A 124,008-nucleotide genomic window follows, 5' to 3' on the forward strand; every position below is an offset into this window, starting at 1 on the left:
GTGGCTGTGGCTACAATGTAGCTTGCCATCACCAGTGTGTGAATGAATGGGTGAATGACTGGATATGTAAAGGTCCTTAGGGACTAGTAAAGCGCTATATAAATACAGGCCATTTACCATAAATATTACTTTATTTTATTGTTTGTTAATCCAATTTAATCTGACAGAATTCAAGCATAAAAATGCACCTAACGCATGAGATGAACCAATGTTGTGTCTACACATACCAGACAACTTGGCAAAGAAACAGTTTTAAATTGTATCTTGAGGCTCTTTGTTACTTGCAGTCTCTTGGAAAAAAACACAATTTGTTCTTATTTCTTAAGCTGAATCTGGAAAACAGGTCTTTTGATCCAACATTCAATACCATTTGGAAAGTATCTGATTTGGTTAAAAACTTATTTTTTTCAGCACGACAGTGAAACCAAATACACTGCCAATGCATTACAAGCATACCTGGATAAAAAAACACACACATGATTAGTCATGGACTGGCCTCCTCAGAGCCGTGGCTTTATGTTGATAGAGAATTAAATGAAAAAGCAGCCAACACCCAAAGAAAAGATTTGATTGTACTTCTAGAAGCATGGACAACAATCCTTCAAGACTACATAAGAAATTATAAGAAATCTTGCCTAAGAGAGTTCTGGCGCTGTTGTACATTTAATATTAGCTAAATAATAGCTGCTTAAAATTGACCTTATACACTGTATTTCCATTTATGTTTGCATATATTTCAATAAAACACTGAAGCTACTTTACAGTTTACTAGCAAAATCTAAATAAATGAGGAGTTGCTGAAGACTTTTGCACAACACTGCATTTTGTCTATCATTTATTTCATTTCATGAAATACATTGACACTGCATTTAAAATCTGGAATAGGTGTCATACTTAGATTACATTTATTGTTCAGATCTCAAGGCTCTGTCCTGTTAAGCCTGCAATACAGATATACATTTCTTGAAATAAATTATGTTTTATGCAAGACAGGAGGTAGAAACACAGCTCAGTGCCTTTATAGGTGTATGCATGTGCCTGTAAGTGTGTATGTGTGTAAATCTTTAAACTTAGATACATACGTATGAGTGTATCCAAAATGTGCCTTTACTGATACGTATTCAGTATCATCACTTGGTGAGCACACCAGAAAGTCTTTCTAAAGAAAAAAAGAAATCCAATCTGATACAAATATATTATTACACTTCAAAATTCAGTACCCAGAGCTGCCAGACCATCATAAATTCCCTGTCATGAGAGTATCTGGAAGATTTTCTTTTTGTTTTGTCATTCAACTAACCATCAGCAACCCGTAGAGTCCACAGGGACATGTGCTAACACATTTTGTGAAGCCTGACCACTTAATCAATTCATCTGTACATTTACTGCGAGAGACTCTTCATATCATCGGAGTACAAGTTACACCTATTTATCTTACAGGATCAAGCTGCTTTAGCCAGTGTCACATATTGAAACTCGATTAAAATCAAATTGGATACAGAGGCATGTTTGGAGCCCGTGGGAGCGCTGCAGATCCTTGTCCTTAGAGCTAGCTATTAAAACAAATACATTGTAACTGCCGACTATCACAGGTCTTGGGTGCAAGGGGAGGAAAAAAAGGAAGCATAGTCAAAACATGCAGATAAAGACATTCTGAAGGACATGTTACTTAATTACACAGACAGTCAGGATTCAATGCACAAGGTTTCTGCTGTATCGCCGGTTGTAGCAAAACATGCGCACGGGCAAATGAAATGACCGTGTCCAGGGGCCACCCACAGAGAGTACATTTCACAGGCTGAGCCTGTGTCTGTGGCGTGCACTAATGTCAGTGTCTGAATGCTGGCTGCCTTATTTTTCGAAGGCCATCATGTAGGTGGAAAAAGTGTGACTGAATTAGAAAAACACAAAATTAGCAACTCAGTAATGTGAAAGCATTTCTCATGTGTTGTCTGTTTATCTTACATTGTACTCAGCTGACTATATGATGATGCATTTTGTTTAATCAATGGAAGACAAAGTAAGAGCTTTCCTTGATCACTTCACCTGAGCGATCCCGTGAATGAATAGCAATGTACAAAAGGGCCAGAAGCATATTGCAACCCATTGTGTAACAGACTGAGATTAAAAGTAAGTGTAAGTAAATCTGAATGCTAGTTGAGTTCCATTTCCAGTCAGAGTTAGGAGCTCATTGGTGTGGCAGAAAAGATGCTTCTGGTAGGTTGATCTTGGCCAATAGGTTCTCTAAAGAGAGCCCATCAGAAATAAACATCTACAGAGCACTGCACTGCTGTTGATCTGTGAGGGAGCTCTAAGATGTTGTTCACATGATAAAGAGCACCACTAAGTAAGGCCATTTGCACAGCTTGCTCCAAGAAACGGAAGTGAATAAGAGACAAAGGAGGGAATAATATCTCAATAGGCTTCTAGATATTTCCCCCTACAGCCTTGTCATCTTGCGTGCCACCTATTTTCCTCCTCCACCCCTCCTTCACTCTCCTCTTCTTTTCACAGTGCAGACTCTGAGTAGAGAGCTCCCGATGACCCATGTGGTGCATGAGGTGTCACTAATCGACGCAGTGACGCTGAGGAGGAGAAGCTTAAATCTCCACAGCTGCGCAGGTGGATCCCTTCAGGCGCCCGGCTGCTGTAGTGTCGGTTGTGACGACTGTCACTGTGGGAATGGTGATGTCCGCGTCGATGAGGATGATGGGAATGATGGTTGGCTTGTCCGCGGCTTGTGCTCCAAGGCGTTCGCAACACCTGAAGATATTTTTATGAAGTTGTGAGAAAGGGCAGAAGGTTTGCTGCAAAGTGACATAACAGCGTAATCAGGACTTCTTTTTATACCTGCTCCAAGGGCAAGTGGTTGGCACCCTCAGCTCCACTCCTTCTCTTAGGTCCCTGCCCTGCGCTGCCAGCATGCTCAGATGGGGGTGCCAGGTTACGTTTGGAGCGCTGCAAGAAGCGAGCCACCAGAACCCGAGTGACCTGACGGAAACACAAGGAGATCAGAGAATGAGCAGACTGCACAGCCGTTCATATTTGCCACCTTACTGCTCCTGTAACTTCCTTCAAGAATTTTTTTTGACTTGCCTTAAGGTCTCCGAGAGAACGGTGGCAGTCTTTAGGTAAACGTAACGGTGAAGTGGGTGCAGGTTTGGAGGGGACCTGCACCCCCGTGGCTGCTAATTTGATGCTGCCTTTTCTGGGCAGAGCAGCAACCGGAGGCACAGAAGTGCGGGGCAACAGACACGCTTCAGAGGATGGGCCTTTGCATAAGAAGAAAAAGAAAATGTTACATGCAGAGCTATAATATCCTTTTAGCTGATCCAGCAGCAGAGTTGCCAGGTCTGTGTGACAAAACAAGCCCAATGCCAAGTCAAAAATATCCTTAAAAAACAGACACAGGCACAGAGCTGTGCAGACCATTATAGCAACTTGCATAATGCTGATCTGCAGGGGGCTAAGTATGAATAAATTATCTATCTATCCATCCTCCCATCCAATCCCAGCTGTCATAGGGCAAAAGGCAAGGTACACCTTAGAAAAGTTGCCAGGGGCAGGCCCATTTACTTGATTTAAAATATGGATCTTTGTTCACTCTAGACATTCAGCTAATTTCACCCAACCAGCAGACAGAAAAAAAATGTGACTGCAGCAGTATATAGTAGTTGCAGTCTGATTGGCGAGATGCCACAGGAAAACTGTAGATCCCTCCACATTACAGTACAATATGTGTTGATATTTTTATTCTTGCTGTATAATCTATATAAATAAAGATGTAGGCCGAGTCCAAGACAAAATTGCAAACCAAAAAGTCCTGAGCTGATAGAAAAACAAAATGGTGAAAAACAACCTTAACATATACTTAGAAAGGTTGGAAGTGAGGGAAACAACATACAGGTAGACATAGCTGAAATTTAACAGCTAAATTACAAACATTCTGACTTTTGCTGCATAAAAAAGCAGATGAAACAGCTGCAAAAACACAAATATTGCTGCTGATGATTCAAAGAGGTATAGTGTATATAGACTGTAGGAAGTGCTGCATGGTATTACAGAATGTACCAGACTGTCCCCCTGACTAGACAGTAAAGAGCATACTATTTAGTGTGTCTGATGGAATAATCTCCCATAATAAATTAGGCTACCTAAAATCTTATGCCTGTGATAGTGACATTAAGGCCTGTATCATGGATAATCATGGATTATTGCATTTTTCCATGACGTACTGTATCCATGACTTTGCTGCTTGAGCATCCATCCATTGGGGTCTGTCCTTTGAAAAAGAAAATGCAGATAAGAAGGCACATTACTGTTTCCACAAAGTGATGTCATTTATCAATATGTAATCAAATCACTGCTAATTTTGATGTTCTGGAAAAGTTTCATAAATCACGTGCACATGGGGCTGGATCTCCATGTCTCCTCTGAAGCGTACGTTTCCAGTCGTTGCTAAGAGGCTTTGATGAATGAGGGCAATTAGCGGTAAATGAGCTGAGCTATGTCTGATCAAAACAACTGAGACATGATCTCTTTTGGGGTTTCTCCTTCTAATTAGACAATCTCAAGTAAAGAGGAAGAAAGGATGACAGAGGTGGTGATGAAATGCAGCAAAGGTTCAGCTCTTTAACTAAGAACATTTGTACATCACACTGCCTGATAAAGTTTATCTCATCTTTAAGGTCCATAGGAGTGAGCTCTTACCTGTGTCTATAGATGCCTTGCTGCTTCCAGAGCCAAAGTCAACTAGAGAAATGTAAGTTCAGACAGGTTATGGGATCTATAAAGCTAGTTTAAGACATGTGTTTACGTTGGTGTCTGACTTACCTCTCTCAGTTGAGGAGCCCAGACCTGGCTCACTGTGTGACCTCACAAGGCGTAGGAAGCCTTCCCGGTCTTTTTGTACATTCTCTCCATCTCTTTCATTCTTCCCAGCTCTCCGGTGAAGACACAGGGGTTGGTGCGGATGGGGTTGCTCACTGGTAGCAGAGGAGGATGAGGTAAGGGGAGCAGAAGAGGCTGGGATGGCTCCTTGGACTGAAGGGGTGGAGGGGCGAACTCGAATCTCTGGGATCGAGGATTGGTGTTGAGAGGTGCAACTCCCTTCCAGCTGGGAACAGCTACTAGCCAGGATGGTCTGGCGCCGCAACACTGGAGACCTGGATGACAAAACCGGAAAATGCCAAAACATATGTTGGCATGTGTTTGCAGTTTCAACTTCTGATTTTAACCCGGCATCGGACGTTTGCACTCACCTGTATGTGGTGGTGGCTGTGCTGGGTGAGGAGCAGGAGTTGGACCGCTCTCCTCTGAGGAATCGCCTGGATCTCGGCCCTCCTGCCAGAGGACTCTCTGGTGTTTGACACGGTGGGCCACCTAAGTTGATATACTCCCTACCATCTCCTCCGTCTCCACCCTCACTAGCGTTCCTGTTACGCCTCTCCCCTTGGTTTCTCAGCCCAACCTCCAAGAGGCAGGAGTCCTCAGAGGGGGAGGAATCATCAGGGATGTCCACAATCTCTGACATTAACAGAGATCCACTGTCCATAGACACTAAGAAAAAAAGGTAATCCTTTATTATGTAGGGAAAATGTTACATTTTGATTTCATTTATAGGACTTTTTAAGTAATCTAAGAAAACTCCTTACTATACCTCAGCAATAATATTGTCAGTAAAAATTATGACTTAATGCTTTTTTGTTTTCTGTTGTACAACACTGCACAGAGTTTGTGGAGTTTTAATGAGCTTGAAAGCGAAAATTTGATATGACCACCTTACTTCTTCAACATAGCCTGAAATCTTTTTATGTGAGCTTTCTTGGCATTTATTTAAGTAGTGTTCAGGAATAGTTCTAGGATTTTTGAGGGACATTCAAAGCTCTTCTTTGGCTGTTGGCTGCCTTTTGATCCATTTACTGTTGAGATGATCCCAAACTGCTTCAGTAATGTTGAGTTCTGGGCTCTGAGGAGGTCAGCCTGCAATTGAGTGTTCCCTTGTGTGTTTTTCTATCCAGGTGTGGTTTCACTCCATTGGCAGTGTGTTTGAGATCATTGTCATGCTGGAGAATGAGCCGTTACCAATCAGAAGTTTCCAGTTGGTGTTGCATGGTGGATCAAAATTCTAGGGTACTTCTGTGTGATCATATTTTCATTAGTTTTGGGAAGATCACCAACACCTGTGGCTGAACTGCAGCTCCAAACCATCGCAGAGCTTCAACCATAATTTACAGGCAGCTGTAGATCATTGTACCCAACCTCCTCTGTACATATTATTGATGATTTGAACCAATGACTTCACATTTGGATTCATCACTCAATAAGACCTAATGCCACTGATTTTCTGTCCAGTTCTTGTGTAACTTGGCATACCTCAGCCTTTTGTCCCTGTTTCCCTTGCTTAACAATGACTTCTTGACAGCCAGACTTCCACTGAGACCATTTCTGATGAGGCTTCACTTCTCTTTGGGAATCACCTTGTTGGTGGAAAAATATTGTGTGAACAAATGATCAGTTTTTTTGTGTCAGGCTGTTAATAACAAAGTGTCTAAAGACACAGTTAAAAATGGATTCTTTGTTAAGTTCTCTGTTATGTGCAGATACAACACTAGTTCATCCCTTGAATTAGGAGGCTTTTCATGCCTGAATGGTCAGTCTTAAGAGGCATGATAAGCATAACCTTTACCCTTACCCCATAAATAAACATTAATCTGAAAATGGTCAGGTAGAAACTGGACTGAAAATAAGTGGCAAAGGAACCAATCCTCAAATAAACACTTTGCAAGAACTTCAGAAAGCCTGGAGAAATATTCCTTATGATCACTGAAAAAAAAGAGACAATATGTGGCTCCTTGGAGCAAAATATAAAGAAATGAGAGGTGGTGCAAGACTTTTACACACTGCTTTATGTTTCATTTTCAGTTTGTCTTAATTTGAAATATAGATCTGATTAATTCAATATATTTACTGTCAGTGAATACTGATTTTAGTACATTGCTGACATTTGAAAAAAGTCACTGGCAGATGAGGTTTAACACTTGTGTTTAATCCAATATAAAATTAACCACACTTTATTTTTATTTTTATTTCTTTCTTTACTCTAGCATGTAGTTTAAAAAAAGTATCTGTCCATCTTGTGGCTGTAGAGATGTCGACCTTTCTGTTGAATTGCACTAGATGGCACTTGGCTTGCAGTGTACAAAGGAACAAAAAATGGAAGAAAAGAAAAAAACAACCCAAAAATTATGTAATGTCATAACAACAGTACTGTCCCATTTCTGAAATTATGACGAACAAAAAAAGAAAAAGATAGACAGAGTTCACACCAGTCATATTTTTTAATAGCAGGTTAACACTGGTGTACCTAAATCATCTGTTTGTGTACCGGTTTAGAACAGAGTATTATTAATATGATTAGTAACACCTATATTAAAATGCTACCTTGTATGGCTTGAAAATTGCTTTAATTAAAATATGTGTATTAATGTTTTGGTCTTTTTACAATCATGTAAGCAAGGTGTTACATCCTGTGAGGACGTGGGAGTGTGTGGGCGTGGTGTTGTCCTCTCCCTTTCCTCCTCCTTCTTTCTTGCCCCTCCCCTTGTCTCTCTCTGTCCCTGCCTTCTCCTTTAGGACACACCTGCTGCTCATTTGCCCTTGTTGACCACCAATTACCCTCAGAGGTGATATAAGCTGGAGGAGAGCAGTGTGGATGTGGGAGAGACTTCTGGTGGTTTTCCCCTCTGTGCTGGTCAGTGTGTGATACTGGTCAGTGTGTGATACTGGTCAGTGTGTGATACTGGTCTAGGTGTGGAAAAGGCCTGCTGTGTGTGGCTCTTTGTGAGTAGCTCTTAACCGAGCAGTGGTTTTCCTTAAGTGTCGGTGGCCTCCATTATTTTGTTTGGCCTGCCTAGTAATTGCTAATAGCAGCGTTGCTGTCTTTTTCTGTTGAAGCCTTATAGTTGTTTTCTTTGTTGAAGTGGTCACCATCTCTTTGGGTTGGACTGTCTGATTTATCATTAAAGCAGCGTTGCTGTCTCTTTTTGTTGTTACTGTTTATATGAATATTGAGTTAATTGATTATAATAAAGATTTATTTTGTGTTAAATACCTCTGCCTGGCGTTCTTTTCATTTCAACCCGGATCCAATTGTTACCGTCCCCCACCCTCTTCGCCTACACAAGGCTAAATAAAAATCTGTATATTTGGTTTGGGAGTGAAGTACCCCTTCAAGTTTGGAACTAGTTTTTAAAATGATAATTATGTTGATTTTTAGTAACTTTTTCTAATAATTTTTTAATAATAGTTGTTTTTTAATATTCCAAATGCAAATGGCTCCATAAAACATATATTCCATTAGCTAACCTTCTCCACTGAAGGCGGTGGAAGTTCCTCTCTCTCCAGACAGCTCAGTGCCGTGGGGGTCAAACACTGTGGCCTTGATAGTCACAAAAGACAAAGATCAGCTTCTCACTAAGTCCATCACACAAACACATACAAGTACACACATACTTACCTGACTGGCAGCTCTCTGTCCCATCACAGCTTCATAAGGAGGAGGGCAGTCAGTGGGGTAGAGGGGAACGGGGCTCTCCATGGAGCCATTATAGGTGATGCTAAATGTGAATTCAAAAATATCAATCATTTGGTTTTACAAAATGTAGCCTAATCATGTAAGTGAATGGCTACTAAACGTCGAACACAAGTGATGCTGTAGCTGCTCCAAAGTTGTGGAATGATCTGCCCTTGCATGTTAGGCAGGCCTCTTCTCTCTCTGAATTTAAAAGTCTTCTTAAAACATATTTATTCGCTGAAGCCTTTGGCATTGATTAGAGGGGTTGACTCAATTTGTTTTAACATGTTTCAATTTATTGTATCTATTTATTTTATTGTATCTCATTTTAATTTTCTTTACGTATGCTATTAACATGTACAGCACTTTGTGAAACTCTGGTTTTATGTTAAAGTGCTTTAGAAATAAAGTTGGTATGGTATGGTATGGTATATTGATGCATTTTAAGTGCATGTTTAGTACCTCTGAGCATCTGTCTCAGAGCTGCAGGTGTACTCAGGAGGATAATAGGGGGGTGGAGGGATGGGTGGAACAAACTCCTCAAAGTCCATGATGTTGGTCAGGAAGGCATCCTGAGGAGTGGTGCATTCTGGGTTGACAGACCGAGAACGATGTGGGGCCAGCTGGACAGGAATAAAAAATTGGGTACATCTTTAAAAGATACAGTGTTGTGAAAAAGTATCTTCTATCTTTCTGATCTCTTATTTTTTGGCATATTTGTCACACTTACATGTTTCAGATCAGCAAACAAATTTTAAAATTAGACAAAGATAACCTGAGTAAATACAAAATGCAGTTTTTAAAGGATGAATTCTGTTATTAAGGGAAAAAAATATGCAAACCTACCTGCCCTACGTGAAAAATTTGCTGCAGTATTTGGACGACTTGCCTTAGCTGAATGAACCATGAACTCTGCTCTCTATCAGAAAATCCTGAAGGACAATGTCCAACCATCATTTCATGCCCTGAAACTCAATCACACTTGGCTTATGCAGGAGCACAATGATCCAAAACACACCTTAATGTCCATCTTTGAATGGCTAAAAATGACAAAATTAAGGTTTTGGAGTTGCCTAGTCAAAGTCCAGACTTAAACAGGACTTATCTTAAACAGGCTGTGCATGCTGGAAAAACCTCCAGTGTGGGTGAATTAAAACATTTCTGCAAAGAACAGTTGGGTCTGATGGCGAGTTTGAAAAACTCATTGCCTATTACTGCAAACTGTTGATTGCGGTTCTTGCTGCCAATGGTGGCACAACCAGTTATTAGGTTTCAGGCAATTACTTTTTCATAGAGGGCCAGGTGGGTTTGGACGTTTTATTCCCTTAATAAATCATTTAAAAACTGAATTTTGTATTTGTTTGAGTTATCTTTATCTAAATGTTTAAACATTTTTCAAAATCAGAAACAGGTAAGTGTGACAAATATGCAAGAAAAGAAATCAGGAAGGGAGCAAATGCTTCTTCACAGCACTATATATTTTCTAATCTCTTAAGGCAGCAGTCCAGCACATTTGCAGGGTCCACATTTTAAATGTAAAATGTGCTGAATCTGTTCCTACCAGGTGCAGGAGGTCCAGGGAGAATATGTGGATACTGCAGGTCACGGTGGACAGGGTACAAATGATGGTGGAGAGAATGCTGAGACCACACGCACTGAACAAAAGGTCCTGTATAGACGATGCATTCAAAAGAAAACAAAATCTTGGTTTATGTAATCTTTTATGTGGAAAATGGATTTCCAGTGTGGTCAAAAAATATTCTACCTACCTTCAGCTGTTTTCTGACTGAGTGGCACCCATTATCCTGGTTGAGGACCAGCTTTTCCTCATCTGTGGAGCAGGGGTCTGTGCGTGCACAGCACACACACAGACCATTTTCCACCTAAACACATTGGATTGGTGTAAAGCACTAATCGGTAGACCAAAAGTGGATATTTGCAGCTATTCCTGTCACGTTTTCCATGCATCTAAGCATGAAGGTAGAAGACGAAGCTTGCATAATATTGCTCACTGTACCTGGCAGGTGAGCATGGACTTGACCATCTGTGCATTCTGACAGGACAGCATTGAGCCAGCTAGACTGAGTATCACACACACTGCAGACAGCAGCATAAACAGTGACACCTGTGGAGATACACAGAGATGACGTTTGAGTTAGAGTGTGGCATTCAACCAAAGACCACAGCAGGATATCTCATGGTTCAAGATGCTTTCAACCAGAGTAAAGAACATGTTCAATGAAAGTGCCTGTTTTAGATCCTGGTCCTGTTTTCTGTCCTGAATGCACTGAAATCTTAAGCCTGCTAAGTGTTTTACTTCATGTGCACAGTGTAATCAAAATATAAAATATGATAGATTTTTTCATGCAGATATAGAATTGTTTAAACCACATAGTGACAAAACACCCCAGTACAAAGACCCTCAATTATCAGTTATGTAAGAATGCACATTTTAAACTCCCACTTTTATGCCAAAAAGGATGAAAAGTTTGAAATTCTCAGAAAGATTTGATGCAATGTGCTACACATACCACCAGCGTCAGAGGTCTCCTCCATGAGATTATTCCAACAATCCCCGATGCCACCACCTGGAAACAAAAAGCATGTGCACCATGAAATACCTCCTTTAGTATATCTGCTGTAACATACTGTTGTTTGTTTTCAGTACGAGTTACACTTACAAAGAAACCAGCCCAGAATGGACAGGACTGCCTTACGCGGGGAGTGGTGGTGAAGGCCATGCTGGTGAAAGAGAAGGCCAGGACCATTGCTCCCAAGCCCAGGTGGCAGAGCCCCAGGTAAAGGAGCAGTCGGGCTCCACCAGGCCCCCGGCCAGACATGCCCCTGCGGCTGTCTGACCAACCCCGGGACCCAGAGGCTGAAGCCACGCTGCTAGAGTCTGAAGGTGAAGGCATGTTTGGCTTGTGGAGGAGGCAGGGAAAGGGTTTACGCTTACAGCGGGTTCATAAGACAAGTTGTGTGGGCAGAAGCACAGGAGAGCAGGAGAGAGAGAGACATAAATGCTGGCTTCAGAGCTCTGCTCTGTCACAGTTATGCACCAAATTCTCCACTGGCAGGTTCTGCGCAATGTCCCATGGTGCACACTGTAGTCCAGCCAGTGAGTCCAATAACTTTGTCAGCAGAAAGTTGAAAAAATGAGCTGCTACCACACAGTCGCAGGCACCATACTCACCTCATCTGATGTTTCAGCTTTTATACTTTTAAGTCCACACAGCGTCTCTTTCACCCCACTCAGTTCAGAAGCCAATGTAGCTTATATAGTACAGTCTACGCCATTCTGCTGCCCAGCCATTCTTTGATTATAACGCTAACAGGCAAACTGGGCAATTCGTTTTCCTTTTAAATCTTCACATTATTGCTATTATTACTCATTTGCTTTTTGCTGCTTCCTCCTCTCCACCTCCTCTCGTCCCTCTCTCCCTCCTCTAGCCCGTGGCATTGCGGTAACTGGAGACCCGAGCAGGCCGCAAATTCTAAAGCATCTCAGAGATAGCAGCTGTTCGCTTGTAGTTTTACTCCCGGCAGAGGCGGCATGTGGGGGTCAGTCCGTGCGTCCAGTCTTGAGGAACATCATCTGAACATGTGCGCTCCCCTCCCGCGACCTTTTTATCAGCTCCTTATCCTGTCACGGAAGAGAAAAAAAGACGGCGAGGAGATCAAAACCCTAAGATCACCCTAAGACTAATTAGCTATCCCGGCATGAACAGGAAATAAATGTTCCATCGATTTTCAAACTGCACCAAAATAGCAGCCAGGCTGGAATATTTACCAGCAGACTATCTATCTTTGTTAACTCCACCTCGGAGGTTTTTGCGGCGGTCCACACAAGCACCTAGACTCCCCTCCTCCTCTTGTTCTTCCTCCTCCGCCGCCTCTTTCCTCCCTGCAGTCACGCGGGCATCCCGTTCAGCCCGTGTGTTTGTGAATGTGTGTATGTACCCCCGACGTTTACCTCACAGCCTTTCACCAGACATCACACCAATACAGCCGCTTAGCCTTCCCGTGCCCCCTCATAGCACAGCAACTTAAGTTTATCTTTCATTATCGTGTTTGCTCGCCCCTCCCCTCTGCTGCCCTCGCATCTCTTCCTCTGTTTCCAAGCCGAGCTGTGACTCTGGCAGAGGAACGGATCGTGTTTGCAAACCACAACCTGCCCTATACGTGATGACAAGGCACGCAGAACGTGCAGCCAACTCGGTGATGCGGCAGAGAGCGTTAACACAGTCCTGGTGCTGATGCTGGGAAGGAGGGGTGGTTGCCTAGCGACAGGATCCAGCTTTTACTGCTGCAGCGACGATTAAAACAACAACGACAACACACACAAAAACCCGAAGCAGTTGCTGTTGGCAGGAGAGTTAAAAAAGAAAGAAAGAGAAATAGACGGTGGCAGAGATTCTTTGTAGTGAGAATGTGTGTCCTGTAGGTGGCTCGTCTAAAACAACCAGCGATGTGTCTATCATATGTAATGTTTCTTGTTCGTTCAAAGACCCTCATAGTGACTAACAGATCTCGGTGTCAGATTCTCAAAATAAATACTACGGGACTTACAGGACGTTACCATTATACTTGGATGATAGATTTTCACAGTAAAAGCCCTAATTTTTGTGTGTGTGGAATGTCCAGTATGCTTTAACCACAGACAAAATAAAAGATGGATATATCTTCCAGGTCGGAAAAACAAAGCCCATGTGGAAGTGTTGAATACTCTGAGAAGGTGATAACTTTCAAAAACACTTCCAGTTCTATAGAAGTCACAAAACTGCTTTCTAACTTGAACTCTGCCAACAGTTTCCTGCTGAGTTTAAAGGCTTGGCCACTCATGTGGGGTCGTATTGAATAATAATAATTTTTAATGAGTGTATTTTGTAAATCGTTGTCATATTATGTCTCAAAATAAATCTGTGGTGTGAAACCACAGCTCATTGGCAAACAATTTCTTAATCTCAAGTCCTTAGCCAATGAGCACAGTTTCACAGTCAGTCATCACATCACATCATTTTTCTTTTTCTTTTGGAAACCAAGATGGTGATAGCAAATCTCAAGGCTTCACAAACCGGTGGGTGATGTTATGGTAGCTATGTGCATCTTTTATACTCACTATGGCTTAAATGCATTTGAAATTTCCAAAATAAAAGCCCCCCCACTCAGGTATGTCAGACAGTGCCCCCCCCCCCCAAAAACCCCTAAAATAAATAAATAAATGAAGTCCCCCAATTTTAAAGAATGCTTTAAAATGTGCTTTTGAAAAATTAAAGCCACCACTTACTTGTTGAATATCATGAAATTGCTTTCACACTGAAGAATTTTCAAAACAAAACAAAAAACCCCACAACACAGTTTTATAACCTATGTCCCTCTTTTCTATGAAGTCTATGGACTAGGACACAGAGTTTAACATCGCTTAATTGATGTCATTTAAGGTATTTAATTAAAGAAAAAAAAGATGTTCTGCCTAGCTAAGTCTTTCACAATACAACACTGTATCCATATTTTTCCTAATTGATAACATTATGATTTTCAGTATTGAAATTGTGCAGCTGTCATTTCACTATTTCACATATCTGGGATCACTGCTCTGTTCCTGAGGTTTCCTTCATTTTTTCCCCTTTAAATGGATTCTGAGGGGAGCTTTTCCCTTATCGAGATTGAGAATCTAAAGATAGAGGATGTTGGATGCTGTACAAACTGTAAAGCCCCTTAAGGAAAATGTGAATACAGAGAATAACATTTATGACAATGCTAAACCAGGAAAGAAAAACTATTGCGTCACTGTACCAACAGGAACTTAAAAAAATACAACAAACAATATATTTATAGTTTTGCAATTTTATTCATCAAGCGTCAGGTCTTGCATACAATCTGGCAGGTGTAAGAAAACTAACAATGTGGAGGAAATTACAAAAGAAAACAGAAATTTAGAGCGTGTGTGTAGAGAAAAAAAAGATCTGTCAGAATCAGATGAAGACCTGCAATCGGTTATTTTGAACGATCATCAAACTGCCTGAACAGAGAGGCTGCCATGTCAGATGTCGCTAATATGTGGTAGTGTTTAGTAAGAGCTTTCCCAGGCACTTCAGATAAAAGGCAAGACCCACTAAATCAATTCGCTATGAGGGACACATGAGCACGCTGCTGCTTCCTAGGCTTTTACATCCTGCCCATTCACTTGCTTAATCCATCTTTTTTTTCCCATCTCTCCACTCATCTTCTCATATTGCACTTATCACTGTCCATATCTAATATCTATATCCACATTCTCAATCCATTCATCTATTAAAACAAGGCGTTGTTTTACACAGAACTTGTTTCACATTCAAGTCCAGCGACCAACTTGTTTCATCATTAATGTGTACGTCATGTTTTTACCTTCGCTCTAACAATTCTGGTCATTTTATCATTTATAACTTAAAGCAGACCTATCATGCTTTTCCTTTTTGTTATGCATATGCCACTGTGCTAATGCCAAAACTTATAATAATGAGGTCACTGTTTTTGCAAGCAATTCATGTGAGCCAAAAACTCAGTTTTATACATGTCAGAGCCCACATATTCCTTATGTGGGCTTAAAGGGAAGGTCTGCACAAAGGTCACACATTTAAAAAAAGGTGTGAATCATGTAAAGCTACTTTAGCAGAGACCAAGACTAAAAAATATGAATTTGGAAATTTGCATAATAGGTCCTCTTTAATAAATTTGAATTCCCCAGTAGTATTTAAACCTCAATTTCTCAGATGCTTATGACCACTTGAACTCTAAATAAAACGCTGTGTCCATCAAGTGAATCAAAACAGACCACATTAGTGTTTTACGGCCAACTGAGCTCCATAAAGCTACTCCTGCACATGCTCACACATTAGAAATGAATGAAATGGTAGCATTAAGAGACAGCTGCAGTTCTTTTAAGTGCTGGTGTGCTGTTGTAGGAACGATAACGTAAGCGAGAAAGATATACGGTCAGTGACAGCAATGTGTGCCATGGTGGGGACCTTTTTTTTTTTTTTTTTTAAAGGTCTCGGAGTCAGACTCCAACTTTTTGTGGAATCATGTTTATCGCAGTAGATGTCACATAAAGGATATGTTCAGTCTGAAAAACTGGGGCTGCTTTATCCATATATTATTTTGGAGACAGCAGAATTCTTGTGGAAGAACTTATAAAGGGAGTATAGTGTAGTTTAACAGAGCTTTAGCACCTCTCTGTCGTTGATATTTGCAAACCCTGCCACATTTTTCCTTGTCAACACAGGCGCTCCTAAGTTTCTATGTTCTTTCTTCCATACACTAGTGAAATCATGTCTAGAGAAGAACGCACTTGGAGGATTTTTTCTCTGTGCTGCTGGTGATTTTCACCTGTTGACCTCTGGGGCCCTGACAAACAAACAGACGAAAAAATTACGTTACCGTCATACAGTATGTAGAGCATGCAAAATTACTCTTTATAGCGCTGCATTACTGATCTTGTGTTTTGGCTTACTGGCTTCTTGCTGGATTGTTGTAGTATGTCTCGTGCCAAAGCCAGAAAAGACTGCAGGACAGATAGATTGAAACACAGAAAGAGAGAAATTATAGGTCTGTTGCATATTAACACACAACAAACATTAACAAAAGAGCTATATTAAAACAAGCTCAATGTATGGAGAAACTGCTCACCTCCTCGACATTAATGCTGGACTTCGCACTGGTCTCAAAGAACCTGATGCCGTGATCTTTGGCCAGCTGTTAACATTAGGAACAGAGATGGTTACAGGAGGACAGGATATGGGTAATAATCACTTCCTGGGTTTTATCTCGAGTAAATTTAGCAACTTTGACCATTTCCCAAGCATTCCTGTCCGCTAAAGTTTAACAGGGAGGAATCCATGCAATATTCTTTCTCAAAATGAAATCTTTGCAAAGTAGCCCCACAAATGATTAATTTTGAATCCATCTACTCATGTGTATCTTACCCTGGATGATAGTTTAACTACCATCAAAGTAAACCTACACCTCTGCTGTTTCATTACAAGTAAAAAAAACGCAAGCGACATCTTACCTTTTCTCCTGTCTCCTTGGAAACTTTCCGCTTTGTCTCAATGTCACACTTATTACCTAGTAACATCCGACTGACCCCAGCTGATGCATTCTGGGAAAGAGGGAATGTGATTAACTGATCAAAATGACTTCAACAAAGTGAAAGAGAGCACAGAGAGCAAAAACCTCAACAGAGACACTAATAGCAGCTGTTTGTCAGCAGAGCGGTTTCTCCCTTTAAACCAAGACCATTTCCCTGAAATGCTCCATTGCCATCTTTCCGCAGTTCGTCAGTGCTGCCGTCTACAGTTTGTTTACAGGCAAAACAAGCAAAACAAATCTCTCAGAGTCGCTGACAACTTGCGGGCCACAAATACATGAAATCATAACAGTTGCTTTATGAAAATGTGACTGAATCATTCATATGTTTAACAGCTGTGAACAGACTGAAAACAGCTATAAAAGCGATTTTCAGTTCAGCTCAGTTGTGATGCTTACATGAAAGTGTTTAAAAAAAACAAAAAGAAAATGAAGAAGGTAAGCAAGTGCCATGTATATCTGTAAACAATGACACTGGTTACGCATTTATAGCTATAATATGTTCTTAATTTTACTTGATGTAAAGATATTGAACACCACGTGTTTGCATATTGTCTGTTTAATTGGAATATTAAAATGGGCAGCATTCACTTATTGAAAAAGCTTCTTATAGTTTTGTAATTAGTCTCATTAGGTTTTATTTTTATTTCATTTTGAGTTTTTGCTTCTAAATCAGTTTAGTTTTGGTTTGCCCATTTCAGTTCATTTTTTATTTATGGAAAAGTTTCTATTCATTTCAGTTTTACTTTTAGTCTTTGTTATTATTCCTGTGTGTGGAGGGCATATGCCAGTGTCAATAAACACATCTCTCAAGGCAAGTTTTTATATCTTTTTTTAACCAAAGTAACACTCAAGTTCACAAAATCATTTGTTAGCTTTAGCTTGTTTCAAAAGTCTAGTTTTTATTTTACTTTAGTTAATTGATTTTTTTAACATCTAGTTTTAGTTCAGTTTTAATAATCTTGCTTCCTGCATTATCTTTAGTTTTTCTTGAATATCTGAGCAACATTAAAAATCCAACTAAGAGTTCCCGGGTGCGGTGCCTATCCCCAGCTGCCACTGGGTGGGCAGAGGTCCAGCATGGGGCTAACAAAAACACATATACACATGCTTGGTCAAATCTACACCTATGTCCAATTAACAACCATCGGTCAACCTTATTTCAAAGGACCAGAAATCTGTGGACTGTGGGAGAAAGCTGGAGCCACAGGGAGAAGATGTAAACTCCACACAGAAAGGTCCCAGTCGACCAGGAGGTTCAAAGCACCTTCTTGCTGTGAGACAACAGCGGTAACTTTCCTTTCATGTTATGCCCTTGTTAGCGTGGCTCCTAGCTGCTAGCCAGGACTTTAGAAAGTTTTACATTTATCTGAGGTCTCCCACACAGCGTGACACCTAGCCAACATGTGAGTAGAAAACCTCTTCAGTCCTTAATCAACTAAAAGTTTTACTTTGGTTGAAAAACATCATTAACAAAGTGAGCACAAGAGGCCATGCTGGATAGTTTTATGCTGGTTTATGAACAAGAAAGGTTATCCTGAGAACAATCCACATACATAATGGTGTAGAGATTACTGTTTCCTCAGTAGAAGATACAGGAATTTTGCTTCTTTGATTTAAATGAACTGACCAGATAAACTCATTAGCTTTGCAGTCTTGGTCTTTCCTAGTTATCTTTGTCACGGCTAATAGAAAACCGGCTTACTTCTCTGATGCTCTTCATCCAGTTCTGAATGTTTTCAAAGGACTTCTCGTCAGTGATGTCGTACACCAGGATGATGCCCTGATGAACAGAGAACAGACAGGAGAGAGAGCATTTACGGAGTCAGTCAAAGGTGCAGACTGAGCACAAAGAGGCAGTGATGTCAGCCTGATTATCCAGGCCTGATTGTCCTGGAGGCATACTGCGCTCACCATGGCTCCTCTGTAGTAGGCTGTTGTAATGGTCTTGAATCTCTCCTGCCCTGCTGTGTCCCTAGAAAAAGCACACACTTAGAATCAAAAAGGTGCTGCAAGGTCTTTAAAATACTTCTATCATATGAAAAAAACCTGGAGTATAGCAGAATGCAGAAAGATTCATTTGAGGTGAGACACTACAGGCTACAAGCTACAGGGTAAGTTTGCACTAACAGATACATTTTCCCACTAAAATACTTCCACTAAGAATTTTTTTTTTTTGCATCACAGGTTTTCTGAAACTATGTGTTAATATCAAAATGTATAAATTTAAACTTTTTTGCAAACTTTTACAGGTGAGAAATGTAAACATTCGATGAAGCCAGGATCAAAGTTCTTGTTTGTGTTTTGCTGGCATCCCAGAGCCGACGGTTTTTATAGAGGGGATTTTGGATCTCTCATTTTTTGTACTCCATAAATCAGAAAGATCTGTCAACAGTCATAAAAGGTTTATTTTCACCGTGTCTTCAGAAAAAAACTTCTATAAATTTGGTTCTGAATTATATATGAGCAAACCTCTCTTTAAAACAAGAAGAAAAACAGCAGAATAAAGAGAATCGCTCAGCAATGATTGGTGTCTGTAGGTGCTGCTGAAAAGGAGAGTTTAGGCTCTAAAATGAGGGGAAAAAAATCATTTTTGAGAAACTGTTTTGTAAAAATCCATACGTTTCTTTGCTGTAATTGTAGACAGATTACCTGCATGCATTAAGAGGAATTTATAGCAAGATTAAACACATTTACGTTTGTATTTCAAATACTTCCTTTATATTGATGTGAAAGAAGGAATCAAAACAGGCCAAATCTGACCAAAAAACCAACAAAAAATAAACGTGTTTTTGTCTGTGCTGGTATTTGACGCTGCTATATCTTCTCTAGCAGCACCCTTAAATGACATGGAGTAGCTCTCTGTGGTGGCCGTGTGTGATGGACTTGGACATGAACCCTGTCATAAAATCCTGATTTGGACAAGAAGAGGGAGGTTCCTCCTTCCTCTCAGGAAAACGAGCCGGAGGCAGTCAGAGGGCAGAGAAAGATAACTCAACAAATCAGGGTTTATCTGCCTCACCATATCACAAACCGTTTGCAGACAAACAACCACATGCCACTTCTTACCAGACTTGCAGTTTCACTTTCTTTCCATCCACTTCAATGGTTTTTACTTTAAAGTCGATTCCTGGGAGACAACAAGGGGGGGGGGGGGGGGGGGGGGGGCAAAGACTGCATTAAATACCCCTATTGGAGACAAAAACTCATACATTGCAGTTGATATGAGTCACCCTCACTAAGGTGGCGACACTGAACATACACCCCCTACCCCCCAGGGTGTTGCCATCCACAAGCAGACATAAAGATCAGACATACAGACCTGCAAACTGCTACAGACTGCTGTGTTTTTGTGTTTTTCTGCTGGATGGACAAGCTGACAGACACATAGACAGTGCGGGGCAGAAGAGGGGGTTGACTGTGCAAAACTGTGCATGCCAGAAAGCCAGCCATTCTTCTGGGAACGTAGAGATGGTAAAAGAGATAGGAATGAGGGTGGGTGGACCCTCTGTGAGCCAAATGAGAGGAATGAGATCTGAGGGAGAGATGGGGGAGAGGGTCAGGGAAGAGAGAGCACACACATTCAGCAGGGAGAAAAGAAAAAAAAGGAGAGAGAGACTAAATAAAGAAAAAGAAAATAAGAGAGCGCAGACTAGTTGGGACATGAAAGCAGTCCGGGAAACCAGCTCTTACAGTAAACAGAGGCAAAACGGAGCTTGAAATGTCAGCAAACATTTGTCTTGCTCATATCCCAAGTTTCACAGAAGCCAATCATAAGCTGAAGCAGAAATGTCGCAGACTGTAATTCAAACATTAAACGTACCGATGGTGGAAATGTACGTAGAGTTGAAATTGTCCTCAGCAAAACGAATGATCAGACACGTTTTTCCCACTCCGCTGTCCCCGATGAGTAACAGTTTGAAAAGGAAATCATACTTTTTCGCCATGGTCGAAGTTGTTCTTCAAGCAGAAGTCAAAGCAGGAGCGGGGAAAGTTTGGTCTGTCTCTTCACCGGAGATCTTCTCATCCACCACCAAACGCGTTAAATCTAGATTTCTTTTCCTTGTGACTTAAAATAAGCAATCTCCTGCGAGTGGATCCTCTTCTTTTTCCTCTTTTCACTCTCAGACTTGTCACCGGTAAATTCCGATCCTCCTCCGTGTTGTGTTTGGACTGCGCAGGATAAAGTTGTACAGACTCTTTCAGATCAGCCCTCATGTATTAGAGAGTCGTTATTATCCCGTTTACAAGCATATCGGGGTGGAAACAAGTTTATCCAGTCTGCAGAAATACCACTTAAAAAAAAAAGAAAACGGAACTTGCTGTCGGCCCCAATCCCACAGCAGCTACGTGTGGGAGAGCTTTATGGGAGTGAACGGTTCACAGTTCGCAGGCACTCACTCAGCACGGACACTAGGTGGCACCATTTGATCAGTAAACACGTGTGTATGGACCGATACAAGTGAAAAAGTTGGTTTAAACAACATGTGCTCTTTCCTTGCATCCTCCATGAAATAAAATGATATTAATAAATCTATAATCTATAATCATAGGGTTTTCTTGTTGAGAAATGCTCTTGGATAACTCTAACAGCATTGCTCAACTTTGATTCCTTCTCAGTCATTTGATTATTAAAGGAAATAATCAGGAATTGAGGTTGAAGTAAAAAATATTCAAAAACAGTAAAATGCTGCTTAAAGTCCTTCTGCATTCATGTAATTCTCCCTCACTGAAGAGTACTTTTACTTAAACCTTTACTTAAGTAACATAATGCAGGGCCTTTACTTGGAGTACGTTTTAAGTGAATACTTTGTACCCTTAATAAGACAAAGCAATACAAAGCTAACATTGTTTATGAAGCTTAATCAAATAACAACTAATGTTCTACATCCCTGCAAGAAAGAGACTGTTGGATATCAGAGTCATCGTTTAAAATGTGACCACCAAGCATGAAAGTTGGCCTCGACAGAAGAATATATGTAAAATGACACTTTCTTAATTCTGCTCAGTGCTTTTGTAGCTCCAGTCTAACCTGCACCACCTACAGGAAGAGAAGCACACTGTAACTTTCCCCAGGTGTCACCTGCAGGTAACAACAGTTCCCCTCTGACTTTCTCGGGTGTTTATGTCTCTAGACCGGAGGTCATTTTAGTTCATACAGGCCGGACCACTAAAGCCAACTTAGATTTATTTATCTAATATCTCTGTTTGTGTGTTACCATCCAACCCTGCAGATCACAGCGGGTTCACAGAGGCACACTTTTTACATGTAAAGTATTTTGGAACATAACAAATTATATTTTTACTGTCCTTTATTTTCCACTCCTAGTGGATGCTGACATCATTACATTGAATTTATTTTACTGAGTGAAAAACAAACAAACAAACATGTTTTTAAAGACTTCTTTATAACGACACTTTGAAAAATCGTGCAGATGGTCGATTTGGGGCATTTGATAGCCCAGTCCTTGCTCCCCTGACTTATAACAAAAATTGTTAACTTGAGCATATTCAGACGGACACACTTAAGGATTTAAGCTCGCGTGTTTCACGTGTAGATGATGAGGGGTCTGACCTACTTTTCAACAATTCTAATTGTTGAAAAAAGTATTTAAATTACAGGATAATCGTCTGCTTTGTCAAGAAAACGCTATACAGTTAGAAGATTTAATCAAATGCGACAGAAAAACATGAAAATTGTATTCACGGTGTATTTACACGATTAAGTTATTTTCAAGCATTCATTTGATGTTATCTAACGAATAATTTCACGTAAACACCGACGAGTATTTTTATTTTTTCTTCCTCCAGGTCTTCCTCCCAGTCAGTCAGCAGTTTCCGGTACGTGGACAGCGGGTCTTTTTCCGGTGAGAGTCCAAACACGCAGACATGCCTGTAAGTAACAAAAGCGTCTTTGTACCTACTAACTTGCCTCAGTCGATAAAGTGTGCTTTTATAACGCGGTTAAAATATTTTACAGCTTAAAAAGTGCGTTTAAAAAAAATCCGTCAGCAGTTTTTTTTTCCTTTAATGTAAACGTAAAGATGTGAACGAGCGCAATATGGCGAAACACGTGCTCAACGAGCAACCCACGAGGCTCGCTGACAGCACACGGTATCGCTTTAAGTCTCAGCATTGAGTGTATTTAATGTCTTTATTGGGGAGGAAGCTGGTTAATGTCGCGCATTAATGTTAGTCAGCAGTCTGATAACTGGGTGTCGTGCTCGTCTGATTACCTGTGACATATGTTGGGTGTTGTGGGGGTTAATTAAACTCTTAACGATGTTTCATCTGATTTTTTTTTAACGGCATCGCTGCGATTGCTTCAAGAGTATTCCGATAATTTCATTTTAACACTTTCCAGTTTCCTTATCCGAGAAGTGTATCGAGGTCTCGACCTTTGCCTCGCTGTAACTGAGGCCTACAACCGCAGCAGTTTAATTACATGTTAAAGCACCTTCCGGTTAATTTTTTTATTAATAATTTATTTATTTATTTTCAAAGCTCGTGTTTAAAATAAAATAAAATGAAAAAAAAATGTTGCTTTCCTCCCCCAGCTCGCGAAGGATCTTTTGCACCCAACCCCCGAGCAGGAAAAGAGACGACACAAGAAAAAGCGTCTTGTTCAGAGTCCTAACTCCTATTTTATGGATGTCAAGTGTCCAGGTCAGTTTACTTATGAGTTGTACTTAAGATTTAAATGGAAACATGTCCACTAACAATAAGCACATTTGCTTGAGTTCTGCAGCTAATTACAGTTTTAAATCAAAGTGGTGTATTTCCCATTTGTAAGTCATGGTGCAGGAGAAGTATTTATTTGGGTAATTTAATGTTTTGGAAAACCTTTGAGCACTTCTTCCACTCCTGTGCTACACTTGCCTTTATGTGTTGCCCTTTCATTGCTTCGTTAGTGATTGGGGTGTCAAGTAAGGCATACAGTGACGGTTGTGGCCGTTTGTGACATGAGCTTCAAGTGACTCTTCTACACAAACGGCTGCAACGACACACCAGTCATCAGGAGTACTCCTGACATCATCTTGTTGTTGTTGTTGTTGTTTAACTGGTTTGTGTGCTGTTTGCAGGGTGCTACAAGATCACCACAGTCTTCAGTCATGCTCAGACTGTAGTTCTGTGTGTCGGCTGCTCCACGGTCCTGTGCCAGCCGACAGGAGGGAAAGCTCGCCTGACAGAAGGTACAGGGAAACCAGAAATCTCAACTATATGTGTAGAACTACACAAATGGCGAGAGGGGGGTGGTGCTTAAAGATTTAAATTTGGGATTCTTTTGGAGGATTCTCTAATGGCAACGATAGAGAGGGGAAACAACTTTTAAAAGCTTGTTTTTAAAAACATTTTCAGGAGTTTTTGTCTAAATCTAATATTTTTTGCATTTGATGCAAATTTAGACGGAAGCTACTTTTAGCTGCCCCCATGTTTGTTTCGGCAGAGTTGTGTTGGGTGGTGTTCTTCCTGATGTAATCTAGATTTGTCTCCCCTCTGGGGTGACGGTTGCTCTGGATTGGCACTACGTAAATAAAACTGAATTATATTTTAATGACCCAAGGCAGAAGCTTTTCCCTAAATCCCCAGATTTTGTGGCCGGAGATGAGTGGTCGAACTTGACTGTACACACGCTCAGTTACTCTTTCACATTTGCCTTTGTGTTGCCCTTTCATTGTTTTCTTCATGAACAGGGTGTCAACTAAGGCATACAGTAACTCTTGTGGTTGTGAGAGGAATTCATCATCACTGATCTATTCCTACACAATCGGCTGCAAGCACAACGTTTCATTTACACACATTTTATTTTATTTTTTTCAGATTAACAGGTAGGCCCAGTATAGATTTAAGGTGATAGGTCTCCTTTAAAGAGGACATGAAATGAAATGGGGAAAATCCAGCTGTTACCTGTAATATTTGGGTTTGTAAAGCACTGTATAAATGAGGAGCGATTGGAGGAGAGCCTGTTTGAGTCACCAGGCCGACAAGTTGGAGTTCAGCATTTCCAGCTTTTCCTCATCAGGCCGGGTGTACCGAGCTGTGCAGTCAAGCAAAGCAGATGTTCGCATGATGCGATCAGCACTTTTTTTTGTGCAATAAAATATTTTCTTTTCCCAACACAGCCAAGCAGTTTATAATATTACTCTACACAAGTCACTACATGTGCGTCACACCAAAAACATAACTATTTCTTAACAAATGCAACTGGAAATCCCAACCTTCATCAGCATGTACGCAGGGAAAAAATCTCCACCTTATAGTTTCCTTCACTTACATTTCCTCACTTCTAAACTGAAGTAATCCAGTCAGTGAGATGACGTGAGGAAAATACAAAAGATCTCCAAAAAGTATGGCATCTCTTCCTCTGAGCCTCGACTACTTTTTTTTTTTTTTCCTTCTTTTCCTTCCTTTTGCACACGTTGACCTATTTTCCCTGCAGACGTGATGGGATTCCTGGTCGTGCTTCGCTAAGAAACATAGTTATATTTGTGGTGTGTATGTAGTGGCCTGGATGTGCTTGGGAAGAGGGAAATTATTTTATTGCATAAAATAGCGCTGATCGCATCAGCTGATTGCACCGCTCAGCCCGACACCCGGCCCGATGAGGAAAAATCAGTTTCTGTTGGTCCGTTTAACAACCTGTCACCTGTATGTAAATTAGCCTTTATGTGTAGCGTTTCATGTCCTCGGGGTTCAAGGTTCAATTTTACTGATATTGTCATCGTCACAGCCACCCCACGCTGCTGTGGTAACAGGAGCTTCCTAGCAGGAACTCTGAGCAATAAAACCACGAGTGTGGTGGTGATTCAGCCTTTGTGAAGGCAGATGGTAGCATGAGCTTCACTGTTAGGTGAATGTCTTCTTGTTAGGGAGTCAGTTGATACACCTTGCTGCAAGATTGGCCGTTTTTATAGGCTGTCGATATTTATGGAGGATTATAAGGTTATAATATAACCAAGACTTCTCTAAGTGTTTTATAATAAAGCTGTCTTGTTGATTTCTATCAGTGTCTGAGCCACAATCTCTCGCCTCTTTCTTTAGGATGCTCATTCAGGAGGAAACAGCACTAACCTGATCAGATGGGGTTCGACATCCTTGAGAAGAGTAAGAACTTGATGGACATCAAGTGACACTGCCATAGAACTGATGCAGGGAATGGGAATGGCTAAATCATGTAATATAAGAGGGAGTCTATCTACTTAATATGCAGAAAAATGCCTGGCCTTGTTGAGAGACCACTAACAGCTTATATGATTCATTGTTCACTTTAAATAAAGTTTCATTTGATAAATAATCTCATTAGGTATCTTTCAACTCACCATTTTATCTGGAAAAAACACAGCTTTTGTCCGCTGGCAACCCTTTAAAGATGACACGATGCATGTGGGGTTTCTGTTTGTCTTGCATTTGTTTGCATTACACCCTTCATCAACTAAGTAATGATTTACAGGAAGGTGTGGTCAGAGATGAGGCCCAGCACTAGATGCAAAGTTCCTCTGGAAACAAGGGGGCCAGCTCTAGAAAAGGAAGCAAACTGTGGCTACGTCTCAAGAAAGTTGACTTGACTGCAGAGTTTTCTTGTGTAAAAAGGGCACTCTGCATGAATAATTATTAATACATTTCTTGTGTCTTATGTTTTAATGCCACAGTGATGTCAGCACTATAAAGTAGGCGATGATGTCAGTGGCATCAGTGCAGGGTTCCCTCAGTCTGAATGAGGGTCTATTCAGGGAAGGACACTGTTTGCTCTGCTTTTTTTTTAAAAAAAAAAGGAAGTTAATTAAATTTCAATGAACAGTGTGGTTGTGCATTTATGTGTGCTTGCGAGCTTTCTGTGCAAATGATCATGTGGGATGAATTCTTGTCAGGTTGTGAAAAATCAGTTGCTCTGAAAGGGCTGACACTGCAGGAGCAGGTTGTGGCCGCAGGTTACTCTCACCTGTGGTTTACGCTTGCGCGCACGTAGGCCCTGTGCACAGCTTCTGTGACAGCAGTGATTTGTACACTGAATAAATATGAAAATTAAATCAGGAGACGGAGGGATTTGATAACTTTGTTGTTGCTATGGTTACATTTTTATTGTCTTGCTTGTATTGGACACTAACAAATAAAATTATGGTAAACAGGAAATGAGATTCTGGTGTGGCTTGTGTTTATTGAATGACGAACACAGGATAAGATTTGTATTCTATATGATCTCTTTTTAATATTAATGTCACTATCACCATTCTAATTTAATATTTTATTCATACTTTTAATCATATAGTACCCTTATACCACCACTTTTTCACTATTCAAATATAAGGGGTTTAGATTTAATGTGTAGGCTTTTACAAAGGTGCAGTACTTTTTTATTTCACTTTTTTATTTAGCTTTTCTTGTTTGATAAGCTACTTGATACTAACCTATGAATCATTCAATCATAAAATGATACATAACCTGTGGGATTAACCAGTCATGTGTCTGCACAAAACAGACAGCTTTGCAAAGAACCAATTTTAAATAGCATGTTGTTACTAGCAGCAAGTTGAATACCCAATAACCAAATTTCCCTTGTGGGACAATTAAAGGATTATTCTATTCTATTCTAATGAACATGAAACATGCCAAAGATGACATCGTTTGAAAGGAATAAAATAGTATTTCTGCACCAATAAGGTGATTCCCAAAGACCTATCAGTCGTAATCTTGGCGTATCTGTCAGATACTACAGGCAAATTCTGATCCACCATGCAATACTGTTGTGAAAGCATCTTCAATGATCCCAAACAAACTGCCAATTTATTAGAAGCACCCGAATAAGAAAACACACAACAGAACATCATCATTCATGGATCGACCTCACCAGAGCGTAGACCCCAACCGACATTTCAATAAATCGCTGCATCTATTTTCCATTTTCCTGGCAAAACAACTCACAAAAGCCCCAAACCTACATATCCAGGAAAATAAGTCCAGTTACTGAAAGCCTGTGGTTTTACCATACTGTCACACCTGAGCACAGTAATGATAAGCTTACTGGTTTACTGCAGGAGAACCCATGAATCTGACCACGAGGCTGTCATAAGGTCACTGACTATTTTGATGTATATCTGCTCAGTGTAATTATACTGGGGGAGTGGAGACGGGGTCTGAACTCTACTCGGTGAGGTGGTGACATTCAGTGGATTCAGCTGTGGAAATCTACTCAAGAGAAAGTATGGCTGTCACTATGTGGTCATGTCATAAAAATAAATAGAAAAAGAAGAGCCAAACCTGTCCACGGCTGAAAAAGTTGTTTTAATAACAACTTCTCTGAACTACTGAAATTTAACACTAAATATTGATTTACTCAGAACCTCTTAACAGTAACAGGGAGAGAGAGAGGCTAGACTGACTTATTTCAGACAGGATAAACTGAGATTCTGCGCAAAAGCATGGTGTAAGACAAATAAGGATTACTTTGAACTGTGAGTCATGCAAAGCCACTCTAGTATAGCTCAAAAAATAAAACTATGGAGCAGAAAAAGAGCACCATAGGTTAACTCCAATGAATGTCCAGGTTGCTGAGTTTGGATACTTACCATATAACCTCAGTGTCACCAAAGAAATTTCTGCCCCTCACTTATGTCGGTCTCCAGACTGCAATCAATGAATGGATGAATGAGAGAGAATAATTAACTATTGTTTGGAGCTCAGGCATCCACTGAACACTGACCTATATTTGAAATTTTAACAGCAGGAATTTAAATGTTACATCCACAACAATTCCACTTCTTTCAGCTTCCAAAATGAGTCTTTACTCGAAACAATGGAAGCAGATAATGAATGTCTGTCAAAGAAATTACATGATGTCAAGAAGACTGCAGTTCATCTTCCCTCTGTTTTGATTGATTTTTCACTCACGCTTTAGTTTTTTTTTTCCACAGTGAATTTCATAAATGTCCTAAGTTGTGGGTAAGTACACGAAGGGCTCAAATAATCTATTCTGTGGATGTTTGCGTGACATACCGATGAAAGCATGTTCTTGCTGCCCATCACCGTAAACTCAACCCCAGGCTGAGTGACAGGGAGCAACACAGATCGGTGGAGTGCCAACAGGTCGGGCAGCACCTCTGGGACACCTGAGAGCAGCTCTGACAGAAAGGGAACTGACCCCACAAAGAGAGGCCCCATCAAGAGCAGCTGGTAACAAACCCCTCCTGAGACAGACACAGTGACTGTCCGTAAACAACTGCAGGGAATGAATGACGGGGGAAGAGTTTGTTAGCAGCAAGCCATGAATTGTCAGGGCTGACTGTAAAAATGCAAAATTGAAGGTAGGGGGAGCTAAAGTGCAACACTAACTAAGCTTTCTTACAAGATGGTGCATAAGAGTGACACATTAAGAGTGAAAGGATGGAAAAAGATGCATGCTCATGGTAATTTTTCCTCACATGCTTTAGTTTCATGTGTGCTTGAAACCCTCTCACCACCACCATGACGTGTTTGTCTGCAGAGGTTAAAAGAGTAGGGACTGTGGAAGCTTCCATTTCACCCAGAAGACAGAGGACATGAGCCCATTGATTAGATACTAGCAGCCTAAACTCTACCCATTTGTGCTCATTAAATTTCTCTACCTGTAGCAAACTTTCCCTCTTCCAAGATGCTATAGGTCTGCCCTGTAACGCCTGATTAAATACCCATTGCTGACCCTTTTGCTTATTAAAGAGTGTCATGCATTCTCCTTCTGGACTGATGTAGAGATGGAAAACATTAACATATTGGGGATTATAGTCACTAAGGGAGGTGTTATTGGCCCTGCTGAAAATCTTTGTTCTGCAAAGTCTGGACACCAAAAACGTCTGTCAAAATCTGAAGTAATCAGCGTCAGGTCATCTCTGAGTGGGAGGCAGAGTGGAGGATGGGACAGGAGGATCGATAGAGAAGGGCAGAAAAATGACTGAAAGACATGGCAGATGACTTTTTATAGTATTGATCTGAGCAGTTTGAATTCTCTTTTCAGCGTTAAATTTGGCAAAATGAGAGCTGCAGTAGAATGAAAAATTGACATGAAAGAAGGCTGTTGAGAAAGAAAGAAAAATCCAGAGCCAGAAACTGTGGAGAAATTAAACGAGCGTACAAGAAAGGCTGTGGGGGTGTGTGCGTGTTGTGAGCGTAGCTCTACTGACCAAGGTTATCGCAGAATAGTGACTTATAACAAAGGAAAGACGGGCTGACTGGGCCCTCCCACGCTGTAGCAGAAGCACAAACCACTCTGGTGAGACACAGTTCATCTGTACACATATGTCTCTTTGTTTGAGTTTTCCCTTTGCCAAGGCCAAAGTCATTACACATCATTAGTATACCCTACTTAATTAACTGACCTGAACACTTATGAACAAGGTCTGGCTGACCCTACACCTCCACAGCAACGACCTCCAGCAGAGGAGAGTCAGTGTTTGAGCCACTAGTCAGCATCCCCTGGGAGCCCACAGTGACAAGTCGTGTCCTGTCACATGCTGACACAAAGCGTGGCGCACAGGCCAGATGGCATCTCTGGGACACAAGACAACAACAACACACAAGTTATGTCAAACAGACTTCTGGGTATTTTTTTTGTCAGTGTCCAAAATGTATCCCAAGATTTTATTTATTTTTGTTAGCTGAAAGTAACCAGCTGGCACGACTAAAACTCAAAAATGGAAGAACTGTTTATTTCCAGATGAATGTTTTAATTGTGTTTGGCAGAATAACTGGGAGAAACTGTGAGAGAAGCAAGATTAAGAAATGATCCATTCCAAAATGGAGGTAGTAATTGTGCAAAACACAATTGCAAGCACTCTCAGTTTAATTTATTATCATATGGACACTTAATATCGACAAATGATTTTATTATCATCCAGTCTTCCCCACTCCTGATTGTTCTGCCACTATAATAGGGACTGTTTACCTTAAACCTTATAACAAGAGTACCTTAGTCATACTGTGCTACAGAGAGAGCTAAAATCTTTATATGTGAAGGTAAAAATGTGGTAAAGAGGATGAAATGTAAAAGCACAGCCCCCTGCCAGGTCATGTCAGGAAAGCTAGTTTCAGGTGTTGTTGTTCTTTGCTAAATATCTTTTACTATCGCAGAATAGTAACCCCTCACGTCCACAGTCACAAGGTCAATGAATTAGTAAACATATGCTTAATGATACACAGCTTATTTTAAAGTGTTTTATGTAAAGTCAAGTATTGCAATTCTGCATTTGAGCACCAATTTACGCATTTAGGCTCATCGGGCTTCATTAATTTGTTCATTGTTTATGCCCACACGTCACAGATATCTGGGACCTTTCCATGCAGGGAAGCACAAAACACACAACAATAGGCAGTTTACCGTCTCCAGTCCACCTGACCTACATTTGTCTGGAAAGTAAGAGAGCACCACAGCAGCACACCGGCAGAGAGACAAGCATATCAAGAAGAATGCTACAAACAAAACACAACACAGACAAAAATGGTCACAGTCACAGTATACTGTGCAACAAAGACAAGCGTATTCATGTATTTATCCTAAATTTTGATGTCACCCCTCTCAGGAAAATAACTATAACCTATTGTGCAATCCAAAACCTGGAACAGTCACATCTACAATTAAAGGGAACTTTATTACAAAATAATAAGAGAAGTCTTCACATAATCAAGTTCACTTTTCTCACATTACAAAAATTCCATCTGATGAAATGTGAAAGCTCGTGCCCCTGCCAGGTCATGTCAGGAAAGCTGCAGAGGTCTCAGGTGGTTGTGCTCTGCTAAACATCTTTTACTATCTCAGAATAGTAACCCCTTACCTCCACAGTCACAAGGCTGCTAAATTAGTAAACATATGCTTAATGATACACACACATACGCTGGCATTCACACCCACATAAAAACACACACTGAACACATCTCTGCAGGAGTGAGGGTCACCGTGATGGATGCTATCCCTGAGCCGTGAGCATTAAAAGCCTGGTGGCCCAGCACCAACAATCGGTCATGTCGGTGTTGTCAGAGCTCAAAATTAATCATTCTTGTCTCGGTGATCATTTCCTGCATTAATTATTCTGACGATGAAGCTGAAATAGTCTGCAAGCTGTGAATGTCCCTGTGTGCGAGAACATTTAGGGAGATGGAGTGGAGCTTGCAGAGTCACTGGGAGGGATCGGAGGTTGTCAAACTGTACCCCCTTCTGGTCACACTCTGCTAACTGCAGCTCTACATCCTTACTACATGACACCAGGAGGAAAAGAGAGAAGAAAGGTGGAGAAAGAAAATATGATTGGCAGAATATCTGTGCAGATATTTGGCAAGGCAACGAGTAGAGTGAGTGAGAGAAATGAGTTGGAGGAAGAAAAACAAGGCGGCAGAGAAGAGATGTAAACACAGGCTGTTTCTGCTTTGTGTCGGCCAATCACAGGCTAGCTCTTAATGGAGGAGACAAATAATGTGCTAGGACTGTTGTCAATACTTAACAAGAGGGAGAAGCTTAGAAAATGTAAATATGTAATCACTCGCCAGATGCCGCTTAGTTGTTTTATGGTTGTCCAAGTCGTTACCAAATACGTTACACAGAGATCAAAATGATTTATTTCCCCTGTCAGAAATGTTCTGCAGTATATTAATGCATATTTCAGTTGGTGTTTTACATAAAGTCAAGTATCGCAATTCTGCATTTGAGCAACAATTTATGCAAAGTGCATTAATGTGAAAATGATGAGTCTGAACGAGCTGGTGCAAAGTTCAGTCTGGCTCGTGGGGCTTCATTAATTTGTTCATTGTTTATGCCCATACATCACAGATATCTGGGACCTTTCCATGCAGGGAAGCACAAAACCCACAACAATAGGCAATTTACAGTCTCCAGTCCACCTGACCTACATTTCTTTGAAAAGTAAGAGAGCACCACAGCAGCACACCAACAGAGAGACGAGCATATCAAGAAGAATGCTACAAACAAAACACAACACAGACAAAAATAGTCACAGTCATAGTTCTGTGCAACAAAGAAAAGAGTATTCATGTATTTATCCCAAAAAAGGAAAATAACTATAACCTACAATTAAAAGGAACTTAGGTGCAAAATAATAAGAGAACTCTTCACACATTCATGTTCACCTTTCTCACATTACACAAAGGGCCACAAAAATTCCATCTGATGTGAATACTCAATTTGTAATATGCTGCGTGTTACTCCTGTTGGAATCACCCAATCAACAGATTGTTCTGAGCTCATTAAAAATAAACAGTGTGAAGGACACGGTGATTGCTAATCAACAGTTTTACGAATGCAAGCATGTGAGTGAGGGAGAGTGTGTGTATTTCCGTGGCTCCCCGTGCTCAACATCGTTTTCAGTCAGCGTGAGGAAACTCCCCTCTAACATAGACACAGGCGGTTACTATAGAAACCAACATTACTTTTTGGGGAAGTAAGCTGAGGAAGGTCGGAAGGAGGCAGCGAGGAGTGGAGCCACGTCAAAGCACTGTTCAAATGAATATGAAATTCTAATGTAATTCTGTCCATGTCTCTGCTCGTGTGTGTGTGTGTGTGTGTGTGTGTGTGTGTGTGTGTGTGTGTGTGGATGCATGCAGCTCATTGTCTGTCTGTGAGTGCATAACTGTGATAAGCAGACGAAGGTGTAGCAGCTAGCAGCAGGGCGGTAAGATAGAAAAGAGCAGAGGAAATTAAACTAAATGAAAAAAAAACTTGCTGTGCTTGTGGGGTACTGGGACTGAGGGTGGGATTTGGGTCAAACAGAGGAGGAGGAGGGGGAAAGAGACAGAGAAGAAGAAGAAGTTATAGGCCACTTTCAACCTTTTGTTCTATCGGCCAGAAGTTTTAACACTCCGAAAAAACCAAACAGCTATTGGACATACACACAGATATACATGATTTAGATAAATATATTTGATTTATATTTCTAAAAATATCTCATAAGATTTGAACAATATACTAGAGTCCCACACACCCATGTAAATAAAAATGGAAACAGCCTAGGTGTTTTAAAAGCGAAGTCAATCAGCAGAGCTGTCACTAACTAACAAATATGAGAGTATCAGTCTGATCCACTCCTCACTTAAAGCATTTGGCTTCTGGTTATCCCAGCCAAGATGGCTTTGCTTAAAAAGGTGAGTTCACAAAATAATTGGTGGCATAAGGTCCTACCTGGATGCTAAGAATGAGATTCTATCGACATTATACAGGCTTCAGCTGAAGCTGCAGCAAGAGTACTGTCAATGTCTAGAAAGTAGACCATATTAATCCCTCATAGTATCATAGTGTCCTAATAAACCTTTTTGGTAAAGCTTATAGTTAGAGCTGGATGAGGTAACCCTGAATCCTCCCTTAGTTATGCTGCACTAGGCTTAGACTGCTGGTGGCTTCCCATGATGCACTGAGCATTTCTTCTTCACTCAACTCTTCATGAGATTCCTCTTCATTGGGTTTATAAATCACTATTCAATTTAACTATTAAAAGCTGATTTAAAACTCTCTCTCTGCCTTGACTCTCTTCCTGCTCTCTCTCTCTTCTCACCCCCTCCACTCTCAGAAGATGTCTGCTTCTTCCTGAGCCAGAATCTGCAGTTTCTTCCTCTTAAAAGGGGTTTTTCCTTCCCACTGTTGCCAAGTGCTTTCTCATAGCGGGTTGTCTCCTTGTTGGGGGTTGTTTCTCATTCTGTAAGATCTTTACCCTATAATATAAAGGACCTTGTGGTGACAGTTGTGATTTACTGCTATATAAATGAAATGAAATTGAATTGAAATCGAATGAGTACCAGTTTACTGCTGGCTATTCCTAGCCTCCAATTAGCTGACTGTCTCCACCTTCACCAAGAACACTCTCACCCCTAAGGGTTTGGAGTCACCAGCTTGAGACATGCCTCATATACAATGAGGGCTGACACACACACACACACACACACACACACACACACACACACACACACACACACACACACACACACACACACACGCACAAAGTCAAATAAGACCCACAGAGAGAAAAAGTGAACTGGGACTTACAAGTGGGTCTGGGTCTTCACTGTGGGTATAATATGTGCAGAGGGTTTACAAGTAGCCCAGTTATGTCAGTTATGTCAGTGGAAGTCGTATCAGAGGAGGAAGCAATGCACAAGTCCCCTGCGGCATCATTAAAAACCCCATCACTTCTCCCTTCATCCCAATTCATACAAACAGCCTGAAAATAGGTCAATCAGCAACCTCTGCTCTCATACCCCCCTTCTCTCTCACACGCACATATGCAGCACAGGCAAGTCCCCTGAATGCAGGCTGAGCGAAGTGTGGGAGGCCAGCGTTACCATGGAGCCGATATTGTACCGGTCCACTTCTGTGGTGACAATGGCATTGCCTTGCTTCACTGCTTCTACCTGCACATCAACCTGAACAACGATCATCACGGTTTACAGACATGCAGACATCATTTTTACTTCCTCGCCACACTGAATAGGTTTATCACACATTCAGGACAAGAAAAAAGACAACTCATGCATAGCAGCCTGCCGCCTAGAGAATAAAGCATTTCAACTTTGCCAGTTCTTTCTAAGAACAATAATCCCCTTTTTAAGTGCCTGACTGAAAATATATATGCAGTCCACATTACTGTATAAATTTCTCTTTGGGTACCGGCCAGTCTTCTTATTTGTACATAAAACATTAATAGACTTTGAAAATAAAATCACTGTTGTATAGTCAGGGTGTGTTAGTCAGATTTTAATGTAGAGGAAGCTAAAGCTTGAATGGACCAGGCAGACATTTAAGAGCCCGTAATCTGATCTGAAATACCAACAAAACAACTCATTAATAATTCAAACACATTACTCCTAAGATTGAATGTGTATTATAGAACCTGCTGATCTAGTTATATTTGTAATGGATTTAGTGTGAGAAAGGTTAATTGAAAAGAAAAGGCTGGACGTATATTGCTCTTAAGTAATATATTTTATGCAGCAAGCATGAAAAAATAATGCTCATACAGGTGTCTATGAAATGAGGGCTTGAGAGTAAGTAGGTGAGGGATGGCGATGTACTTCCACAACTCTTTCTTTGGCTTACTCGGGCCAATCTGATGACCAAACACACCCGCCACTAATGTAAGATGTTAAAGTGCTGAGGTAACTAAGAGATGTGGAGGTGTTGGGCAGATGCTGAGTCAGAGAAAAAAAGCAGGCTGGGCTAACACAGATGAGTTCAAAGGTTCACAGGAAGAACACAAAGGCAGTACGGCGCATAAAGATGGGAAAATGGTTGGTATGAATATATAATCTCAATAAGTGAATTTGTGACCACTAAAAAGAAAACATTACAGGATCTATTTACTCATGCCAGTGGCAGTGCCTAATCTAGAAATGGCTCCATCCAATTCAGCGAAAAAGCATTGATGTCGGTGCCAAAAGAGCTGGCTTGAGCAGAGCTCTGACTAATTGCTGGGCCCAAAGTTGGAACCGCTGACGTCACTGGCTATGAGAGGGGCTAATGTAAAAAGATTCACAGATGATTTGCGCACGAAGCATCAGATTCGGTCGAGCATGATTTTCTTCAAACAAATTAACCCTAACTTTGTCTTCATCTTCAAATTAGCCAGCATTTGCACTGTGTAAGTGGGAAAGTGTTATATAGTGAGAAAAAGAGCCACAAAGAAAGGTGTCACTATGAGACAAGAGCTAAGTGCGTATTTCGCTTTTGTTTATACAGCTTTATTTGAATTTGTATCTGTGCATTTGTGCGTGTATCTGTGTGTCATTCATCTTCTCTGAGGTGGTGTTTTAATGTTTAACTGTATCAACTTTCTGAACTGCAGTCTTGCCCAGCTTCTTTCGCAGCTATTGCAGTATTTTTCCTTTGATCATCACCACAGCAACATCACTGTCCAGGCTCAGAGTAAAGGCTCCCCGCATCTACCTGCTCACACATTTAGACACATACACGCATGCAACAAACACACTGGCTGTGAAGTCAATACTGCCTCTACTAGTAAATATGCAAAGCACACATGTGCACTGTGTAATATATTTTCCTGTGGTTATCAGGTAAACACCTGGACGGAGCATGAAAATGATCTGCACATGAGTCTGCACATCAGCCCTTTGCAGTCACCTGAAGGGCACTAATGTCATGAAAAGTAGTAGTAATTCAACAGTATGTGCACATATATGTCCTTTCTCACATAAATCCATATGATGTGTGTTTCTGACCTGCAGAGGCTCCCAGTACAGAACAGCTTATCTCTAAGAAGCTGGAGATAACAGATTCGGCCATAAGTCTCCTGCTGACAGAACCTGGTGATATTTGACCCGACTCTAAAATGATGACATTACATTTGACAGGTATACCAGTACAGCATGGACCAGTCCAGACCTCCAGCAACTTTTCCACTTACAAAGCTCCATGTCGTGCACACTCATTAGTCATCTTCGCTGATACAGAAGTGTAGTGTTAGGTGACCGTTTTTTATTCTTAATGAGGCAGCTGGTGTTCATTATGCAGAAGCAGCAGTAGAATCAGTTAGGATGGAGAAAAAAGACATGAATAAACTAACATATTCATGAATAGAGCATAGTATATATATATGTGTGTGTGTGTGTGTGTCTGTGTGTATATATATGCTTGGTTAATGCTGGGTACGTAAGCCAAGCACATTCTTGTAAAAGACCACTATTACAGTCTAGGTGAGTCAAACAGACTCCTTTAAACTACTAAAAACCCAGATGACACCTGATATACTCAACATTATAGTGATATAGTGATTTTGTAAAGTTACATACCACCTACTAAGAACACAAGGCTTGGAACCTTAAATTGGTTTTCAGATGGGCATCTTCAAAGAACAGCTCGTAAATCCCAGACACCAGAAGTAAGTGATTTAAAAACATTTCCCCAACAGTCCTGAATATTGCACACATTTGCAACAATTTAATATCCAGCCTTTCGGTTCAATCATTTTGACTAAGGTAAAGCAATCCTGAAACAACCTTTCATGTTGGGGAACCAAACTAAATGTATGTTTTCCCTCACATGAATGGCCTTCAATCAGTTCCAGCTTCCTAAAAACACACCACATAAAAATGCAAATAAGAAACCACTAAAATATATCTAATATTTGAAAGTTCTCTGCGCTGTTATTTTCATCCACTACTTAAGACTATAAATTAAAATCACTCAATGGTATTTCAAGGGTTGACTGCACACAGGAGTTTGGTCCGTCTGCATACACTAATGGTATTAAGTCTGTCTTTCATTCGTTGACAGAAAGCTACTGTTTAATAAAATTCTATGCAGTACTGGATATTGTGTGCAATGCTTCAGCTAATATTCACAAGAGCAACATAACACCTCAAGGTGCTTTATACTGAAAGGTAAAGACCCTATAATATCAGGGAGAACAAACCAACAATCAGATCAGATCTATGAGCAGCACTTTGGCGACAGTGGGAAGGAAAAACTCGCATTTACCAGGAAGAAACCTCCAGCAGAACCAGACTCAGGGTGAAGTAGCTACCTGTTGGGGGGAGGAGGAAAAGAGGAGACAGAAAAGCAGAGTGTAGCAAGACAAAATAAATAGGGAGACTAGGGCAGGCTATAGCAGGATGATTAAGGGATTGTTAAGGCTTACTGGATCCAGCTCTAACTATAAAGCTATAAACGTGGAAACTTCACATGAAAGGCTGCGGTCTGAAAACTGGTGCTCATGATGTCTGAGCAGTAGTATGGATAATGAGATGTAAAACACGTAGATTAGCAGTTCTTGTCTAGACACATTAAATATCAATGTTATCATCTTTTGGGTGCAATATCTGTTGCTCCTATTCAAAGTGATTTATGGTTTTGTTTTGTTGGATTGCATTTATATAGTGCTCTTATTGTAAGTGCTCTACAAGCTGCCTCTCATTCACCCACTGGCAGCACACCTATGGCAGCAAGCCACTATGCAATCCACTAATCAAGGCATCAAAGCCAATGTCTTACTCAACGTGTGGAAAGGAGCCTGGGATTGAACTGCCAACACTGTTATCAATCCACAGCCTGCCTCCAGCAAGTCATTATTTCAGAGGCTGAACACACAGTTCAAAGTGATATGTTGATTTTTTTTTAAACTTTAAAAATGCCAGTTTTTCTCACTTCTTTAGCGTGTTCTTTCATGTCCTGTAACGTGTCTCCTTCTTGCCATTTTCTTGCTTTTGCTCTTAGTGAATTACACCTATGTAATAAAATGTCATGCAGACATATTTTCACTATTTTTGGCTAAAAATGAGTGAAAGTATATGTTAAATTTTCAATTTTGTCTATATTCTTTGCTACCCTTGGCTCAGACAGAGATCCTGAAAGTGTAATTGGGTTTCCAGAGAAATGGAGAGAAGCAGAGCGACCGGTGGAAAGAGGAAGAGGGAAAAAGACTAGACTACAGACATTACCTTGGCCTTAAAATTATAGAACCCAATCATGAAAATTCACATCGCCTGAGAGAGATGATGAAAGCCCTGGGGGCAGTAGAGCCTGCCAGTAAATAACACAGATAACAAGCTCATCACATCTGGGTATGTGCAGTGCCCGGGGCAGAGCACTGCCTCAGGCTGCCTGGCTTTCACACCTCTGTTGTTCTGCTTTATTTTCACTCTTGGCTAAACACCCAACAGGCCAGTTTATATGAAACCTGTTTCATGAAAAAATAACAAACACTCTCATATATCAAGGAAACAATGTGTGAATATTGTGACAGATGAATTTATTTATAATCATAATAAGCCATTAGATTAAGGTGTGATCACCTTTGGGACAAGCATCAGTGTGAACTAATTGGAAGGTGTTTAATTTAAACATCTATCACTCATCTGTAATAACGAAGACTTTGAAGCTATGAAGCACATAAAACGTTGCAAAAACAAATCCTCAGTAATCCTCAGTAATCAGTTAAAAAAAGTTAGGTAAGTTTAATAATACAAACACATTTATGTGTCAAACTTAAGCGTATTCAATAGATAAGACAAAACTTGAAAAAGTGAAGTCAAAGAGAAAACGTACTTCTCCTTATTTCCATGTCTATTATGGGCTGAAACTTTACTCCAAACGCACTCTGCTAGGCCTGCAACAGTGAGATTGTAAACCAAACAAAGGATTACACCTAATTAGAACCAATATGCCCGACAAACAATAAGCAAGAAAGACAGAAAAATGTAAAGTAAGACAAACTGTGTCATAGTATGAGTGAATGAGCGACCTGCGAGTCTGTCACCAGGGTTATTTTTACACGTTAATTAGGCAAGGTCCAAACCGAAGATCAGTTCTGCTGCTATATCAGCCACTGAAGTAAATACAAGCACGCCGTGGCCTTTCTTCTTGTATTTGTGTGTTTTTGTTCTCATTATTGTCACTGAAGAGTTCCTTCAATCTTTTAAAGCTTTTGTAAGAAGGCAGAGTATGCTACATCCCTGTTTATATTTCATTTGAGTCGTATTTCTCAGCACCAGCAAAAGGTCAGTTGTTTCTTACTTCTGTGATGGAGCAAGTTTAGTGCAAACCTCAGTAGCATCGAAGCCACAAAAAGAATATTTTTTGTTTTAACTGTTTCATTCTGAAAATAAATATAATCTCGAGAATGAGGTCAACTCCCTTAGTCCATGGGCATTTCTCAAGTCACAGCCTGATCATCTGATACAACATACATCCTTTGTACTTGCTAAAGCATCGATATTGTTGTGTTTGTCCATTGCTAATTATTTCACTCTGCACAAATGCAGCCAACTCTTTTTTCTCTCTTCTGAACAGACAGTTTTCTGCACCATCTCTTTAAAGCCCTCATACTTATTCCACACAGTGTATGTGTGCTGAAAATTCTGAAGTGTGTTTTCATTAACTCAGCTACACAAGGCATTTTGTAGAGGATCCAGCAGCGATGCACTAATGATACAGTTGGATTTGAAACAACTTTATTCTCAACAATTTAACTTTTGCTTCCCTCAGAATAGTATTTTGTTTTTTTCCTTTTCCCTTTTTTTCTATTGTCTATTCTCCAGCCATTCATGTATTTGCTTCTGCTTATCCAATTCAGGGTTGAGGGATGGCAGGAGCCTATCCCAGCTGTCATAGGATGAGAGGCAGGGTACACACTAGACAGCTTGCCAGTCTATAACAGGGCTAATGCTTCTCTATTCTCAAAATACAATGTTAAACAAAAATCCTTCTAATGCGTATACAGTTGTGGTCACAAGTTTACACTCACTCATCATCGGCATGAGTGTTACAGTTCTTTTAGGGGTTTTTATGATTTCTTTCTTCTTTTTCCAGGGCTTAATGATTGTGCATATACATCTTTAATGGCTTTAAAAACAAGAATTGAGTGCACACATTTGAATTTATTTAAAATTTTCTCTAAGTCACAGACTACACATACAGGGTCAAACATATACATACACTCACTTAAATCTTTTGTGATCCTGAAGGTTCTACAATGTCTTTTAACTTGACAAGGCGACAGCTATTAACATCTCATTAGCGATCATGATTGACTACAACTGGTATTTCCTCTTTGCAGCCATATAAAGGACTTGCATGGCTGTTATTGCACTGACCAATGCTCAGAACTCAGAACATATGAAACAATCAGTCAATAAAATTTAAATTAAATTAGAAAATACAATATATATATATATATATATATATATATATATATATATATATATATATATATATATATATATATATATATATATATGTTTAGAAACAACAAACACAATTGATTTCATATTGCACTAGTCCCCATTTGCCAGTATTACTGTACCAGTGGTAAAATACAGTTGTAAACATGTAAATATGAGACTGTGTTGTAACACTGTAAACATCATGCACAAAGATTATATTGGTTCATATTAATTTAGCAGCATTTAGCATAGTGATGGTTAAGGGATATAAGCTGTTCCTTAGTCTGTTAGTTTTTTTGTCCTTATGGATCTGAATGGTGAGGCTTTCAAATCTAAAAAGCACGGTGAAGCATGGTGATGGTAGCATCGTGCTCTGGGGCTACTTTGTTCCTTATGATAATAGTACACTGCTCAAAGTTGACAGCAAAATGGAGGAGGACTACCTCCAAATTCTTCAACTCTTAAATCAACAGCTAGATGAAACTTGGACACAGCTGTTTGTTCCAAAAGGACATTGATTCCAAACACATGTCAAAACTGGCTTTGGAGTGGATCAAGAAGGCTAACATAATGCATCTGGAACGGCATTCCCAAAGCCCCAACCTCAGTGCTATTAAAAATTTGTGGACTAGGCTTAAAAGCCAGATCAGCACCAGGAAATGAACCAATTTAAATGCACTGTTCGATTCTGTCAAGAAGAATGATCAAATATCCAGACAGCATTATGCCAGAAGCTTGCTGATGGCTACCAAAAGCATCTGATTGAGGTGTAAGTCATCCAGGTCATCGTAGTCTAAGGAGCTTGGAAAGAAAAGCGTCTGGACTTCTTTAAGTTGCTTGAAGTTTCACCTCTCATCCGAGAAGCTTCTTCAGTTCTAGTTTAAATCTGGGACTCTCCACCATTTGACCCCAGAACTGAAGAAGCTTCTCAGATGAGAGGTGAAACGTCTTCAAGCAATTTAAAGTCCAGACACTTTTCTTTCCAAGCTCCTTAGACTTCCTAAGGAACAATTTACCAAATATTAATAGGGTGTATTTAAGTCCGTATGCATACTTTTAACTCTAACATTTGATTGTTTTTTTAAGTCATTAAAGACGTGTGCTATACAATCATTCCACCTTGAAAAGAGAAATGTTCAAGTAAATCATTAAAAGCCTCAAACTGTCATAACATTCATGCCCATGATGAATGTATGAAAACTTCTGACCTGCACATTTACAATGTGGCTGTAATACTACATACTGTTGTACGACATACAACATAACCCAATTTCCTGCGGGGTCAACCTTCAGGATCAATAAAGTTTTATTGAATTGAAATTGAACAACATTTCTGTGTACTTTAATTGTAACTCAATCTAAAGTAAGAGACAACCCATTATGTATTCGTGCTGAATGCAAAAAAAAGTACGAATGAATGAGGGTTACAACTGTAGCCCTTATTACCTGGATGACAATATTAAATGTGGCACTTTACTTGGGTTAAACCACAGAAAGAAATAAAACAACAGTTTATACTTACCCTCACCAGAATCCCACATTCATTTATAATGCTGTTGGTGCCAGCATAGAGGACACTGGTAAAGCAGAAAGGAGGACCTGCTTCACACACAGAAATAATGAATAGAGGGAGGCTTGGCCACTGGAAAAGACTGGACACTGAATGTTTACACACCCACTCACCACCCACTAATACATCATGTCTCTTTCTGGTTTTTCTTCCAAACACTGTCCTCTCAGTTAGAATTGGATTCACATATATTCAAAGTCATATATCACAACGCCCACTAACTTTATTAAAACCCAGTGAATGACTTTGCGTTATGCCACAGTACATATTTTGTCTTCAGTACCAATCCGGTATGTTTTAATAACAGTGAGTACTTTTCTAAGTAGACAAGCCACCTCTAATCATATTAATATTGTATTGTGACATCAAAAACATAATTTTTTACACACGACTGATAATGTCACCGTAATTTGGCAAGCTAACAGTATTCAACTAGCCCAAGAAAGCAAAATATACTGCTAAAAAGTGTGCCTGGTTATAATGGGGTACTTCACAGTAGCTTAATTTTGCAGCATCTTACCATACTGAAGTTAGCCGATCAATACTTATATAATTAAAGGACTTAACAAATGGACGACTTAGCTAGCGTAAAGCTTCCACAAAAAAAGCCCATTTTAATAAAACAAACAAACAAACTTCTAGCTCTCTACTGCCCCCAGAGGTGTGCCCCTGTGCTTAAAGACAGCGTGAAGTTACTGTCCAACGTTGTTTCCAAACATCGCGAGAATGAGCGAGAGAAACGCTGAAATCCAAGTTGGGGGAGATTTTTTTCCCCCTTTTGACAGTGAAAGATACAAAGACAACAGAAAAATAAATAAAACGTGGTAGCAATTCTTAAAACTCCTACAGTATTTATATATTTAATAAATTACTGAACAAAACATAATCTCTACAGGGTGAGTTAGTGTTTACAGCTGTTTTAAAATTACATGAATCCCCGAGGAATATGAAGTACCCGAAAAAAGCATACAAACGAAATAAATAAATGATAAAAAATAAATAAAATAAAAACTTAGACTCATTAAACATGAAAGCTGTAATGTTATAGATATATACTTTATTAATTCTCTCTGATAAAATAAAATTACAAAATAATTTCAACCTCAAACGGCACTTTCCTTGTTCGTGATTATTTAACGTATTGATAATACATATATTATAATTGTCATGACGAATGAGAAGAATACTATAGTTTAATAAGGTAAGATATCAGCTATAACTGCTTTTAATCATAATGGTAGAAAAGACTAAGCAATACAAAGCTATATTTCGTTAACAGCATACTGTACAATTTTCCAAGCGTATGTAATTCAGTATTCCGGCCACAGCGTGTCGCTAAAAGATAGTTTTCAATATTGTCTCCAATGTAAAGGTAGGCTTGTCTCTTTTCCCATCACGTCATTATAATTCCTCTCAGATATATCTCAGTCTTTCATTTTATTTATTTCATGAACATCTGTTCCTTCATGGCCATTTATCCTTTGTAAGGTTTATTTGTGTTCCCTTGTGTTCATCCTTAGTCCACCTTCATCTGTTACAGCAGTCCATGTACAGCACTGTAACAAGTCCATGCCGAGATTTTCACAGTTATTCCCTCAGCAATATTGTCAAGATATCTGCAACGCCTCCTGCTATCTTTTGTCCCCAGTGACAGCAGCGTTCCCTGCCTCTTATTGAAGTCCATTTAAGAGAGAGCACTTTGGTTGTCGAGGTGTGTGTGTGTGTGTGTGTGTGTGTGTGTGTGTGTGTGTGTGTGTGTGTGTGTGTGTGTGTGTGTGTGTGTGTGCGTGTGGGTGTCTGTTCCTGTGTCTGTGTGGCAGTTTAAGTGACTGAGCAAGCGAGTTTGAGTGTATTTCTTCACACAGAATACATTCATGATAACAGTGAGCTGTTTTTCGGACCACAAGTTTGACAAAGAATGGCAGTAAAGTACAAGATCTACTTCCCTTTATGAAAGGTCATAAAAAAATCAACTAATAAAAACAACTTAGAGAAATACAGCTAAATCACTGCTGGATTTTAACAAGTGCCAATGACAGACAATATTTATAGAGTTGCATGTAGGTCGGTCTGACTTTAGTCAAGTAAAGGATTTGTTAAAATTGTTTTCATTGTTTTCAGTGCAGTTAGGCCCATAATTTGTTGGATAAAGAGACAACTTTTGTGATTTTGCCTCTGTACACCTCCACAGTGAGTTTTAAACCAAGTAATCAGGATGTGATTGAAGTGCAGACTTTCAGCTTTGACTCACAGCGCTTTCCTGTTTTTGCATTAACTGTTTAGACACAGTCCCCCATTTTCAAAGGCTCAAACTTTAATTGGACAAACTAACATGATTTTAAAAGTAAGGAGTGTTCTAAATACTTGAATGAAAATCCTTTGCAGCCTTGGACATCACTAAACGCTGTGTTTCCTCTCTTGAGATGCCAGGCTTTTACTGGAGCTGCCTTCAGTTGCTGCTTGTTTGTGGGTCTCTCTGCATTCAGTTTTTGTCTTCAGTAACTGAAAAGCTGCTCCGTTGGGCTGAGATCAGGTGAATAACAGTAACAGTATTTCTGGATCTCAAGAAAGCATTCGACACAATCAATCATGACATATTAATTAATAAACTGGAACGGTATGGGATTAGGGGGGTTGTACTGCAATGGGTGAAAAATTATTTAAGTGACCGGAAACAATTTGTGAAGCTGGGTGTCCATTCCTCATCATGCTTGGACATTGCTTGTGGTGTTCCACAAGGCTCAGTACTGGGTCCAAAATTATTTATTATTTATATAAATGATATTTGTAAGGCATCTGATATATTAAAATTAGTATTATTTGCAGATGACACAAATATTTTTTGTTCTGGGGGGAATCTAAAGGAGCTGCTGGATACAATTACTTCAGAAATGTGCAAAATTAAAAAATGGTTTAACAGGAACAAACTATCGCTAAATCTAAGTAAAACTAAAATTATCTTATTTGGGAATTCCCTTAGAAATGCACAAGTGCAGATTCATGTAGATGGTGTGGAAATTGAAAGAGTACTTGAACATAAGTTTCTTGGTGTGATTATAGATGATAAATTAAACTGGAAGTCTCATATAAATCATATACATAACAAAATTTCAAGAAGTGTCTCAATCTTGAGTAAAGTAAAACACATGCTGGACCACAAATCACTCCACATTCTCTATTGTTCCCTGATTGCACCGTATTTGAATTACTGTGCAGAGGTTTGGGGCAATACTTACAAATGTTCGCTATCATCAATCTTTATATTACAAAAAAGGGCCATAAGGATAATCCATAAAACTGGTTACAGAGATCATACAAATCCACTATTCTTAAAATCAAAAATTCTAAAATTCACAGATCTGGTTCATTTTCTCACAGCACAAATTATATATAAAGCAATAAATAACCTGCTTCCTGACAATATTCTAAAAATGTTTTCTAAAAGGGAACGGGAATACAATTTGAGGGGGGAATTAAATTTAAAACATCCTCGTATCCGTACAACATTAAAAAGTTTTTGCATCTCTGTGTGTGGAGTGAAGCTGTGGAACAGACTAAGTAAAGATATGAAGCAATGTCCAAGCATGGCGCAGTTTAAAAAGCGGTTTAAGGATATGGTTTTTACAGGGTGCAGGGAGGAAGTAGAGATTTGATAGGGTGTTCTTGTCTAATATTTTCATGTGTGTGCGCATGCACGGGTTTGTTGGTATGGGTATATTTAAATATATATATATATATATATATATATATATATATATATATATATATATATATAAAATTGTAGGTTGTGTATCCTTCAGGTGTTAATGGGGTTATTGAAAATGTGTATATGTATGTGTGTATATACGTATGTATGGATAGATAGAAGCATATATGTGTATATATTAGGAAAAAAAATTACACATAACATATAATGTAATTGCAAGGAGGTATTTCTGTAGTCTATTGATACTAGATAGTGGAAAAGGGGTGGGATTAAATAAGCTTATGCTTCTTCCTGCTCCTTTTTGAACATGGACGTTATTTGGAGTTGTGGTTGCTCGTTTTCCTTTTGTTTGCTTTGTTCATTTGTCTCTTTTAATTCTATTTTTTATATACTTTTTCAACATGTTCAAAATAAAGATTCAATCAATCAATCAATCAATCAATCAAAAATAACTTGGTCATTGACGAATACTCCATGTCTTTTTGAGTACAGCCCTGTACACTTTACAATTCATCCTGCCACTTCTGTTAGTCACGCCATCAGTAAACACTAGTGATGGGGTTCCACCAACACTTCTCCCACTGTTTCTGACAGATAATGTGTTATCTTCAAATCAATAGGTGTTTCTCTCTTTCCTTCTCTTTACTTCTTTCTTCCCATAATTCTGCCACAGGCTCATCTTTATTTAAATATTAATTTCTAGATGTTTTTTTAGGAAGTATAATCTAACCTACTTGTTCTTAAGTGTAACCACTGGTTTGCAGCTTGTTGTAAACCCTCTGGATTAACAGTTACAAACTTACAGATGTAGACTTTGACAGTGATACACCTACTGTACATCCTGGTGAGAGTTTTTTTTTTTGACTCAGTTAGATGCTGTGAAGTTGTTTTTTAGCCATTCTTTCATCATCCATTTCAGTTGTTTTCTGTTGTCTTTCTTTTCAAGAATGGCCACTCAGCAGTTGACACTTATTGACTTATTTTGAATTTTTAAGCCTAATGACGACCTCCCTCACTTGGAATGACCATGAACAACTATGAAATAGAAATTCCACTCTTTGAATCACGTCATGAAATAACAAGGCAACAGGCCCCACCTAGCTATGAAGCTGCTTGTCAATTGTCAAGATACTTTTGAGCCTCTGAAAATGAGGGACTGTGTATACAAATGTGGATAATTCTTAAACAGTTAATGCATTTTTTTAAAGTTAGTTTTTAGTTTTATTTCTAAGCCACTGTGGTGGCATGGAGAGACAAAAAGACAACAAGTTGTGGACCTAACCGCATCTGCTGTAGATCTTTGGGTCAAAACACCCAAATTTAGTGGCATTAAACGAGTACTCGCACTAAATGTGGAGCATCAAGATTGTGCAAAGAGCCAACTTTAGAGTTCTGCAGCGTTTGTTTTAACGGGTATCTTCAGAAATCAATCAACCATTTTTAAATGCCAGTACAAAAAATATGTGTATAATAAGCTAATTTTTCTTCTAATAGCCGCCCCAGTATTAATGCACTTAATACAACTATTAATTGTCCACCTTCTGCTGCTGTCATACGAAACGTCCACAGAAATGAAACAAGACCACAGTCTCATTTCAGCACAGCAAAGTACACTTTAAACATCAGTTCGTTTCAATCTGTAATTCTGTAAATGCAGTAATAAAGTCCTGTAGTAGTTGTGTTAGGTTATTTTACCATCAGCTACTGTCTTCATCATCACAAACAGACATTATGATGACTCACGTCCCTCTGTATCAGCTTGTTTCAGCTTGATCTATAATTTGTGTAGTTCACTGAACGGTTACAATTCTCCCGGCTGAGTAGTTAAAATGTCACAACTACGCATCGTAAGTCTAAACTACTGCATCAGCTCACACCCACACAAGATAAATTGTTAAGATGAACATTTTTTACAGTGTGTCTACATCGCTTGGCAGTGCTCTATGGAGATTGACAGTGCATCATGTGCTTGGCAGTATTGGCTTTTAGTATCATCTTGTGGGCTAGTGCATTATTTTCTATGTGTAAGCGTAAATAGGGCCTTTGTGAGAGTCTGTATATTTGTGTTTGTGCTGTGTTAGCTCGTATTGCGTGGATGACATGATTTGTGTGTGTATGTGTGTGGTGCATGCCACTAGTTATTTATTTTTTTATTTTTCATTTTTTTAAATCGTGGTCGTATTGATCGAACCTTTTGTTAAAGGGATGCTCGTTAATACACAATTAGCATTCAGATAGAAAATACATCATAAGGATAAAAAGTCATGGTCATTAATTCCTGATGACGGGAGTGAGGGATTGGGAAGGGGGAAGGAAAGAGAGGGAGAAAGAGAGACGTAGAAGAGAGAGAGATAGAGATAATAAAAGGCATTCTTCAGTAATTGGAGTGGATTCCATTTAGGAGTTCATATAATTATTCTTCGTTATTTCTCCTCCTCTCTCTTTCGTCCTCCTCATTCTCTCTACCTCAATTTCTCACCCTCTTGGCATCCTTCCTCCCCCTCACACCTTTTAGAGTCTCCATTTTATCCCCATTTTTCTTCTCCTTCCCTCATCAAGTAAAGCGCCCCAAAGTCCCTAACATGTCTCATCACTCATACAGGCCCTCCATCTTAATCCCATTATTTCTCCTCATAGTCTTCCTCCCTCCCTCTTGGAGCGTTAGTTTCCGAGGATCACCAGACATTTCTCTCATCTCCCATTTCTCTCCTTTAGTCTGAAGTGTGAGGACTAGCGCAGCCCTCGTCCTTCCTCCCTATTTTTCCTCATATTTGTCCTCTCCTGGTCCAAGAAAAAAAAAGAAAAGAAAAAAAAAGCTGTCCTCAGCAGCTAGAGGTGCACGTGTTGGGGTTGGAGCTAGCCTCCAAGCTCCCCTCTGGGCTCAGGGGTGGGGGCGACAGAGGGGACTCCAACGCCAAAGTAGAAACCGGAGCTGAAGGTGGTGCAGGAGCTGTGACCTGGATTGGAGAAACTGAAGCTGGCGCAGTGGTTAAAGAAGCAGCAGGGGACAGTGGAACCACAGCACCTCCTCCTCCTCCTCTACCATCCCTTGCATCCCTCTCCCGGAGCAGGTGAACCAGGGCAGCATGCTGGGCACTGAGGGTTGCAGACAGGTGAGCGGGCAAGGCGTTGAAGCCTGCCGTGAGCTGCTCCACCCGCTGCTCCAGGGACAGCATCTGACGCTCCAAGTCCTCGCTGCGGTCGTTGAGCTCGGACATGAGCTCATACATGACACTCTGCATCTATGAAAGGAGAGAGTGGAGAGTGGGAGATGAGTCAGTGCACACGGCGTACTTTGAAGAAGGGAGACAGACTGCAAACACGTAAAAACAGGAAGATAACACAGTCGCTCTATGAAAGCTTGTTTTAAAAAAAACAAAATACGTTGGTATTGAATAAGGAGAGACACTAAGTAGAGCAGGGATGTCAAATTCATTTTAGCTGGGTCACATGCGGCCCAGTTTGATCTGAAGTGTGCTGGATGAGTAAAACCACTGCATAAAGGTAAAAAAAAGAAAACAGCTTGAAACATTTTCCCCGTCTTTTAGCATAAAAAGTACATTCTGAAAAACTTTAATGAAAAATGAACAGCCTGAGGTGTAAAAATAGGTGAAATTTTAATAATATGCCTCAGTGTTTCCACAACTGACAGCCTGCTGACAATACAAAGAAATCCCACAGTTGTAAATGAAGCACTTCAGCACGGCTTAACCACCTTAGTAAGAAAGCTTTAAAACTGGCCGTTCAGGGCAACCACTAACAAATCTGGAGCAGTGACTGTCTGTCTAGAACTACCAATGCAATGCCAAATGAATAATAAACTTTTTAATTGTGATGTTTTTCTGCTGTTTTAACTTTGTGTGTATTACATATGCCAATACATATACATACATATTTTGTATGCGATTTTAACTAGTGTCTTTGTCTTCACGAGGGTATTTTAAATCCCATCAGCCCTGCCCCTGTCCCTGCAAATGTTTACACTTAGGTGAGTCAGTTTGTGGACAGACCGCAACTGGTCACCCACGGTTACAGAATAAGGTAAAGTGTCAGAAAGAGAAAGACTAAGCAAAAATGACAAAAAAAAAACTAAGAGGGATTAGAAATCACACTAGACCGGGCTTTATAACACTGTGAAGAAAGAAAAAGAGCGAGAAGAGAGAGGATGAAAGGAAGCCAACAGAATGTCCCTGCCTTACACATCCCTGTCTCTGTAACCATGGTAAATGCACAAGTGGCCAATTGAGACTGAGATTGCAAAATTGCAAAATATTTGGTGCTAAAGGCATCGCTCCTCTGAAAGAACACACACACACACACACACACACACACACACACACACACACACACACACACACACACACACGTGCGCTTACATTCTCACTCAAACACCCACACAGTAACAGAAAAAACACGAGCACTCCCCTCCCTCCTCTCGTTTCCTCCTCACTCTCTCACTCAGTCATCCCTGTTTTAACACTTCTTCTGGTTGCTAGGAGACGCAAAGCCACAGAAACAGGCAGATCAGCATGGAAACGGAGAAATGCTGTGCAAAATTTTTGGGGGGAGCAAAAGCATGTCAGGTATGAGCGACTAACCTGTATGCAAAAATGAAGAGCACTGATGTGTGCCTCACCTTTGAGAGATCCACTAGTGTGTTGGCCTGATCGCTGAGTTTCCTCTGCTCCATTTTCACGCTGCGTAATCTGCAAACAGATGCACACATAAAACACACATACAGGGTGGAAACCCGGTAAATATGCTGTGGTTGGACCAGAGAGTTAATCCCTCAGGGTTCAGACAACACCACTCTGGAGCGGTCACCTTGCCAAGTTGAGCTTCATTGTCCCTTGATTTGAATGTACAATAACAGCAAGCGCACAGTGTGGACTGAAACATAGTAATCTTGTCATGAAGTAGAGAATACATATATTTGTATATATATAATGAATGCAGGAAAAGAAACATTAAAAGTTAAAAGATAATTATTATTAAGGAAAACTTTTGGGGCACAAGACCTAGAGGGAAATAAACCAAAAAATCTGATAAAAAAAAATCATTGTACTTTAGTCCAATTAAAAGCCTATTGGACTCTCAAAGCACTATACAATAATTGGTGAACTAACCTGTGTTTTCATAAAACAAACCCTGTGAGGCTGACTTTATGAGACTGCACCCCCAGCTGAGCCCGTCTCCTGTTATGCTAACAGATTTTAACCACAGAATGTACCCCTATTCCCATCGAGTCAGCCCGGTTGCTGTGTTGACACAGCCAGTCCACAGTCCACATGAATAAGGATTAGCCTTTGAATGCTAGATTTAACACAGCCTTACGTCTCTTGACTCTGGCTTTTGAATTGTCCTGAAGTTGAACCGTTAAAGATCAAAGGATCAGGAAACATTTACGAGATCCTTCATTTAGATGCTGGACGGAGGATATACAAAAAATCCTTTTCTTTATGTGTGTGAATTACACTCTGAGCACTTGTAACAGCAGCATCACTTTTTGGGAGAGATGACAGGGTGATCGGAGTGTCTCTAACAGCACACAATGCACATGATTATCCATTCCCACAAGTGTATTTGCCTGGATTGAACCTGCCCTTTCGTAGATGATGAATCACATCATGCGTGTGTGTGTGTTTGTGTGTGCGGGGATTAATGCATTTTATCTGATGATCAGCGTTGATTCAACCTGTGGGTGGATAGAAAGTACAGCTGATTTCAAAGGCTTCATCAGCTCAGCAGCGCCGTCATGCGCATGTGCTCGTGTGCACGGGTGTGCTTGCGTGCGCGAGTGTATGTAGTTGTGTGTGAGGTGCGGTCTCACTGATGTATAGCCTGGAGGAACTTCCGCTGGTGTTTGCGGACTCTCGAATGGTCGATCTTCTTCATCAGCTTGGTGTGTTTGTAGATGAGCCAAGTCTCTCTTAGTACGTTAGCAGCTGCATTCTTTATCTGCTCCCAAAAAAGAATAAGCACACATATACACACTTATTGTTAGCAACAGGTGGTCCTTAGCAACTGAAACTGGCAACAGGTTTGCCCAGCCCTCTCGTCTTTCTCTTTTTTCCCCTGGTTTTGCTATTATCTATGCAAAGAAGAAAAAAAACAAACACTAAACCATCATTCTCTTCTTAGAGGCTGCCCTCATTCTCTCTGTCTCTCTCTCATGCTCCCTCTCTCTCTACACATACCGGCTTGCCTGCCAATGCTTTTCATGTGTGCATAAACAGCTCTCTCCTTAGGGAGATTGGCAATGAGAACCAACAGGAGTCTCCCCCTCACACACACTTCTCTCTTCTCTTGGTTTGTCTACATGCCACATTATATCTTAGACTTATTCAAATGGGGCTGCATTATCTTGGCTGGCTGAAGTAATTCAGCGCAGCACCATCGCAGTGTATTAAAACCAGTGATCTTCTGTTTAATTATGACAACAACTGAAAGCAACAATCGCTGCACAGTCACTGCACTCAAACTAGCTGTCAAAGGCATTCCCCATCTCTACAGAGGAGGAACATTAGCCTATGTAATGATGCTCAGTTGTGGCGAGCCACTCCAAGACGGTTATTTTTCTTCACTTCATTTGTTTGGACCAGCAGAATGGGAGATTTCTTTGATTTAATAAAATGCCTGTTTGAAATGTCAGTTTCTGGTCATTTTCTATAGCTAAATATCGGGATTCTTCTACTTTCTCGTGGCTCCATACTTGTTCCTGTATGTTTCATGTATTTTATAGGTTGCTATGTAATTACAACACAGGGGTCTCACACCCATCGAAAAAAGCGAGGGTGGACACCATAGAGAAGGGAGAGAGAATCTGTAAGGACATAAATTGAATGAGAGACTTCAAAGAGATGCTGAGCATTGAACAAAGAACAATTATACCCCCGTCTGAGGAGCACAAAAGACCCCGGCAGCTTGGCTAATCAGCACCCATCCACTGCAGTCAAGGACTGCTCACTCACATACACGCCTACACATACACACATGCAGACACACGCACACACTATTGGCTACAGATGAAGAGAGTAGGAGGCCGTGGGCCTTGCAGATGTGTTTTCAATAACACAGAGGAAGTCAAATCAAATAGAGCTCATCGAGCGAACTATAGATAATATATAAGGCCCCCGTGATTCAGCAAATTCGACACGTTATCCACCATTTGTAAAGACAGTAAAGATAAAAAAACCCAAAACCTTTATTCTGCTTAATTTAAAAAAAAAACACACAAGAACAAAACTTACAGTAACCCTACAAAATAAAACACATTTATGTTAAAATTCATGGAATGACATAATTTGAATGTGCAAGCATCACCTTCCAGTATGCATCAATGGGATTACAGACCTCCCAACCGTGTGGCAAACACAGGCAGTGACAGACCTGCAAAGATCTTAAAGAGCCATCACAACCCTGACATGCTGTTTAATAGGCCGGGGGCGCTAATGTTGTTTATATATAACATGTTTATAGCAGCGCTTTTTGAGACACTACATCTAAACTACATTACATTAGATATGCTGCTGAAGGATACATGTAAGATTAATTAGTATTAACTTACTTAGATTATGTTGGAATAAATAGAGTTCATTATTGCTCTCTCTCTCTCTTTTTGTTTTACAGGCACTAAAGAGCACATTCAGTACTGTTTAAAGATGTGGGCCCTTTGGTAGACTGAAATGCCAGATCTTGTTTATCACATGATTAATGGCTGCAGGGTGAGTGAAAGATGATGATTGATGGCATCTTGTGTCTGACTGAATGGCAGGCTGCGGAAGTTTTTCCACAGTTTTCAAGCACAGGTCCAGCAGTGCAGAGGGAGTCTACCGCTGCTGGACATTTTTTTTCTTTCTTTTTTGTGCAGATGATTATAAAGCATCATTTAAATCCTGGAAACAAAAAATGAAACCCAACTGTGTATTTTTTGCAAAGACCCCACCACCACCGGCACACTGTATTTAATTGTCTCTCTCCTCCTGTGAATCAATGTCGATATCGATGCAAAGACAGCTACTCCATTAACAAAGCTAACAGACTCAACATGAACCGCTAAGAATACGCCACGAGAAACCAAATGACAGCAGCGGCAGCCATTCCTGGACCATATGGCTTGTACTCGGGCAACCATGTTAGGGCCATCTGGCTGGTTTGGGTCAAAGATCTGTTCTGGCTGCTCCCCTGTGTGGCACACCTTATGGCAGGTACACGCAAAGTCTGTTAACGCATGGGGCTCCCACTTCTCAGCATGCTAGGCAGTTGATGACATGTTGCAGAATATAAATTAATCAGCAGAAATAGAAACATTTTACTGAAATTACTATATATATATATGTAATCCCAGTTTATAATACATTAAAAACAGAACGTTTCCATTTACTAAATAAACATTAACTGAAATACCAAAACTGGGAAAAGAAGGGAAGAAGAGAAATAGACTTTTTTTTTTCTCATCAGTTGGAAACAAGATCAGAGGTAAAGCTAAATTGCTAAACCAAGAAAGACTCAACCTTTTTCACCCTGGAGGTCCACATACCAGGATTATAAAGACACAACCACTGCCATTTTCAAAGGTTGCCAAGTGTGGCACTTTCACTTAAAATGAAATCAGCTTCTTATTGCTGCTGAGACTAAAATGGATGTAGAATTGTTGAGAATTTTTAGACCAGGTTCAACACCATTAGTGTCACTGACTTACAAAACCTCGCTGGCTATTTTATTAGGTACACCTGTTCAGCTGTTTGTGAACCTATCATTAACGGGAATATCTAATCACACGGCAGCAGCTTAATATACTCAGGCATGTAGACATGGTCAAGTTGACCTGCTGAAGTTCAAGCTGAGCATCAGAATGGAGAAGAAAGGGAATTTAAGTGATTTTAAAATTAGCACAGTTCTTGGTGCCAGATTTGCTGCTAATCTACTCTGATTTTACTACACAACCATCCCTAAAGTTTACAAAGAGTGGCATGCAAAAGAGAAAATATCCAGCGAGCAGTAGTTCTCTAGTTGAAAAAGTCTTGGTGATGTCTGAGGTCAGACTGCTTTCAGCAGATAGGAAGATAAAAATGAGTTAAAAAAGAAAACACAACCAGGGTATGCAGAAGAGCATCTCTGGGCAGCAAACGATCACACCGGTGTCACTTCTGTCAGGTAGAAACAGGAAACTGATGCTAAAATTCCCACACAGGCTCACCAAAATTGGACATAAGATATGAAAAATATTCCCTGGTTTAATGAGTCTTGCTTTCTGCTGTGACATTCAGATGGTAAGGTTTTAATTTGGTGTAAACGACATAAAAGCATGGATCCATCCTGGCTTCAGTCAGTGATTCAGACTGGAAGTAGTGGTGTAATGTTGTGGGGATATTTTCTTGGCACAATTTATGCCCTTTAGTAGCAGTTGAACATCATTTAAACACCACAGTCTGCCCAGCTAATGCTGCTGACCATGTCCACCCTTTCATGATCATAGAGTACCCTTCTTCTGATTGCTGCTTTCAGAATGTCAAAGCTTCATTCATCTCAAACTGGTTTCTTTGACTTGACATTGAATCCACTGTACTCAAATGGCATCCATAGTCACCAGATCTCAATCCAACAGAGCATATTTGGGATGTGGTGGAATCGGAGACTCACATAATGAATGTGCAGTCGACAAATGTGCAGCAACTGCGTAAAACTATCATGTCATGTTAGTAATTTATAGTTTTGAGAGATAATAATTTTTTTTGCTGGATATTTTCAAGTCTCACAGATGCAGAAACATTATATATCAAAATTAATTCTAAATGTATTAATTTTGGCCCTACAGTTTTATAGCTGTAGAGTAGAACTGGAGATTTTTACTCAATTGGACATTTAAATAAAAGCCTAGCACTTATAGGGTTAATGACCCGTGCATGTAATTAGGCTCTGAGATGCTGGACACACAATGGTGTTTTTCCAGTGATCAGAAAACAAACAGACGAATTGCCTTGGCAACAAACTCATCCATGTGCCACTGTGACACGTGGCCTTACCTGCTCTGACCTTCCCTTCACAGACACACTGACAAGGGGACAAGGAGACACTTAGGCAGACACAAACATGGCCACACACAAGGACAATAATCACTATTTCAGCATCCAAAGCAAAGGAGAGTGATGCCCTTAGGCTCAAGTTAAAGGTGAAACAAATCAATAAAATCACAGAACATTAAATTACAGTTAAAATAATCACTGGATCTTATTAGGGGGCTAACACATTTTCTACATTAGAAGGAAGCTCATGTGCAAGTTCAACTGGCAAAAACTGAAAAAAAAAACATCAATGAGATATGTAAACGCACTCGTGGAGCATTGAATGAATTGTCACCATCACAATATGACTATAATAACAATGAATAACGATATGCTTATAAATGAAAAGGCTGCTAAAAGTTATTTTTATTATGTGGAGTGGAAGCTAGCTTAGTGGAAATCTTCGGGGGTTAGATTGCTCCCATTTGGCTACTGGTGTAAACATTGGAAGGCACTGCGGCACCTCCTCCTTGGCCAGAGTCCAGAGTGCACTCTGAATATTCAGACAGGCCGAAGCTCTGAAATGTGCCGGAGGGACTCGTAAAAGTGCCCTGAATTAAGTAGTGGTCCAGTGTGAAAGCAGAATATGCATCCCGAGTGCAAATTTCTAGAAAGATTTTTTTCCAGCTTCTAACTTGGAACGAGAGTTTAAAAGCCTGAAAAAAAAGTAATGACCTCAGATACAGACGGTGTCAGCCACAGTCACACAGTCAACTGGCTTACTGCTTCAATAAAAGGAATTTAACACTGGAATTTGACATCGTAGCGCCATCAAAAGGAAGGAGATGTTAGCCCACTGACTTAGCGCCTGAGCAAGCATGTCCTGCTTTTCTTGGTGTTGAGTGAGCTCTCTGAAAGTTGAGGGTGAAATTTTGACCAAATGGGCTTCCAGCAGTGCTCTGAATCAACCAGTGCTTCAGTACACAGCCACAAAAAACAGCAGCAACAAACCAAGAATCGAGAAGAAAAAACAGTCCTGGCATCAAACAACAACAAATCACACCTCACACACATAGTCAACTTAAGGACTAGATTAACTGCTATTTAATTAACATTTGCATTAATCCTATCAGATGGAGAGACTTCACTGAGCACTGCATGAAAATTAACTCGGTGCATCAGTCTTTGGAAGGAAATCATTCTCCCCGATAAGGTTATTAGGCCCTCCACACGCAATGTGCACTGCACAGGGGTTCAAAATATCAACTTCAGTCTTGACATTGCTCTGCATAAAAAACTGATCGAGGATGAAAGCAGCAAGTATTCATCAATCATGAAAATAGAAAGGATTCAAAAAATTGTCAAAAAGTGTCAAAATCATAAGGAAAAGTTACAGCGAGATTTTTGGGCTCAGATTTTCATGCTATTGATGAACCACACCCTATTCTTTAGACAACATTACAAAATTACATTAGATTGCACAACACCTCGTTCAGATCAGCTAAGAGCGTCTCTCTGGCATTTAATTGACATTCTTGTTAATCCTTCAAAGGGAAGTAGACAGCATTGCAGTGAGTTAGAAAGACAGACTGTGTGCTTTCCTGTCTGTTTGTGTGTGTGCGCACATATGATGATGGCAAGATGTTGAAGCTATTGTTGCATTATTTATTATAAAGCTTTGACTGATTGTATTCTCTTGGTACAAAGATGTGGCAAAGAATGGCCCCGGCTATGTAAATCAATGTGCACACAACAGCTTCAATCATTGGTCTCTCAGTGATAGAGGGCAGGAGACAATTACCGCAGCATAAACCGTAGACCCTTTGAAGGGAAATGTCACCAAGCAGCATGCTGCATATTGCTCTAGGAGGCCTCCGTTACTTGATGAGCGGGTTTATTAAGATCATGAATTACCCTTAATGATGATGGCATTTGCTTTAAAATATGAATATAATCTTTTTGCTTGAGGGGCTAATAAAGTTGATCAGTGTGACAAAAAATACAATACTTTTTTAGCTACCAGTTAAAAATTTGGGATTTGATGTGACTTTCCTCAACCTTTAAAACTTAAGGTACACATGTACCGCAGCAGGTACTTTTGTAATTACCAGGGGATTGTGAAAAAATTGTAGGTTAGCTGAATAAACGATAAAAATTCATTTGATTATAGTATTTAGCACATTTACGGTCACAATTACCAGCTACACAAACCACACAGCCTCCACATAACCTGATCTGCATCGAGTTTAGCAGAAAAACTGAAAAGGCTAAAAAACTAATGGAAAAATGATTGATATGTACACTGTCTGCCACTTGAAGAGGTGAAGATGAATTTGCATTTCAATGAGGAGTATGAATGCAAATTAAGGTAACCTGCTGAAACAAGAATCTTTAGGCCAGCTAGCAGCACGGTGAAGCTGTGCTTTGAGCTAAATGCTAAACTGATCATGCTAATATGATCAGGCTACACCGTTTCACCAGGCTGTCAGCAGGCCCAAAAACTCACATTCACTGTACTAACAAAGAAACTTTTGAACATTAAAACAAAAGCCAAGTTTCTACAGGCAAGGTGGTAAAACACTTAGCAAAACTGCTAACGTTAGCTCAAAGCACTGAGTACTGCTGCAAAATTTAAATAGCTATTAATTTGATAATTAAGCCCCAATCACACTGGTCGCTAGGAAAAAAGATATATACCCAACTGTTTGGGCGTGATTGCTGGAGGTTGGTGGCAGTCGCTGTGAATTGCTAAGCCCTCTATTCACACAGGGCATGAGACCAGTCAGTAATCCCGTGGTAATCATGGGTTACTAGAGGAATTACTAGAGAATTTGCAAGTTGCTTCTGTTGCTAAGAGAAATTGGTTGCAAAGAGGTATATGGTGTTGCATCGAAAACCCTTTTACGATTGCTTTGGTCACTAGCAGGTTTCCATGATCACTTGCTGTTTACATGGAAAATGGTAACTTGTCTGCAGACACTCAAAAACGATATGCCACGTTAGGGAAAAAAAATGCAACATAAACCATAAACAGAGAGTAAAACTTGTGCCTTTTAAAACGTTTTGACTGCTGCAGTAAGGCCTGTACAGTTTTTACGCTCCCTGTTTTGGGTTTGCTTTGCACTTCAAACAATGTCACCACCCATCGGCGAGTAGTTAGCGACAGACTGTGGACAAATTTGTGCCTTCCATGAAAACAACGGGCAACCATTACAACATGCTGGCAACCAAAGCAATCACAAGATCACAAGATTTTGGGTTTACCATTCTGTATACAACTGCTTACACTTAGTGAAAATGTTGGAAACTGGTCAGGGAATACAGATTTTACCCTAGTGACAACAGATTTTAGGGGAGCTGCTGTCTGATTTCTAGACCAGTGTGACTGAGACCTTATTAAACTAAAATGAAAACCACCAGATTTGAAAAATGACAGCATTGTGGTCAAAAAACTGCAAATCTTTGGATGCTCAATTGGGATTAGCTGCAAAAGCAAGTCTATCTCCAAAGACTCATGAGTTAAAATGCCTGGCTTTAAAGCAGAGATATATTTAGCTTGGAATCTTTGGTCTCTATAGCAAATTTTACAATTTATGAAAGCAAAAACAAAAAAACAGAAAACAAACCAAAAACTTCACAACTGACAAAAATTGGTTTGCTTGAAAAAAATCCAAGGTAAAAATCTGTTTTTCAGCAGATATTATGTAACATTTCAGGTAGGGGTGTTTTTTTATGTTTTTCCAGCATTGTTTTTTTAAGGGCCATTTTAAATTTCCATTATCTAGAAAAACTGCTTGAACTTGGTCCTTTATATTTTTCAGGGTTAATATCTGGTACTCCTGCTCTCAGGAGTGAATTTCAAGTTAACAAAATATTGAAGGATGCTTGAAAGTCCCTAAAATATTTGAAACTCTGGTCTCTGACAACAGTTTTGGAGGACTGTAGAAAACCACAATTTTACAGGGTGGAGACTGATTTTTTTTTTTACAGCTTCTCATATACAAAGCACACAATAATCTTTAAAACAGTCTAAACTGGGAAAATAGCTTCATAGACATTAAAGCTTGAATATGGAAGAAAAAAAATACACTGAAATGTGATATTTCCCAGGTGTGACACCACATACAATATCTAAATGAACTTTAGATAATTTAAGACAAAGCAAGTGTGTAACAGCATTCTCTGTCATTTTCTCGTTGTGAATTTTGAAATGCTCATGGCAGCCAAACATTGTTTCAGAAGCAGACAACTAAATGATGCAAAATGAATATGTTGTATAATAACATAGGTAGGTAGTTAAATCTTATTTTCAATAATAAACTGTTCATATCAGATTCAGTTTGCAAAATATCGCCGCCCTTGCAAACACCTGTGGAGCACATGGTTAAGGATGGTAAACATCTTGTGAAAACAGACCTGGCCAAAGACTGCAGGAACATGAAGAGAGAGCCTGGCTACAACTGACACACAGAGTCTATTTGGTTTCTTTGTCGATATCTTATCCACGCTCAAATTATTGATCACTCCACTCCGTTCAGTCACCCAGATAACCCTGCTGCCATCATGCACCCTACATATTTGATATGGGAGCTATTTTTAAAACTTGGGTCTTTCAACTGTATGAAAAATTGAAAAGGACCAGAGGAGGGAGGGAGGGAGTTGGGAGAGATGGGGTGTGGGGAACGGAGGCTGGGAGGGGGCAACAGAAGAAGGAGAAAGCAGTGGAGGAAGGAGAGAAGCAAATGTGACACAGAGAGAGAGAAAAGGATTTACTGTAAGAGAGACAAATGTCAGAGGAGAGGGGAGGTGTGGGAGGGAAAAGATCGGCGATGGAAAGAAAAAGAGAGCGGCGGTAAGTGAGGGAGCGGAATAGAGAGAGTGAGACAGAGATGACCTTTTATTGCCTTCGCTCACTCAAATAACATGGCACTCTGTCACAACAATACAGGGTGTAATGTGCTAGTTGGGGAGGGTGACGCAGTAGCAGTGAAAGAACAATCCTTTTAGCCGGGCTCTCGACGCCAAAGAAATTCTACAGTGTAAAATCACTTGCACTGCACATAAAAACCGCACTTTTACAAATGACAGCTGCAGGGAGAACGAGTGCTCTTTACACTCTGTGCTTTTGCTTTATCGCTGCTACAGACGACACACTCATTCACACGCACGCACTCACTGACATCGAGCATGCCTACACACCCTCTTGGTGAGTTGCGTGTCCATCATGAAGTTGTGTACATGTTTCTCGGCCTTGGTCAGCTCCAACTTCCTGGCTACCACGGCAACCACCAGAGCCGTACAGCCCGCACCCTATGAGAGACAAGAGGGGAGGGAGGGAGGAGGACAGAGTCAGCCAGTACAGAGGTGGAATTGGTAAATCTGTGGTTTTTGGACAGGGAATTAGTTCAGATGATTGAAGGGAGCAAGGACAAATATGAAGATGACAGAAGGAGAAGTGAATGGGAGAGAGGAGAGGATTAGGAGGAATAGCTCTGTTCCAGATCCACATTTCCTCATGTTGAGAGGCAAGCCAAATCTATTTTCACCTCCAATCCATCTGGTGTGAGATGCCTTCTATATCGCCTCTATAGGACGCTGAAATTGTGCCCCTTAAAGATAAAACCAGAAAAAAAAATATCACCGTTTGACACCAACTAATTTAATTTAATTGGATGTTGTCAATCTGAATTACGTGGTGTCAGTCTTCTCCTGTCACTGGTGGCTTGAGGCCTGCAGGATGTGTAAAAGTGTAAAACAGCACTAGTTTGTCTGTATCCCAGCTCAACCCACGTGGGACTCACGGCAAATTCATTTGGGAGAGAATGACAGCAGTCTCTCAACCAAAAAAGACATGCTTGAGAGGAGAAGAGGAGCAGGAACACAGGGAAGAAGACAGACTTAATTAACTTTTAGATTAGACACTGTATTCAATGGGGCTGTTGAGTGCTCACAGGTTCCTCTGAAGGGGCAGGCACCGAGAGGGAAAAAAGAAGAGAGAGGGGAAGAAAAGATAAAGAAAGTGAAGAGCAATGAGTAAATATAAATGGGGAAGGGAAGAAACATGGGCGGATGAATATATGAGGAGAGGGTGTGTGCACGGAATAGGAGGAGAGAAAGATGGAGAAGAAGGCAATGTTAATGAGGTCACATATCTCCTGATAAGTAATGAATTAAGATTAAGAGTGTTTAATGAAAATGTATGAGTGTCTTCCTTCCTTCTTGTAAGTGTGCGAAGCTCACAGTTGGCAGAGGATAGGAGTGACAGAATAAAGAGATATAAGGAGAGAAACATAGTGACTTAGAGCAACAGCGAGGGCGCATGCAACATTTTGAAGCGTGCAGGAAATAGCCGGGACTTCATCATGCACACTCCTGAACGACAAGACAGGTTTGCCAAAAATAACCTTGGCTGGGTTCAGTGAAATGTAACGCACAAACAGGCCTTAGTGCCCACATCTATACACTCATCCACTCTATTTGTGTTTATTCAAAAACTATGAATAAAATATGATGAGAGCCAATGGAAACCCCTTAGAGCATTTGTACATGTCTGCGCTTTAGGGAACAGAGCCCTCAGATAACAAACAGCACAAAATGCAGCGCAGTGTGCACGTGTTCACAAATGACCTCCTTGGTCAGAAACAGCGGGGCACTGATTGGTTTGTCGGGGCAGCCTTTGTGTGTGTGTATGTGGAAGCATGCGTTGACAAAGTGGCTGTATATGTGTGTATGTGTCAATTTGTTTGCACATGCATCTGCATCTATTTGCTTCCAGCAGCGCTCCCAGTGAAATGTCCATGCAGTGACACGACTGATGACGGCTATGCTGCTGTGATTTCTTCCATTTACCAGGGTGTTCCCCTTGTTTTCTTCAGTACAGCACAGCTGTCTACCCACTCAGAAAAGGGGGAATCACCCATCTGTGCCTTTGTGTAACACCCACGCGGTCCAGGTAAAAAGTGAATGCAAACAGCAGTGGAAAATTGTTTCCAAAACCAGTCAGTGGGAACATGCAGAGGGAGGAAAAAATACGGTTGAAAAAACAAACAAACATTTAATATGCTCAATTAGTGTTCAAAATGCAAGCACTTAGAACAGAAAAGCCACAAAAAGGTTAAAAATGATAGCTTGTCTGCATCTGTTTAACCTGCAAGCCATCCACAACTGCAGTATGACTGCAGTTAAGCTGTAGGAAATAAAAATAATTATGCACAGTCATATGGTAAAACTTAAATGTAACGCCTACATTTAGGATGAATCTACATGTTAAAAATATTGGAAATATAGCCCACTGTAATGTAGGACATTTTAAAGGAGACCTCTTGCTCCTGAATTTATACTATACATCATGCAATCACAATAAATGAATATTATTTTTATGATTTATTTTTCCAGCACCATATATATTTTTAAGGTCTCTTTTCTTGATTTACAGTTCAAAAATGCCTTATTTATCTCATATTGGCTCTTGATGTAGCCCCCCTGATATCGTCTACTGAAAACAGGCAATCTCTGTAAAGAGCCATTTCTGAAAGCCTGCCTTCTTCTGATTGTCTCTCGAATTGTTTCTGCAGCACAATGATTCTTATAGGCACTGCAGTTTCCTGTAACCAGTGTGGATGTTCTTGAAAGAAATTGTAAATCTTCTACAAAACATAATTTCTTGATCTCTAGTGGAAATGTTTTAAACGCACCTCCACCTGTTTGAGTCACAGATTAATCTGAAGACTGGACTCAAGGAACAAAAGCTTTGACTGACAGACGGTTGCCAATACAGACGGCTCTAGCGTAAGCTATGTGCTAAGCTTTGCCACTGCTAATCTGATTTAGCTGAACTGCTTGTGGGTTAAAGCATTTTTAATGCACGTATCCATAAAATAATACGGCTTGTGTGGCTAACCAACATTCCAAAGCATACATCCAAATCAACAAAAGAATGGCTTCACTAGAAGATTATGGTTATACAGGGAGTGCAGAATTATTAGGCAAATGAATATTTTGTCCACATCATCCTCTTCATGCATGTTGTCCTACTCCAAGCTGTATAGGCTCGAAAGCCTACTACCAATTAAGCATATTAGGTGATGTGCATCTCTGTAATGAGAAGGGGTGTGGTCTAATGACATCAACACCCTATATCAGGTGTGCATAATTATTAGGCAACTTCCTTTCCTTTGGCAAAATGGGTCAAAAGAAGGACTTGACATGCTCAGAAAAGTCAAAAATAGTGAGATATCTTGCAGAGGGATGCAGCAGTCTCAAAATTGCAAAGCTTCTGAAGCGTGATCATCGAACAATCAAGCGTTTCATTCAAAATAGTCAACAGGGTGTGCAATACTCAGAGACATGGCCAAGGTAAGAAAGGCTGAAAGACGACCACCACTGAACAAAACACACAAGCTGAAACGTCAAGACTGGGCCAAGAAATATCTCAAGACTGGTTTTTCTAAGGTTTTATGGACTGATGAAATGAGAGTGAGTCTTGATGGGCCAGATGGATGGGCCCGTGGCTGGATTGGTAAAGGGCAGAGAGCTCCAGTCCGACTCAGACGCCAGCAAGGTGGAGGTGGAGTACTGGTTTGGGCTGGTATCATCAAAGATGAGCTTGTGGGGCCTTTTCGGGTTGAGGATGGAGTCAAGCTCAACTCCCAGTCCTACTGCCAGTTTCTGGAAGACACCTTCTTCAAGCAGTGGTACAGGAAGAAGTCTGCATCCTTCAAGAAAAACATGATTTTCATGCAGGACAATGCTCCATCACACGCGTCCAAGTACTCCACAGCGTGGCTGGCAAGAAAGGGTATAAAAGAAGAAAAACTAATGACATGGCCACCTTGTTCACCTGATCTGAACCCCATTGAGAACCTGTGGTCCATCATCAAATGTGAGATTTACAAGGAGGGAAAACAGTACACCTCTCTGAACAGTGTCTGGGAGGCTGTGGTTGCTGCTGCACGCAATGTTGATGGTGAACAGATCAAAACACTGACAGAATCCATGGATGGCAGGCTTTTGAGTGTCCTTGCAAAGAAAGGTGGCTATATTGGTCGCTGATTTGTTTTTGTTTTGTTTTTGAATGTCAGAAATGTATATTTGTGAATGTGGAGATGTTATATTGGTTTCACTGGTAAAAATAAATAATTGAAATGGGTATATATTTGTTTTTTGTTAAGTTGCCTAATAATTATGCACAGTAATAGTCACCTGCACACACAGATATCCCCCTAAAATAGCTAAAACTAAAAACAAACTAAAAACTACTTCCAAAAGCATTCAGCTTTGATATTAATGAGTTTTTTGGGTTCATTGAGAACATGGTTGTTGTTCAATAATAAAATAATTCCTCAAAAATACAACTTGCCTAATAATTCTGCACTCCCTGTACAATGGCAGAGCCCGAACCAATATCCAATTAAATATCTGCCCAGATGAGCTGATGAGGGGTGCGCACAGGAGATGCCTTTGTAATCTGACAGATTTGAAGCACCTTTGCAACTTAAGTTGTGCCAAATATATTGCCAATTATTGTCAAGTCATGATGTGCCCTACTTTCAGACTCCTACCCAAAAAGAACCCATCCATACAAGCAGTTATTAGCGTGTTGTACATAAATTTGTTGCAGACAGTTGTTCATAAGTGGCGATTCTAGGCTCCAGTTGCCTAGGTAACCTTCTAATGTATTTTTCCAGTCTGTCAAATGTTAATCGACAGTATCCTTTGCTCTCATTGATAGCTGCTTCAGTCAGTCACCTTGACTGAGAAGCTGAGAAAAGTTCAACTCGGGACACACACGTTCTCACTTGACGTCACTTAATCTCATTGACTTCAGTTGATATCTGGTCAGCACCTTACTGCAAATTGCTTCCTTTGTAGATTACCTTTAATTTGAATGTGTATATATATATATATATGTATATATATATATATATATATAAAAAAAACACCCAGCACGCCCCTGCGGGCGGTTTATCCTTCAAGCTCGGGTCCTCTACCAGAGGCCTGGGAGCTTGAGGGTCCTGCGCAGTATCTTAGCTGTTCCCAGGACTGCGCTCTTCTGGACAGAGATCTCCGATGTTATTCCCGGGATCTGCTGGAGCCACTCGCCTAGCTTGGGAGTCACCGCACCTAGTGCTCCGATTACCACGGGGACCACCGTTACCTTCACCCTCCACATCCTCTCGAGCTCTTCTCTGAGCCCTTGGTATTTCTCCAGCTTCTCGTGTTCCTTCTTCCTGATATTGCTGTCATTCGGAACCGCTACATCGATCACTACGGCCGTCTTCTTCTGTTTGTCTACCACCACTATGTCCGGTTGGTTAGCCACCACCATTTTGTCCGTCTGTATCTGGAAGTCCCACAGGATCTTAGCTCGGTCATTCTCCACCACCCTTGGGGGCATCTCCCATTTTGACCTCGGGACTTCCAGGTTATACTCAGCACAGATGTTCCTGTACACTATGCCGGCCACTTGGTTATGGCGTTCCATGTATGCCTTGCCTGCTAGCATCTTGCACCCTGCTGTTATGTGCTGGATTGTCTCTGGGGCATCTTTACACAGCCTGCACCTGGGGTCTTGCCTGGTGTGATAGACCCCAGCCTCTATGGATCTTGTACTCAGAGCTTGTTCTTGTGCTGCCATGATTAGTGCCTCTGTGCTGTCTTTCAGTCCAGCTTTGTCCAGCCACTGGTAGGATTTCTGGATATCAGCCACCTCCTCTATCTGCCGGTGGTACATACCGTGCAGGGGCCTGTCCTTCCATGATGGTTCCTCGTCTCCCTCCTCTTTCTTGGGTTTCTGCTGCCTGAGGTATTCACTGAGCACTCGGTCAGTTGGGGCCATCTTCCCAATGTATTCTTGGATGTTCCTTGTCTCATCCTGGACTGTGGTGCTGACACTCACCAGTCCCCGGCCCCCTTCCTTCCGCTTAGCGTACAGCCTCAGGGTGCTGGACTTGGGGTGAAACCCTCCATGCATGGTCAGGAGCTTTCTTGTCTTTATGTCAGTGGCTTCTATCTCCTCCTTTGGCCAGCCTATTACCCCAGCAGGGTACCTGATCACGGGCAGGGCGTATGTGTTGATGGCCCGGATCTTGTTCTTACCATTCAGCTGACTCCTCAGGACTTGCCTGACCCTCTGCAGGTACTTGGTGGTTGCAGCCTTTCTAGCGGCCTCTTCATGGTTCCCATTTGCCTGCGGGATCCCCAGGTACTTGTAACTGTCCTCTATGTCTGCAATGTTGCCTTCTGGTAGTTCAATCCCCTCAGTTCTAACTACCTTCCCTCTCTTTGTTACCATCCGACTACACTTCTCCAGTCTATATATATATATATATATATATATATATATATATATATATATATATATATATATATATATATATATATATATATATATATATGAAAAGAGGTTATTATTAGAAAATATTATTATTTCCCCACTATATGATTTCAGTTTGTTTTACAATTGGATCGAATGCCAAGGTTTTGCACCACAAAAACCTTGCATGTAAACATAGGCTTTTGGAATCCACTGTATTATTTCACAGTAAAAATAGGTAAAGCATACGCACATTCAATTTTTATTCATGCATACAGTAGTGCTCTCCAACAACCAATCCTTGAATAATAAAATGTCATATAACTACAGCTGTGTCTTACTATACTGCCATTCATTTATTTGTTTATAGACCAAGCCCTACTTCTCAGTGCAGTTTAATAAACACTTAATAATCACTTCATGTTGTACACACGACCTGTGTACAACATGAAGTGCTGTATCACATATGCTGTACACAACATTTGTGGTATAGTGTACCTAACCTCCATCTTGCTATCCACCCACTCACAACAACACACAACCACACACAAATACACACTAACACCTGGCACACCCCCAGGTAGCCTCAGGGCAGTGGTATATTCCAACACCGTTGGCCTTCATGTGTTGTCATAGTAACAACAGTGAGAATTTCTCATTATGCAGTAGTTTTAGACAGTCAAAAAACAAACAAACCCCAAAACAAATAACAACAACAAAATGAAATAAATAAATAAAAGTTTTCTGCCTTAACCTGTCAGCCCTGCGCTCCCCTCCGACCCACCAATCCCTGTAATTCCATAACATTGCTACACCTGGTCTCTTTCTCGTATAGTTATGCTTTAACTTTCTCTTTCCACCTGCAGCCTCACTTCATCTCTGATGATCAACAAAAATAAAGCACTTTGACCACTGTGAAGAGTGTGATGAGAGTGTGTTTGTGTGTGACAGGAGAGGAGCGAGTGTGTGGGAGCTGTACTCAGAGTGTATGTCAAGTTCTGTGTCAGTGTTGTGTGGAGGATGTGGAGTCTGTAGCAGTGGGCTTGGGACCATTTGTATGCACCCCATTTTGTGTCTGTTTTTGTGTGCGTGTTACGGTAAAAGTAGTACTCTTTCTCAAACACAGACTAGATGATTCATCCAGAAAATGGGGGTATGTGTGTGTAAGTGTGTTTTTATTCACACATTTAATGGGCTATACAGTGAGCCGGCAGAAACAGAGAGAGTGGACAAAGTGAGGATGAAAGAATACACATGCAGGTTTTGGGCTCTTATGGAGATAAGAAATCCATTTGAATTAACTTTTTCAATCTAACAGATAACTTCAAAGACCAAAGTACATACTACAGAAGATGCAAAAGAAAAGAAAAAATGTAGTTTGGATTGTGAGAGTTATTTTAAGTTGTTCCCTTGATTTTTTTCTTCTTCAAACCAACGTCTAGCAGTCATTAAATTACATCTCAAGGCACTTCTCAACTGCCTTCAATACTGTTATAAATGGCATTGGCAAAAAAAAGGCTGTAGGTGTTCAAAGAAAGTGGAGAGATTTCACATTTCTAATCCTTTTTCCTGGTGGTCTTATGACTACTATAACGAAAAGAAGGCTCTTAAAATATTTCAAACTAAGCATTTGCACACTTTATGCAGCTGTTTTATTTGTGTAACACCTCCAACTGTCTTGGAGGTCCCAGTCTGCTCATGTGGACAACTGCCTGACGGTGGAGACATTGGGATGTGCCTGGTCCTTCAGACTATGGGGGCTGGCTCATGTTTGGGCCCATTTGCCCAGGTTTCTATCTGACATCGACCACTTTTGCACTTGTGTTTTTTGCAAAGATGGTTGATATATATATATTATTACACACTGTATTAATGTATTAATACAGTGTGTTACGTGTCCGTAGACTCCTAGTTGTTTTCAACTAATTTGGGGGCTCGTCTGGGATATCTGAAACTTGTTTGGTTGAAGCTTGTTTAGCTGTGTCATATGGAGTTGCTGTCACTGACTTAGTTTGTGGTTTCAAATATAACATTCTTCTTAGCACGCTTTTGGAGGCACCTTGACACAAAAATGGCTGCAACGTTTGCATTTTGTGTATGTATAAAAGCAAGCAAAAGGTGATGTGATATCACACTACAGTCACCTTTAGCAGTATTAACTTAAAATAATAATTTCCTTTATGACAATTAATCTCTTACATCATTGTGGAGCATTTTTGTCCGCTTTACAACATTGCATTAATTTATAAACAGCAAGCTTAAGGACACTTGGACTTTGACTGGGTAACAGATTGTAACGCCTTGATTCATTTCTTTTTCACTTATTTTGTTGTAGATTTGCTGCTGTATTTGGGGCATTGTTGTTGTTGCATGGACTAAGCTTTAGCTTTCTAGTAATACTTTGGTATACAGAGGAGTTAATGGCCAACAATGGTTCCCCCCTGACCAAATGAACCTTCCGATCGTGGGGCAAACGCTCTACCTAATGAGCTATCGCCTCATCTTGTCTGTCCAAATGACATTTTTAGAAGTTTTGTGGTTTATTCAAAAACAACTTGCGACCCTAAGCTGTGTTACCATGTTCTATTTTGAGAGAAGAGGCTTTCTGCAGTAAAGCCTTCCAAACAAGCCATACTTGTTCAGTCTTTTTCCAATTGTACTGTCATGAACTTTAACATTTAACACGTTATCCGAGGTCTGTATAAACTTAGCTGTAGCTCTTGGGTTTTTGCTGTTTCCCTAGAACATTGCATAATCTGACCTTGGAGCGCATTTGCTGGGATGTCCACTCCTGGGAAGATTGTGGCACTGTCTTAACACACAGCTGAATGCTCCAGACCAACAAACTGGAAAAAATATGTGCTTTATAGTGGTGACCGGACGTGCTGATAATCAAGTAATCAGATGCATTTGATTAGCAGCTACCCTCCACCCTGTCCTAATTCCCATGGAAACTTTCTTTTTTCACATGTCTGTACTCACATGACACCCACTCATGTCAATCTTGTCAATGTCATATACTGAGGTTATATTTGTGATCATATAATCAAGTTTTACCTTATACCCTGATTCATCTAAGGACTGGTTTTGTTTAAATTGTCTTCTTTCATATGAACACACTGCTTTTATAAGTACAAGGAAAAATCTTATATGTAATGATGTCTTCTATTTTCACGAATGAATGAAGACAAACAGCATATTACATTATTATTTACAGTTCATGGCAACCAACCTTTCCAGTGTCTAATACAATCTTTCTCATGTCCTCTACTTGAGGATTTCTAAGAAACACAGTGATAAATTGGAACTTGGCAATAATAATGGGCAAAAGCCAATTTGGAAAATGAATATCTATTCTGTTAATTACAGTAATTCCCCCAAATAAGCTGAGGGACCACTGAACAGTGAAGTCCAGCTTTTAATCTGAATAAAGTCTCCTATCAGTCATCGTATTCTCCTCTGGCAACAAGTATGAGGACCATTGTGTCCTTTGGGAAATGTATTCCCAGAAAATCATATTATTATTTTTAAAGCCTATTTTTCCTTTCCTGACCTTATCTGCACAGGTTAACATACTTATCACATTTAATTTGAGAACATGCAATATTTAGTTATAGAGTTATTTAAAAAAAATCTAATTTTCTTGCATTTCAAAAGACGCAAATTGCCTCGACTCATTCAGAGAAGTGTTAAAGTAATAGTGACAAAGATGTGAAAGAAACAGAGTGAAAGAAATGTTCGAAGGAGGAAAGAACACCTGTGAAGTGAAGCAAATAGAGGATCAGTCGGCAGCTTAAACATTGACAGATGGATGGTAGATAGAAATAAACACATGGCCTCAGGGAAGGGGAGATGGACAGTGAGAAAAAAGATAGAAGGAGAAACACAAAAAAGAGAGATAGCACAAGAGAGGAGGAAAGCGGTAAAGAAAAAAAATGAAAGACCGACAGAGGAAAAAAATGAGAGTGGGAGGACATGGCACACTGAAAGGTAGGACCTTCATTATGCAATGAGGACAGACAAGGGAATAACACGCATAGAAACACACACACACACACACATAAAAAAACACACACACACACAAACCACTAACATGCTCTTGTTTGCACGCCTACACACCCAAAACACACAGAAGCACAGATGCAGGCTAATTCAGAGAGGATTGCCCAAATTACACAAATGGGAGAATTTCTCTTGCAAATGACAGCATGCGCTCTAATCTGCTGACCTTTGAACGAGGGGAGGACAGCACTACTGGGAGAGCAGAGAGAGGGGACGGAGAGGAAATGTACTGACCATGATGCCCGTGAGCAGACAGACTCCTTTGCCACAGTAAGTATGAGGAACCATGTCTCCATAGCCAATAGACAAGAAAGTAATAGAGATAAGCCACATGGCTCCCAGGAAGTTACTGGTCACATCCTGGGCATCATGATACCTAAAAAAAAACAAACATGTTTATTGTTAGAGGATAAAGTCAGTCAATAGTAAAACATCTAAATAATAATAATGAATAAAAACAAACAAACAATAACTGTCCCACTGGTCCTGTCTGCGAATGTGGGCGTCTAACCGAAATAAATGTTTCCAGCAATTTTGTCTGACGCATAACACATAACTGCATCTTTTGCCTCCATCGTTCTTGCCCTACGCGCAACACTGTTACCATAGCAACCAAACCTGGTGCAGATCTGAAACAAAGTTTTTCTTTCAATAAACTATTCAGCAGAAATATAATAAGATGTAACCTTGCTTGCTAGCAACATATATATTTGCTCTGAAGTCTCTCTATTCTCTAAGACTGAAAAGTCACATCTTTGGACGCCGTTCGAAGCCATTTAGTTTTTTTTTTTTTTTTTCTTCATTAATTTGATTTGGAAAGAAGCAAAATGCCAGTTTCTGCCAGTTGGATACGGACCAACCGAGGACTCCCCAGCAGCCGGGCAGTGATGCATTTAATCAAGCCTATTAACCAGCTGACATTTTCCTACATTTCCTTGATTTATCTCCAAAAACATTTGAATACATCTCCTTTTGCTTTGCACTTGATGGCACATTACAAGCATTAAATAATCTGTAAAATTTAATTATCAATCTCTTAAATGTAACCGAACAACTGGATTTAGTGCTCTTTAATAACAACAGAGAAACAGATATGTTTGCAAGCCGTTTCATTTCTGAGCGTCTGTCTGCTGGATGCAACAGCGGTCGATAAATCACCAGTCTGTACTGCCATGTGTTTGCTGCTGTATTGAGTATGATATGGATTTCTCTTAATGTTTTTTTCATGTTATATATATATATATATATATATATATATATATATATATATATACTTATATGGCATGAAAAACACATATTGTGAGATGTGAAATAGGAAAGAATGAAAATAAAGCTGTAACACACTGTACTGAGCTGCTATAAGCATACTTTTAGGTGTTAATTAATATCTTTGTTAACAACTATACATGTGTAAAACATTTGCAACTGGTGTATTAAATTACAGGAACTGTTTGACTTGCTTATCTAATCATAAAAACCAGTAAAAAACAAAAACCCCAGCTCTGTCCACTTTTCAGAGTCATTGCATCTGTAAAACCACAATTTTGTGTACATTTTTACATTAAATCAAAAAAATGCGATATAACATGTCAGTTGGTGATCTACCAGCCGCAGCTATGGTTTTAAATCAAAAAGAAAGACTTAAAAGCGACATCAGTCACATCTCTGTCATAATAAAAGTCAGTAAGCTTATTCAACGTGATATTTCCAAGGTCAGGACATTTGAGCTCAGAATGTCTTCGGGAATTTTAATACACATTTTTGATGTGGGTGCTTAAACATACCTGTGGGTTAGTTATTCTCGTGTAAATGTATGAATCTCTATGAGGATTTGGCACCGTGTTTGCTCATGTAATGTTTCATTACACTGTGGTGAGGAGAGCTATATTGTACTGTTATTGCTATCTCTTTTTTACTCTTGACAAATGATCAACTATTAAGTCCTTAATTAGGTCCTTAGTGTCTGACAAACTATGTTCGAGTGTCCCGTAACAATATCAGATTGTTTATTGCTTAGAAATGCCTTATTGGAGGGTCATTAATGTTAATGAATGTTTTCTTCAGACACTATTATATTGATTTTTAATTTTTATTTTTAGTCTGACAAGCAGACAAATGAAGTAACAAATCCATTGCCTGAACAACTGCTGAGAAAGCCTCATAAACTGAAGTCTAAAGAGGGATTATGTTGCACAGACGTCTCAGATTATAGATTCTGCCAGTTGAATTTAATTTCTGAGTTGAATTCCTCATCTGATCACAGTCCAACACTCACACTCATGTACGCTCATGTACACGCAATAAACACCAAATCACAATCGCAAACGGACCAGCTTTAGTGCTAACCTCTCACACACTCGTACGGTCCAGGCAGCAATGATCCACAGAGAGATGCTGAAGACCAGCAGCACCGTCCCAGGGCAGATCGTCATAAGGGTTTTCATTACAAACCGCGTGTTAAAATGGACCTAAAAGACATTTAGAGACACACACATACACACATTGCTTCACTTTTTTTCCCCAGGAGTTAATCTTGTGCTGCTCTGAATCCTTATCCTGCACACTGTTTCCCAAGCGGACTTGATGTTTTACTAATTAGTCCTCTGAGTAGCTTTTGATAGCAGCACTCAGAGAATCTCCACTATAATTGGAGTCGAGATCAGGGCTTGCCCTCTGACTCGGGTCAGGTTATACGGTGTCTTTGAGTAACTGGCCTGTGTCAGTGTACTTTTTTATCTCTGGCTCATTCATCAATAAGAGGCAGACAATCAACTTCTGGCAGATGGATCATTTGATGCTTGAGCCCTGGAAGGCTAAAGCAGCTGATAAATGAGTTGTCATTTACAGCTGCACTTCAGTGGCAGCTTCACCTTCCCTCCACGTTGATGCTGCCTGAGGGTCAGAAGAGAGCCGTCGCCGATACACGCGCCACCTGCTAAATTACTCGTCTAAAAAAATCTCCTCTATATCTCTCCCGCTGCACTTGCTCTCCTCCATCTAGTTTGCACGTTTGCAACATGCAACATCTCTACTTCCTGATCTTACAGCAATGTTTGTCGTATAAAGTCATTACAAATCTGGCATCAGCCATTTGTTGCACGACTTCAACATATTTCTGCACTCATACTGCAATTTCATTCTAGTTCTTTCTCTTCATGGCCCATTTGAGCTGTATGCAATAACTTGTTTCCATTTCACACTCTCATCTCATATTGTATTATGAAAGATCCACCACAGCTTAGATCTAAGTCTCTCAGCACAGTGACAACAAAAGGACAGGAAGGGGATTTGAAGCGGTAGATGAAAAGAAACAGCTGGACTAGAAGGACAGAAGGGGCAGGAAGAACTTCAGATAGTTAGAGCGAAAGAGGCCAAGGATAAAAGGCACAACATAGACACAGGCTTAATTCAGAGGAGAGAACTCTTGACCTTAATACCTTTACAACTCCATCACCTGTTTCCAGCAAAACCTTTCACATCCACACTTTTGAAGGCATACCGCTCAGAGAAACATCTACAAGATTAAAACTCTCCTGACCTTATTGAGGGCACCTATACTCCTGGAGGAAGCGTCGGTGAACAGTTTGCTGTGCAGAAGCATGACTCTGGCAATGAGGTAGAGGCGCAGGAACATGGGCACGCTCAGCACCATGTCCAGGTCAGCCTCGGCCTGCGAAGGCGCGTACGAGAAGGCCAGCCGTGCCCGCCACTGAAACTTAAAGTCCCCAGGCACCGGATGCACAGCAGAAACGAGCAGCTCCAGGGCGATTAGCAGAACCCTCTCCATCGTCATGGCGATTCGCCAGTCGTCTGCTCCGTTGTCGATGACAAACAGCTGCGGGGACAGGAAGGACATGTGGATAGTCAGTTGGGGAAAGGAGTTACGCTTCTTTTAATGTGTCGCTGAGAAAACTTTTCATCGTGATGCTCGGTTGGCACGGTCCTTTTCTCATCAGTACAGCTGACTAATCTGATGATTAAAGAACGCACCTGCAATTCAGAATAAATGTCTTCCCTGAGATGGAAAACACCATCCATTTAATCAGTAATCTATTCAGTCCCCACACAGTGCTTTGGCTCATTTTCATATAACCTGAAACTCTTCTCTTGCTAAAATTAAACCAAAGATGCTGATTCATCTGGAGCAGTGGCTCTTAAGCTAAACAGGTTTCTAATGATCAGAGAGACAATATTTAAAAAACAAGGGCAGTATGCTGTGATTTCAGCCGGTCTCATGGGCACATGCCAGCGATGACTCTGAAACCGGTGGGACACTGAGCCACTGCAGATGGGGCTCGGACGACCAGGGGAAAAATATGGAGCGAAACTAAGTTGAATGAATGTGATTTATTTGTTTATTTTTTGCAGGGAAAATAAATAAACAAGAGTCTGCAGATGGTACGGAGCGGACTTTTTTCATTAAAATTAAACTTAGATCCTTTTTTTTATTGTTAACTATTGGTAAAAAAAAATTAGAAAAATTGTGTTGTAGGGTGTGAACATTTTTCAGCTGTGTAAGTGGGCCAGAAAGTTTAAGTTTAATAAAGAAGGCCACTTTAATTGTGGTTTTCCCTCCTCGTACGTTGACGTTCGGGTTTGTAATTGCTGTGGTTACACTTGATATTGTCACCAAAGCCATCGTTATAAGGAAGTGGTAAGAGCAGGTTTCATTACGGGGGCCGTCCTCCAGACGGTGCTGACAAGAGCTAGGGGTTAGGGAGGAGGAGGTGGTGGGGTTGATGAGAGGAGAAGGCGGAGGAGGAAAGAGATGGATGAAGTGCAGAGGAAATGAAGAGATAAAGATAGGAATGAGGAAATATCAGGTCAGAAAGGGCACTGCAAAAAATCTCTTTGTTCTTTAGACACTTTTGACTTATTTGAGGATTATTTTTGTTAACGCAAAATAATATTTTTTTTTAAGAAAGCACCATTTTTGAAGCTCTGCATTTGGGATAAGTTGGAATTTTGCAGTGCACTGGCATACATTTTTCACCTCTCAAAACAAAATGCTAGGACTCAATTGTAAAATTTGTAAAGAGATTACTGCTGGGGGGAGAAAAGGTTAAGGAGCGAGAGAGAACCAGAAAGCAGAGACTAAAGAGAAAGGTCGGGGCATGGGGAGAGAAATGAGGAACTCCCCCGCTGGAAGTCAGCTGAGTTTACCAATTGATGTACTGCCTGGAGAAACAGCCAGTGCTAACAATTGCTCTTTACCACATGATTCATCTCAAGGGCTTTTAACCCACACCAACATTTATTTAGGAAAACAAAACAAATACAACAAGAGGTCAAATGAAAGAGCAAGCGGCCATGACAGCTGTATGTGTGTCACAGCCACCTGGTCACTGTCGTGATGAAGCCGAACTGAAGCTTTCTCAACCACCTACATGCATGCACCTCCACATTAATCATCACCTTCGTCTAGCACGGTCGGTTGCATGTTGTTCTACTTCTATTACATGTATGCACACATGCTGACTACATGTGTACAGATACACACATATGTAGCCTGCGCACACACCTGAGCCATTTTGCAAGCTATCATTTGCACCAAGGGTCAAACGCTGGCTGTACTCTTTAATGGTCTCACACAGCCTATGTGTGCGTGCGCGTATTTGCATGTGCGTGTGTGTGTGTGCGTGCACTGTACTTGTGTGTATCTGTGTATGCCTGGGCGAGTTGGTGAGAGAGTGTGCAGACCCAGCCTCGTCATGGTGACTGTTGCCAAGGCGACAACATCAAAGAGCAGCCAAGCTTAATTAGGATCCCCAGTGTGTGTGAGAGAGAGAGAGAGAGAGAGAGAGAGAGAGAGAGAGAGAGGGAGAGAGAGAGAGCCAAAAAGATGGAAGGGAGAGACGCGGCAAGAAGACGGAAAAAGGAGACACAAGAAAAGAGACTGAGGTGTGTACGACAGCGAGTGAAGAGGTACAGAGACGAAAGCACAGACAGGTTGTCTAGCACCCACCTTCCCCGCAATGGTTTTGGGTGTGAGTGACCCCTCAGATTTAGGTGACAAAAATCTGTTCACAGTGTCACATTATTGGGACTCACCAGCCATTTAGAGCAATAGACTTAATGTTTATGGCTCATGTTTGGGAGTTGTGTAATCATAGTTGTGTTTAAGTTTAGAATAAGTATCCGGTGTAAGTCATGAACTCCTGTGTGATAAAAACAGGTTTTCCGTGTTCACATGAGTGTTATCCATGCAGTAAAATGTATGTATATATTCATTCATACTCACACGTTTTGCCCACAAGCCACCTGTCATTCATTCTTTTCTCCCTCTGTATGAATTTGTGTTTCTTGGCGTCTTTCTGCCTCCATTTTTCTTTCACCATCCCTCACTCCTGTTCCCTTTCTTGCTGAATGACATTTCTCCAAATCAAAACGGAGGTGATCCAGTTTCTTGCCACAGGAGGAAATGAGCACCTCTCCCTTCCTCTCTTTCTCTCCCCCCCCTCCTCGCCTTCCCCTTCTGCCCTGTCCTCCCGCACACTGCTGCTGCTGCTGTCGGTCTTTTCCTGGCTAAATCGCCATGAGGAAGGGATAAATAATTAAATTCCATTAGGAAAGTAATCTGTCAATTGGAATGAGTGAGTGCCACTGCCCCCACATGACCAAGACAGAGGGAAAGGATGAGGGAAGAGAGTGTGGGAAAAGTGTATGCATGTGTGCACAGCCATCAGGAGACAAAAAAGACAGGAAGAGAGTGAAAAAAAACCATAAAGCGCCTGGTAACAATGATGAGGATGAAGAGAAAATAGATAAATTTAAAGTCTGTGCCATTACAGGCTGAGGGCAAGGGGCAAAGAATATAATGGAAAGCAGACAGGACAGAAGGAGGTTAAAGGAAGAGGAAAAAAATAAGCCTGACAGCAAAAGACAACGGGGATAAAAAGGAAAAGGAGAAATGTGCAAAAATGACAGCACCAAAGATAGACTGAGATTTCTCCACAGGTGAAGGTGTGAGGTCTGACAGGACACTCTCCACCTAAAGCACTCCCTGCTCCAGCTGCTACGTCTGTAGCCCGCTGGTCAGTTTGTGACCTCTCCATCTTTTCTTCTCAGCCATCCAACCATGCCTCAACCATTTCTTGCTCCCCCCAGGCCATCGTACCTCTCTAATCGGGTTAAGTCCCCGATTGCAGATGTCTCTCATCACGGAACCAGATGCAGCACTGGTCAGACCCTACCAAGCGAGCAAGCAAGGACAATTTTGCACACTCGCATGCACACAAGCACGCATACGCGTGCACATGCACACATCCAGACGATCCTATAAAGTGCAGCAAAGACTGAAAAAAGAGACAGTTGCATGCAAATCAGCCTCAAGTCTCCATTTCCCATGGGAGTGAAAAAAGACTAAACCCCAGTCTGGGGCAGAGACAGTCCTAATCACTGAAGGAGATGATGATAGAGCGTACACTAAAAAGCATGCACACATACTCTTACACACAGTCACAGCTCTGGGGGGATGTCTGGGTCCTACAGCATGGAAATCCCTAGAACAGGCAGAAAATAGATTCACACACCCTGATATACGTGAATATTCAGAGAGGATAACACACTTTCCCTGACTGTGATTGCAGCTCTGAGGGAACACCCCTGTGGCTGTTTCTATGAAAGAGGAAACGAAGGGGAGAGGGTTCACCAAAGTGAAAAGGAAGTGTTGGAAAGTGCGAGAGATGAGGAAAGGTATGTGTGCATGTGTGATGCTGCCTCGTTTGCCACCAGTCTAAAAACAGTAAGTGGGAGAGAGTGAGGAGAGGTTTCCAGCAGCGTTGTCTGGAGACCAGGAATTTCCTCAGCGCGAATACACGAAAGACAAACTGAGATGTGAGCAATGGCCAGAGGCTTCAAATCCCATGTGATAAATTAACAATTCCTAGAAGTAAATGGTCAAAATGCTTCCTGCGCGTTACGAGTCTAAAGTGGATGCTGTAGTTTACCTCTTGGTTGTAGTTTCAAGGGCAAATGTATATTGTGCCAAAAATGAGAGCAAGACATCATAAAATAACCGTCCCACTATTAGACATCTTATGGCTGCACTTCACTTTAAATAACAGGACACAGCCTTTTTGGAGGGCTGCTGCTCACTTTATTACCCTAATGCCATCCTGCCTGCATTTGAGTAGCTGTGAGTGCCAAGCTCGTGTCTTCTTGATCAATGGACTGCTTCTAAAATTTTCCAAAAGTAACTGAATAGTACAGCTCTGTAATGCTTAAAGTGCACTAATGGACTGGAGAAACATCCCTTTCTCACACACTCTCTTAGCGTTTCTATTTGATTAATTTCAACAACAATTCAATTTTTGCCTTTCACGTCTGGATTTCTTTCAAGTTTATGAGCTAAAAAAATGATGCATGTGTGTGTGTGTGCGTGTGTGTGTGTTTGTGAAGAACAGAGGCGACTCGTGAGTTATCAGAATGAATCACATAACAGAACTTCAAATACATGGAAGTCTCTGGACGCCACATCAAACACAGCTGAGATAAGGTGAAACTTTCTGAAATATTCTTTTTCTAAGCAAACATTTAGCCTTTGAAATCATCTATCATTATCTTTCGAATCAGCCAAAGGATGCTTGCAAACTTTGGTTTTAAAAATTCATCACTGGCTAGACTAATGCTACTGTACATAAATCTCCAGTAATGCTCCATTATTTCTATCCATACTCATGCATCTATTAAATTTATACTAAAGGTGTGTGGTGATGCTGACGCTCAATAACCACAACACTGGGATAAAAATCTTCTATAGTCTGTTTACTGACTTTATCTGGTTACAGTTAAACAAAAGCAAGTTCAACCTCAATCATCAAAAATAGAAATCATTCATTAAAGAAACGTATTGTCAAGGATGACAAATTAACTATGGTTAGATTATTGGACAGTGTTGATTTTCATGCTGAAGGCCAAAGAGGCCAAACCCTGGTTGTTTTGCGTTTTTGATACACTTCACTCTTCAGTAATCAGACAGGTGTTTCAGATAGCAAGCACAATAAACGGAGCTTTCTGTTATGCGTGCAAGAAAATGACGAAATGATTCTTCTTTTGGCTGCTTCCTGTGGGTGTCACCACAGCGGATCATCTGCCTCCATCTCACCTATTCCAAGCATCCTCCTCTGTCACACCAACCCCTTTTCACCTCCTCTGAGAGTTTCCTCTTTTCCTCCTGCCTCGCAGCTCCATCTTTAACACCCTTTGTCCAATACATCCACGATCCTTCCTGTCCATGTCCAAACCAGCTCAGCCTTTTGTCTCCAAGCTCCAGCCTGAGCTGTCCCTCTGATATGCTCTTTTCTAATCCTGTACTCACAGGATAATAACTGACATGATAATGCACATTATCTGTACACTATCCTGTCAAATATTACTTCCAGCACATGACTGCACAATGTTGATTGTTATTATAAAATAACGACAACATCAGCACCTAGATTGATTCTCTCTAACCCCCACTTCTAAGTTCTGCAACTACCACTGGTCACAAAATCAAGTTGGAAAATAACAGCAACTGCCAAAAAGCAGATGTTAGAACAACTGGAGAAACTCTGGAAACTCTACGAAGGCAAAAGGGAAGAAGGGACCTACGTGAACAGATAAAGAAAGAGAAGATGGAGAGTGTCAGAACTGGAAAGTAAGTTTTCCTTTGATGGGCATTCGCTCAGTGGAGAGTGCTCTGGTAATTGAGTTGGTTCAAATAGTGACAATATTTCTCCGCGATCAGTAGGTAACAAAATCTTTCTACTCATTAGCCAAATAGAGCAGGTGTTTTAAAACAGAATGTGGACCTTTAAGCAAGTGCAAGAGGCAGGGGTGCACAGGAAGGTGTCGACTGCCACTTAAAATTCTCCTTGAAGCCCAGGAATTAATTTGAATACTACCCAATTTTGCTGAATTTATCATTCATCCTTATGCCTGCTTACTTTTTAACAATATCAAGTTCCCAAACATAAACTGTGAACTCGGAAGCAACTTGGAACTTTTGACAACACACAGTCTTCAGAAACTGGCGACTAATACGAGTCAATATACGAGTCGATATTATGAACAGTGTCGGCTGTAAGAAGTCACCATAATACCTTTGCATTTTTCAGTAATGCAGTAATTTAACGAGTTACCGTACTAAATTCAGTAAACACATTAAAGTCAGAATTATGTTGTTACTTTTGTTATAAAAGATCCTCAGTTATCTGCGTGACGGGTGGATATATGAACCCTTTTAGTTTTATTGCAAGTAAAGACAAGTGCGCGATGGTAAAGTGCAAACTGGACAGAAACAACACCGCTTTGGCTCTTTGCAAACATCTGCACGGGCAGCATGCTGACATAAAGTGGTGAAGAACCATGTTAAATCTGAGTGTATACTGACCCCCAGGCCAGCAGCCAGAGCTTGATCTTCAATGGGTAACAAAGGCAGTGATGAGCTGTCAGATTGCAGCTTTGTAGACCTCATTTCTATCTATTCGTGCTTCTAAAGTAGAATCACAGTGCAAATCATATTCAGTCTTTTTGGGTTGGTTTTCAACTGCTTTGTGTTCAGATGGATGCACTTAAAGACAGACCGTGTGTCCTGATTAGGATTGGGATTCCTGTGGTGGTTGTGTGAAAATGCATTTGAATTCCTGTTAAAGAGTAATGAGGAAGTAACGTAACAAATTGACTAACAATTTACTTTCTCTGGTGAGGGATTAAGTCATGTACTGCATTCATTTTTATAAAAGTAACAAGTAATGTGTAATACATCACTTTTCTTGGAGTAATGACAGCAACGCTGGTTATGATAGCACATGCTTATGTAGCCACTGACTGGGATCACATCAATTCAGGCAAATAAACAGACCTCACACAGATTCATTTGGAACCAAAATGACAGAAATACAACAACATATATGATTGTTTATTTGAACTAAACAATCTTATATGTTCCTCCTCCCCGTAATTGAAGCACACATGTACAGTAAGTGTTGCTCAAAATACAAAAAGAAAAGTATGCACACATTTGACTTTTGACCAGATTTAGGCATCACGATGTAGGTTCAAATGGAGAAAAACATTTCCAGGGTGGTAACTTGCAGAGTACCCAGCACACATTTAACATGCACTTTTCCCTCATCCACTGAAGGTCACTTAACATTAAAATGTAACTATAGGCCATAACACAATTTGCAAAAATGACCTGTGGACAGTTTCATGCTTTTCTGACAAATGCAGGAGAAGCTAAATCTGTGCACTAACCCTCTAAAGAAGTCTTAAAACTACTACAAAGACAAAAAAGACCCCAAAAAGGAAAACAAACAACAAAAAACACGCATCACAGCTGTTAATGCAATACTACCCAGCAGGCATCTGAACTGGAACTGGAAGGAATAAACTGCTCCATTAGATGCTCAAAGTATTTGTTCCAGACGGCTCTCTGGTAAAATGTCATCACTTCTTCAACAAGCCCCATGCAGCAGGGTCTGATGGCCACTTGCAGTCCTGTCGTTCTCTAAACCTAAAAGAGAATTATGGATTTGATCAACTGGTCTCTGAGTGCTATTGACACCCTTTTCTCAACGAGAAGTCGGGGCTCGGGAGAGCCTGAGTGCCCTGGAGGGACTTTCCCTGCCGGTTACACGATGGACGGGTGGCAGAACTGGAGGACCGTGTGCCTGGCGGGACTGTCGATCGAGGACGCTGAAGATATCTACCTATTCGGAACCATGATAACAGGGTTCATGCTGATCGGCGTTGGCTTAGCCCTGGTTTATCTGACATGTCTGCCCAATGTGATGTTTGTGTAAAGTTGGTCAGAAGGTTCCTTTGTGAGTGCGCATGCGCCATTAGCGTGCTGCCTGCTGTAACCCCTAATTTCCCTCGGGATGAATAAAGTATTCTGATTCTGATTCTGATTCTTGTGCTCTGATGCAAATCATACAGTGGAGTTGGAAATATCAGGCAAGAGGTACCAATGAGCACCTGAAAGAGCACTTGAGAAGTGTAGATTTTTGCAGAGACATTATCAGAACAAGAAGAGACTTTATTATTCCTCACTGAGGAAAATAAGGAGAAAACTGTACAGATTTGCACGTTTTTCGAGGATCATATCAACATTTCAGCAATTTGTAGGTTTTTGTGACATAAGGACTCAGATTAATGCAGCATCGTGGATAAAAAAAATATAGGGTAAAAACACAGCCTTATTTATCCCGTATTATTTTATCAATGAAGGCAGTTTCTTCTATAAGTCTATAATTAGTAAAAGCTTAATATAATTTACTAATGTTAAAGATTAAACCAGCATCTGTCAGGAATTTTAAATAAATAAAACAGAATGTAGACATTCAAATACAGTTCGCACGCTCTAATACTGAAGGTCTCAAACCCATCTGTGCTGCAAAAACAATTCACGAATTAGCTTTAGAAATCTTCTAAAATTAATAATTCAAAGAAGACTAAGATGCTTCTTTGTTTATTTTTAAAGGTTTAAAAGGGGATTTCTGAGGTGCACAAGCTCAATAAATTGTGCAATAACAACCGAGAAAACATAAGACAGAAGGTTTTTGTGAAAACCAACAGCAATCTGGGAAATAATTCTGGAACGTTATTGGAACATTTGGGTATTTTAGCAGTTTGGCAGTTTTGGTGAACAGGCCAATTTGTACTCCAATGACTGCATCTAAACATACAGTGAAGTAATGAAAATCAAAGTTACAACAGGAGCATCTTGTGAAAGTTTGTATTTGTCTTTTTTGGAGGGGGACGGTATTGTAGCATTCCAGTTTGCTGAATTAAAAATAAAAGAAGCAAACCCAGGAATGTCAGCGGAGCTCAGCTGACAGAGCACAAAATGTTCTGACAAATCAAACATTTCTCATGTCAGCTCCTTGTCTCTTTTCACTGTCACTTTTCACTGTGAAGCCAAAAGTGACAACACGCACACACACAAACACTTCTGCTTCACTTAACACTGAATTTTGAACTCCTACTTACCCCTATTTTATTTCTGCCGGCACCCAGATGCCAACCAGTGCTCCAGCTGAACGAAACACTGAAATAACGAATCAATTAGCTAAGCAGGCAACTTAAGTCATTCAGTCTTCTTCTTCCTGTTACTCCCTTTAGGGGCCGACACAGCAGCTCATCTGCCTCCTTCTCCATCTCCATCCCTACATTCTCCGTCACACCACCCTCTGTGTGCCCTCCCTCACTACATCCATAAACCTCCTCTGTTGTCTTCATCTTTTCCTCCTGCCTGAAAACTCCATCTTCAGCATTCTTTTTCCAGTATATCCACTGCCCCTCCTCTACACGTGTCCATCTCAGCCTCGGCTCTCTAACTATCCCATCAAACTCGACCTGAGCACTGACATACCCATTTCTAATCTTGTCCGTTCTGGTTACTCCCAGTGTAAATCTGAGCCTCCTGAGTTACTGTTACTCATTTCCCCCCAGTTTCAATATACATTCATGCAAAAAAGAAAGTTTTCGCAGGATTCTGTGCAGCGCTGTGAAAACTGAGCGCACCTCATAAATCAGTAGCTTGTAGAACCACCTTTAGCAAAATAACTTGATGTAATCATTTTCTGTACGACTCTATCGGTCTCTCACATTGTTGTGGAGGAGTTTTGGCCCACTCTTCTTTACAATATTGCTTCAGTTCATTGAAGTTTGGAGGCATTTGTTTATGCGCAGCACTTTTAAGGTCACGCCGCAGCATTTCGGTTGGGTTAAGGCCTGAACTTTGGCTGGACCACTGCAGCAGCAGGACTGCATATGGCCTTTCTTTTTTCATGTAGCTGTAATTTTTTGACTGTAACTTTGAGTTTGTTGTGACAATAAACTCCTCTTTTTGTTGTTGGAGAGAATTAACCAATCTCAATGAACAGATCATTTTTTCAAACAAATCACTAACAGATTTTAGTGAAATTACCAATTTTTGGAAGCAAATGTCACATGATTAGAATTACAGTATGCAGTGGTTGCAACCATAGAGTATGCCCATGATTAAGTAATAAGACTTTGGCGAAGGTTTTCTGAGGTTTAAAGCAATGTACAAGCAAAAAAAACAAAAAAAGACAAATTGGTAGCGCTTTTATTTATTGTCTAACTATTAGCCCTATTAAGGTATAAGCAAGTGCTTATTTCATCATTTATTTAGCATCAGTCCTCCTTAGTATTTACAGTTATATTATTACTAGCAGTTATAGGTGTACAGGGTGCAACAGTAAAAGATGGATAAACATATCAAAAGTTACTAATAATAATACTAAGGAGGAGTAATGATATGAGGTGCTTGCTAATAGCTTACTAATGCTTAATAGTGTGACATTATAAAGTGCTACCGACAAATGATTATGGTCTAAAATTATATATACAGTCGTCACAATCAGTTTGAGCTCCGCAGAGCTGTATTTCGAAGTAGAGGATATTTATAACAAAAATCACCACTTAATCAAAACAGACTCAAGTACTGAGGTGATCCTGGTCTCTATTAAACCACCCATTATATTTGGCTGACAATGTGGCCTTGCTTCATTTTATTAATTATCACTTTTAGCCAACAAGATTATTACTGTCAGAGCTATTTTTTTTCCCCCTTTGATGGCTGCGAATAAGGGGAAATATTTGTAATCTGTGATGATTACCGATGAGCTGCACTGCAGTCAAGATGGATTGTTTTTCCTTGTTTCATGCTGAGCACAATTACTTTGGGCTGTCCCCTGACAGATTAGACAAGACAGAAAGAGGAGGAAGACGAGAGAAACTTCCAAAAGAGGAAGGCAGGGAGGAAAGATGCAGCGAAACACACTGTGAAAAGGGGGCAAGATAAAAGAAGAAGATAAATGTGGATGAGTGTTAAAGTACAGCAGGAGAAGGGTGAATAGGTGAGAAGCTGAATGCTGTGTAACAAGGGAGGAGAGCTGTCTGGGAGAAGGAGGATATGTAACTTAACAACAAAATTGGATTGAGGCTCAGTAGAGAAGGAGGGAGATAGATCTAATGTGATAATGACGGAAAAGCAGGAGGAAGGAAGAAAGAAAGGCAAAGAGAAACATCTTAATGGTGGTAAACAGAAATGCAGACTTACACAGGAACAAATGAACAGAGAGCAGTAAAAGAAAGTGAGGGGGATGAATGTGGAATAATAACCACCAGTTAAACCCAAAACAGTTTCCTGCTCTCAAGTGACTCTGCAGCTACTCTGAACACTGATCAGCCATAACAGTAAACCACTGATGAATGACACTTATCACTTTGTTATGTTCCTTGGATGGTGGCATTCATCTGGATGTTACTTTGAAGTGTACCTAAACATTAGCACAAGCGCACACTCGGTGGTTTCTAAATACACCTCACCACACCCCAAAAATTACTAAAGAAGAGCCCGAGGTGTTGTCCAGTAGCTCCAGTCTGGGAGATGAGCAGGACCAAGCCCGATCAATGAATGCCCCACCCTGCAACCCACAGGACCCAAAGGATGTGCTGCCAACATCCCAGTGCCAGATATCACAGTACACCCTGAGTGGTCCTGTGCCAGTCCTCTGATGGGCTGCAGCTGTTTTGGCAGTTTTAATGTTGCTGGTTATTGTGTGCATGAATGAGTCTGTGTGTGTGTGTGTGTGTGTGTGTGTACGTGTGTGTACTTGTAATATCCTGTTACATGCTGGACAAAATGCACCGGCAGAGTGTGTCATAATCTGAAAATGAGATCTTTATTGAACAATACCTTTCATTTTGCACAGCATTACTTCTCGTGTGTGTGTGTGTGTGTGTGCGTGTGTGTGTGTGTGTGTGTTTGAACCATCCAACAATAAAAGGCAGAGGCACACAGGCACACTTTATGTTGACATGCATCTAAGCAAACAGGCAGCCTTGAGCAGCCAGCATAACTAGCATGCATTTAGTGGATGCATCTCAACATTTAAGCACATTTGTATGCATACAAAAAAAACTACAAGAAAATAAACTGCTACCTCTCACTCTAATGACACACTTTATATTCTAATTCCTGTTTTAATTACATTTTGTTTTGAAAAAACAAAACAAAGACATATTTAGGAGTGAACCCCACAAATAAAACCCATGCAAATTTACAAGAAAGAACTAAAAATTTATGAGAGAACACTTGAAAAGTTTTACATCTTAGAAAAGTCCTGCAAGTTTACAGAAAAAAACAAATCACAAATTTATGGGAAAAAGATCCATTCAATGGCACTGACTCATCTACTGTGAAAATGTTCAGTTTAACAGTGGAAATAAACTTGTTTACAGTCTCATATAAAAGCCGTTTTGCCCTCTGAAGCTAACTTCACCATTTGTGATGAGTGTACAAAGAAACTTTTATCCAAGTCACCCATAATCAAGGGCCTCATTTTCTACATTAACGAAAAGCACACTGAAGAGAGAGCTGCTCAGTATCTCAAGCAGGTACACACATCTAAGCCTATTTTTCTAGAAAAAAAGATCAACATCGCATTTAGCATTGTAGTGAATTATAGTACACCTTGCTAAATAGGCAAGTAAGCCAGTGATCGGATTAGCTGATAATTCCCCAGCTGTAGTACAAACTGGCCAGTTGTGGTTTTAAAACACATTAAAAAATGAATTGACGGCCACAATACCAAATTACAGGACTGTATTTGAGTTGTTTGCTAGTATATAATGAGCGAGCTGGTTTTTTTAGGTCTATCTGCCTCTGCTTAGATGCAACAAAAGCAGCAGTGAAATAAAGATTTTGTTACTGGTCATCAGTGCCTGGTAAGCACAACACTTCTCAGCCGTCTCAACCTTTGCAGTGGTTCGTCTCTTTCTGGGCATCAGGATTTCAAAAATGATTATTAAAATGAGTTAAGTAGCTAAAGATATATTTGCACACAGGTTATAACTATGGAACTAAAATAAAAAGTGTTATTTTATTGCATGTGAGTGCTCTGAATGAGTACTCAATTCACTTTTATTTTTATAATTTTATCATTTATAAGATTATTATATATTGGTACAGGTGCAGTCTCCACTGTGTTTGTATAGGTTGAAACAGTTCACTTTGTAAATAAAGTTTACCTGTAGAGAGGTTTGTGTTATAAATTTTTCTTTTGTGTTGTGAAGAAATATGTCAATTCCAACATGTACTTTTCGAAAAACAGCTGCGCTTTGAGGCCTCAAGTACACGTGCCGTTCTATAGTTTGTTTATGTGACTGATATAATTATAAATATCTGCTGTATAGTTATGTGGCAGCATTACATCAAGTGGAGTGTAAATAATGTAGCAGCAGCTGTCAGCACTTGTTCTCTATAAGTTCACTTTGTAGCAAACGCAGGATGAGTGACTGAGTCGATGGAGAAGTGGAAAGACAAAACACACCCTAAGGTTCAAAACGGTAGTCAGCATCAGTCATTGTAACATTTCTAAACAGGAGATACACACAATCAATATTTAATCATCCTTAATTTTTTGTGGCTGCTCTAGTTCGCGAGGCACCAGGAGCAGGCAGACACGTCATGAGCTCTACATGATATAATGCTGAGAAAGGCTCTGTTCCAGGAAGTATTATTACTTCTAGACCAGAAAAACCTGGAATTTAAGGCTTTCACGTCGACATTTGTTTATTTAAAGTTTAACTATGCTTTAGTTGTGTTTCTATATGCAGCGTTTCTGGTCAAACATTTGAGGAAAAGTTACGATTATTTCAGGTTTCCTCAACTTTGGTTTGACTCTTAATGGAATGTTTTAGAAAATCTGATCACAAAAATATGTATTACCCCTAGTTGGTGTGCGGTTGCTAGAGGTTGCTCGCTGTTGCTGGGAGAAATTGATTGTGAAGATGATGCTGCATTAAAAACCTCCTTGCATTTGCTTTGGTTTAAGGTACAGTAGACTGCCATTATCGGCTGTAGTTTGCATGGAAGACGTTGACGCTGCAAACACTTGCCAACTAACCAGCTAGCAATACTGAAACGTAAGAAATCTGATAGCGCTGGTTTAGCTCACTTGTAAGTCACCCATATGGCATAAGGCTAATGCAGAAGCCATTTACTTACTGGATACAAAGACAATTCATCTTCAAATTAAAAATTGTGCCTTACTGCTGAAACCAACATGTTTGAAAAGGGGCAGCTTTTACTTTTACTTTCTCTGTTTGCAGTTTGCATCAGTTTCACAATTAGTAAAATGTGTAGTTTGCAAGTGTTTGCACAGAAAGTGTGCTAACTACTGTTAGCGAATCATTTGCAGACAAGTTGATATCTTCCATACAAACTATGGGCAACTGCATCAGTCTCCTAGCAACCAAAGCAATTGCATGCAGGTTTACAGTACACCACCATATACACATCTTTGCGACCAGTTTCACTTAGCAACGGGGATTGGGGGAGGCTGTATTACAGGTGGCTGGGTCCTAGCAACCAATTTCATCGTGATTCCCAGCAACCTTCAGCAACTACTGGTTGACAGGAACTCGGCAACCAGGTCTCTAGGCTTAGCAATTCTTGTAAGTACAGTGTTACCACTGTTAGTATTAGAAACAACATCCAAAGGAAGAAAGAACAAATATATAAACGTCTGTCAGCTTACATAATGTGTGTAAATGATCACCATTCTAATTCACCCATGAAAAGTGATTGTAAGTAAACCCCAACATTACCACCCCCATCCATCTGGCATTCCCACCCAAGTATACCTTGAAGGTATTTTCCCCAAACTCCTAACTTCATTTAATCAAAAGGAATTATTCCTGAAGTAGATTAACAGAACACCCTTTTATCTCTCTCTGTTGGCCTGACAGTAGCCGCTCTCAATCTCCTGTTCTTCTGTCAGTATTAACGTTCCTGTCACGTGTGGAAGCCACAGCATGTGTGGGTGGATGACTGACTCTGTATGTGAATGAGACAACACATTTGTGAGCAGAAACGAAGGGTCTTTTATCAATGAACGCTAAACCGCATCTACGTTTATTCACTCGCACCACTTCCGCGCACTGTTCTGGCTTCTTAATACTGTCCAAGACTAATTACCAGCCTATCAGTGCCTGTGTACGACAGTGAATAAAAAATCACCGAGCAGTTATCGATCTGCGAACGGAGAGCCTGAACCTCAGAGCAGAACTTTAATAGACATTTCCAGCAACAGCCAAGCTGTGATGTAATAAAAAAAATCACAGCATTAAACCAGCACATCGTTAGATGGATGAGTGTGGCTCCGTGGTTTCGTTGGTGGGTGTAATAGCTGGTGTGGGGGTATTCATTGGGTCTGATTCCCGCAAGGCTCCCATAAATAGTCAATGCACATCGATTGCAAATGGCTTCGGATGAAATCCCCGGCTAAATGACTTTGCTACCATTGTATTAGTAAAATGACAAAACAGCAAAACAGATATCATGAAGCATGAAAGCCTTTCTGATTGATCATTTCAAACTTACAAGGGGTTGTAAGGCTGTGTTTGTGTGACTCGTGTGTGAGTGTTTGCATATTTATTTGTGCTTTTTGTGCAGCTATTGAATGACAGGGCTGTAATTGGCTGAATATGTATTTAACATTCAGTGTGTATGTACTTCACGCAAAGACTGTTTTGTTGATCCCACAAAGACTGTCATTAATGCCATTAATTGGCTGGATTCGACACACATCTGGGTCCCTCTGTCTCAGAGGGCTAAGGGATGATAACATAATGTGTACAATTTGGACAGAGCACAGATGAGGCTCACAAGAAAACACTCCTAAAGAGAAACACAATAAACATAGCTGCCGTTTCAGGAACTTCCCAGATTCTAAAATGTAGAAATTTAGAAAAAGAAAAAAAAATGCCTGAACTTTAAACTAGACACCCGTGCATGGGCTCATCATATGCTATTGGCGTCACAGAGGATTCAACCCCTGGTCTCCAAACTGACAGCTCTCTGCCTAACCCACTGCATCACATCTTATTTCCATCCTTGGATTTCTTAGGTTTTTATAACATCTTACACAAGTCACTCCGTCTGTCCTGAAGAGACCTCAGACTGTATGTAAAAGACATATCTGAGTGAGAACTGAGGATGCTCCAGACTGACTACTTTACTCTAAATTGGACCATAAATTACAAAATAAGACTTGACGCCACTCATTAGAATGTGTTTACTGAGGCTGTAAATAAAGAAAGGAGTTTTGTTTTGTTGTATGTTGCAATAAAAATCAGGCTTCTTTTTGTGACCTGAGGGGTTGCCCCCAGCCGGCCAGTAGAAAAAAGTGCAGGTTTAAGGGGTACAAACCTTCATTTGTCAGACTCCCTTTGTTGACCAAAGGCTGGCATTATGAGCTAAATTTTCTAAAGCCCGGAAGCAAAGCCCAGGGGAGGTGCAGACGTCTGGTTCCCTCTTAATTTGAATCACAATATGCAGAAAGGTTATCATGGATTTTCTTTGTCCAGTAGTGCAAAAGAGATATTGCCTACCCAGAGATTTAATAGCAACTTGTTGTATTACAGTCTGCTATGTGTGTGTGATTTTTTTTAATTTTAACTTCATCTTTTTGTCTGGATCAGTAAAGCGAGACACAACACATGCACATATGTTTTACCTGAACCTCCCGCGCGTGGTAAGCAATGATGAGCCCCAGCAGGATGACAGTGGACAGGCTGATCAGACACTTCAGGGCCAGAGAGTACATGGAGCTCTGTAGAGAGAAAATTGAAACACTTATCATTGGAGACACGACATTAGAGCACAAATGTAATATGCACAGATTGACTTTGCCATGACGGTTGGTTTAATATTCAGAGTACAATGACGGACGACAACACACGCTAACAGCCCCTCGGGAGCGCCGGGACATTTCTCCGTGGCCTGAGGGTCATTCTGACCTGCCACGAACAGTCATCTTGACTAGCAATACGTAGCATGCAGGAACGACCTCGCACTGACCTCTGCTAAAGCACACACAGACTGGCACGCACACACATGCACACACAATTAGCCTTATATTATTACATAGCCTTATATTATTATACTTATATTATTACTTATACTGCTTATATTATTATAGTGAGCGATGTGCATATTTGGATGCAGTTTTTTGAGACTGAAATGTTTAATGGTTGAATAGGAAGAAAATTATTTAACATTTAAACTAACTATGGATGTTGATCTTCATAAAAAGTAAGGGGTAGTTATAACACGTACAAGGCTGTGTGAGTATGTGCTACTGCTATTGTGATTTTTAATAGTGCAGAGTGCATCCATAGGCATGGGATATTTTGAAAACTAAACATGCTTTTCAGTCACAAAACTAGTTTGGTACCTGCTACAACAAGAGATGCCATCAAAATTTAGTTTTGCATGAACAAGGTGAACTTTTGCATGAACAAGGTTATAGCTCCCCTCTGATTAAGAGGGGAGCTATGACTATTTCCAACTCTGTATGTTTTTATGTTTGGCAGCATGATTCACAGTTCAAAGTAATACGTATTAATCTGATGCTGGGCTGTGGTGCCGTCTCTTGGTTCATCTATTGTCTGAAACAATGGATGTTTGTCGCTTGTTTGTCTTCACGTGCGTGACATGCCACTCTTAAGCCATACGGTGTAATATGATGTCGGCCTACCCTTTGAAGCTACAACAGCTTAAACTCTTCTGGAAAGAGTTTCCACAAGGTTTATGGGTGTGTTTGTAGGAATTTTTGACCATTCTACTGTGAGGTCAGACACTGATGGGTTCACAGTTTCCGCTCTACTTCATCCCAAAGGTGTTTTATCAGGTTGAGGTTAGGACTATGCAGGCCAATGAGGTTCTTCCACACCAAAGTCGCTCACCCATGTCTTCATGGACCTTGCTTAGTGCACTGGTGCTCAATCATGTTGGAACAAGAAGGGGTCATCCCCAAATTCCTGCAATGTTAGGAGCATGAAATTGTCCAAAATGTCTTGGTATGCTGACGTATTAAGAGTTTGTATTACTGGAACTAAGTGAAAGGAACTCTTCATACACTAAGCCCAAACCCTGAAAAACAGCCCCACACCATAATTCCCCTCCACAACACTTAGCACAGTGCAGTCAAAAAAGTGTTTAAGCACTTCAACGTGTTAATTCAAAGTTAGCATCAGAAACGGGGAGAATTTCCACAGCAAATCTTACTAATGAAGTGGCCGGTGAGTTTATATATACACTCAGACCCACTTCATACTGGGTTGGACCTCTTTTGCCTTCAGAACTGCCTTAATTCTTCACGGCATAGACCCAGCAAGGTGCTGGAAACACATTTTGCTCCATATTACAATGATAACATCACACATGCACATTCACAATGTGGATCTCCTGTTCTACCACATCCCAAAGGGGCTCTATTGGATTGAAATCTGTTCACTGTGGAGTTCATTTGAGTACATTGAACTCCTTTCTGTGTTCCAGAAACCGGTATTTCTAATGATTTGCGCTTTTTGACATGGTGCATTATCCTCCTGGAAGGAGCCCTCTGAAGATGGGTACACTGTGGTCATAAAGGGATGGACATGGTCAGCAGCAATACCAGCAGCCTGAGCCACTGATGCAAGGCAGGATGGATCCATACAGTTATGCTGTTTGTGACAATCGAATGACCCTACCATCCAAATGTCAAAGCAGAAATCAAAACTCATCAGACCAGGCTATGTTTTTCTTCTATTGTCCAAACTGCTGCTAACTGGCTGTTTTCTTTTTCAAACCATTCTCTGTAAACCCTACAGATGTATGTAGGAAAATCCCAAAAGATCAGCAGTTTTTCAAATACTGTGTGATAAAAACAATCGTGCCACTCAAAGTCACATCAATTTCTTTTCTTCCCCACGATGTTCAGTTTAAACCTCAGCCTGTCTTTTATGAGTACATGTCTACATGCTTAAATGCATTTAGCTGCAGCCACATGATTGGCTGATATTTATGTTAATGAGCAGTTGAACAGGTGTGCATGCATACATACAAAACAAAAAATAAGAAAAACATCTCATCCATGTCCATGGACCTTGGTTTGTGCACTGGTGCACAGTCATGTTGGAACAGCAAGAACAGCCATCACCAAACTGCTCCCACAAAGTTAAGAGCATGAAATTGTCCAAAATGTCTTGTTATGCTGAAGCATTAAGAGTTTGGTTCACTGGAACCAAGTGAAAGAACCTCTTCTGTAACTAAGCCCAAATCCTGATCCTTGAAAAATGTTTTATATTAGCTGTGTGTTTGATTTTACACTGATTTTATTTCCACTCAGTTCAGTCTGCTTCACCTAAAACAACAGTCTTAAAAAAAACTTGAATGTCCAGACTCAGTCACTAGGCTGGTTTCACAGATGTCCCACTCACTCACTCCTCTCTCACTCCTTTGCTAAAATAGCATCAGCACTGTTGTTGCAATTTCTCAGCAAAGACAAAACAAAAGCCAGTTTCAAAGAACAGAAGTTGAATGGTTGCTTTTCGCCTATCAATATCTTTCTGCAGTCGAGCGTTAACTCCTTGTCTGGTTTCACAGGGCTTATAATCAACGCCCAGTATCTTCCAATCAATACGACTCATAGCACTTATTTGGCTTCTCTAACCCCCTCACCTTTCACACTGCGAGAGCAGCAACACTTACGTGAGCTATCATACGCATTTTTGCACACAGGTACACAACACATTTGTACATTTGGTCAGAATACACTGGGCTACACACATCTGATCTACACAAAGAGATTCAAAGGGGAAAGTGCATTCGATTAATTTGTTAGCTGCTCTCCGGAGAGTCTGGTCGTCCATTGGAGAATACATCTATACTGATAATGACGTATCTGGTTGTGTTAATATAACGTAAATACAGGAATGAATCAGTGGATGAATGTGAGAAAGAAAGATTTCAGTGTACATTTGCTAACAGTATTAAATGCAGATCCACAGACTTACTAAACCTATAAAAACTTCATAAGCTTCAGATCAAACTACACTGCTTTCACGCTTCCTTTTCATCCGTCACCAGTTAAACAAGTTTTAAGTGTATGACCTTTTATCAGAAATTGCATTTGTTTCATAGCAGTACACTGGATGGGTTTAAGGAATTCATTACATTTTCATTCATTGCAAATGCTCCGTTTCAAAGGCAAAAATAAAAATAAAAAATCAGCACATAAAAGCAAAAGCTCAGAAACTCAAACAAACCGGTCAGCTTGATTCATTTTCTAATTCTTTAAAATAAAGCTTGCCAATCCGACTCATTTGTCCACATCAGCTCAAGGTCTGTGTTTTGAAATGCACAATTGAATAGACACACGCACATCAAAAGAAAAAATAAGAAACTCAAAGCACATTGGCGGGACCAGCAAGGTCACACACCGAGCGCAACAGCCTTATGTCCTCCGCCAGGAAAGACCTGAGCCACCTTAAGACTTAGGCGGTAGGTTGGGGGTAAAGTGGGAGACTGTTGAGCATTAATCACCACTCTTTAATCCGGGTCTGCACTCTGAGTTTAGTCACATATTACTCAGTCTTTCCTCCGTGGTGTTATTAGACAGAATCCACATTGCATTTTGGGTTCATGAATATATATTGCAACTCAGCCTGCTGGAAAATAGAGTGTGTTAGTGTGTTATTGTGTTTATTTAGGGTCTCTGTCTATGCTTCGTGGCCTTAATGGTATTAATTCAATGTCAAACAAACACACAGAAGCACGCACAGAGTCTAGTTGGTTAATACACACTGACGTGCTCCTCTGTTGACTGTAATTAGAGCAATCTGAGAATGAATCTGAGGCTGGGTTCCCCTTCCGCCGTTCATATAATACACTAAAATGCACATGCTGTATGGATGTATTCACATTTGTCACTCATGTCAGTGCATTTATGAGCCAGCGCACAACACTGGGAAAATATCTAGCTTTGCCTCGCACTGATTTCCTCTATCAGCTTACCCGAAGCTGTTGTCTTTCTGTCTTTATTTGCTTGTGCTTGCTTGTCTTGTCTCGGTCTCCTTCTCCACTGTTGCTAACATCTCATTTGTACCCACTGAAGCAAACTAGGTGCAAAGGAAGCCAACATTGTTGTGCTAATGAGAAAAATGCTGGTTTCACTCTTGGCTTTCAGCACCATATCTGTTTAAACACAGTCACACTAGTGAATTGCAATGTGATGGGAGATTACGTCCCCCTTCTCTCTCTCTCTCTACGGTCTCCCTTCTCGTTTTCTTCGTTTACACCCAGCACTCTGTTGGTCGTTGGGATTTTTTGACAGTTGTCTCATTACACTGTCAAAAGCATTTTGTTTGCCTGTTTGCACTTCACTTATTCCACCTGTATAGTGAATAACTTAACTGCAAAAAGGAGATATATGCGCCTACTGGCGCGCCTTCTGTTCATTTCAGCTTTTTTACAGTCATGATTTTTTTAAACTCTAACAGGCTGGCATGGGTCTATTAGTTTTTAGTGCCACCTTTTGATTCAAGTGTTTGCATTATAAATGAATGCGCCAGCATTAAAGTCTTTATAGACAAAAGCAGCTTCACTTTAATGTCAGTGCAGATGCGAAACTGGTGGGATGCAGGCTTGACGGCACGCACGTACTGCACACGCGCTACAGTCTGTACTCTGTGCATGCGCGCTCCTTTCGACTTCTAGAGCCTGTGCACATATTTGCAGACATGGGTCGATGATGAACTTTACATCACATGATTCCTTACAACAAGCAGGACTTGTGCCTTAATTAAAAAAGTTAAAAAGCTTTGAAACTGTGATGTTTCTGGAACAAGTTAACTTTCTGCCACTTGGAAAATGTTTGCTATCTTGCTGAGAGAGCAGCTTAGCGTGAAGGCTGGAAGCAGTGGGGGAAACGACTGTAATGGTCTGTCCAAAGTTCAAAAAGCTCCCACCTGCCGGCACCTCTAGCACTCACTAATTAATGACAAGCTGCGGTTTCACAGGCGGATTATGTGCAGGGAAATTTCTGGGCGTGTCCTGACGGCTTTCTTTCCTTACCTACGATTTGTTTAATCCTTAAATATATATACCATGAGACAATATTACACCCTGTCTAATTAAATCATGTAATTCAATTAAGCTCTCAGCTTCCTTGTTTTCTTCAAAGTGTTTTTTTTTTTTCATTAATGTCCTGTAGTAGAAATTTCATAAATGACAAAAAGCTTTGTTCATTTTTCCATTTTTTTCTCCAATAAAAAGTAAATCTGTGCTGACTAATTTTGGATTGTAGATCCCAGTCCATACAGTGTTACAGACCTTATATGAGAGAGACATGCCACTCAAAGAGTGCTGAATACAATGATGCTACCACTCCCTCCAAAGAGCCAATCACCTTTATCAGGAAACAAATGAACCAATCATGTTAATTCACTGACCCCAGCTAATAGTCGAGGATCAGTTTCTGTGTGGTAGCAGGAATGTCTACATGTTGCAAAGTCGTAGTTTTTCTTGGCGTACTGTAAACATTAAGTGTGTCGAAGTGTGTGTAGTACAACAAAATCTAAAAATGAAAAGTTTCACTTTAATTGAATTCATTTGAGGACATATTCGGGATTGTTTGCTAGTTTTTGTTCAGTTTAACTTGAAATAAAAGTCGATTGTAATGTGTTGGCAACGCCTCTTCTGATTCATCTCGATTTGGTCTGAATCTTTTTAAGACGAAGTAACTTCCCAGCTGCGTTAATAAGACAGGTGCTGATTGGTGAAACTTGCTTCCAAAAGGATTTTGTTACAACAGCATATGACGGAGTAGGCTGCCTGTAGAAACAAATGATCAAAACAGACTTCAACTTTATTTGGTATTGTTATTTTAAATTATGTTTGCAAGCAGAATGATATTGATACGTGGCTTAACCTGCCTCGTATTGGTGCTGGATTGCTGGTTAGAGAAAAGCAATGCATTTAAGGTTTAATCTGCTCATAAACAGAAATGTAAGGATTAATTGTTTATTGAGTTACATGCTCATCAAGTGATTTCGTGATGAATAACACCAACTGGATTTTTGTCACAGTGGGGTTGCCAGGCAACGAGCAATGTGCAAACACAGGTGTAATTCATTTAAAAAAAAGTGATAAATGGCTGAATTTCATTTGGCTGCTTTAGTTTTAATAGTACTTTTACTGTAGGCTCAATAACACACTGCCATCGCTTATAGTGAGACCTGAGAAAAGTGCAATCATTGCAAATGCTCTTAGTAACACCTGTGCTTTAGCGGTGCTCATCTATGGAAACAGCATGCAGCTCCCTACCACAAATCATATATGCAAGCTGAAGGGAAATTTTCTGTGTCGCACTTAACCTCTTAACATTCATAGAGTCACCTGTGACCTGTTTCGGGTTAGGCTGCGCTTTACCCTCATCCTGGACAAGCACAGTTTAGGAAACTGGAACATAAACATAGAAGCATTTTGACCTCAGAGATAACAGCGTTGATAAAAAAAATGGGTGAATGTTAACCTAACACTTCACCGTCCCACACAAAAGTGGCTGATATGGTTCATATAGACCATATCTTGTGCATCTGACTGTTTTAGGTCAATAAGCCTGTATAACTGCGTAATAAAACAGGGAGAGGCATGACTTTTACTTCAATGGCCACTGGGACATAAAACACCATTCAAATGTGATGAAAACAGACAAAGCAGATAAAAAAAAGTTTGGTAAATAGTCTCAAAATAAGGTGTTAAAAAACTCCCTGCATGTTCTACTTTTACTATACACAAGATTACAGCTAAATTTATGGCTCAATCCACGGTGCTAACATTATTCGATGCCTCTGGCCCATCCCACCAACAACAATGACTGAACTTCATTAATGGCTGCAGAAGACTTAGTTATAGAGGTTATTTAATACACTGTTTTTAGCCACATGGATACTAGAAACCGCACTGCACATCCACCATAATCAAAGCCTAAACAGTTAAATAATGAACTCAGCATGGCTAAATTAAGGTTTTCTAAGTAAAAACAGTCCATTGAGTCTTCAAGCTTACAGAAGTAAGCAAACTTCCAAAATGTGCACACATTTGGTTTAATACACCAATTTAAATTAAGGACTTTTTTTAAACAGTTGTGAAAATGAACTGTGCGTCCATCTCTGCAAAAACTGGGAAGCATGATTTGGGCTTATCCAGGTAACTTCAAAATGTAACTCGGGGTTTTCAGTATTAAAAAAGTGGTTCAGTTGCTACTGGGGGACATCGTCATGGTAACTTCTGCTGCTGATATGACCTGTTCTGGAGCGGGTTATAAGATAAGATAACCTTTATTAGTCCCACACGTGGGAAATTTGTTTTGTCACAGCAGGAAGTGGACAGTGCAAAAGTTATGAGGCAAAAATTAGAATACAATAAGAATAAATACAGTACACAACTGTACAGAATAGAATAAAATAAAATACTATATACAGTAGAATAAAATAAAATAAATATACAATAAGATAAAAATAGAATACAAATACAAATACTATATACAACTGAGTAAAAATACAACGATGTTCAAGATTATAAATCAAGAGGTATAAAATCACCACCTACAAAGTAATGTCACCATTCTTGGACTCTGTGGAAGGATAACATGAGGGTCTGCAGTTTTTTAACAGTGTCTAAAGTCTTTGTTTCTCTGATAAAATTCAATAAGAATTCGAAGATTCTTAGATGAAACAATTGTATTTTCCTACACTGAATTTGTTTTTATATTTAGTCTTTCGGCTACTCTCAGAGCCTTAAACTGCACCAGGGCTGCAGCAGAAAAAATACACACTAAAACTATCTCATGCACATCTCAATATTACTTTGGTGGAATAACACAGATTGTCCTGTGCCCTAATGACCGAGCATTCATTACCGACTAAAGCAGTTAAAACACTCGCACGTGCATACAGCACTATTTAAGTCTCGTCTACAGTTCAGTGCTTCTCCTGCTGCAGACACTCATGCTCATGCTGATTTGCCTTCAACTACCGCGACGGTTTCAATCTGCACTGTGTGTTTAACGTCTTCAGATTTTTGTATTATTATATTTTTATCTTTTGTAAAACCAGGCGCTCTGCTGCCAGTTCACGCATCCATGTTTGTGATTGGTCAGATGCTACTAATGGCACTCTTTCATGTGAACGTGCTCGAAGCTAGGTTGATAATTGAGTCAATAAGCACTGTCACTAGTGTGACCGCTTAGCCTGATTGCCAATGTTAGTGTAAGTGAAGCCAGATAACAGAAAGATATCCTGCGTATGTTAACAGGGCCCAGACTGACTGACATGATTCCTGGTTTGGCTGTTTTGAAGCTGATGATTGGCTCTTTGGTGCTCCTTTGTTGGAAATACAACTTACATATGCTTGTGTTTCTTCTTTTTCCTTTCTTTCTTAGCCAGCTGTGCATAAGTGTGTGATTAGCGTATATTGATCACTGGCTCTGTGGACAACATGCAGGGATAATGAGCTTTTTGAGCTTCTTTAGTTCAATTAGCAGGGAGACACACACACAAACACAGACAGGTAGTATCTAGAGGGTTTCCCCCAATTGCCCCTACCTCAACCTTATTGACACAGACATGAGAGAAAATACGTGTCACTTACCACGCGGTTGTAATGAGTATGTGCGTGTGTGCACATGTGTCTGCGTGTGATGTAATGCCTTAGCCTTGGGGGTCTCTCCCTGTCAGAGTGATGCCTTCTTGCAATCAGTCTCCAGGGAAACAGGCAATAGACAGAAGCGATGTCACCCTTCCAGGGTAAACACACACACACGCACCATACGCATACACTCGAATGCACATCGGCATACACCATTACGGCCATACACACTCAATTAAATCCAGACAAAGGGAGATGTGGACACACACACATTAGCAGGTGCATCCATGGGTACTAACGTGACAGAGCTAAATACATAAAGACACACACTCCATATGTGTGTGTGTACACAGAGGAGACCCTGTGACGTGAATGTTTACCATCAGAGCACACAAGTTTTAACATAACCATGTAAGTACCAGCACTTCCACATACAGCCAGAGGTTGCTTAGCCTTGTTATGCTCAAACAAGCATATTTGTACCTGTTAGTTGTAGGACCTCTGGGATCTACAGTCGCTTAGAAGTCTGTGATCTAGAAGATGAAGGCAGTGTGGACTGAAGGAAAAGGGAGAAGGTTGAGAAGGAGAGTAGGTGCAGTTGCACAAAAATGCAGAGATGGCTGATAGCTTCTTTAGAGAATATGGTGGGAGTTTAATTCCCTGATCGACCTCATGTACTGTCTCTAAAGCAGCGTGCAGCCACTGTAAGTGGACCAACAGAGAAAATGTGCAGAAAGGTCTACCAGTAAATGTCAGAGATAGCAGAGCGAGGGCAGAACGGGAGGGATGGTGGTGCTGCGGAGGGACTGAGGAAGAGGTTTTAAGGCTGCTGAGAAGGCAATGACTCTCGTGGGGGGATGGAGGCATATTTAAGACTCGCCAACGGAGGGACTTTCTCTGACAGTGAAAGGAAGGAAGGAATCGAGGAAGCAAAGGGGAAATAGGAGGCAGCATTGCTGATGCTTGTGTTGAGAAGCAGACAGAGGGTACATACTCACACTTGATACCCTCACACATGCCAAATGCACGCATTGATAGTGTGACAGGTGAAGTCAACAACTGCAGGGCATCGCCTCAGAATAGCAGCGTTGCAAGCCTGAAATGTGGCTTGGAGCTTGGCCCCGAGGAGCTATGTGAGCCTCTGTGAAAGATCTATTGATCTGACTGTGACAGCCCACATGCTAAGGTCCCAAGTGTCCAAGGGCCCCAGTTATTCTCAGACAGAGACACGTGTCAGACCAGGACCCCCTGTTCCTCATCAAAATAATAATAGAAGCATATAGAAGGCTGTCCTCACACTGCTGTTAACATTTTGACATGTCACGATCCTGGGTGTGTGGCAGTGACACTGATCATGAGGAGAGGTCACAGAACATGCAGAGTTAAAAATGCATGACAACAAATTAAAGGCTCAGGTTTTTTCTTTGAAGCCTTTTGGGCAAAAAGTCACCATGAGCCAAAAATTAAATTATTTCACATTCATGAATTATTTCATCATTTAATATTCTCTCTACATAATCTATCTAGGCTCAACAACCGTGCCTGAATATTTACAATGCAGGAATTTACAGCTGTGCCTTAGAGCGCTGAAGGCTGTACAAGATAATAATTTTTATCTGCAATCAAACTTTGTCCTACAGAAGTGGCCTTCATCATGGACTTGAACTTAACTTAAATTGCAAAGGCTGATAACTGAAGATAGAGGCTGCACAGCAATGAATGGAAAAGTCTTAGATGTGTGCTGATAGGGTTTGTGCTGTTTCTGCACAGGAATATAGCTTACTCACAATACCCACAGTCACGAAACACTGTGTCCTCCTCAGTTAACCTCTCTCCATTTACCCTTCCAACACACAGAAACATGCACGCTCCACACAATCCAGCCAACTCTGTTTGGTTCCATTCTTATTCTTCATCTCTATTTTTGGGAGAAAAGCTAGAGCAGCTGGACCTTCAGAAAAAAAGTGCAGAAGCTTAGGTAGAGCTACACAGACTGATCAGTATACAGTGACATTTGCTTTGTAGCCATTGTCAAAGAAGGGAGACCTAAAGGAGCCATTAAGAGGCTATATTTATACACGTGCATTATATATTTTCAATCTATGACGAATGATCTTAACCGATCGTATTTCAACACGAGCTCTCAAGGATGGCTTCTCTGAAAGGCAGCATCCATTTTCAATAAAGCAGTTTGCACAGCATGTGTATGCGGAGGTGCACGGTGCATGTGCGTGGGTGTGATTATCAATAATCAATGGAAGAAATCACTCAAACCTCGCCCCCTAGACTCGTTTAAAGCAGCGCGCGAACCTCTCCTCCTTCCACCCATTCATCTTCCCAGCACGATTGTTCTTTCATCCTCGGGATCTCAATCCATTTTTTTTTCCACAACAGCCAGCAGGCTTCTATCCACCTCAATTATCTAAGTGAGGGTTTTAGCTGTCTGATGGGACTCCAGTGTCTGTTGGAGTCAAACCAAATACGCAGCCATAAAGAAGACAGAAAATTTTACAGTCTCCATTTAAGATGAATTTTGATGCACACTTAACTCTCTGGATTCTCTCTTTAGAAATGCAAGATGCTGAAGACAGACCGCGATGTTTTGCTACATTTCATATACGATTTGTTTTCCCCCCAATATGCCCTGATGATCAGAAATTAATTAATATGGTGAGAGTGCTGACAAACACTTTGATTACCCTGCTCGAATTCACTCAGTCCATTGATTCGTATTGATAGATAACGCAGCCTGTTTGAGATGAGGGCTAAATTGATTGTAGCTTAAGAACCTAATTCAGGCTTTTCATTATCGCCTTTTTCCTTTTTTTCTCTCCTTCCACAGACTTTCATTCTCACCCAGCCGCTTCTCTCTTCCGATCACACTCCCCCAGTTTGACGCCCACTGGAAGAGCAGCGGAGCAGAGGGAGAGAGATAGTGAAGGAGGAAAAAAAAAAAGAAAGAAAGAAAGGAATGAAGAAAACAGGACAAAGAGACAGGCGTGGAGTTGAAATAGAAAAGGCCCAGGCAGAAAAAGAGGGCATAAGTCTCTGCCATCTCCTTCAGGGGAAAAAAGAAAGAAAAGGCAGACAGAAGAGAATAAAAGAGAAGAGGAGGGATTGAAAGGGAATTAGAGACCGTGCACTTTCATTAATAAAAAAAAGGACCTCTAAAGCAGTGATTTTTGTAAAGTAGAAGAAAAGACACAGCAGGGAGATTTTTCTAGCAACGGCATTAACAGAAAGAGTCCGGAGATCGCAGACTGCAAACAGAAACACAGGAGGAGGGTGAGAAAGATGGGGAAACACACCCAGTTGGGCTATTCTAACAAGCTACCTGTTAATCTGTGCACTCAGCTGATCTCACAGATTATTTCACATCATTGGCGATCCATGTATGACAAGCTGCATAAGCAGAAGTCATGTTTCCACCTTATGAACTAAAGAAAGCAAAGCCTGTGTCATATCTCTGACCAAAAAAGGGAGGCTAGAATGAGGACAAAAGTGTCTCACAGCAAGGTGAGCACAACATGGTCCGAGGCTTCCTGACACACACGCGCACACACAAAATAAACAGAGAACAGCAGCCAGGGGCCTATTCAGCTTATTACACCCCCCATTACACAAACAAATGAGATCCTGGCCTCCTTCTGATAATCTGCCCCCTCCATGTCCTTAGCATCCTTGCATTACATCACCCAAAAGCAGTAACTGTCAAGCTTGGTCATTGCAATAGTTGTTGCAATCATGAATTCAGTGACTAAAAGGTTCATCTGCACCGCCTAAACCGGGTAAAAAATGGGGTATCCTAGTGACTTGGAGGGTCAGTAATCGTACTACCTAATGTTCAAATCTGCCTGATGACCTTTGGGACATGTAATCTTCTTTCTTTCTTTGTCCCCTACATTTCCTGTCAGTGTTTATGGGCTGCTTGTAAAATAAAATAATAAAAAAAGCAAAAGGCAAAAAAGCCCAAATAAGACAAAGTTAACCCAGGAGATTCTAGATAAGCACCAGAGATATATATGACAAAAGGTTTCTCCCACTGAAAACGCCACGTCCAGATGAACAGAATCAACTTTTTGGGAAACGACAGCCTGGTTTCATAATTGTTACGCATATGCAATGCAGCTACATTAACGTGACACTGTGGTAATTTTGTGTCATACCTCTAAAAGCCTGGGGGGATTGATGACAGACAAATTAAAACAAAACAACAGCCAAAACTAAAGCAGCAGAGGCAAAGATATTGTGAGTATCAGTCCTTAGCTAAAGACACTGGCTCCTACAATTCCCACAGGGGAACTTCATAATGTCTTTCTCTAGACCCCTCTGCCTGATAAATTCACAGGCTTGTCCACACTCCAAGTTTCTAACGCATGCTTTCTTGTATTAATTTTCAAGTGTGAGCTGAGGTAACCCTCTTCACTGTGCTATGTCATCATCAGGCTTATTTTCTAAGACATGGCTGGAGTGCAGCTTGGTTTCCCAAAAGACAACGACTGCGCTCAGTTATCAGCGACTAGATGACTTCTGGGCAGTATTTTCTGAGGGAGAGCTGTCAGTTTATGTTTCTAATTTTGTGGTCTGCCTCCTTAAGATTTCAACTCAGGAAATAATTAATTTTATTGATGGTTAGAACATTTCAACACATGGCCCAGCCCCAGCACTAAGCACAAGTGATCTTTTTATTGGTGTGTCTTTTTAAGTGTCACTCATTTGTGTCCCTCACCTTCGTGTACACGCCCCACGACAGCTCTGTCTCAATCACCATGACTACGATGCCAAACATTCCAAAGATCAGGGCGTAGTCGCTCAGCCGCTTCCTCTTCTCGAACAGCGCCCTGCGGTGCCCCAGTTTATACCCAATGTTTTGGTTCTTTCGTTTGGGAGCCTTGGAGGTGCTGCCCCTGGCCCCGGTACCCACTGCCCCAACTCCTCCCTGCCTGCTGCCCCTCCCTGACTGCGAACGCCTGCTCTCCACTAGTGCGTGGTTCTGGTGGTAGATGGACATCTGGTTGGATGTGGAGTCGGTGATGTCATAACCTCCTCTGAGGTACGGGGAATCTTCTTTGGATGAAATCACAATCTCTGGCGGGCTCTGAATTGGGGGTTGGTTGGTGGAGGACTGGGTCACCGAACAGGTAGGGGGGGCTTCTCGCTGCCGGTCATGCCCCCCAGCAGCAGTTGCGCCAGCAACAGCTGAAACGGCGCCCTCTTTGGTTTCGCTGCTGCTGTCTGACTCGATTAGGTTTCTCCGGGATGCGCTGAGGCGGCTCAGGGGCTTCATGACGCCACCTGTGTACTTACAGGAACTCATGGCAATCTCCGTGAAGGGGTTACTGTCCCTACGGTGAACCAGAGGGCTGGCCTGTCTGTGTTTGCACCCCCTCTCCCTGTCCCTGTCACGCTCTCTGTCCCTCTCCCGCTCCATGGATGGCGAATGGGACGAGTAAAAAAGGGCATTGTAGACTGGGGAGTTGTCCCCACTCAGGCTGTGCTGTGAGCCCAGACAGGAAGAGAGTGGGGTGCTGGTGGGGTGCAGGGCATTGGGGATGGGTGGAGGCAAAGGCTGAGCTCCAGCGGAGGAAAGTGGTAACTTCGGGAGAGATGCTGGGGGCAAGTTGGGCGTGGCGGGCGAGGGGGATGAGGTGCTGCCGTTTAGACGGTCGAGGCTTGATCCTCCCATGTGGTTGGAGTGGTTTGATCCTGGCTGGGCGCCAGCAGTGGACGGATGGGATATACTGCCCAGGGGAAGGAGGAATCGCTGGTCCTCATCCTCGCTCCCTCCTAGCAGAGCCAAGCTCAGAGAAGGGGGAGGCTCCATGATCACAGCTGTGGCCGCACACCTGTCTAGGAAGAGAAAAGAGAGGAAATATAAAGTGGCCCGCGGAGAAAACGATAGAGAATACAGGTTCCTTATCGTAATGTGGTAATGAAGGACATACAGAAAAAACAAAGGAAGGAGCAGGAAAACATTGTGATGGATGGTTAAAACAAATGAGGGAGAAGACTGAACTCCAAAAGCTGAGGATGTGTGACAAAGAGGGAACACAGAGTGAAGACAAGTGGTCATAATTGGGGAATATGTTATTCCTTGAGTCACATTTGAGTCAGTTGCCCAGTCAGCCTCTCTCAGCGCTTCCCCTCTCGGTTTCCCAGTGTCTTCTTGTTCTCTCACATCCCACAGTGCTTCCAGCAATCTATTCCATAAATGTCATCTGTGTTGTTAGCCAGGAGGATGGTGCAAATCCTCTGGCTTTACACTATGAAAATGAGATCAGCCTCAGAGACTAAAGGATAATAATTCCAGATCAGAGCAGAAGTGCGAAAGCCTCAGTTAACCATAAGTTGGCTTGCGTTTTAGTATCCTCTGATTGATCCAAAACAACAGCCTACTTTCAGTATGATATAACCAGACACCTTCACGACCACCCATCTCCTCCTTGACTGTTTCCCATATACCTACCTCCGACCTCTTCTGCCTCGGTCCCTTTTCCCCCAGGTTAGTTGTGTCGAATCACGGACTGGATGAAAGCAGACCACAGCACTTTTTCTTTTTCATGTTGTCACGGCCATCCCATCATCTTTTCGCTTCGTCTCCCTTCATATAGGTCCTCCACAGGTCTTATCTCTCGAAAATGCGCGTCGCTTCCCCGCTGATGATGGCTCCGTCTTCCGCTCACCTGATAAGATCAGTTTGTCTCTCTCCCAGTCATCGGTGATGTATTGATCGTTCCCATTTTGATCCTGTCAGTGGCAATCGGCAGTGGATGAAGCGGAATAATCCATGGTGACTCGGATAAATCGGTCAACCTGTGGCTGCACGTAAGCAGCATGAAACAGGAGGTGGTGGGGGGGAAAGACGACGGCGTGGATGTGAAGTAAGAGTCCCCAGATGAGCTGTAAAGTCTGCGATTTAATATGTGACTCCACCGACAAACACTCAATCTACGGCTCTCCGTCTCTCCGACTCTGTCTCTCACTCTCTCCTCCAACTTCTCTCCCTCTTTTCTCCGCCTCCAGACCTGCCGCTCACTCCCATTGGACGGAGTCGGAAAGGCGAAATAACAGGTGGCAGGATTTTTAAGATGTGGCCACCAAACGGTTGTCTAGATTTATTGTACCGGGTTATTTCGGGGTTATTATTAAAACCAGTGATCCGTGTGGCATTCGTAGCTGCTGCCTCTGTAATAAAGACTATATGAGCCATTTGTTGTTGTTTTTTTTTCTTTATGGCACCTGTTGGAACACGGCACTGAAGGATGCTGGGACCGCCAACTCCACGTCAGAAAAACACGCAGAGAAACATTTCCAGAACAAACACACGTGTAAGTCAAAACTGAAGTGGAGGGGAGACACATGCCTAAGACAAATATAGATGTTAATGCGGGTCTATAAAAGCAATCCTGCAACATCGCTTATGCAATATATGTTTGAAATCATTTCATCAAATTTTGATTGATTATAAGGTGAAACGAATTACTTTCAGAAAACCAGTTTAGATAATGCCGATACATTTAATCTGAGACCATTGGCTGGTATTGTCCTTGTCTTGTCCTTGTCTTCCGGGCAAGGACAGAGAGACTCAAGAGGAGCTTCTATCCCCAAGCCATCCGTGCCCTAAACACACACACCCGCCCGCTCACATCATCTATAATTGACTGAGTCAGGACTCTTCCAGACACTAAACCAAGGCACAATGTACATTTCAATTCCTTTAATTTTAAATATGTTTATATTGTCTATCCTGTAAAATAGTCAGATGTCTATTCATATTAATGTACAGAATTCTCCTGCTTGCTGCTACTACTGCACATTCACCCAATGTATATACTATATATATATATATATATATAATGTTTTTCCTCTACACCCCCCCCAATTTTTTTGCACATGTCGAGGAGCGTGTCAGGCTACATTTCACTGTGTGTTATACTTGTATAACTATGCATGTGACAAATAAAGAACCTTGAACCCTTGAACCTTGAACCTTGAGCAGTGTTGGTCAAGTTACTTGAAAAAAGTAATCAGTAACTAATTACTGATTACTTCCCCCAAAAAGTAATCCCGTTACTTTGCTGATTACTTATTTTCAAAAGTAATTAATTACTTAGTTACTTAGTTACTTTTTAAAAACACGATTTACAACCAGAATAGGTGATAAAGTGATAGATCTTTCAGCCTAATTCTACTTTTTCTGCATAATCCATCATGCAAAATGTAATCAAATGGAAAAGTCTATTTTTAAAACTTGTTTTATTAGTTTTAACCTTATAACTTTATGCATCAAGCAAAAATTTAATTATATGCAACATTCTCAGATTGGAAGAAATTTGTTTAACATTTAAACCTATTTTCTGCACATTCCAGCACATAAAATAATTTTTTTTATGTGTTTACACTCAGTCTTTCAAATAGATGCAAGTAAAACACAGCAGAAAATAAATAAAATCAAAGACTAGCGGTCCTTTTGCTCTATTTTCACCTGTAAAGCAGGAGTAGGGGAGGCGGAGGTTTACCCTGGTGCAGGTGTGCCGCAGCGGTCAGTGGAAGAATCCGCGAGTTTCTCTGTGAATTTCCCATTACCTCATAGCGCACTCAGCGCTTGCTTGGAAGTTTAGGGGTTTATTTTCGCTGCAAAAAGAAGTTTTCTTCTCATGCACAACGGACACTAATGTTTTTGTCACTTTTTATGGAATCAAACTCAAAGTAAGGTCAGTACTTCCACGCTTTAAACGCTGCACGCTCATACTCTCTCCCATACTGGATATATTATCCATTGTTGATCTGCACACAGCTGTTGCCACGAACGTAGCACTCGCTTACGTCACTGTCATGAGACATTCTCACAAAAAAAATCACGGTTTTAGTAACGCAGTAACGCAGCGTTCCTACGGGACAGTAACGGTAATCTAATTACCGTTTTTGCAATAGTAATCCCTTACTTTACTCGTTACTTGAAAAAAGTTACAAGTAACGCGTTACTGCCCATCTCTGGTCTTGAGCCACCTTTCAGAGGGGTTCAGAGACTTACATGGAAATACACTATATAAGGTAAAAATATCGTTTTTCAATTCTAATGAGGTTGAAATGGATTTAGTATGACCACCTTTATTCATTAGCACAGCCTGAACTCTCTTAGGGAAACTTTCTTGTAGTTGTCTTTAAGTAGTCTCCAAAACAGTTCTCCAGGCTTCTTGAAGGACAGTCAACGCTCGCTTTTTTCTTTCATATTGGCTGAGTTTTCTTCTCTTCTCTGTCAAGATGATCTCACATTGCCTCAATAATGTTGAGGTAAGATTAAGAGTTCTCCTTTGTGTGTTTTTCTATCTGGGCTTTTACTGCACTGGCAGTGTGTTTGGGATCATTCTCATGCTGCAGAATGAAGCTGCTGCCAATCAGATGCTTTCCAGGTGGCACTGCATGGTGGATCAAAATCTGATGGTACTTTTCTGCATTCATAATTCCAACAGTTTCAACAAGATCTCCAACACCACTGGCTAAAATGCAGCCTCGAACCACAACAGAGCCTCCACTGTGATGAACAGATGGCTGAACACACACTGGTGTACCTCTCTCCTGACCTCCTCTGGACATATTGACAATAATGTAAACCAAAAATGTTGCATTTGAATTCAGCACTCCATCCTGTTGATTGAAGTTCCTGTAATTTGCCATACCTCAGCCTTTCCCCTGTTGCCCTTCTGTAAGAACGGCTTCTTGACAGCCACCCTTCCATTTAGACCATCTCTGATGAGGCTTCAGTGAATGGTAGATGCATCGACTGAAGGGAGAGCTGGATCTCTCTGGTCCTGTGTCAGATCTTTGAGGGATTTTTTATTATTGCTTAAGGAAACGACTTTCAGGTACTTTTCATCTGGTGTAGATAGCTTTTTAAAGGCTGCCACTTTGCTCAGAATTATAAGGACACACTGCACATCAAGCTAAAATAGGACAACTTTTCAGCCCACAGCCCTTTGGGAAAAATGTTGGCTAAGTTGTGTGTTGTCTGTGTAGACGCAACACTGCTTCATCCCTTGAACTAGGTGATTTTTTTCAAACAAACAAACAAAAAATGTTCGGCTATAAGGATGGGACTGGAAAAAATGAAAAAGTAGCCAATGTCCAAAGAGAACTATTGATCGAGACCACTTAAAAAAATGTGAGGTTCTGGTGCCTTGAAAGCAAGATACGAAGAATGAAGGGTTGCTCAAGACTTTTGCACAGTACTGTATGTATATTTTGTGACAACTGTGAGAGAATAGTTTCCTTAGATATAACTTCTTACTGTGAATATTTTCCAAGTTACAGTCCCAAAAGTGCACACATTAGAGGTAAGTTGAAATTTGGCACTTTCTGTGAGCCTTATTTTTTCCAGCATTATGATGCGTCATAACTTCTTAAGTGCGGAGGAGAGCCACATGAAAATTGTAGAGCTGAAAAACACATTTAGGTTCTGTTAAAAACTGTGACCAAATCACTCTTACTCCAACTCCAAGTGTTACAATCTAAAGCCAAAACCTGGTTTTATTTTTTTCCCAGAGCATCTTTTTTCTCTGACAAACTTTGAGTGTCAGGATCATGAGGATATATCAGAAGAAAACTTGAAAAAGTGTAGTTTGTGTAACCACGTGGGATGGTCAAAACAAGTTGTGATTCCTTCTGTGTCAAAATATTTTTAATGCAGATTTTTTTTTAACACGCAGAAATTTGTGGTCTGGTTGAGAATCTTTTGAATTCTCCTCCTGTAGTCCTCTCGTTAAGTTGTTGTCCTCTCATTTTGTGCTGCTGTGCCGCTTCTATTGTCAGACTCCGTAAAGCTGTGATGATCTGCAGTCTTGGCATCCAGCACTTTTCTTTTATAAAGCACCAGGAAAATGTTTCATCTTCAAGAAATCTAGATGGATATATTTTTTCTCAAATGTATCCTCTTGCAAGGTACCATGCATAGTCATGGATGATAGCCACATATTGACCAGGGTTAAGTATAACACGAGTATCACTACTTGTGTTATTGCAATGATATTCCTGCTGGGCAATGGGTTTTAGATTGTTACATGACATCACTGACATATTAAAGTTATTCTACAGGAAAATAATTTTAGAAATCTATAAGATCTGCAATATATAAGAGACTACTTATACTAGATTTTCCACTGGGATTCTCTGATTTGATTCCTATAGACTTATCAGGTTATAATCCCAATTCAGCCAAGTGTATATCCTCAGGTATAATCTTATATAATTAGACTATTCTACCTGGCCTAATCGGTTTAACATTAGGCTGTGGCTTTCTGGGTACGGTATAATCTGATGAGAGCAGACACAGAACTGTGTGGGAGTGGATTAGACCGTTTCCTTATGACAGGTCAGCCTATCCTGCCATTATGCAACATGACAGACATCAATAAAGCAAATCATAGCATGTGAAGGATGAGTCCAAGTATTTATACAGCAGCAGCCATACACCAACACCTCGCTCACTGTGCGCTCACTGTGAAAGAAAGACCGTAGTCCTTCAGTGATACAGAAAATGATGGTGACCATATACATCTAAGTTTGAATCTTCTCTCGGTACGCCTCTGTATTTGTATATCTTGTCCAGTCTGAATGCTCTAAATGTGATATTTTATTCATGATTTTCATTGCCATGACTTGTACCAGTGTCTTTTTCTGTGGGTAACGGTTGGAAAGTGGCTGGTTCAACACATTATTTGTAAGGGTTTGTTGCATGCTCCTCTACAAATAATATCTATTTGATTATTTATGGGGTTGCTGCAGCCTAAGAGTGAGAGTTAGTTAGATCAACAAGGGGAAAAAAAAGGATATGTGGGTTTTAGTGTAGAAAGCGAGTTTTATGATTAAGCTTCAAGTTTCAAATGAGGAATGCAAAGCTGCAAAAATGTTTCTATTAAAAATTTCGCCAAATCTTTTTTAATATAATTCACGTCTTTTATGTCTTTCATCAAACGCTTTTCAGTTCCAGCTCCATCCTTTATAGCAACTATTTGAACTATTCCTTCAGATGTCATGTTGCATAAAAATTGTTCTTGACGAGAACATTTTTACAATTCCTCAAAATTTAACAGATCTATTTTTTTTTTTCAAACAACCGTATTATATTTAGAAATAGGCGATTAAAATGACACAATAGACGGTGCGAAGGCTGATTGTGAAGGAGCGTTAACCGGCAAAGTCGGTCTGTTTCTCTCTTATGTGTTGTTTCATCTCATCTGCTGAAATAAAACCCTTAAGTACATTATGTAAAACAGCATTAATCCCACCTGAACCTGAATGTTCTGGCATGATTTTTTCAAACAGGTGTTTGGTCAGCAGAACACAGACGAGAAAGTTGGAAAACAAAAAAGAGAAAGAGAAAGAGGGGGAGTCTGACAAACGCAACACAACACAGTGAAGCTTGGTAAATGGAAAAAGGAGTGTCAGAGGCCCGGAGGGAGATTAGAACTGAGAGGAAATGGGAAGAGTGGCCGGCCACAATGTATACCCTTCACAAGTCTTAATATTGTGCGCAGCGGTTAGGGGGCAGGAGGAAAAGATGGAGAGTGGGGAGTCACGAGAAAGAGAAATGATGGGCCCTTTGAATGAAAAGGTTAGTCCACAGTCTTGCCCTGCAGCATGTGTCATATGTATGGTGTGAGAAATATGTAAAAGAGAAAGTGAATAATAGAATACAAAGAGAAATAATAAAGTGGGTTGACAGTTGCTATGCCAACGCTGTAGCGTACAGATGAGTTCTCACTCTGCCAATCCATCTTTCTTCCTGGTCTCCCTCTGAGTTTAAAGCCACATAAAAGCCCGACTACAGGAAATGATACTGTATAAATCACATAAAACTTCTAAATGACACAACAAGCAGGTGGGTGGAAGAGGAAATGGAAGATGGGAGTAATGTGCAATCGGACGGAGGAGAAAGCGATGTGGAGGAAATGTGAGAATTTGGACGAGGAAGCTCATGAGTGAAAAGAGAGAGGGGCTGATTAGATTCTAACTGAAAGGACAGCTGACCCTCTGCCCCTCCACACACACACAAAGCAGCAATCACACATGCATTTCCTCCTTTCATATTTCTCACAAACCTACTCATATTTGTTTTACACATTTTATTTCCTGTTGCTGAAATATACAGGTCCATTCATTCAGAAAACACTGGTTTGCTGTTCCCTTTACATCTTCTGGCTGTTAAGTCTCCCTTTCAACAACAAGAGGGGTGGAAGAAGTACTCCATTCAAGTCCTGTACTTAGAAGGGATAGCTAGATGAGAGTGAGAAGATCGATACCACTCTCATGTCTCTCCAGTAAATATGAAATTGCTTGTGCTTGCATGGCACAAAGACTGGAAACAGGGGAAATAGTGAGGCTGGCCTTGCTTAAAGAAGCAAAATCAGCTTACCAGTACTGCATAAAAAGCTGAAATGTATTGCACGTTGTGGTTTTATGTGACCGCCACTAGAACTATTTCTTGGGCAGGTGTAGCCTTGTAGCTTCCTGCAGTGTAGTCATTACAGGAAGTGAACGGGGAGGCACATATAGCTGAGGTCATCTTGAACAAGATGTGACACAGTGAACCATTAGGGTTGTGGGAAGTGGTTTTTTTCACCAGATGGGGTAACGTACATTCATGTTTACTACAGACATGTGAGTGGAAGTGGTCTTCTCATTTAACTCTCAGCACAATTGATACGTAGAGACTATTTAGATAAAAAACTATATGAATGGGGAGATTGTTAATGTAAGCACTCTGATTCAGTGAGTCTAATACATAATGCACAGTATTTATCTAAAGGTTACAAACATTACCAGGATTTCCATATGCTGCTGATCACTGAAGCAGGAACCTCTAGATATGAAAAGAAAATGAAGCCAATACAAAGTGGTAAAAACTGCAGATCCTCAAATGAGGCTAAATCTGAAAGTCACCATGTTAAAACGCCCAGTTTTTACATGTTTACCGCATGGTACAAAAGGGTTTTGGTGCCCGTCCCCTGAGGAAACAATAACACAAACAAAGTATGTGTGCTAATTTGGGTGCACGTCTCACTACGGCCAAAAACCAACGTCCCAACATTTACTGTTAATAAATTTAGGGCCGTTACTATTTACTGGTGTAGTAGAACAAGGGAGTAACAGTTGACAGACTTATAGCCACAAACATAAAGGCTCAACTCATCTCAGTGACAGCAACATATAAAGAGGACACACAATGGGCTGTAGGACCCAGAAAATTCCCTCCTAAACTAATGAAATAACAAAACTGGATTATCAAATAAAGCCACAAAAAACTGACTACCTTTCAGGCTCAATCCTGAAAGGAAATAAAAAACTAAATACTTATGAAAAACCCCCCAATGATCTGAGGAAGCTGGAGAGCTGCACGGTCTGGTCTAGAGATGGACCGATCCGATATTACGTATCGGTATCGGTCCGATACTGACCTAAATTACTGGATCGGATATCGGAGAAAAATAAAAAAATGTAATCCGATCCATTAAATATCACGAAAGCACCTCACAAAACTTGCAACACGCCGTAACTCGCCTCAGAACGTCGGAGCAGTATGCATCACGTGATAGAGCAGCTGTGGCATGCGGGACCTGTCGGTGGTCTGGATAGCATTTGGAGCTTCGCTAGCAACCTGGCATTTCATCTCCGACAAAGTTATCCCCGAGAGAAGTAAAGCAAGTGTGTAAGTCCATCTCTGAATGTTTGTAAAGCATTCCCACGTTAAGCTTAACGAGCGACTGCCTCTCGCTCTCCGGCTGCTACTTCAATCGTGAAACTGCTAATGATCAGCTGATCGGCTTTTCTGTCGTGAGTCTCTCTTGTTTGTTTTTGGTCCACTTTGCGCCAGAAAGAGCAAACCAGCGGCTGAACAACAGCAGCACGTTTAAGCTTGATAAGCTGTTGTTAGAATTTATTTAATATTACTTTCTACTCCAGGATCTTTTTCTACGTAGCTGACGCTGGTAACTGTGCAGGGGCGGATCTAGCAAAGTTTAGCCAGGGGGGCCGATAGGGCATTAACTGGGAAAAGGGGGCACAAAGACATACTTTTCTTTCTTATTCTCATTTAAAATGTCTAGCTTTTAATAAATAATTATCTGACACCCAAAGTTTTAATTTGATGTAAAATGAATAGAAGTCAATTACTGTATATAGTGACTATTAAGTCTAATATATATACCCTAGTAAGCTATAGTACATTTTCCTTTGGGAAGGTACCATCTGTGCAGTCTGCAATTTTGTTGAAGAAAGATGTTGAATCTATTTAATATTTCTTGAAAAATAATTGATTTCTGTGCATTTTTTTTCACACTGCTGCATCAAATTAAGGTTGATTACGTTGATTAAGCATCATGAGGTGGAGTGTGAGGGGTGGTTCCCTATTTTTTATTTATTTATTTTTGTTGTTGCTGGGAGTTGGAACCCTATTAGTTAGGTTGCTTAATATTTATGCTAAGTACTCTTTAAAATACCAGAATAGGGAGGATGGTGTAGGTCTAAGTTTATTAGATTGATCAGTATTGCTGAACTATGAAATATTTTTTTTGTATACAGGTATAACAGAATAGCTTTAGTGTAGTTGTTGTTTTAAACTTGAGTATGAACTTGCAGACTTGCAAAATGCAGCAAGATATTTTAAAAAACAGTTTTGTTGATTAAAAAACACTATATCGGATTCATATCGGTATCGGCAGATATCCAAATTTATGATATCGGTATCGGTATCGGACATAAAAAAGTGGTATCGTGCCATCTCTAGTCTGGTCACAAGCTTTTTCCAGTCTGGGGCTGTGCAATCAGCTGAGAAAGAGAAAGGAGAGAAAAGAAGGAAAGAGGACACAAACACAAGAGAACATAACCGATTTAAAGGAAAGGAGAATCCATAATTTTAACATTCAGTTTAACCATGCATGTTGAAAACTTGTGCCTCCTTTCCTTCGACACTGCAGTTCTACCCCCTTGTTCTGCTGTACCTCCTGGTATTTTTAGGTACTTAAAAATTACATCTGAAACTTAAAGAATTATATAGCAAATATTTGGAAACTATATCCCAAGTCACAGATTGTATTAAGAGGTGCTACCTTCACTTTCTGTTAACATTTCTGTGACTAAGCCGGAAGAAATAAATGCTCACTTGTCCAGCTGGTTTAATTCAAAATGCAAAGTACAGATTTACAGGCAATTTGGCAGGCAAGAGAAAAGAATTAGGAATTGAGAACACAGCATGAGCGTGTGAGAGAATCTGGCAGAAAACAATAGCAAGATGGCAGGTATAAATACAACATGGCTGATTGAGAAATTGGGAATAAGTGACGTGGGTGTGTGTCAGGTGACTGGGAACAGAAGGAAGGCGCTGGAGAGCTAGTGGGTGGATAGGGTAAAGGAAGGAGTGGAAGAATAAAAACAAAAGCAGGGCAAAGATAAGGACTGCGACAGTTCTGCATTTTGAAAGGTGGGCTTTATTGCTTAGACATTAAATTTTCATTGGTGATAAGAAACACACATTTATTATATCTGAATTTTCCCTCTTTAATCAAAAGTAGCACACTGAAAACTTCAATCACAAGTAAAAGTTCTGCTGTAAAAGGTTTTGCTTGAGAAACCATATAAAGATATTAAATATATATAAACAGAAAAGTGTATTTACTGCATAAAAAATCATTATACCAAATGCCTCTATAATATGCATTTTTTATGACTGAATCAGTCTTGTGCTTGCATCGATGTATAGCCATCATTTTAATGGCATAGCTAGGGGAAGAAAGCAATTCAAGGAGTTCATACACCAATGGGCAGTTTAATGAATTACAACTCATCATATTTTTAAATATTTACAGATATTTGTGTGTAATGAGTTTTTCCGCTGTCACACAAAAACAGAGCAGACCTGCTAAAACATTTTAAAGAAATGTTGTGGAGTGCAAGTAGGAAAGGAAGGAGGGAATGAAGGAGGAGGTATAAATTGTGTAACATGTAAATAGAAACAGAATGCAATGATGTGAAAATCTCACAAACCCAAAGAAAACATATCAAATGTTTGAACCGAGATACTTTAATCTTTAATGAAAAAACATTATATAATTTTTAATTTTGATGACTAGAAACCACTGAGTGAGAACACAGTTCGCTGTACCAGCCACAAATGCACATCAAAGCTCTGTCAACGAAACAAGAAGCCACGTGAACGTGAACCACAAACACTCGTCTGGTCCCAAGCTCATTTAAAATGGACGGAGGCAAAGTGGAAAGCTGTCTTGTGGTCAGAAAATTAAAATTTTAGATTCCTTTTAGAAAATATGAATGCGGTGTCCTCTGAACTAAAGAGAAGAGGGACCATCCAGCAGCACTCAGTTCAAAAGGCTGCATATTGCTGGTATGGGGGTGCATTAGTGCCTATGGAACTGGGAGCTTGGATCATAGCGCTCATCCCAGCAAATCAGTAATAAACTGCACACTGCATACACCAATTTAAAACGTTTGGCATGTCATGAAACAAACAAACAAAAAAACCAAAAAAAAACACACAACAAAAATTGCTGAGAATCCTAAATTCCTCTTCCAAAAAATCCAGCACCTGGTGTCCTCAGTTCCCAGATGTTTACTGATGTTGTTTGGAGAAGAGGGGATGCTACATAGTGGTAAACATGGCCCTGTCGCAAATTTTTTGAGATGTATTGCTGCCGTCACATTCAAAATGAGCTAAGATATAGTAAAATCTCAGATTAAACACTTGACACATTTCCTATCTTCTTTTGTTAATAAAATATGGGTTTATGAGATTTGAAAATCGTTGCCTTCTGGGTTTTTTGTGTGTTTTTTTTTTTTTTTTACACGCAGTGTGACAGCTTTTTGGACTTGGGGTTGCAAAATACACAAGTAAAGCTAAGAAAAAAATGGAACAAAGGAAATGTTCTGCAAACATTTCCTTTTCTGAAAGATAAACCCACTCTGGCCAAACTACAAAGCCACTGAATGACAGGAAATGGAGAAGCCGATTTTTCTCTCTGTCCAAATAATGAACCTGTTGTTGACTGCATTTATGATAGATGTCAGGGAAGTGATGAGTAAGTGCATTGCATAGCTGCATGACTCTTCTTAATAGACCACTGGGCTGGCCTCACTCTATCAGACATGCTCTAATCGTTGCCCTACACCGACTCCACTGTATCCTAATGGCTCAGATTGCACTATAGAGCCCTAGAAGCTGTGTAGTCTAACCTGCAGCCTAGAAACGATGGATGTATGCAGATGGATTTCTGCAGAGCAAACAGCTCCCTGAACCTGCTGCCTGAGACAGACTAATCAAATCCAGAGAATGGGAGCCTGCAGGGGGTAAAAGATACAGGGAGGGAGAGGCGTAAAGAGAGGGGGAGTGAATGGTGGAGCTTGAAAGCCGCGGGTAATGTGTCCGCGCTCTCCTGTTCAAGAGGCGGGCAATCAGAGCTGAACATCTTGCCTCCAAACAACTGTGCCCTTTTAATGAAAGGACTGACACACATTCAGACACACAAACATATGTAAACACAGCATATTTGCGCAGCTTTATCAGAATCTGCGTCTGTCAGAAACTGTATCATACGCCAAGCAAAATATTAGTCACCACTCCATCTTTTCTAAAATGTATATAGAAAAGGGCATCATCACCCCCTGACTGAAGAGCCGGTTGGTTAAGTGCGCCGCTCACAAGTGTGTGCAGCTGTCATGTTAGTAACAGTCGATGTTTGAAGAGTTCAGGGGGTAACTACAGTTTCACAGTGTCAGCATGAAACCAAAGTGTGTGCTGTGGTGATGCTGATGCACTGGATGAGTGTTTGTGTCAGCTGTCTGCTGACTAAAAAAAAAGAAGGAAAAAAACCCAGCACTCAGCAGACTAGTGTCACTGCCGGATTTTCACTTATTCACACTTTTCCTGACACTTTCAAGTTCAAGGACCATTTCCCCCCTTTCATAGTCATGCATGGCTTTAAGGTTCGAAGTCAGGGATACCACAAGTAAGGTAATTAGTAATTAGTTTTGGCTTTCGATTTAGAAATCTATCACAGGGTCGGAGAAGCTGGTAAGCTCATATTCCAGGGTGCACTGTCAACCCAGCTCGTGGCTGGAGGCGGTAACTCCTTTATTGAACGTCTCTCTTCCAGATTTTATAGTCCATGCTGCTCAGCTCCTCTAAAACAATTTTTGGCTTGGTATCCTCTCTGCTGAATGAAATTCAATACGCTTTCAAGATGTCTTGGATGTGTAAAGGAGTGTTTTGATGTGCTGTTTCTTGCTTCTCCAGCTCTTGTTGCCTACAGCTGCTTCTAACAGACCCCAACAAAGTTATTTTGTGGCAAAGACTCGAGCTAGACGTTCTTCATCTGGGTTGATGGATAGAATTCATTTCACAGCATAATTATTGTCCCCATATTCAGTGTTTTTTCCAAAAATAAATGACTTTACTGTCTCATTGACGTCATTGTCAAGCTGTACTGACTAAAGAATTGTTGCTGATATCTTTAGGGATTTTTTATTCTTACTTGGTGTCGAAAATGGTGAGTGATAATAAGTGAATGTACCTGGTTGGGATGTTGCGCTTCATGGTTTGTGCCTTAAACCCGCAAGCCTGAAGAAAATGACATTCCTGTCCCCTAATCTGTTTTTTTTTTTTTCTCCAACCAGCTGAAGCAGCCATTAAGGAGCCTAGTTGAGTCCATGAAAATATGGGAGCTGTATCTGGAGTCATGCTTGTTATGGAAATTTTGTGAGACCAGGCTTTCTCATGCAGAAATGGTCTTTTGGGGAGATTAATGCATAGAAAATAGACAGAAACACTTAGTATCATGAGAAGAGAAACAGGAGGAAAAGGAGGAATTACCTCATTCTAAGTTTCTTCCCCCTCCATAGGAAGTTTCTTTATGCCTACTTTAATGGCTACTCATTTTCCCCACTGATAGTAACGATGGTCATGGTTTTTGTGATGTAGGGGGTGTGAGAGATATGTGGCCTTTTCTCTTTCTTCACAGATCAGAGAGGTGGTGTCAAATTTAGATATCTTTTATGTATAGGCAGCAGGAGGTCAAGGGCTCCCTCCAGGCCTCCGAGAAAAGGAATGCCGTGGTATGCTGTGTGCTACGTGCCACCCTGGATTGAAGAGACAGCTCACTAAGTATGCCTGCAAGTGTGTGCAGATGACCTCATTCTAACATTTTAAAGTATTACAGGGAGTTCAGAGGCGAAGCCCAGCTTTAAAGCGTCACGATGACAGTAAAATCCATGCAGCGCTGGTGATCGTATGTTTCTGAGGTGACCGCAATATTCCTGAGTCAGCTGTCTACTGTCTCTCAGCTGAGCGACGCGGATTTATTTTGGTCACAACAGTACCAGTGCACAATAAAATCCATTTTCCTTGATTTAAGGTACGGCAGAGTCCAAATTACAATGTCACTCGATCTAAAAAAAAAAAAAAATCACTGGTAACATAGAGTCAAATGAGCAAACTGCTAAAGAATCAACACCTCAAAGGCTAGTGTGTAATGTTAATATGAAATAAGTAAAATACAAATAACTGGTTCTATGTATTCGTTATGGCTTAAACAGTAGATAGAAGTACATAGATAGTTAGATACAGTTTTAACTATTCAGGCTCTTAAACGGTTTTCTTAAGCTTCTTCCCTATTAGCAAGTTCATCTTTCTGCTTTTCACCCTTTTATGGCTGGATAACCTGATAAATTAGGCTATAAAATATGTCTCTAATTAGCAATATACTGTAGCGCTCACAAATGAACTGGAAAAAAGGTTCATAGTTGGCCGATCTGAAGTAACAAAAAGGGAAAAAACTACTTGATCCAGAACTTTAGACCACAAAACCAGGCTAAGATTTCCCAGAGCCATAGAAAGGCTATACAGTCTTCAATTTTTGCATTGCTTCTTACAATCCACAGTTTTCATTTTATTATATTACAGGAATAGACTCACCACCCCCTACTCCTCAGGTCTTCCCATTGGTTGTTGTCCTCCTGATATGTCTTGAGGACAGATTTTTTTTATGTACATACTAATAATTTCCAAATCGGGGGCATGCCCCTCATTTTTCATTTCATAAATGGGCTTTTATTGTATTTCTGCTTTACTGGTTGCAGTAGCAGAACAAAATCTATTTACCTCTCCCAATCCTAGGTCACAACTAAAATACCATGTATAGGTTTTTAAGCATTCAACCTCAACTACTACATCTGCATTATCAATAAAGCATTAGATATGTTTCATAGATTTAGTCAATACAAAAGCTACCAGACCATTCTAATAATGACACTTTGTGGCATTACTCATGGTTCAGCCTGTGGCAAAATACATTTCCAGTGGTTCAGCTTGTCATTATGTTTTAATGCAGTACTAGTCTTTAAGTATAAGTTCTCTGAGAACCACTTCAAAGTGATCAATAGCACTGCAAACAATGCTCTACATGCATACATGCTCCTGCACTGACTACACCACTGCAGCACTAACACTGCAAGTTTTAGGCACATTAACCATGTCAGGCATCAGAAGAAGCATTGCAGTACAACTGCCATTAACTCAAAACACCATCCATTACCCTCACAGCACCGTGATACTTTTCAGGCTCTCTCTTTTCCTCCCTGGTGCCTCAATGATCTGACACTCCACCCGGTCACGCTTCGGATGACCACGATCTTGTGCTTTTTTAGCTTGGCTTTTAAGCCACTCCTCTCCCCTCTCAGCCTCCATGTATTCTCTCCCTACCCTCTCTCATTTATTTCTATTGGAGAGCATCGATTGGCTTGTTTAAGCCCCTCGGTCCTGACTAATATTTCACTTCATGCAGCCTCATTCCACTCGTCTATCCTTTCCTCCACCCGTGCTTTACTCCTCTCCCCCTATCATTAGTCCTGCCCTCCCACCATCCAAACACTTGCTTTGAGAGACAGTAGGAATCCAACTCGATGGGTCGAGATCCCAAGTGAAACAGGCCTTTTCTATAGCACACCGACCACCGAGAACAGCAAAAACATGCTTATGTGCAGGTTTTGAATACAACACCAGAGAAATCTCTCTTATTTCTTAGCTCCAAACTGTAGTTAAGTATGATTGTGTACACATAAATCAGCGGGGGCATGCCTTTAAATGACTTTTAAAAAGCATTTTTCTTAGGGTGTTCGTGATTCAACTTGTGTGCACCCACATCTAATAAAATGTAATAAAAATACTGCACTGATTGGCTCGTAATATCGCTGCCACTCACTGTTTTCTCCCAGTGAGATGCTGCAGAGAGCGACAGCTCTAAACGGCTTGCTTAAATGTTTGCTGTGTTATTGCATCCTATTATGACACTGCTAAAACAGCGTGAAGTACCAGGAAATCTGCTTTTATGATTTACACATAACTAAAATCTCATGCAATTTCTCCCCAATATTCTAATATCCAAGTTAATTTTTTGACAATCAAGTTGAATCCAGGGTACACTATTTCTCTACTCAGTGCGAGTCTAATG

The 124,008-nt window shown here is 40.6% G+C and overlaps 4 protein-coding genes and 2 non-coding genes across 8 annotated transcripts; 3 read left to right on the forward strand and 3 right to left on the reverse strand.

Moving 5' to 3' along the window:
- Positions 1-822: 822 nt before the first annotated feature.
- entrep3 (endosomal transmembrane epsin interactor 3) lies at positions 823-12,744 on the reverse strand. 2 transcript variants are annotated; one of them, XM_085292028.1, is made up of 15 exons: positions 12,366-12,744; positions 11,257-12,218; positions 11,107-11,163; positions 10,593-10,700; positions 10,345-10,458; positions 10,137-10,244; positions 9,038-9,198; positions 8,519-8,618; positions 8,368-8,440; positions 5,262-5,559; positions 4,834-5,165; positions 4,711-4,752; positions 3,097-3,272; positions 2,851-2,991; positions 823-2,763 (listed from the first exon to the last, which is right to left on the reverse strand). In XM_085292028.1, exons 2-15 carry the CDS (start codon positions 11,488-11,490, stop codon positions 2,509-2,511), a joined length of 2,199 nt encoding a protein of 732 aa, XP_085148154.1. In that variant the 5' UTR covers positions 11,491-12,218; positions 12,366-12,744; the 3' UTR covers positions 823-2,508. The 2 variants fall into 2 exon arrangements, with proteins under 2 accessions (XP_085148154.1, XP_085148153.1); XM_085292027.1 differs by having other exon boundaries at positions 11,257-12,744.
- Positions 12,745-14,406: 1,662 nt separating this feature from the next.
- On the reverse strand, positions 14,407-21,069 carry rab13 (RAB13, member RAS oncogene family). Its single transcript, XM_085292029.1, has 8 exons — positions 20,526-21,069; positions 19,772-19,832; positions 18,617-18,677; positions 18,408-18,485; positions 16,626-16,715; positions 16,244-16,309; positions 16,068-16,118; positions 14,407-15,961 (listed from the first exon to the last, which is right to left on the reverse strand). The coding sequence occupies exons 1-8, from the start codon at positions 20,647-20,649 to the stop codon at positions 15,890-15,892; spliced, it is 603 nt and encodes a 200-aa protein (XP_085148155.1). The 5' UTR covers positions 20,650-21,069; the 3' UTR covers positions 14,407-15,889.
- Positions 21,070-22,446: 1,377 nt separating this feature from the next.
- Positions 22,447-26,838, forward strand: rps27.2 (ribosomal protein S27, isoform 2). 2 transcript variants are annotated; one of them, XM_085292031.1, is made up of 5 exons: positions 22,447-22,597; positions 23,260-23,368; positions 23,785-23,895; positions 25,745-25,807; positions 26,154-26,838. In XM_085292031.1, the coding sequence occupies exons 1-4, from the start codon at positions 22,592-22,594 to the stop codon at positions 25,771-25,773; spliced, it is 255 nt and encodes an 84-aa protein (XP_085148157.1). In that variant the 5' UTR covers positions 22,447-22,591; the 3' UTR covers positions 25,774-25,807; positions 26,154-26,838. The 2 variants fall into 2 exon arrangements, with proteins under 2 accessions (XP_085148157.1, XP_085148156.1); XM_085292030.1 differs by having other exon boundaries at positions 22,448-22,597; positions 25,745-26,838.
- On the forward strand, positions 23,579-23,710 carry LOC146564321 (small nucleolar RNA SNORA13). The gene has a single exon (XR_014894508.1). It is a non-coding gene; the product is annotated as a small nucleolar RNA SNORA13 (small nucleolar RNA).
- Positions 24,357-24,488, forward strand: LOC146564322 (small nucleolar RNA SNORA13). Its single transcript, XR_014894515.1, has one exon. It is a non-coding gene; the product is annotated as a small nucleolar RNA SNORA13 (small nucleolar RNA).
- Positions 26,839-43,946: 17,108 nt separating the features above from the next.
- kcnn3 (potassium intermediate/small conductance calcium-activated channel, subfamily N, member 3) lies at positions 43,947-108,466 on the reverse strand. Its single transcript, XM_085292032.1, has 10 exons — positions 107,964-108,466; positions 106,227-107,347; positions 92,538-92,633; positions 75,536-75,832; positions 74,344-74,465; positions 72,232-72,373; positions 61,821-61,931; positions 52,448-52,575; positions 51,254-51,323; positions 43,947-49,859 (listed from the first exon to the last, which is right to left on the reverse strand). The coding sequence occupies exons 2-10, from the start codon at positions 107,319-107,321 to the stop codon at positions 49,440-49,442; spliced, it is 2,481 nt and encodes an 826-aa protein (XP_085148158.1). The 5' UTR covers positions 107,322-107,347; positions 107,964-108,466; the 3' UTR covers positions 43,947-49,439.
- Positions 108,467-124,008: the final 15,542 nt, after the last annotated feature.

Source organism: Mchenga conophoros, linkage group LG11 (assembly GCF_057382185.1).
Source record: "Mchenga conophoros isolate Kocher_MC1m ecotype Shallow Benthic linkage group LG11, M_conophoros_male_GT1.1, whole genome shotgun sequence".
Classification (NCBI taxonomy): domain Eukaryota; kingdom Metazoa; phylum Chordata; class Actinopteri; order Cichliformes; family Cichlidae; genus Mchenga; species Mchenga conophoros.

Bases quoted from the DNA above. Each gene is read 5' to 3' on its own strand.
- entrep3 (XM_085292028.1), bottom strand. From the start codon at position 11,490: ATGCCTTCACCTTCAGACTCTAGCAGCGTGGCTTCAGCCTCTGGGTCC. The intron at 8,619-9,037 runs GTACTAAACATG...ATTCACATTTAG, and splicing joins TCTGAGACAGATGCTCAGAG to CATCACCTATAATGGCTCCA. The intron at 8,441-8,518 runs GTAAGTATGTGT...GTGACTATCAAG, and splicing joins GACAGAGAGCTGCCAGTCAG to GCCACAGTGTTTGACCCCCA.
- rab13 (XM_085292029.1), bottom strand. From the start codon at position 20,649: ATGGCGAAAAAGTATGATTTCCTTTTCAAACTGTTACTCATCGGGGAC. The intron at 16,716-18,407 runs GTAAGCCGGTTT...CCTCTTTCCCAG, and splicing joins GGATGAAGAGCATCAGAGAA to AATGCATCAGCTGGGGTCAG. The intron at 16,310-16,625 runs GTAAGATGTCGC...TAATGTTAACAG, and splicing joins CCAAGGAGACAGGAGAAAAG to CTGGCCAAAGATCACGGCAT.
- rps27.2 (XM_085292031.1), top strand. The intron at 23,369-23,784 runs GTCAGTTTACTT...TGCTGTTTGCAG, and splicing joins TATGGATGTCAAGTGTCCAG to GGTGCTACAAGATCACCACA. The intron at 23,896-25,744 runs GTACAGGGAAAC...CTCTTTCTTTAG, and splicing joins GAAAGCTCGCCTGACAGAAG to GATGCTCATTCAGGAGGAAA.
- kcnn3 (XM_085292032.1), bottom strand. From the start codon at position 107,321: ATGGAGCCTCCCCCTTCTCTGAGCTTGGCTCTGCTAGGAGGGAGCGAG. The intron at 52,576-61,820 runs GTGTGTAGGCAT...TTTTGGGAGCAG, and splicing joins ACACGCAACTCACCAAGAGG to ATAAAGAATGCAGCTGCTAA. The intron at 49,860-51,253 runs GTGAGGCACACA...CTCCTTTCATAG, and splicing joins CACTAGTGGATCTCTCAAAG to ATGCAGAGTGTCATGTATGA.